At 41.0% G+C, this 109822-nt stretch overlaps 1 protein-coding gene across 4 annotated transcripts; it reads left to right on the top strand.

Moving 5' to 3' along the window:
* Window positions 1–1648: 1648 nt before the first annotated feature.
* Window positions 1649–97826, top strand: CCDC88C (coiled-coil domain containing 88C). 4 transcript variants are annotated; one of them, XM_030949264.1, is made up of 31 exons: window positions 1649–2146; window positions 2250–2350; window positions 9571–9679; window positions 39804–39873; window positions 49032–49090; window positions 50699–50782; window positions 52060–52200; window positions 52901–53085; window positions 53616–53697; window positions 54143–54301; window positions 60505–60651; window positions 63013–63157; window positions 65814–65995; window positions 69015–69152; window positions 70564–71634; window positions 73827–73954; window positions 74823–74964; window positions 75575–75763; window positions 76146–76307; window positions 77482–77759; window positions 82420–82563; window positions 83915–84101; window positions 84336–84481; window positions 85678–85767; window positions 86542–86783; window positions 90662–90844; window positions 91207–91275; window positions 92065–92133; window positions 92918–93219; window positions 94189–94404; window positions 95612–97826. In XM_030949264.1, the coding sequence occupies exons 1-31, from the start codon at window positions 2087–2089 to the stop codon at window positions 96623–96625; spliced, it is 6294 nt and encodes a 2097-aa protein (XP_030805124.1). In that variant the 5' UTR covers window positions 1649–2086; the 3' UTR covers window positions 96626–97826. The 4 variants fall into 4 exon arrangements, with proteins under 4 accessions (XP_030805124.1, XP_030805123.1, XP_030805125.1 ...); XM_030949263.1 differs by having other exon boundaries at window positions 90659–90844; XM_030949265.1 differs by lacking the exon at window positions 92065–92133 and having other exon boundaries at window positions 90659–90844.
* Window positions 97827–109822: the final 11996 nt, after the last annotated feature.

Raw genomic sequence — 109822 nt, 5'->3', positions numbered from 1 at the left:
TTCTGTGGATAGGTCTATATAGTTTTCAAATACTAAGGTGTTTTCCTTTTGATTCTATTGATTAACACATCTGTTGTAAGCACTGCAATAAATGCTTTGAAAAATTATTTAATGAAATCTTTCCACAAGACAGGAAATCAAAAGGTTTCAAGAAATGAAAGTATGGCAGTTCATGTCTCTGAAGTGTTGAGAAACTATTAACCATTCTTTTTCTCTCCGTGGCTGTTACACTCAAAAGCATACTTTTTTCTCCATCCAACTACAACAGATGGTTTGCTTGCAAAACTTCCTTCTTTTCAGGTCCCGAAATGACTGGAGTACATGACTCACATAGTAAAGGGTTAATTTAACCACTTGTGCCCTCCTGGTACATCCTCTCAAGAAACTGAAAACAAGGTGCAATTCACAGGAGCGGGAGTTATTCCTCCTTGTCTACAGGGCCGCCTAAAATGAGGATCGGCATGAAGCAGATCATTAAACCTGATCTTTAGTGGGACAAACAGGCCTCTGCAATGAACACCAGTGTCTATTATTTAGTAATCGTTTGCTTGCAAACTTCTCTGGTCCCTCAGGCACAACAACAGATGTCTCTCCCTCAGCCGATGCTGAGGACACATGTACCCAACCACTTACCAAAAATATGTATTGAAGGTAGGTGTTTAATAATAACCAGAATTTCGGATGTCTCATCTGACTGTGCAAAATCCAAAATTTATTTTGTGAGTTCAGTATGATCGAACAAGAAACAGGCAGAATGCACTAAGAAGTGGCTGATGCACAGACTGATAAATGCCAGAGACAAACCATTACATCTGTGAAAAGCAGAGCAAACAGTCAAACAGAAACCCTGACACAACCAAGCCCCACTATGTGACACCCTGCCATACACTGCTCAGCTTCATGGCTAAATTATTTCTCTTCAAGTTCTAAGCCTGCGATAAATAAAGCAGCAATCATCCAGATTACCTGGCATTGTTTGTTTTCCTAACTAAAGACGGAATAAATTCTGGCAGCCGATGGGCGCTGTGGCAGAGGGACGGACGGACGGACGGACGGACGGGGCTGTTGGCCGGGCTCCCCGGGCCCGCGGGCCCCGTCCCGGCGCGGGCGGGAGCGCCCTCACGGGCACCTGCTCCCGGTTCCTTCCGAGCGGGAGCGCAACAGGCTGTGCCGCTCGCCTTGCTCCGAGTTTCCCTCTTACTTCTTTGAGCTGCTCTAAGAGCTTTACGCGGCACGTCTGGAAGCGCCCCTGAGAAGTACTTTGTGGGGAATTTCGTGCTTTTTAAAGCGTAAACTTCGGACCCGCGCGCTCCCGCTCGGCGCTGGCGCCGTTCCCAGCGGAGGAAGGCGCGGCGCCGGGCGGCTCCCGGCAGGTACAGCCGCCCCCGGCGCGGCCCCGCGGGCGAGTTTGCCGGCGAGGCCGCGCATCACCCCGGTTACAGCGGGAATGAGGCGCAGCCGCCCCCGGGGCCGCCCCCGCCGGGCGGGCAGAGGCCGCGGCCGCTCTCGCCGCCGCGTGCGGGCGATGCCCCGACCCCACACCGCGGCCCGCCCCCACGGCCGCGCGGGGCCGCCGCCCATTGGTCGGCACTGGGCCCCTCCGCCCCTCCCATTGGCCGCGGCCGCTGCCCGTCACGCCGCCGCCACCGCCCGGGTCTAATTGCCGGGGCACGGGCGCGCCCCACCACAGGTACCGGGGCGGCCCGAGTGGAGCGGGTGCGGGGCTGCTCGGAGCTGTCCCGGTGGAGCTCCGAGCCTTTGCTCCCAGCCCTCGGGCACTCGCCGTGGCGGCTAGGCTGAGCTTCTTCCTCTCCCGGCGTGGCTTGTTCTTGCTTGGGGAACCTCTTCTGCAGCCGCGGAGCGAGCTCGGCGGGGAAGACCGGCCAGTTGCCGTCGGGAGGAGGGACCGCAGCGAGCGGCCCCGCGTGTGCCCGCGGGGCGGGGGAGCGATTAGCCGCGCATTGTTTGCCCTGTAGGCAGCGCCCGGCGGGCAGCGGGGCGGCGGGCCATGGGCTCCGCGCCTTTGTCTCCCGAGTGAGCCAGCCCCGCGCCCGCAGCCTCCCGCCGCCGCCCGAGCCCCGGCGACATGGACGTGACCGTCTCCGAGCTCTTGGAGCTCTTCCTGCAGAGCCCCTTGGTGACATGGGTGAGCAGAGCGGGGCGGCGGGGAGCGAGGGGGCAGCGCTGTCCTGCCGGGGGTGGTTGGGTCCGGCCGCCATCCCCCAACCCTGCTGTCCTTCCTCCGGCAGGTGAAAACCTTCGGGGACCTGGGGAGCGAGGACCAGGACAATCTCGGCGTCTACATGGACCTGGTGGATGGCGTGGTCCTGAACAAGATCATGTTACAGATGTGAGTGGGGTGAGGGGGCAGCGCCCTGGCCCTCCCGCGGGTGCCGGGCTCCGGCCCGGAGCTTTCCTCAGGCGCGGGGGCGGCTTGGGGCCGGAGCGCTTTTCATTGTGGCTGCTCTTTGAAATTAACAGAAAACAGTGGGAGGGGAAAAAAGCTCCGAACTAATCCAGGTCCAGTTCTTTAACTTGTTTTTCTATTTTTTTTTTGCATGGTGTCCGTGTGGTTTTCGTATTCTTTTCCTTTTTCTTTCTCCCAGTTATCTTAGTCAGTGTTACAGTGGAAGGTGTGTGGCAGTAAAAAGAAGGAAATGAAAGTACAGTATCAAATAAAGCTTGACTGGGAGGGTTTCATCTGAACTTTGTCTGCTCTTGTGTAAACCTCGATACTAAATACATAGTTTGGAAAAACCTTTTAGTGTTACCTCTTTCCGGCGGCACTGTAAGGCCATGTGTTGAAGGAACTTAGAAATTGGTTAAAAGATGGAGTGCTGAAAATACCCTAACACCGAATTGAATTGTTGTTAGGACTTGTGCTATGTTTTTAACCACATCCTTTCCTGTTGCTGATCTACTGTGCTGTGTGCAGAGCCTGACTGTTTTCTCTTTTCTCTGTATTTTATTTTAAATATTCTGAAATACATCTGAGAGAGAGTTTGTAGGGACAAGTGTCTGGCTTTCAGGGGAAGAGAGTTTGGAAGTCACTCAGTTTGGGCAGTGTGCTCTCTTCAGTGACTGAAATCAATTGACGCTCCGCCAGTGGTTTGCAGTGCTAGTCCACGCATTTAAATGAAGAATTCATGTTAGAATCCTTTACAATCTTGAGAAATAACATTGAATCTGACAATCAATGCCTCACCCACTCAGATTGTGAAATTTTGTTATCTTCTGGTACCTGGCTGCTCCACGTGAGAAGGTAATAAAATTTTCTTTTGATTTGATGTTACCGGGAGTGAAAATTGTGAACTGAAGCTTAAACAGTGAAGCTGGTGAAAATCCATAATTCAGAACAGAGCCCAGATCAGCCAGCACGCGGAGATAACAAACTAGTGGTGTAAACTAGCAGGGATAGAAACCTCTTGTAAAGAGAAGGCATAATTTCCAGAATTTTTAAAGGAATAATTACACTTTGAAAAGATTATTTTCTGCAAATTAGAGCCTCAAGTGTGAACGTTTAGGTCCAGGCTTGTAGCTTTCCAAGATGTGAGAAGTTAAATTTTGATTCCTGACTACTGTGTTTGGCACAGAGATGACCAACCTAACTATCAAAGAACAGCAGCTGAGTTGGCTGCATGTTTAACTAAACAGCACTGTTATCTAATAAGTTTATATAATTAAATGTGCAATAGTCATCTTATTTCAAAACAAGAAAAATTAACCAAGTCGTAGTTAATCATGAATTTATGAAGTGATGTGGCTTTTGAATGACTGTGGCATTGTTAGAGTTTTACTAGGTGTTGTGTGTAAACTGAAATATTTGTAATTGGCCATTGAACTATGTCTAAGGAGTTAAGAGTTGGTAAATTCTTGTTTGTTAAACTCGAGGGAGCAACTGAACAATGGTCTGGGGACAACGAGACAATTCTAAGATGTCATGGAAATAAGGAAGAGAAGCATACAGGCTGGCTGAGTGCAGTGACACTAGTTGGCATTTTGTCTGATCTCCTGTGATTGTGAGAGGTGCCCTGGCATGTTTATGAGTTTTAAGCTTCTTTCTTTGTGTGTTTCTCCAACAAACATCTCTGGCAGTGGTGTCTCAGAAAGTGAAGTGTTGGAGTCTCTTAGGCAGCTTTAGCAGTGCTTCTAATGGTGACTAAAGAGCTTGAAACCAAAAGCTTTGTACTGAGAGCCCAAGATTGTTTAATATAGGAAGGATGGCAGTTTTATTTAGGTCAGTGTATCCTGACCTAGCAAAGTGCTCAGGAAAGGTGCTGACTGACCTTTACTTTTCCTTGATTTTAACTTTTGAAATTGCAATGCAATTACTGCTTACATGTAAGTCAGGCAAGTCTTGCAAGGCATGTTTCTGCCCCACAAAGCTTTCAGAATATATATATAAAAAAAAACAAACTTAAAAATTCTTGCTCATCAGTTTTTTCAAGTCCTGGCTCTTGAAGATGGCTTTCAGTGCTTGGCTGGAGATTTCTTCCTGCTAAAAGCCTTTTAATGAGGGCCTTTGATAAATCTGGAATTGGATTTGCCATGCCACGATAGTGTTGATTGCTTGAAAGCACAGATGCAGGCATGCACACACATGTAGAGAGTAGGGGGAGGCAGGGTGAAAGAGCTGGGCTCCTCATGTGGGCAGCTGCCTCATCACTTGTGTGTTGTTTCACTTTGAATTTTTTTGTCCTGCTTGCCTGATTGTGGGAACAGAAATAACAGGGACTTGTGAGCTTGCATCTAAACACCAGGTGTGAAGCAGTGCTTTGCTGCAAGTCAAGCTGTTTCTTTCAGTGAAGATTTTGAAAGCCAGATTCTTGGGAAATTCATTACTAAAAATACAACATTTCTGCCCTGCAGCAAAGCAGATTTTAATTTAGGAGACAATAAAGACAGGTGGATCTGTGAAGAAATCCAGATACACCTGTTGAGTGGAGACTGCTGAGTGAAAGTAAGGCTTTAGCTGCTTGAGTCGTGGGGGGGCTGTAGGAGTTCAGTCAGCCCCTAATTTCTGCTGTAATACTTCAGGTTTTTCCAAAACGCTGTCTGGCAGCTTTGGGTGGAGAAGATCCCAGCCGCTTTGCGTTGCAGGGTCAACGTTTTTAGGTGCTGGGTTTGTCTCAGCAAGGCAGCTGTGTCACCAGAGAGATATGTGACAGCTATCTGCTGCTTTTCCAGCCTGCCAGGTCCCTGCTGGCTTTGTGACAGGAGGTGAAAATAGGGCTGTGCCCTAACTTCATCCTCTTCAGAAATGAACTGCCCCTGGGAATGCCAGCCCAGAATAAAATGTGGTCTGCTCAGGCTTGCCAAATGTAGCCATGGCACAAGGGCAGAGGGGGGGGAACCTGGCCTGGGCTTTGGCAGCCTGTAGTCAGTAGGACACCAGCTGTTGGGCTTGGCTGGTGATCCCTTTGCTTACTAGTGATCTCTAAAACAAGCAAGACTGTTTCTAGGAAAGCTGAGTGTTGTTTGATTCCCAGTAGGGGTACCTGGCTGTTAAATTAATAAATTTAGTAGCAAGAGTCAGACAGCAGTGTTTGGTTTCCCCAAATTGATTAGATTTTAAAACAAGATAAATGATTTTTCAAATAATTCTGTTGTAAATGAATGGTTTCCTTTGCCTGTGTCCTGCTCAAGTGTATATCCCAACCTGATTGTGCATGAAGGACAATGTTGATTTTTGCAGACTTGCAGTACTGGCTGAATGCTCTGCATACAAAAATGTTAATCTTCAAAGTGGAAATGCCATGTTTAAGCTTGTGCTGCTGATGGATTTATGTGTACCAGGTTAATGATATTCTCTGCAGACATACTTTAAAGAACTTTTTTCAGATGGCTGTGTGTCACTTCCTGGTATAGATAGAATTAGCACGTGGTGCTACTGCAATGACTGCCTTCAGTGTTAGAGTTGCAGCTGTGGCATAATATCTACAAGCATAAGCAAATATTTGCCTCACTTAACTTCCCAAATAAAACTTCCTGTAAGAAATTTCGTGGAGGTTTATGCAGGCACATAAGTGTTTTCACTTTGGCTTGTTCTAATTATTCTAATTGAAAATAGACTGCTCTCCTGTCAAAACATTTAGCAAACAGGAATGTGTGTTAGGAATACTGCTGGTAATGCTATTTGTGTTAAAATCCTGTTATAACAATGCACAATAATAGGTTTCTCCATTTCAACTGCTGTCATGGTTTGTGGTACCGTTGATCTCTTGTCTTTAATTTAGACCATGTGACAGGAACTGCCACACTGTGAGTGCCCGCTCCTCGTGGTTTGTAGCAAATGGCACAAATACCCCATGTGTTAGAGATGTGCATCTGCTTAATTAAAATTTTGGAATGCTATGTAGAGGTGCATTCTTCCTCCATTTTCTAGGCAATTTAGGAATCTGCCAGCCTTAGTAGCATCATCTCATTTGATAGAGGAAGGAGTTAGACTAGCCCCAATGTGGGGCATTTTTGGTTAGTGCCTTGCCTGCAGAGCGAAGTGCCACAGGATGCTGGGCCAGTCAGTTCCTTCTGGCATCTCATAACCCTTGGGCCTGGCTTGAGGGCTTTCCCCTTTCTCATCAAAATGGCTTGTCAGAAATTGTAAGAATTGGATTGTCATTTTGGATTTTAAAATTTAATTTTTTCTTTTATGGTTACTTTTATGACTTAAGGGACTGCATCATTGTGCACTTGTGTTGGTGGCCCCACACCTGCTGAACTTGTCACTTGATCTGTGTCTCCTGACCCTTCCTTTCCTCTCTGTTCCTAGAAGACTTGAGCATGTACAAACCAGACGACTTCTTTAAAATGTTCAGGTATTATAGTGAGGTTTGAGACTTTTTTTCTGTTTATTTGGCTTGGATGGCTTTTTACTGGTTTGTGGAGTACTTCCCTAAGTCACACCTCAGCCATGCTGTCTCAGTCTTATTTAGTTAACTTTTTTGATCTTGAGAAGTAGGTGGTTTAAAAAAAAAAAAGAAGAAATGTAGTTTTCATTATATTTGTGTGTAAGGGAAAGGCCAAACATCAAAGGACTGAAAAGGCATCTGAGGTGGTGTTCGGGGATTTTTTCAGATAAATCCAGACATGAATTTGTTTGGGTTACCTGATTAGTATTGCCAAAAAAAAACCAACCACAAAAACCAAAAAAAAACCCCTCTCTTTAATTTTCAGTGTGATCCTTAGAGTTTCTTTCTTTAAAATTCTTGATGAACAAATTTCACCATACAGGCAAGGTCTGTAATGTTCGAAGTGTAGTACCAACAGCCCTGTCTTCTTTAGGGTAGGCTTGTCTTTAAGCACAGAAAGAAGAAACGGGATCTTGCTTGTTGAGGATGCATTGTTCCATTTTCCTGTGAGGACAGTAAGCTCTGTGGCAGTTTGAAGTGTAGGCTGTGCTGGGTTTCCACATCTTTTTCAGAGGGTCCTCTCTGAAGTAAGCTGGGGTGCTTTGTGAAGCTGGTTACACAACGTGTTCGGAAAACATGTTTTTGAGCTACATTCTGTTTTCAGAAAAGCTTTTTGTGATGGAGAAGTGGCAGGAGTGCCAGAGCTGTGCTGTGCTGCAGCTTGGCTGGAGGTTAAGAGGACCCTGAGGTCAGTGGCATTAAGGGCTCTTGGAGCAATCAATTACCCTTAATGAAGATGATAGGATAAAAGCTCTGGAATTGCTCCTGAGGACCTGGTCCTGCTGCTGCTTATGTTCTTGTAACACAGTCTCCACTGTGCAAGAATGAGCCGGTCTTGTCTAGGAAGTAGTTGTTCTGTGTCTTATGTGCCTTTGAAAATGTCATCCAAGTCCTGCAGTTCCACTGCTGCAGCTGTTGAAGAAATAGCTTCTGCTTTCCTGTGGCTGGTGCCCTCTGTTTTGTGGATTTTTGACCCATTTTGTGCAGTTCTGGGAATGATTGTGGAGTAGTGATTGCTAGCCAGTCAAAGATGTCAATTCCTGGCCACAAACCTGGGAACACTGCCAGACGGTGACCAGGGGAGTGGCACTGTGCTGCCTGCATGAGCTTTCACATGAAAATGAAAACTGTAGCCTGACCCTTCTGTTTGGCCAGCTTCTCTTTACTGAATGCTTCTTCCCTTTTAGCTTCCCACTTTGTTGTCATGGCCTTGCCTAAAAAAGCTGTGTCCAGCTTCCTCTGAGGTACAGTGTCTGCTCAGAGTGTCCTGAGGGCAGGGTGCTGTCTGAGCTCAGGCCCAGGTGGCATTTATTCTTCTCCCTCAACGAGGACGCATCCTGTCAGACTGTTACCAGTATGGCTTCTGCTCCTGTATCTGAGCAGCAGTAACCTGGAATACTTACTACAGATTTTACTTTAAAAGCTTGTTGCAATTGCCTCTTTTTGTTCTTTCTTTCATAATTTATTTTAGTATAAATGTGTATACAAAGTCCTTTGCTGCTGGAAAGGCTGTGTAGTGTCTTGCTAGTTTATGCCAGTATTGGACATGTGCTTAAATGCATGTACATAAATACCATGTCAGATGTCACCTGCTGTCAAGGCAATTTTCTCCCATCTCTGGAATATCTATGTATTTTTTCATATTTATTCACATAGCACTGCTTTCACTCAAGAGGTGGTCTGGACTGGTTGTGCATTTTAAAAAAGTAAACATATTTATGTAAACTCTTTGACATACTTATGTAAACGTTGGCAGATACATTTTAAAAATAAACACTGGATCAGTTCCTCTTTTATTTCCTTGTCAACGCCTGAGTTCAATAGCTGGCCCTGGAAGAGCTGTGAATGGCTTAATTAACAGCCAGAGCAGAGCTCTGGGAGGCAGGTGTTTGGATTGCGTGGGAGTCTGCTGATAAGAGTCATTATTAGAGGACAAACACAAATCTTTGATCTGTGCTATTGGCAGATAAAGATTTTTGGATTTCTTTTTTTTCCAAAATCATAGAGTGAGTGTATGGAGATGATCAGAAGGTGTACATTTGTATGAAATAGCTTGCATCTTTTTTTGTCTTATTTTTTATTTTAGAAATAAAAGTGCTTCAGGTACAATTTTGATTTGTTTTTAAAATCAAACAAAAAACATAGCATGTATATTAGAGATCTGGCAAGATGGTATGGGGGTAATAAGTGCAGGTTTTTTTTTTCCCTTCAATTTAGGATACATCTGGTCTTTAAAGTTTTTACAGTGATCACCAATGAAGTATTAATACCCTTTTCTTGTCATAAAACTCCAAAGCCAGGGAATGCATGATAGTATTTCCTAGACTTACCTTTATTTGGATAAGGAAAGCCCCATCTTATCAGAGACTGCTTTGATCTAGCTTGCACAAACTAGATATGCTCTTTTTCAGGGAAATATGGGTAAGAAGGGAAGCTGGCCTGAAGTACTGTGTGGGTTGCAGTAGGGTACTTTGTGACACGCAGGAAATATTTCCAACTTCCACATAGGTGCAGAGATAATGAGCTTGTTCTATCATGAATTAATGCTTATATACCCTGTATAATTCAGTGTATTTAATTCATAAACTTAAATATGCTATTGAGGTGTTAAGTCTTAACACCAGTTTAATTAGTCATATTTTATTTTCTTCCTTTTTATTAGAGATCCTCGACCAACCAACCAACGTGTCAACAAGCATGTAAATAATGATACCTATCTTCGGGTTCAAAACCTGACCATCTTGATCAGAAACATTAAGACTTACTATCAGGTGAGATTTGTGCTCTGTTCATTAATCTGTGGTGACTGCTGTACTGTTGTAGCTTGTGTAGGGGCTGGGGGCTCAAAGAAGCTTGCTACAGGAAATGGAGAGGAAATTGTGTTTGTGTTACAAGTACTTTCAGCCGTGCTTTTTCTTCTGAGAATAACAATACGGTTATCTTCATCTATTCCTTAGGGCCAGAGGCTGCTTCCTTGCCTTCCTCTTTTTTTTTTTTTTTGAAGAAGTTGTTGTCCTCAAAGACTGTCAGCATTTGGAGATGTATGTACTAAAAGGGCTGTTTTGTGGTAGTGTTGTGTATGTGAAATGGTTTGCTGAAATGGAAGTAGTGTTTCTAGGTATAAGACTTTTTTAAAACAGGAAACCATTTCTTAAAGGGCTGCTAGAAAATAGAATATTGATGAAGAAATGTTTTTAACACTAGACTATAAATCTTGATAGGAAAAATAATGTCTTTGCTTAGCTTGAAGGTAGACTTCTTACACTGTACTTTGGTGTTCAAGCAGTTGTTTGTTCAGAGCTCCTCTAAGAGAGCCAAGTGCAGGAATGACTGCAGAGTCTCACACTGCACTTGCTGGGTGTCATTCTTGAGCTGTCAGTGTTCCTCTACTGTAACAGTGCTCCCCTAAAACCAGGCTGGTGACAGCTGAGCACTTTTGCAGAGTTATGGGCATGTTGGCTGCTGCTGGAGAGTCATAGCATGAACTTAGTTACTCTAAATAGAATTTGTGTATGCTCACTGTTGTGTGTATTTGGACTTCTTAGTGAGGAGGTAACTGTTCTGCTGTTTCCTTCTACTTGTCTTTTGCCAGATTTGAACGCTGTGCAGTATATAAACCAGGCTGAAATCACTTAGGATTGTTAAAATGCTCCTGTGTGTCTCAATCATACAATGAACAAGCCAGCTAAACTGTAGGAGCTGATGCCAGTGTGTTTATCCTGGACACTTCATCTTTTCTGTACATATAGAAGAGACTGTGTATTGGTTTTGTCTTCAAAATACAGAAGATATGTAGAGTAGTGCCTTTTCCTGTCATTCTCTTCCAAAGTTTGCCTACTGCTCTTCCCAGTGATTGCCGCAACTCTGCTCCTGGGCTTGCTTAGGGAAGTCTGAAAGAGAGGCACATGTGAAAAATGACAAAGTCAGATGGGCTGTGTGACTCATCTGTGCAAGTTCCAGCAGCCTGCTAGAAAAACACAGTAACTCAGGTTTGAGATGGTGTAGGGGAGGTTATAATCTATTTCTGAAGATGTCTGGTCTGTGTCTCTTGTTGAGATCCAGAGATGCTGATGCAATGTGATGTCATTCCTGAGACTTGTGATTTCTAAGGGGAAATTCCATTTGGTCATAACTAGAGGCTGAAGTTTTGGATTTAGTGGGTTGGTTTTTTGTTTTGCCTTGTTGCTGTTTGTTTCTGCAATTCAGTAAATAGTTTAACTGTATATGGAGTCTACAAGAGAGACTAGTCCTAACCTTCTTTCTCCTTGCCCCCGACAAGATTTGCTGTCTGAGAGTCTGGTCCTTCAGGTGTTGAAGCTTTCATTCATGAGATTTTTTTTTTTTTTTATCTCTCTCTCTCTTTTTTTTTTTTTTTTTTTTTTTTTTTTGGTTGTTTTTTTCTTGAAGCTGATACTCTGACCTCTTTTAAAAGTACCTGGAGCAAGATCAGAGTCAGGAAAAAAGAGAAGTGATTGTCGTGTGTTATGTTGCTTGTTGACCTAGCTGTTGAGCTAATCCAATAAAGCTAGTAACAAGTAAAATAGGTTGAGACACAGAATTTTCAATGGGAAACAGTAGCTGAGGGCTGCAGTAGCAGCTCTAACAGTGATGTTCCTATTGTAGTCCAGAAATTAAATACTGTGAATCTTGCTGCCTGAGGACTATATATACAGTATGTAAACAAAGCAGTGAGAGAGAGCTCATCAGTCTTTGTATTTGGTCCAAAAATGTAATTCCAACAAACTTTAAAATAAAATAACTTTTTTGTGGCAATAAGATTATATAAGAAACTTATTTTTCCTTGACACAATCATATCTCCAGGGCAAGTCCAAGGTCTTGATGCTAATCTGAGATTCCCTTTCATGTGGTCTGTGCAGCCTTCAGCTCTCCATCGTCTGGGGGTAGCTGAGGCCATCTATGCTGTAATTGACCTCTCTGTGAGATTGATGTGGAGTATAATGTTGCATCTGTACTCATGTCTCTGTTAGATGTTTGGAGGTTTTCTTGTTGTTTAGTATATGATTTAAGTAAGTTTTACTAGGGTTTTTTTAAACATGCAGCCACATAGGTGCTTTGGGATATTAAATATTCTTAATTATTAAATGTTATGCTACTTCTCTCCTGAGTTGTAGAGATTTTTAAAATAGGCTGATGTTATGGGCACTGTTTAATGAAGCAGTATAACTACATTAGCCTGAGTTAAAGTGGGGGTAGTGTCTTAGTGACCAAAAACATGTTTGCAGACTGTGAAGGAGAAGTTCCTGACAAACAATAGGAACACAAATTTTCTGCTTGCTCAAGAGAAACAAAAGCTTCTAAAAACATGATATTGGCCTTGACATTTTACATTCATCTTCACTTAATGGACCAAAGTCAAGTTTATGGCATAATTGCTGAATTTGGAAGACCAGATCATCTAGAATGAAGTGGCATTTTCCTCCTCATTTTTGAAGGACATTGGTAGGTATAAAAGAATACTTGCCCTTCTCTCTACTGGGCAGGAGCAACCAAGAGTGTGAGATAAGTTCATGGTACTGTAAACAGTATCTGAGGAGGGTGACATAAGTGCCTACTAAAATTAATGCTGGTATTCAGAAGGTAGTTGACATTTCAGATCATGTAATTGTCTAGACTGTCTATGTCTAATATCAGATTTCTCTGTATAGCTGTATCGCTGATCTCTTCATTAAAGCAAAATTCTCATTAATACAGATAATGCTACTTCAGAAAACAAGGACAGGTCAGTCCCAGAAGCACAGTTTCAAATATTACAGTGTTGGCACTTTCCTGATCTCATAAGATGAGTGTTTCTGCTGGAGATATGTATGAGCAAGCCAGGTTATTGGTGGAATTTGGGTTTAATTTAAGCTTTAAAGATCAGCCCCTATATGTGCTTCATCAGACACAACTTGGGAGGGGTTAGTGCAATGAAGAGGCCTTTTTCCTGTTTGAATAACCTCTTAATTTTAGAAGTTTGCTGACTGAATTTGTTCATTTGCAGTTTTCTGAAAAGGTGCCATCTTGCAGCTTTCAACTGCATGAGACTTTATTGCTGGTGGCTACTAAGAAAAAGTGTCAGGGCTCTTAAAATGGAGAACAACACTGGTTGTTGCTGGCTTTGGTGATTTTTTAAATTTATTTGTTGGCTATGTAATACATGTTATCAGTGGTATCATGCAACATCTTTGCATTTCCAACTTTCTCAACAGTTGTACCTTTGCAGGTTTTATTGACTTGAGAGGGCCCCTCTTTTGAAACAAAGCATATGACTCATTTTGCTGTGGGATTTTATGAGTGTTCAAGATAATGTCATTAATTGCATTTAATAACAGTTACACTACTGGTTCACTAGAGAAACGGCTGATCATAAAACTTCTGGAATTGGTGCCATATCTTGGAAAAGGCTGAACACAGCAGAAAGTTTGCTCATAGTGTGAAGTTTATGTGACTCTTTTTCCTCTAAATTCTAATGCTTGTCTGTCTTTAAACTGAAAGAAGATGGAAGAATGCTAGAAAATATGAAGGTTGTTAGCTTCTCCCTTTGCTGTGTTGTAGAGAATATTTAAATAGGTAGGTGCTGCTACTTGAAGATTCCATGTGAGAGCAGCACCTGATATCTGCAATGCTTGGATAATATGCTCATACCTGTAGAGTTTTGGAAGAAGCCTAAGGCAGGCTGGCAGGGGAAGCTTGAACTGGCTTTGTTGAGCTTCCTCATGTGTCAGTCTTTGGGTTTGTGTTTTTTCTAAGGAACAAAATATCACTTTGGTATCAGTAAATAAAAAAGTTTTATGAAAGGGTCTGTTTTCAAAACAGCTAGTTTCCTAACCTTCAAAAATGTCAGTAATCACTCCAACAGTATATAATGCACTCTCAAGCAAAAACTCCTTGCATTTACATGAAAAACTTGAAGCTGACAAAGAAAAGAATGTGATCATCCCTTGGCTGTGCCTGGATGGGTATTATGGTCACATCTAGAGTATGTGGATGAGAATGCTGTTGGAAGAAATGCTACAGTGTGGTCATGGCTGCATTTTTGTTGCCTCTATTCCCTGCAGTTGTGGCTGCTAAATACCTAACAGATGACCTTGTGTTTCTAAAAGGTTGGAAATATCTCTTGCTTAAGAAATAAGTTGTACTGAGGCACAATTCTGGTAAGAGTTGTGACTGTGTGGCATGTGCAACTTCAGTAAGAAACTCATAAAAACCCTTAGTGTTCTCATTAAAGCGAGGGGGATGGGTAAAGGGAAGCAGTTCACTGAATTTTTGGAGACTATAGTATCACAAATCCTACTGTCCCCACCTGAATCACTTAGCTGGGCCCAGAGATCATGGAGGGCAAGGATGCCTTGCTTCTAAGGCAAATTTCTTCAGACATGTGTCCTCCTTTTGCTTCACTGCTCTGTACTTGCGTAAAACAAGTGCAAACAGCAGAGTTTTTATCAGGTGTGTTAAAGGATGTTAGCTGTCCAGGGGTTGCTGAGGCTGTTTCTAACCTTTGGAATAGATAGGAATTTGTTTTCAGGCTGGGGCAAATGCAGTTTTTCCCTGTGGATCAGTGAAGGTCTTGCAATACCAGTAGCTTCCAGGTCAGTAAACAACTCCCACTTCTGTAGTTGAAGCACTGAGTCAGGTTTAGAGCCCTTAACTGCAAAGAGAAATTCCAACTTGGAGCTCCAGATTTGGGCACAGCTTTGGGACTGGCAACTGTACTTAAGTGTAAATATAGTTCTGGAAGTAGCAGTGTCCTCTTTTCTGAGCTGGAATCTTTCCCCACTAGGCAGGCTACTTCTAGTGGGGTAGTGATCTAGTCCTTAGCAAAGTAAACAGCAAAACGCTAGAAATGCACATAAATGCACACACCCTGAAGCCAGAAAAGTGTTTTTCTGTTCTTAGGGGAAGTTTGTACCTGCAGTGGTCTGCTGAGATGAGGTAAAACTGAATTTCTTTTTGCTAGCTTTGTCAGTTTGATGAGTTAAGCTATACTGTGCCTGAGTGACTGCTTTCCTTTGACTCCTGTTCCCTAGGGAACTGTTTTGGCTTAGGGCCAACTTTTCTTCGTCTCAAGCTTTAAATTCCAGAATTATTAACTGAGTGTCAACTTTCTCATGAACAAAGATATCCATACAAAGGTATCCAAAGCTTCAACAGAAACTTTTTAATTCAAATACTTTGCTGATGTCATGCACTCCTAAGTGCAGTTCTCTCCCTTTTCTGTACAACTGAGTGGGCTGTGTTCACGGAGTCTCCAAAATTTTCTGCCTTGGCAGTTGTGCTGTTGCACCTACCAGAGGTAGTGTGCATGTTCTTGTGGCCTGAAGTTACAGCTGCACAAAGCAACAACAGGGAGCAGCCATGAAGCCTCTGTTTTTCACCAGTCTACAACAAATAAACCAACTCCTGTGACAAAAAAAATTATTTGCAAGGTACTGTTGTAGGGATGGTCTGTGTTTCAGTGAGGCAGTGGGCCTTTCAGGACTTGAGGTTCTGCCACTGGCATAACCTGGAGTAGAACCTTATAAGCTGTGTGTTTGCTTGTGCTTCTGTTCTTCATTTGACTTCTAGTTAGTTTAAATTTGCTACAGGCACAGACTGTCTACATGTATTTATGCAGTACTTAGCTTAATGAAGCTTTCTTGGTTTTGCAGTGACAAAAATATTTTGAGTTAGGCTTTTTCTTCTGCTGGAGCATGATCATGAGACATGAAAGTTGCATATATGACTGGTACTGTCCACAGTGAATTGTGAAGACATTCACTTACTGTAGTGCTGTGTGCAGGGCAAGGGAGTGACTGACCTTGGTGCTGCCATTTGGGAAATGCTGAACCAGTGATGTTAGCCTTTTAGTTCTTCAGCTGAAAATGGGTGCCACTCTGCTGCAGTGGGACAAACACAAGAATCACAAAAATCATGATCATTTTGCATAGGTCCTGTTATCGGGTATTTCAGTGGAAAAGAGACAGACAAGTGACTCATCACTAGCAGCCGGACTGTCTGATACTTTGTTTGTGAAAATGGTCTTGATCATTTCCAGAAGAGCTAAACAAACATTTCTGCTTCAGAGCTGAAGTAAGTTTCTGCAGAGGTCAATTTTAAAAGTGTTCCCAGGCTGGTGAGAGGTACCATTCCAAGTGACTTAGTAGCATGCTGTTGGACACCTGATTGAGATTACTGGCTTTAATTCCAGGATGCATTTTGGGTAATAGATTGAGTTCTATCTGGAAGTTCAAGGGAGGACTGATTTTAGAGACCTGTTTTTTTTTCCTTGAGGCTCTATGTGCATTTTAATGCAGAATCAAACTGTGACCTCAAACAGATGGAAGAGAATGGTTTGACTTTTAAACTGCTTTTCTCCTGGAGCTAGAATAGGGGAAAGGGCAGAATAACCTGACATATGTCTGCAGTCGTGTCTTTGTTTTGCCTAATAGGCTAGAGGGGTGTGAATGTATTGTGCAGGCAAATGAAGAAACTCAGCTAAGAGAGGAGCAGTTTCCTAACATACAGTGGCAGATGGAGGAGACCTGTAAAATTTTACAGTATGGAATAGCTATTTGGTTCCCACACAGCAGCATTTACTTAACCTCTGACATGTTAATTGAGAGCAATTCTTGGGATGTCTGAACTGCAGGACGCACCCACAATGTCCTTTTTATGGCTTAAAAAGAGTTATGTGAGAGTGTGTGTGACTTTCCTTAGCCAGAGCCAAGGCCTGATGTTAATCTCCTTGACTGTTGCTGTTATACCAATGCTAAAGCCACAGAGTATTTCAGTCCTCTACCACTTATGTATTTTTGGATATTAGGTTTGAGATGTAAGTTGCTGTTCAGACAGCCATATTCACTCCTGCTGCCTCAACTTTGGGCAAGTGTTCTATTTTTGTTAGCTGAAATTTTGCTAAGGGGTGAATTAAGTTTCGTAGAGCCTACCAATTTTGGGTAAGTTAGAAAACAGCCTGTGTGCTACTTACAGCTGAAAATAGCCTTGAGGTTATTTTTTTGCTGAAATAAAAGCTAAAGATTACTTTATTGCCTCTGTTTCTGTAATGAGGTCCATGTCATTTAGTACTTTTCATTAAAAAGTCTTTAAAGAGAGAAGATAAATTCCACAAATGTATAAAGTATGATTGCCAAACAGTCCCCTAATTGCATACCAGGTCCCAAAGCAAATAACTTCTCCTTTTTAATGGCAGGTAGTAAAGGAAAGTGATTTATATTCTAATTTTATTGGCATGTTCTGCCTGTAAAAGTGTTATTTAATCCAGTGTCACTTTCATTGAGGTTATTGTCACATTCTGTATTGTGATACACAGGGTTCACAAGTCCACAGCCTTGATTTCATGCAACTCTGACTCCAGATTAAGGTTTAGTGTCCAGGCTGGTTCCAGGCAGTGATCTGTGGAGGAAGCAAAGGTGTCTCTGTGCCTGTAACTCAGCTGGCCTTGGCTTTCCACTCAACAGCATCCTAGTTCAGCTGTTGATGCAAAGCTCTGGAATGAACTTCCACCTTTCTGTACACTGCTCTTTTTAGTGGCTTATTAGACCTGTAAGCAATTCTTCCACAGCTGATTCTGATCTCACACAGTCTTTGACATGTCTTTTAAGCAATGCTTCCCTGTTCTTTTGAAGGAGTATTGGGTTTCAGAACTGTGTGGGAGATCATGGATCTAAAGCAGAGTTTTATTTACTTCTGAAAGCTTTTGTGGTTTGTGTTGTAGAGAGCTGCTTGAGTTTATGTTGACCTCCAGTATTTTGGTAAATGTAAGTGCTCCTGGGCCAAGAAATTGGTGTGAAAGTTGTGGAGACACCTATCCTGGCTAAGAATGATGGGATTTATCCTGCTGAGCAGGTTGCTGGACCAGAGAAAGTCACAGGCCTGGGGACAGGAGGGAGTTTTACTGTGCTAATTTCTTTGCTAAAGATAGCTCACAGGAAAGGGTATATTTCCTACTTGACATGGTGCATGGACTTCACACCAATGCAAGTTAAGAAAGGCACCTGCTCATGAATGCACAGAAATTGAAATGCTGTCATTTCCTCATCATGCATCTCCCATTTGCACATGTTGGTTTTTGAAAAGGATTTATAAGATGAGCAAACTCAAAGGAGCAAATAAAGCAGAAAATTAAAGTGTGTGCACATTGTATTTTGGGTAAGCAAAATGATTTTTTGAAATAGCTGTTCAGATGGGCTGTTTGAATGTAATCTGTGTGAGCTTGTGCCTCTCTGTTTTCCATTATGATTAAGAGATGGAGTTGAAGGAGAAGTTAAGTGTTTAAATTCTGCTGGGTCCTCATATGGCCAGTAAAAGTGCCTAAATAAAAATCTGCTCAGCAGACAGAAATGGCCCCTGTGGAGTTGCCACTGTCTGTTCTCTTTCATAATTAGCATTATTAAAAGTCTCTAGATGTTTATCTAATTTGTTTTTTAGACTTAAAATGACATCATTTGTGCGTGTTAGGTGATCAAAATAACAGTGATAGACATCTGCTCCTTTGGGAGCTGGTAGGAAGGAAAAGTATTGTATTTGTATCCATTTTCACAGGACAGGAAGATATTTATTTAGTTGGGTTATTCATATTTTTAAACTATAGTAGGTGATGCTCTTTCTCTAAAGAACTTGCTTTATTTACCTTACATAAACAAACTGACTTAAAATGTCTTAAGTTGTTTGCTGTATATTTAAGAAGCAAAAGAAGGATAAGTTCCCTTTGGAACCTTAGGTTCTTGGGTGTCTTGGTTTGTTGGGTTTGGTTTTTTTTGTTTTTTTTTAATGGTGCTCCTATTGTAATATATCCACTGGAACAGTATTTGCAAGGGAGTGGAACATCAAAATTCTATCTCGGTAAGACCTGTTAGGTGTGCAGTGTGTGTTGTAGGGGAGGGGAGGTTGGTGCTGAGTTTAATGCCTGATTTATTTTGGAGCAGCTGTGTTACAGTAAAGCTAAATTACTGGGGTCCCAAGGAAGGCATGAGCATTTACTGGTAGAAACTGGAATTCACCTCGAATTTCTTTTAGAATTTTTTGATACTATGGGCAGGGCTGCTAAGTCTGTTAAAATGGTCATTTGTCAAGATGAAGTTACTGAAGAAACAGCATCAGTCCCAAGTAGCAGTTACTCTAAAAGTAAAATACATGTCACTTAAAAAAAAAAAACCAACCAAGCATTAAAAAACAAATCAAAAATTATAAAGAACCCCAAGCAAAACTAACCAACCAAAAATCAACAACAACAAAAATCCATCAAAAACTGCAGTCACCAAAAACCCTCTACAGTCAAAGCTCTTCTAGTTTGACTAGTAACCTGCTTGAGTTAGTTGGAGTCTCTCAAGACTGTGTAGTTACTTCAAAGCAAAACAACAGTTCATCTACAAGGAGCTGCCCCTTTAAGGTAATAAGTGTCTTAATGCCAGTTCTTCAATGTTGATATTTAAAAAAGTGAAAGAAACCCCCAACAACCAAACCAGAAAAGCCCCACTCTGTGTGTTCTGTGTTTTCGTGGATATTCAAAAGCTGAGTGTCAGTACTGAAAGCTTTCTCTTTGTTTTCAGAGTTTGTGGCATTGCTTATCTGAACAGCATGTGGATGTATTTTTACAGTTTTACATGCAGAAGGAATGATTCTGTAGTAGAGAACCACAAAAGCTGCCATTATTAGAAGCCTTGCTTACACTTCAGTGCTCTGGCACTTAAGCTAGCTCCCAGCTTCCAGTCATGCAGAAGGAACTAAACCAGAGTGCTCTAATTCTCAAACTTGGTAGAGCTGTCTCACATTTCTTCCAGTATGCATTTCCTTTGTAGCCTGAGCCAAAATCTTGATTGGAGAGGTGATTTTCATCCCCCTTTTTTCACTTAGCCCATTCTCTTTTTATGAATTGCTAGGTCCAAATTCTGTGCAATTGAAGGATTCAGATTTCAAATCATTTGCTGTTGCTTAAAGATTTGTCTTCCCTTAGATGCAGCTGCAGTTTGGCCTTTTGTTTCCTGAAGCATTTCAATTAAATTGCAATTGTCCTTTCTTTGTATGGCAAAGGACCTGATTTTAAGTGACACTGACTTGATGGACTAGAGGTGCTGAGCATCTTGCATAGCAGGGCCTTCAAACAGTTTTGCTTTGAAAGCCTTGGATATTGTGAGACCAGAGCTGTCTGCCAGATCAGGATTTGTTTTGGTTCTTCTTGACATATTGCAGCATATTGCAGCTTTTACCAATGTCGAGGTATGTATCACACTTGATCAGCACTTAGAGGTTTTGCAGTGTTTATGGCAGCTGCTCGAGTATCCAAAGATACACTGGCTTGCTTTCCAATCTTGAGCTTAGCAGGGCACCTTATTTTGGAGGCTTTGAATGCTCTGCCAAACCTGCTGTAAGAGAGACTGAGATGGGAGAGCTGAGTTGGCATGAGAGAGTAAAAAGCAGTTGTTTTTATAACTCAGTAAATTGCTGTGCTCTTCTAGCACACAGACTTTGCAGTCAGGCTTGTATTGTCACCCGTTTGTAAAGGACAGCTCATTTAAAGCTTCTTTTCAATAGGCTTTTAAACAAGTGGAAAATATACTTGTTAGCAATAACTCTATATCTACTTAGTTATGACTCTTGAGATTGTAAAGGAATAATCTTAAATGCCAAATACATTAAAAACTTCAACAACAAAAAAAAAAACAACCCAAACCCACAAGCCACTTTGATCTTACTGATACTCATATAAGTCTGTCCCTTCAGGGTGCGTTAATCTTAATTCCCCTAAGTGTTTTGTAAGTTAAGAAAGTTAATGGTGAAGAGTGATTTATTTTTAGTTGGTTAAATGCCTCTGAATGGTGCTTAAAACACAAACAAGTTCCTGAACAGCTGCTTTTTCTGTAATAGGTAGCGTATAATTCTCAGCTCAAAACTTCAGCAGTAACTCAAGTAAAATACTTCAGTGGCTTCCACCAACTATATTTAATATGCAAAGGAGGTGAGAAGCAGATTGGCCTTCAGCACATTTGTTTTAAATAAGCTTTTCTATGTGTGATAATTTTGAATCAGCGAATCTGGGATTTTAAAGCAGCTGTCTGGCTAGTGTGCCAAAGGAGGTTACCAGGTCAGCACTAGATTTAAGTCATTATAGTTGTGGGGGTTTTCTGTTCTGTGTGTGGGGTTTTTGTTTTTGTTCTGTGTGGGGTGTTTGTCTGTTTGTTTTTAATATATAGTGTTGCAGTTTGAGTGTAACTGGTAAAAAGGTGCTGAAAGATATATCTGCATAAGCAAAGGCTGGGAAATATTCAGTTGTTGTTTTTCATCCCCAAAACAAAGCCATATCGAAAATAAAATCTCACACACACACTCCTCCCTGCCCATAAATTTATAACAAAGATTAGCTTTCTGAACTGTGGGCTTCATTGCATTTGTGTGTGTATTTTTTGGGGTAGTTGGTTTTTTTCTTAAGAAAGAGTAAATGCATGCTGCTGGTATGTGCTGTGACCTTGCAGTTGGTTCCCTGTTTATCCTCTTTGGTGCCTGTGGTGGGGAGTGTTTGGCTGCCACAGTGTCCTTTTGTTGGGATCTGTACAACCTTTGTCTTTCTTTGCTGAGATAAGGAATGGATCCTGCCCAACCTGGTACCAACAACTTGTGAAAGGGACAAGTGTACAGGTCTGAAGATACATACCTGGAACTCCTTTCTCTCCAGAAATGGAATTTTCTGGTACTGTCAAGTTAGTCTGAGGGTTACAAGGAAGTGTAGTATTTCAAACATCTGTTTGATTCCACAGCAACAAAAATAATGTATGAGTACGTAGGATGGATTTTTAAATTATTTTTATGCAGTGTAATAATTTTGTTTGCATTGTTGTCTTACTCCATGTTCAACTAGGACTAGGGTTCTGTTTTTTTTTAAAAAAACTTTCCTACTTTCTTAGCTGTCAGATGAAAGTTTAACTTGCCCCACATGAAAGATTTCAGGCCAATTGTAAGAAAAGAGGTAGTTTCACAAAATGAGGAAAAGTGGTATTAAAGTGCAGCTGTGTGACTCAGGTGAGATAATTAAGGACATGAAATAAATGAAATGGAGCAGTGGTCAGAGAAAAAGACCCCAGAATATCTGCACTCTAGATATTGATAGATTTACCTGGGAGAAGGGTCACATCTGAGATACAATGCCATTTGTTGGATTTGAACTTTGAAATCTTTGCTTTATTGCCAGGTAGATGTGCTGGTGTTGATGGTGACTTTGACTTCCTTAAAGCATGAATCTGTACAAACTGAAGGTACAGCTTCCCAGATTCTGAGCCCTTGCAGCACAAGTCTTCTGTCACATAAATGCCATGTTCGAAGGACTGGTTTTCTGTCTGTTGGGTGTGTTGTGACTGTGGTGGACAGAAAGCCTTTCCAGCTGGGCTCATGTGGGGTAGGGCCCAAGACCGCAGGCACAGGGACCATGCCTGGAAGCAGAGAGCCAGTGAGGTACAGGGAACTCTGTTTGTGTGTGTTCCCTTGGAGTGCTGACACCCACCTGCCTCTAGAAATCACAGCTTTGCCATCTTGCAATACAAAAGGAAGTTCTCACCCAACAGATTTTCCTCCCCCAAGTACAGTGGTTGAGAATTGCAGCCATGGACAGCTGCTTCAACAAGGCATCTCCTCCCCACAAACACTCATGATCCTCAGTTTATTTATCTCCGAATAATCTGTCCCTTTGGTATCTAGCTGGCTGGCATAAGGCGTGTCATTTAATTACTCCCTGTCTATGTGAAGCAGCATTCAAATGTCATGATGGAAGTGCAGTGCTTTGCTTGGTGTTCCAAGGAGTCTCCTAGAAGGATATTCTAGACTCTTTCTGCTAGTCTTAAATTAGGAAAAGGATTTAAAAATTTTTGTAAGCTGTGATGCAAATCTTAAGGCCTTAGGAAGCTGTGTGTTAATGAAAAGTTAGAATTTGGCTCTCAGTGTTAACTGAGATCAGCTCACTGCTCTTACTGGGGGGAGAGGAAGGGTTTTGCACTGTTAGTCAGTTTAAGCACTTCCAGTTTGTTTAATCATCTTTCTCTCTGTGTGATACAGGCCCTTTTGAGTTCCACATATTTGGCATACGCTGCTGATGTATCAGAGAAATTATGAATGAAGTGAACTGGATTCCTGGCACTTGGGAAACCATCAAAGTTTGTGCTTAACAGAGCAACCATACTGAGTAATGTAATACAATATTAAATACACAGGCACCTAAAATAATTTCTGTTTGCAGAGTGGGGGCAAGCCTTTTTTGTTTATTTTTAGCACAGCAAAACAACTATTAAAAGGGAAAAATAATATTTTTTTAAATTATTGTCCTTTCAAGGAACCAGCTAGAAGAGGGTAGAGTTTAACTACTACCTCTCACCTTTTTAATGACAAGTCATTAATTTTTCTTTGATATTCAGAGCAAGTCTGTTCCAGTTCCCAAAACATAGGCGGTATGCCCTTGAGCAGTAAAGCAATTAAGAATTACAAGGAATATTATGCATTGCAGATTTAAGCAACCTGCTGAAATAGTAACCTGCCATGTGCTCCTAAGTCTCTCTGTATGAATCAGGGCTTTAAGGTGGTGACTGATGCATTAGGAATATGTCATCTTTGAGCTTAACAAGACAGCTGCACTTGGGAGGAGGAACACATTTGTTTTCATGTTCAGTAACACTGACCTTCCTTCATGCAGGAAGATTCAGGCTTGAGTAACCACTTAAACTGCTGCCACAATCCTTGAGATAATGTTGCTCTTCTGGTGAGACAAAGCAGGCTGCAGATTTAGCTGCACATACTTGATTACACTGTAGGTCTAACACCACAAACTCTCATTTCCTGACTGCATTAACTGCCTGGCATTCCTTCTCAGACTTCCTCCATTGCAGAAATAGGCCATTTAAACTAGTTTTGCTTTTTTGGGTAACTGGTCTCTGCAATGATTTCTCTAGCTTTCTCTCAGTTGGGTAAGTAACCCTGGTTCTTAAGATGTTTTAATACCCCATGGTATAGCAGTACCTCCTGGTATGGAGTACTGTCTCATTTTTGGCCACTGGATTTTATGCAGACTGGTTTGGGAAGAGCTTGGAAAGGCAATAATTCACTTTGAAGAACTGCTGTGGATCTGTGTTCCATGTCTGTCTGGACTCAGGAATTCAAACACTGTCTTCTGTATTCACCACTGGACTTCTGTCTTCCTCAATTACATACATGTGAAGAGCAGGACATTTGATGAGGCAGATGCACTGGAAACACATCAAAGTTTATTAAAACATACATCAACATTTAATAAAAAAATTGCCTAGTGAAAAAAGTTAGTGTTAATTAAAGAATTTGTGAATATTAAGAGTTCAGAATTTAAAATTCTTATTGCTTGGCTGTCAAATCTCACAAAAATAAATTCTATGAAATGTCCAAAGAGTAAGAGTTATATATCTGGCTCTATATAACTGAGATATTTTTAATCCATAATGAGAAGTGGTGTGTTACAAAACAGTGGAAAGCACTTTGCATTGTGTGCATTCATAAAGAGATGCTCATTAAAAATGCACTTTTAGTCACCACCTGTTATTTGTTTAATTTGGTGCTTTACTGCAATGCTGTATTATTTTTGTCATCCTTCTTTTCTGAAGCACATTATTCATCACTTTGAACCATATGGCCAGAAATATATTCTGAACATCTGATTTCTGTACTGGCCATTCCCTAAGGAAAAACCCTCATGTCCATGTTTATGACCAACCAGCCAAGCCTTTCCTGTCATCTTTTCATGAACATTTCTTACCTTTTGCATACTAAAGATGCAATTAGGAGCCTCACAGCTGTGATACTACAAGGCAACGAGGGGGTTGCAGTTGATTAGACAGAAAAGGCCTCTTTGCTCAAATTCATAAATAAAAAACAAGTATTATGGGAAGAAGGGAGAGCTTTTTACAGATCCTGTGTCCTCCTCTTCCCTTGCTGTCTCCCCGTGGCACCAGGCACACATGGCTGGGGGGATGGGGTGTGTGCAGTGAGGTGTGCAGTGACCTGGCTGCTGCTTGCTATGGCAGCCTTTGCTCTTTCCTTGCCTGGGGTGATACCCAAGGGTCTCCCCTGAAAAAAATTCACAGAAACCTGTACAAGTTTGATTCCTCTGGATTGGTGTCATAAAAACCAATATGAAAGATGCCTGTGGAATTGTTATAATTCGTTTTCCTTGTCTACTCTAAATGTTCTGTAATGTACAAGCATAACTGGGGATAAAGAGCCCCATTAACTCTGCTGCAGCCCTGCATTTCAGCACCCTGCCTTTATTGACTGTGCATATCTCCTCTGTTTGGAGATAAGATGTTGGCATGATGCTGTCTCCCACTTATCTTTTGTGACAGCAGCGTGTCCAGTAATGCTTGCATGAGTTATGCACTCTGAACAGGGCATGTGTACAGTGTACTACAGTGAATTTTCCTTTAAATGGAGGGCAAGGGAATGAATAGATGGCATAGTGTCCTTTTCTTTCAGTCTGGTGTGAAATCTTGTATTTAACATGACTAGTGGGCAGGTTTCATTCTTATTCTTCTGTCCTGAGCACATATCAAAAACCTGCCATACAACCTGGTGTAATCAGCAGTCTGCTCACAGGAGGCCCTGAGTTTGAAACAGCAGGAGTTTCGCAGCTTGGAGCTGAATGGTGTTGGCAGAGCTGTTTGAAGAAGTTTGCTTAGTTCCTGCCTGCATTGTGCTGAGCCAATTTCAAAGGGCCTGTTCCCTCTACCTCGTGAGAATGACTTCCAGTCAAAATTCACAAGGAATCATGTATCTACTAGTCTGAAATGCAGCAAATGCCCTTTTAGTTTCAGTTGTGCCTGTTTTTGTATTTCTGCTTAGAAAGTAACATCAGTGAATACAAATTTAGTTTGGGGGGAGTTCTGGCTTTACTACGGTGTGTTAATCTTCAACTTAGCAGATCATCTGCGTATTTCCACTGTCAAAACAAACTGCTGTTTGGAGGTTCGAACTAAAATGCCTGATTTTAACACCCTATATTTACGGTGTATCTTAATGAAAATACAAACTTTGCGTTTTCTGATATTTAGAGGAGCAGTGGATTTGGGTACTGCAACCGAGGTGCCGGAGTACCTAGGCTTGTGTTAAGGTACTGTATTATTATAACTGCTGGGTTTTTTTAATTGCTTCAGCCAGGTAGTAAGCATCTATTTATCCCTTTATGATTTGTGGGAGCTGCATATTTTCTGAGCAATGTGAAGTAAGACCATTAGTTTGGATGCCCAGCTTCAAAATGCAGACCATTACTATAGGTTTGAAGAGCACAATTTGGTTTTTTGTAACATTCTGTTGGTGAGTGACTGTGCCAGTTCCCATAGGGCTCCAGTTTCTGGTGGGCCATTAATCACTGAACTAATTCATGGTGCTCTGAGACAAACAGGTTTGTCAGAGTAATTCGATGCCTCCACCGAAGTATGTTTAAACAATGATGCAGAGCCATTTTAATGAGTTTTGTGAAAAGCTGCCACTAAACCAGAGTAAGATAGTCCTTATTCCAGCATTTAACATCGTCATTCCAGAGTTTGCAGTGGAGCTCACATGGCTCCTTTTTATGTTTTATAGTGGAACTCCTTGCCAAGGTTTTGTACTTTACTGAGGTGAAGGGTGTAAACACTGTCCTTGTAGATAAAATACTGCTTGTGCTACATTTTTCTGATTGTAGTGTCCCTTAAAATTTCATTGGAAGCTCCTTCTAGGAATCAGACTTCTTCCAGACCACCAAGGAGGTTTCAGTATGCTTTGAGTGCTGCTAGGCTTAAATCTGGTACTTAGTAGATGCAACAACAATGTAAACGTTCTTATAACCCCTATCTTCTGAAATACTAATAATCTTTATTTCTACAGAGCAGTGCAGCCCAGATGTGCTGGATGGGAGGTGTTGCTGTTCTTTGCAGCCTGAGGCTTGAATTTCTCTTGCCTGGAGCAATTTTTTGGGGGGGTTACTGTCCCCTCCTCTGCTTCCAGCTCATAAGGTTGCGCTGCTGTTGTTTTGTGATCTGGTTGATAGGGAGCTCCAAGTCACTTGATACTTCATATTGGGTTTCCCTCCATTATGTTGCTTCAATAATAAACCTGAGCTCTGCTGGTGGAGGTAAGGGATATGAGCCACGTGTGAGGCAGCTTGGAAATTGTTGAGAACCATACATGCCTGCCACCTTTGTGTGCCCATCAGGGACGCTGAAAATTAAGTAGTATCATTTAAAAATTTTTGCTAGTAATAAAGAAGGGGGTTGGTAGTATGCATAGTTCTGCTTTTTCTACCTATAGCCAAGGCATATCCTTGTGTTCGGGGGCCCTTGCTGACTTTGAGTCTTTTGTGACCATTTTTTAAGGTTTTCCTCTATAAATACAAGGTCTTGAAAGTTGCTTTTTCTTTCAGCTATAAATGGGGCTTTTGTATAAACATATGATAGATTGACATCCTCTCTCAGGAAAATGCTAAACATCACAGCTTAGAAAGAAACTGTATTTTGTTGATATAAAACAGTGGTCAGAAGCCTAAAGACTGGCATAGTAGTGTTAGAAGTTATTTTATCTGAAATGTTAGTATTAACATAGTAACACAGCTTATGTCTGTTTCTCTCACAGATAGCATAAAGAAAGGATTTTCTGGGATGCAGCGGTATCCTTCACATTTTTTCTCTTATCATGGGTATTTCCAGGGTGTTGTATGCTTTGAGTGTGAGCTGTGACTACTGATCAGTAACGAAGAAGTATAAAATGTGGGGAAAAGACTTCTCTAAAACAGTGTCATTACTTAACTGAGTTTTCTGATACAGAAGCTCACCATTGCTGCTTAACTGTGGAAGCTGTCTGCTAGGTCTGTAGTGAAAGAACGCTTAAACTGAGCTCTGTGGTATGAGGCTGGTGGGGGAGCAAGAAGAGTAAAGCTCTGCTGAGTTAATTAATGTTAACAGTTATGAGTTGTCTGCAAGATTCACAATAGATTACACAGATTGTATTAAGCAGGGTTAATCAGTCCTTTCAGATACTTAAAGGAGCACTGTTAAGCGCTGGCAAGACTGTAAGTTCTTCTTGAGAGAGTTCTTCATGAGCAAGTGTGAATACATAGTCTGGATTACACCATTGATAAGTAAATTTTGCCTAGCAGCTACCACACGGGGGTATTGGCTATTTCCTGTTCTGTGTGTAGGTGGAACTGTGGCAGCTGTTGGAAGGGACTTTTTCCTTTTTTCTATTTTTGGTCATAACTCTCTGTGAAATTTCCCCTGCTGTGCAGTAAGGAGATCTTCATTATCCTGTGATACTAACTGCTCTTTGAATTGTGGACTCTGTGTGGTTTCATGGCTTTTCAGCATTAATTTTTTATGGCTTTCTCTTGCACATCTGTGAAATAGAATGTGGAAGGTGAGTGGGGTTTGTAAGTGTGTAGAGGGTGAATTCATCATAAAGAAGAATTTGATAATTGCAGATGTAAAGTCTTGATGTACCACAGCACCTTGTGCTATGATTTTCCAAATTGGTTCAAAGTGTTTGTGTGTTCATTTTTTTAAAGCAAGTGTTACAGCAACTATTTTTTGGTGTAAATTCTCAGACTTGAGGTAAGTTGGGTAACTGACCTGACCCTGAAAGACTAACGTTAAATTTTATCAAGTATACAACGGTCACAGAGTGTTTTTTCAGCCTTTTAGCAGCCTTTTGCGGTCTTTTCAGTGTTGTGTGTTTAGGAAGCCACCTTATTGCTGTGTGGTGTGGGGCAAGATTCCTGATGCTCTTGCTGTTGAGCTGTGGGGACTCCAAATGATTGAATGTGGGGGACAGTCTTGCATATAACAAATCAGATGGGGCTTCCAGAAAGGTTTTGCCTGTTACAGGTCTGAGCAGTTAGAATAATCCCGGAGTATTGGGTGGGAGAAATAGCAGAAACACATTCACACAGAATTCAGTTTACCTGTATCCAGATACATGTATGTATATCCATTTCTTGTTAGAGGACAGTATTTCTGTTACTGTGGGATGCCCAGAAGGCAGGGGCAGCGAGTGAACTGACGTGAGATGGGGATGGCACAGGATCCCCCAGTGTCCTGGGATGGATGTCCTGGAGCTGCCGCCGGTCCCCTCCTGGACCCGCTTGCTTTGGGTGGGTGCTGAGCACTCAGCATCGTGAAGCATCACCGCTGTTCGCCCTGGCCGCTCCAGACTGGCAGTTTACGAAGGGATCAGATGCCAGCGACGGGTCTCCGTGGGCTGGGGCTGAGGAGGATCTCCTCTGTCACCTCCCTGCTGGCAGCACGTTGGGTCAATCAGGGAGGCTGTGCTCGGCAGTTTGACCCGGTAATTGCCTCTGCTTTGCGCCTGACCTGCCTTGCCGAGGTGCAAATTGCTGGCAGTAAACTCTGCGGATAGATAGCCCAGTGTCAACTGCAAATAACTGCGTTTCCTCTCCGTAGGCACCCGTACCCCCCTCCGAGGGGGACGCAGTAACTTTCCAGATGGAAAGGTTGTTTGCCTTTGTAAACGAATGAACATAGAAAATCTCGAAAGGGAACGATGAGAGCCCAGAGGCTATTTTGAGGACATGGCTTCCTTTTCCTTCCCTCTCATTTTATTCACTGCTAGATCCCGTGGTCATCTTTCTTTTTCTCCTTTTTCTCTTCTATTGTAACTGCAATTCAGTGCTAATGCTAAAACTGATGATTATCACAGTAAATGCTGGGAGTGTTTTCCTTCCAAAAGGTGCTTAGGTTACCTTGAGAAAGTTACGTGAAATTTATTGCAGCTTTTCCACCTGTACAGTGCAAGAAGTGTTGACGGTCTTGAAAATTCCCTCCGTGTTCCCTGCCTGGGGCAATCTGCTAGCTGTAAGGAGAAACACCACTGTACGTTTGTGCATGGGAGACCCATCTGATCTGTCTTAAGCTTCTCCCTTTACTCAATTTAAGAAAAAAATTGAGACTGTTGCAGCAGTGGCAAAGCACCTGGTGAGGGATGTGTGGGTGTTTGTGCAACTTGTTAATATTGGGTAAATTAAATGATAGTGATAATGCAGTAATACACTGAAGTAATGGTGTGTTGGATATAAATTCTGTTTCAGAGTAGTTGGAAAGCTTTTAACATTAACCTGCAATAATACCTGTTAGAGGTTTTTTAGGAGTATTTGAGAGGGGCACGTCTGAACTGCAAGGACTCTCTCTCTGCATTCATGGTACTTAAGTTTTTAGTGCCCTTGGTAGCTGGTTGGTAATGGGAGTTTGCCTACCAGAGACCATCAGGTGGTTGTAGCAAAAACACCTAAGATAATCAAATGTTTAGCAAGTATGGACTCTTTTGGTTTTGTTTCTGCCTGCAGACCTTCCCAGTAAAAACTTCCCCAATCATCTCATTTGTCCCATAGCACCATGCTGTCGGATCAGGCGTCCTTGTAGGATAGAACAGCTTGTTCCTTGTACCCTCTCCTCTTCAGACCAGCTGAAAACTTCTCTCTTCTGTAAATCCAACATGGGTTTTTGCATTGTCACCTGCAAATGCCTCAAGAACCCCTCTTGCTCAGGCTGCATTCTCTGTTGCAGTTGGATAATAAGCTGATGGCATAGTGACTGTGTGCATGCCTCCTGAAGCATTAATTTGCAGTCCAATACTAGGTTGCATGTAAGCTGCCCAAGCACAGGTTTCAAGCTTGTGTGGAGACTCGTGGTTAAAAATCTTTAAATTAGCTTTTGGAAATTAGTTAGTTTAAATTAAACTTAATTGATTTTTTTTCCTTCATATTTATAAACATGCTTGGTGGAAAAAGTAGGACAAGTGCTGACACACCAGTTGCTCAGTTCTCTGACAGGTATTCCTCAAGCACTGTCCCAACCGTTTTCTTCACTGGAAGAAAAAAAATTGTTCTGGAAACACTGAGTTTCCTGAGTTAGAGACAAAGATTTTAATGCATTTCAAAGTGATCTTAGCAATAACCTAAATGTTTATCCCATAAAATTCGTGTTGGTCATCACTTTGTGAATCCTGTCCATGTGTTTACAGTTTCTCAGTTTCTAGGTTCATTTTCTGTGTTTCTCCAGTGCTACCCATTTGGGTCTCTGAAAATGGTGTAGCAGTGTAACGTTAATTAAATCTTGTTTGTTCAGGGAGCATTATCCTGGGAAGACCAAGCATGTTTGTGCTTGTTTCTGAGCCTTTAACTGCCTTATATTTGAGCAGCTCTGAGGATGTTTGGATGTAGTGAAGGCAAAGCATGGAGCCTTTTGCTAACGAGAAATATTTTTCTCTGTGGGCTCTGACCCCATGGCAGTCAAGATGACTGAGACATTGGGATGTTACTCAGCATTAGTAAGAGTGGCAGGGTAAAGCAGTTTGTTTTGTTTGGTGGCTGAGAGATAGATCAAAGGTTTTTCGTGAGTTCCTGCTTCAAACAGGACATAAGAGTATCAGATTGGTACCACTGAACTTTGCTGTTTGTTTTACTTCTATTACCCTTAGCTGATGAAATTTGACTCATACATTCACATTATAGTCATTTGCATCTGTTAGGCCTTCTGTTTGCTACTAAAATATTTTTCATAATACTAGAAATCATGAAATTATCCCATTTTTGTCCCCTCTCTGCTTTATTAATTTTTTCTGGTTTGACAGATTTGTTTTCGTATTTAAACTTCAGCTTTGATTTGGCTTTTCAATATTTTTACTAGAGGAACATCAAAGTTATTCCTGTTACATATGCCACTGTGCCCTCACAGGAGTAACAATTTGTTTTAGAGTTTTCCCCAAGAAAACACATTCTTTTTCAAGCAGTATTTGTACTAGTAAATTACAAAAAGTATATGTTTGTGCTACCTAGCTCCTGCTCATTATTTATCTTTGGGAAAGTAGTATTGCTATAATATGTAGCTACTATTCCCACATCTTCCTATCTTTGACTCCTTTTTTTCCTCTACTTTTGGCTGCTCCTTTTTCAGGAATTGTGATATAATTGTCAGTCTGGTGGTCGCCTGCTTCTTTAGAGTCTTAGCACATTTTCAGAGCCTGGACCCCCACTGCAGTGCTGAAGTTGCAATAGAGATCTTTAGTTCTGAACCTCTCTTAGTAAGCTTCACAACTTGCCATATACTGGCCTTGGGTTAATTAAGTTTGGTCTTCTTCATGGCATATAGCAATTGTGTTAAGAAATTCAGTGTATTTTATGTGAACTGGTATCATGTGCCCAGTTAGGTGTCCGCTGTGTATGTTTCATATAAACACATAAGCCCCCCAAGTTTTAGAAATGCTTGTAATAGGAGAAATGGCAATATGTAATATGTAAATGCTTGTAATAGGAGAAATGGCAAAAACCAGATCTTACACACAGTCTTCCTTAGAGAAGCTTTTATTGTGTTGGTATTTGTTGCTTGATAACAAGCTGTATTTTAATATAATTGTTTTCACTCCAGTGATCAAGGGCAGTGGAGCAGAGTTTGTACCTCAGAGCTCTGCATGGCTAATGTGTTTTGGTATCAGGCTTCAGTGTTAAGCTTAAATATAGTTGCTCAGTTTTAGAGTTTGATGTGAAACTTTTTGATTATCCCAATAAAATATGCCTAGTGTATGGGAAAAACTGACTTCCTTTTAAAACAAGTGAGTGTGCTTGGTGCTGAGTTTCAGGGAATTCAGTGGTGCTTTAAGTCTATTCTGATGGCCTGTGGTGGTTTTTTAACTGTTTTTTTAAGGTGAATTTGGTCCTTAGAGACCACTGTAGATTAGCTGAAAGTGTGTTCAACAGATGGGTTGCATTTTAGCTGGTTAGATTTGTAATGTCAAGTGACAAGCCTTTAACACAGAACACTGCATACTCCCTGTTACTGCATAAACCACTGCAGGGCAAATCTAAGATGAAATAAAATAGAAGTCAAGAGTAATTTGTCAGGACACTATTACAAACATGTGTAATCACTAGCACATGATTTGAAAAGAGAAGCTGAGGATAAATCAAATAGGCTGTTTATTTGCAGCGAAAGTAGGTAAATTAGTCAAAGGTGCTGCTGGCAATAAAAGCAGGAAAACACAGCACTCCACAATTGGATTTTCTACTCTCTGGGTCAAATCAATATTGCCACTAGCCACAACCATAGGGCTGTATGTTTTATTAACAGAGATGATTCAACCTGGAGTTAGTGAAACTAGGATAAAAAATCTGCTGCTATTCATTTCATTGTTCAGAAGTAAATGTACACTTTTGTATTTAGAGTGATTAAGAAATAAAATGTGTGTGACTGATGTGGGTCAGCTTCTCCATTATTTATTCCACTAAACTAGAAGTAAAACTGTGTCCTAAAACGCTTTCTGCACATATAAAGGTACCTTTATTTAAGTATACATAGATTTTTTTTTTTGGCGATGTGAACAATGTGCATTGTGAACAATTTCGTCTTAAAGCAAAATGTGTTTATCAGGACTTGTTTTGCTTCCCGTGCCCTCTGATATTTGGGAGGATGTAGCTCCCTCCAGCCTGGATAAGTTGATTTAGCCAGTTCATAAAGCAGTGAGAATGTACACGATGAATCATATTATAGCCACAGAATCTTATTTTCATTTCCTTCTTCCTTTGCTTGTTACTAGCTTACTGATACTTGGGTATATAGAACAAGTTCTTTGTTCCAGGAGTGTCTCACTGTTTGTACAGCTCCAGTGGATGAGATTTTGCTCCTGCATGAGACCTCTGCACTACTTGAATACAAATAACAAAACCTAAGCAATAGCAATGAATTGGGTGCATGGTTATGCCTGGGTCCTTCTGGGCATTTTGAGAGGTTTTATATGATAGTCAATTACATGCCATCCAAATCTCATATGTGTAATTATTAAAAATAAAATCTGTTCTTACATGGTGCACTTAACACACTGATAACAGTTTTATCATTTAGTTGGTTGTCTGCACCCTGCACAGACTGAGCTCAATTAAGACTAGGTATGATTCCTTCACATCCCCTCCCACTGAGATTCCAGTCTACAATTGTCAGAACAGATTATTTTCAGCAGATGAGGCCACAGTTATTTTAGTGGCTTTTGGGTTTCCACTTGAAGGGTCTTTAGAAATGTGCTTTGTAATTTGCTGGTTTTCAGAAGGAAAAAAATCCATTTAAAGACAGCTAATCCTCTAGTCCATCACATAATGAGTACAGTTGTTGCAGAGATGAGCAAAGGTCTTAGTCAAATTTTGTCATGTATATAATGTGTTGGCAGGGAAACAGTACTGAGTCACATACATGGTGTCATCAGGCGGGCTTGCATGGTAAGATGTACATGAAAAACATGTCAATAAACCATTTGTGTTTCGCTTCCTTGTAATTTGTGGCAACAACTTGTTTCATCATGTCTAATCTTCTGTAAGACCCTGCCATCCCGCTTACAGAATCTTGCTATGATTTCTCTGATACTATTAATAACTCCTCAGATAATTACAGCAACCCCCCCAACCCTTTGGAAGACAAATATATTTTTTGTCTAAAATACAATTTCTTTGTGGGCTGCAAAATAGCTTTTCATTATTATTTTCATACAGAACTGGAGACTTTGAAAGCAAATACTTTAAAAAGCAATACCTGTGTCACAAATTGCTGTTTAAAATGTGTTGTATTTCAAAGCTTGTTCATTAGCATGTTTGCTCTTCCTTAGAATTCTGATCCCAGAAAAATTTAGGTTTGATTGTCCCTTGGAGTGCACTTTACCTGGGAAATGCAGCTCCCAGCCTGTCTTTGTGGCAGCATCCAAAGGGCCCTTAAAATGTGTAGGGGCAATGCTGGCACCCCATCCTGCTGCTAGGAGGCATTGGGCTGGTGCAGGTGGCCCCTGACTCCTGCTGAGACCTTCTCTAAGGATTCAGTGTTTCACCAAATGTTTCCCCCTCCAAGGATGTTTGTGAGATCAGATCCATACTGAGGTTATCAGAGAAAGGTGTTGCCTGTGCTGCACAGATAGGACTCTTCTTTCCTCCTTTGTTGGCCTGAGTTGCAGATAAAATGTAAGCCAAATTCCCTGGCTAGGTACTGTTTGCTTTTGCTGGTATAAATAAAGCTGATGATGGTTTTTCCTCATGGGCATTTTAAGTAGGAAAGCACCATTTGGCTCCCAGTCAGCTGGGCAATTAGCATTTTATAGCTAAGCAATATACTTAAATGGAATTGCTTGGCTTGAGCATTGAATTACAATGACTGTTAGACTGCCTCTCTCCTTACATAATTTATTTAGTACTCCCTTCTTGTTTAGGATTCAGGCAGAGGTTAATTTAATTCTGCATGAGAAACTAGTAGTTACTCTACATTAATGCTGTGCTGTATGATAATGCAGGGAAAGGTTTTTGTGTAAAGCTTGTGTTTGCTGGATCTCTCAGCCATGAAAGTGACAATTTTACCTACTCCTTTCCTAGCAATTAATTCATTACAAGAGCTGTTGGCACGCTTAAATTGGGACTAAAAAAGTGCATCCAAGAATAATACCTTAAGACCATTTCATTCCATGCTGTTGTTGCATGTGTATTTTTAGGAAGCATATATGTATTGAAGTATAGTATGGACCAAGGAGACTTTGTTCCTACGAAATTACAAGAGGCCCACTTACCCTGTTACAGGCAAATAGAATGTTAATATGTGACCATGGAGATTGAGAGGCAGAGCTTCCGCTGCATCTCTGCTGAGGATCTGAGGCAAAGAGCAAACATCCGGCGTAGGTGATCTCGGAGGGATAAAAAAAGGATGGAGAATATGCCTCAGCACTCCAGGAATGATTAGAAACTTTCAGATGGAGGGAATGAATGTGTTTATTCATGCATTTAGTAAGCCTAAATGCTTAATTTGGTGCTTAGAATTTTATCCTTAATCTTGTATGTGTCTTGATTTTTCCTAAGGCCCTTGACTGTCTGAATCAATGTGGAGGAATTTTGGCTTTATTTTGTCTTAAGCTTCTTTTTAAAAAAGTGATTGCAAAGAGCTTGCAAATGTCAAGCAAGTTCATAGCAGGGGCTTAGACACCAGAAGGCTGCTGAGAGAATCAGAGCATTTATATTTATGCTTACCTTAGGATTTCTAGGTAACTCACTGATGTTTCTTGGTGTACCAGTCCTAGGTACTTTGAGCAAAGCTTACCTCTGGCTTGGCAGTGTTCCTCCTGTTGCTGGGGCCCCACGATTGTCCCAGCCAGCTTCAGGCTCCACATCTGTGTGAGCAAGCACAGCAGTCGAGGTCTGAACACCCAGTGTGACCTTCACTTGAAAAGCCCTCCCTGGCAATACAGGGTCATGTAACTGCTTGCTCAAAACTTTGTGGACTTTATCTACTGACTTTGGGTGCCTGGCTCAAGGAGTGTAAGACTTGGCTGCTGATCCTTATATTTTGTGATCATGGTGTTGGATGTACTACCTAGAAGAAGTCTCCATTCTTGCAACCGTTACTGCTGTCAAAAGACATTGGACAAATCTCCTCAAGCTTAAAATATCCTGATCTTTGGGTGAGGAGCATTTCAGAAACCTACAGGCACTGCACTGAGCACAGAGAAGGCTTTGTTTTGATTCCTTAGATAACCCTTCTGATACCAACATTATTTTTTCCCAAACCATAGTCTGAGGGAGGTGGTTGCTGACTTGCAGTAGCTGGCTTCTGAGTTGGTTAAGCTGTAAATCTGGCAACTCAGTTTCTAATGGTTTTAATAATCTGGGAAATTTTTACCCTGTGTTGTTGTAACCTTTACTGTTTTAACCAAGCTTTAGTTGTGCTGTAAAAATGATTAAAAGGCTTCTCACTGGAGGAATTAGACTTTTTGCTTGTACAGTTGCTCTCCAGGGTACTCTGGGTTGCTGTGGGCTATTTAAAATGTTTGAAAACCCTGCTTCCCTCTCCAGCAGCTCCTGCCTGGATGTGTTGCCTGTAGCCATGCTGGTTGCCTGAGGCAGAAGGACAAGCACACACCATCTCTGCCTCTGCTGCAGTCTTACAGCTGTGTTTGATTTCAAGCATAACATTTATATGTAATACAGTAATGTAGCTTGCTGCCCCTGTGGGGAAATGAGTCATTTTACCTACTATTTCTTCTTTTGTCCAGGTTAACCCAATGCCCAGGGTAGCTGTACCCTGGGAGATGGTTGGGTCCACGGGGCCCTTTGATTCTCAGTGCCAGTTCACAGGCTGGAAACAGCCCAGCTCCCTGCCCGAAGCCAAAGTTTGGCTTCATGGGGTCTTCAAGGAGGAATGATAAGATCTGAGGGGAGTTGAGAGGCCAGGCTGAGGCACAGCATTTTACTTGTGTAAAATGTTTTTATTATGTAATAATCTGTGTTACTGCTGCTTCAGAGAAGGAAAACAAGAAAACATTGATAAATTGTAGAAGTTGAAGAATTCCTGATTTGCTCTTAGGTGAGGAGGATGTTAGTTCTATTTCCAGATGTGGGATTTTGGGTAATCAGCCTGACACATGGTCACATTATCCCTGTCAGTCACTGAGTGTCAGCTGAGCTTCACTGACTTTCTGGGGTTTCAGTCTGGACAAAATCTGAGCTAAATTCATCAGTGTAGGAGCTTTCCCTTGACATGTTTTATCTCATGCTTGTGGTTGTATGAGTGGATGGTTCACTGGTACATTGGTTCACAGATGATAATTTGTTAAACTGAAGTAACTCTTATTTCTCTGACTTGCTTTCCTGCGCTTGAAAATGGACAGCAGTGGCACTGACCTTCCTTTATAAAGTGTTGAGCTCTGCTGATGAGCTGCACTGTAAGTCGGGTGTTACCATCACAAGCCCTAATCCGAAGGCAAAAGCTTTTAGAATAATACAGATAATTATCTGTTTAAATATTTTACTTTAAAAATAAGCGGGTCAGAGTATCACCTCTTGCAGCAACCAGAATCTTTCAATCTGAATTAACAAATCACTCTTCCAGGCTTGGGGCCATTTCAGCTTCTATTCAGTGGCTGTCAGATTCTTGCCAGAAGATACTGAGCTCAGACAATTATGAAGGAGTTCAGTCATGGTTGTGTTGGGTGGTATACTCAAATAATTTTGCAGGAGGAGCTCATGGGAATGTTAACAGCATAAAGGTTAGCAGTAATGTCTTTTGTGTCTGCCAGCTGGAAAGCTAGCTGTCTGATGCTAGCAGATTCCTTATGCATTCCTGCCTCAGTGCTGCTCCACGTGCTGGGTGACTGGAAGCAGAATTCTTTCTCCTCTTTTTTTGCCATGGAAATTGCTGGTTAAAGCTCAATACTTCAGTATATGCAAAGTCTGATTTTTTTTGTTTAAAGCCTCCGTGCCATGCTGTGTTGTCATAGCACACGTTGCAGTCCAGCCATGTGCTCTTACATCCAATAGATTTTGCACCTGTTACAGTAAACAAACTTTGTTTAATGTGTCTCAAATGCCCAAAATAGAAAATGCATTTGGCTAATGAGTCAGCGAATGTTTGGTCTGCGGTAGCCAAGCTTCACATTACATAAAGGACTATAGAATCTTTTTCTGTAACAGCTCCAGAAATCCTATTATCTGTGACACAGATATTTCCACTTTATCCAACAAGGAGTGTGTTTTGGTATGGATCAGAAGAAAAAAATGAAATGTGTTCTGTCCAAAACATTTTTTAAAAATATGCACTCTGATTGCTTATCAAAGACTGCAGGCTCTCTGAATTATTTCCTCCTTCAATCAGGCTTAATTTTCCTCCCATGGTATAACTTTAAAAGCAGAGAAATAACAATGGGTAGCTGGGAGGGGAAGTGTCCGGGTGAATGGGTGACTGTTTCAGGAAGTGTGTTACTTTGCTGCGCTGTGGTGCTTTTTCCCCTGGTCTGAATGCTTTGCAAGTATCAATGCATGTGCCCTTCCAGTGGCCTGGGGGTAGTCTGGGAAGTGGAGACAAGCCGGAAAAAGGCACCTGCCAAACATTTGGTTGAGTTGTATCTGTGAACTTTTGTTTCCTGAATCTCAGCACAGTGTTTCAGTCATACAACTGTTTTTCTCCCCGGCTTTTTATGTGAAATAAAAACCTACCTGCAAAATGTTTTATCCAGATCATCACAAGTGGGGATGCTGGAAACTGCAAGTCAAAGCTAACAACTGTACTGCTCTGCTCTTTGTTTCTGGGGCGCATGGCTGATTGTATTACTGTACAGAATCCCCTTTGCAATGTATTTATTTGAACAATTTCAAACATTTTGCCTGCCCCAGGGCTTGTAGCCTTTCTTCCCCCTTAAGCCATTCTGTGATTTCAGAGCAGCTTCGGACAGATGATCCTTCAAATGTCGAACCTGATGTACATCCCCCTTCTGCCATCTCCCCCAAAATAAAATGACCCTTAAGTATGTAATGAACATAATTTAATTCTTTTTTACTCCTGATTAAAAACAATGCAAATAAATCTAGAACTTTATATCCAGCTTCTCTGGACAGTGCCAGATGCGTGGTCAAGTGCTTTTCCCCACACCCACTTCCCCAGCCCATCCTTAAATTTTCAGACCCATGAAATAATTTGACCAATTATTTGAGTTACTCAGACTTCACAGAGTGGCTTAGGTATGTTTGAACCAGCTGCATTTATATGCCCTGAACCATGGCAGCAGCTGTATGTTGCGCATCAGATTAATACAGGTCATGCCTGGGGTAAAGGCATGAATGATTGGTGTGCCTGGCATGGTCATGCATTTATCCTGATTAGTGCCATGGGACCCTTTAAGTTCCATATTAGCCATTGTTAAAAGAGGTGATTAGTGTATGTTAGCTGTGCAACCTGATGCTATCTTCAAATAGTGATTTCTCTCTCAAGTGGGGCTTCCTTTTGTGACCTCTGACCTACCAGTATGTTAAAAGCTTTGTAACTGATGGAGCTTTGTATTCTTTGTGGTGGGATTGATTTGGATTCCTTCACACTGAAGTTTGTCTGTTGTTCTCTTTTGTTTAGGAGGTCCTTCAGCAGCTGATTGTAATGAATTTACCAAATGTTTTAATGATTGGCAAAGATCCTCTTTCTGGTGAGTAGTTCATTGGGTTCTTCATCTATCTCCTCTGTAATACTAAATAAAGTCTGTATTTTTTTATTTTCTTCAACAATTCTGTAATTATGTTCTAATTTCGGTTGGAAACACTTTAAAGAGTCCAGCCCTTAACACTAAACTATGTCCCTGAGCACCACATCTGTGTCTTTCAAATACTTCCAGCAATGGTGACTCAACCACTTCCCCAGGCATCCTGTTCCAATCCTTGACCACTGTTTCAGTTAGGAATTTTTCCTAGTATCCATAAGAGTATTCTTAAGCCTCCCCTGGTGCAACTTGAGGCCATTTCCTCTTGACCTATTGCTTGTTATATGGGAGAAGAAACCAACCCCCACCTTGCTACAACATCCTTTCAGGTAGTTGTAGAGAGCAATAAGGTCCCCCAGAGCTTCCTTTTTCTCCAGGCTAAACACCCCCAGCTCCCTCAGCCGCTCCTTGTCAGACTAATGCTCCATACCCTTCCCCAGCTCCATTGCCCTTCTCTGGACACACTTCAGCACCTCAATGTCTCTCTTGTGGTAAGGGGCCCAGAACTGAACACAGGATTTGAGGTGTGACCTCAGCAGGGCAAAGGTGGTGTACAAGTACAGGGGGACAATCCCTGCCCTGGTCCTGCTGGCCACACCATTGCTGGCACAGGCCAGGATGCCATTGGCCTTCTTGGCCACCTGGGCACAGCTGGCTCGTGTTCAGCCGCTGTCAGAGGGCACCCCCAGGTCCTTTTGCACAAGGGCCGCTTTCTAACCACTCTCCCCAGCCTGCAGCGATGCCTGGGATTGCTGTTGATCCAAGGGCAGGAGCTTTAGTGCTTGGAACCTCATGCCACTGCCCTCAACCCATCTATCCAGCCTGTCCAGATCCCTCTGCAGAGCCTTCCTACCCTCCAGCAGATCAACACTCCACCCAATTTGGTGTCATCTGCAAACTGACTGATGGTGCCCTTGATGCCCTTGTCCAGATCATTGATAAAGACATTAAACAGGGCTGGCCTCAATACTGGGCACTGGGGAACCCCACCTGTGACTGGCCACCAGCTGAATTTAAGTGTTTGGACTGAGAGTTGCTCCTAAGGGACTCTGGCAACCAGTCTCCTAAACAGGCCATAATACAAACATGATTTTTAATAAACTGTATGTATTTGTAGGCAAACTACAAGTATTTGAGCATCTCTGAATCTCACAACTTTATGTATCTAGAATGTAACACTGAGGTATTTACATACCTGTACATATAAATATACATGTGCATTTGCATGTGATGCATATGTATGTGTGATGAGTGAGTTCTTGCCAAAGCCAGAAGAGCAGCTGTTTGTTTGAAAGTTGTGTCTCTTCACCCCTTACTGCAAGTGGCCCAGGATGTAGTCTGCCATAGCACAAAGATATGCCGTCCTCCAGGTGTTCTATGTGCCTGTATAATGAGTTCAGTTCTTGCTATATACGCCCACCAGAGTCTTGCAGAATTGCCATAAGGTGTGAAGGAACTGTTGCAAATTAAATGTGAGAAGAAATATAAATGAGAATGGAGAGAAAAATACATATATGAAAAAAACAGGAAAAAGTGAGGAAGAGAATGGACAAAAAGAAAAACATTTGTCTGACCATGTTGTTTAGACAGTGATGTCTGTTGCACAAAGTATCACATCAGAAGTAAGGTGGAAGCCAGTAAGATCATGTCCACAGTCCTTTGCTTTTGGTGAGACAAAAGAAAGCATTTTAACCTGAAAATTGAGCTGACTTCTTTGAAACACATATCCAAAATGGAAAGTTTTTTTGCTGTGTTTCTTACTTTTTTTTTTCTTTTTGCATGCCCATTATATCTCTGCCTAAGCCCAGTGCTAGTGCCAAGGACATTGTATTTGTTTTTACCAAAGAAGGTAAACTGAATGAACCCTGTCAGCAGTGATGGTGAATGACATGCTAATCAGCATCTCCAGAATAAACAAATGGCAGAAACCTTGGCAGAAGATTCCATTTTGCTGCTCTTAGGAGCTGCAGAGTGCATATGTACAAAAAAGCATTTGTCATAAAAGAATATTAGCCAATGTTGAATCACTGAATCTCATAGTCTTGGCACTTCTGTGTAAAAATTGAACTGAGAGTAAGAAATCCACTTCTTCAGCAAGCAGAATAAAGTCTGCAAGTCTTAATTGGGCTGTACAGGCTACTGTTATGGGCAAAGAAGTCAAAAGACAAGAGCTGTTGTTCTTGTCAGTAATACGGGCACTGGGCTCCTTAGCATCAGGAGTCTTCTGAATAGAAGTGTCTGGGCCAGCAAGGCAGTATCTCTGCTGGCTAAATGTCAATGGGAAAAGGCTGGCTGGTTTCTTGTCACAGCCATTCCTGAGTGACAGCTGGCAGGAGACTCATAATGTGGTAAATACAGTTTTGGTTCCTGAGAAAATGCACATTTGAAAGCTGTCCTGTATTCAGCTATAATGTGCTATCGTTGGCCTTCTGGCTTTTGTCAGCACCTCAGATCGCTCTTTGAGGAAAGTACCTGTGTCTCTTGTAGGAAAGACACTTGGTCATACATGTGTTACTGTCTTCTAGATCCCTTAATTACAACCAGAAAACTTTCCTCTCTTTCTGAGATCTTTTAAAAAGTGGTGGTTTAGAGCTTTTGGGGTTTTTTTTTGGGGGCGGGGGGGGGGGTTGGGATTTTTTTTGTTTTGGTTTGTTTTTTTTTAATGTGATCTTTTAAAATGTATTTTTTCCCATTGCTGACTTATCACTGTCATTATTTGGACAGAACATGAGAAGAAAGGATAAAAAATGTAAAAATATAACTTCTGGATTGTAATGTCTAAAACTGATGGGGTATGTGTACCAAAAAACCCCAAATTTCTCATTTGGCAATATTATATAACAATTGTGGAGAACCAGTCCCAGCTTAGACACAACAGACTAGGTGGTGAGCAAAGGAAGGCTCCAGATGTATTTGCTTTAAAGAATGTACTTAAGGAGGAGAGTGTCTGAAAAGCTCATCGTAATCTTAGTGTTGGGCAGGCATTCACTGGTAAGATGTGCAGGGGAAATGGTTGGAGAAGTGGAGAACTGGAACTTCCCTCAGGAAGAAGAACCTGGCTTAAGGTTAAGTTAATGGGAAGCTCGGAAAGGGGGAACAGGAATGAGGTGGCTGAGGCAGAAGTAGTAAAGCTGATGCAAAAAGCTGAATGGAGGAATAGGCCATGATGAGCCATGTGAGTGATGGCCAGGTGATGATGTCTTTGTTACTGTCTGTGCAGAGAGGAGTCGGAGGAAGGCAGGAACACTTGGGAGGGGAAAAACAAGCAAAACAAAGATATTCTCTCTCTGTTAGTGAGGCAGTGATGAAACCCCAGTTCTGCCTTCCCCATCCTGTAGCTAAGTTATCTCACTGAAAGGTCCCTCTTGATCAGAGGAAGAAGAATCAGTCCCATGGTCACATTCCTGGAACAAATCCAGTATTGCTTTGTACTGTTTGAGCTGGGAAGGCTCTTAATGACTGTATTGTCTCCACAGGTCCAAGACCTGAGAGCCATTAGATGTGATCCACTGTGTACAGTTTCAGTGACTTATTTCTTGTAACAAGCCCATGTGATGTTTTGTTATGCACGCTTTTCAGGAATTTTACTTTTGCCTTCTAAAATACAGCCAAGAGGGTGTTACAGGCATTAAATGATAAACTGAACAGCTCTGAGGCTGTGAATGCTGTTCTTGCTATTTAGCTTCCATTTGGCACTCACCAGTTGGGACTACTGAGGGCTTCTGCAGCTCTGCTTTGAATGTGAGATTATTGGAAAAACGGAACTGCCATCACAAAAAATGCAGTAGCACTTGAGCTTTTGCATAGGAAAAGGTACGTCTGCTGGGCTTATGAGCTTTATTTACTTGCTTTCATGTCCTCTAAACAGTTCCAGGTCATGGCAAATTTGCCTACTTTATTTGTCTAAGAGCATAAAAATAGCAGAAATATTTGTTAGAAGATGAAGGCTTGACTCTGTTCTAGAATATAGGGAGCTAAGAATAAACTTAAAAGTTTAATAAAGGATTGAAAAAATTTTCCCAGGAATTTGACTTGCAGAATGATGCTGCTGGTGTCAGAGGATTTACTCTCTTCACTGCACTGTGCGGTAGACACCTACTACCAATAAATTTCCTCTTAATTTCTGTCTCCTCTCAGTTCTTTTTTTGCTGAACAGCTTTTTCAATTCATTACTGCACCACAAATCCCCCTGTGTTCAATAAGAGAATCATCAGCCTACTTATCATCTCTGACATTGCTGTAATCACTTTTTCATATTATGTCTGGTTTTAGCATGCCTTATAAACGACCACTCATTCATGTGGCCACATGGGGAATATCAGTAATGGTTGGGAACCTCCATTTAGATGCATTTTAAAATTTCTTTATTTCTAGACATTCTTAGTTTTACACAGCTAGTGAGTGTACTTGGAAACGTATGGCAGTTAATCTTTTGGAACAGTCAAAATCATGAGGGGGAGAAATTTTAGCTTGTTTAAGATCAAGGATGGAAATGAGGTTTTACTTGCCTAAAATAGGCTCATTTCTGTCCCTTCAGAGAACTTTGCTATTTATATACGCTTTTCAAATCACATGTTAAGTTTGTGAATGAGAAGGCCCCAAAGTCTCTGCTAACAAGTGCCTATAGAAATCTAGTGTAATTAAAATTGTAAAAGTCTACTCTCACTTGGGTATGTTTCATGTATGGTTTCCTTCCTCATTTTGTTTCACAGTCCTCCAGAGGCACAACGGTTCATAAAATACCAAGTTTATAACAAAACACTGCCTCAATAGTGTAAATTTAGCATTCAGACTTTTCTCACTGAGGATCTTGCTGGAGTTGGGAAAAACAGCACTTGCATGTTTCACCCTCCCCACGTTCTCTGCACACCCTCCAGCTGCCACGTGTGGCACTCCCTCTCCTGTGCTGGATGGAGAAACTGGCTGCACATGCCCAAAATTGCACTTACTCAGACCCTCTTGTTCCCATTTCCCCTGATATCTTCCCATCCCCCCTTCTCATTTTTATCATTGTTTGTGTTCTCTCTGTACCTTGATCCTCCTTTTTTTTTGTTGTTGCATCTCCTAATCCCTGTGCCCGCCTTCTCCCTGAGTGCTGCCATCTGTTTCCCAGCCTCCAGCCCCATGAGAGCAGAAGGATCTTTGGCTCTGGCACAGGGAGGCTCCTAGGCTGCACAAGTGATGTCTGGGCTTTCCCTGCCTTTATTTTCCAGGCAACCTGCTGGCCCTCTCTCATGGCTGGGAGGCAGATAGGCTTTCTGCAAATGCTCCAGGTGCCTGGCTGGCTCCCTTGCAGCACAAACATGGGGCCTGAGAGAACTGCCCTGGAATTTTAAGAAAAGGAATTAAAAAAACAAAGTTTATTTCTTAAGTAGCACTCTTCCGTTTAGGAGATAGTTTGACTCTTGTCCATTTTTCTTGTGGGTACCTCTCTGCAAGGAGCTACCCTAGACTGAAATGTTTGCGTGCTAGGTTGCAGGAGGACAGTGTCTTGGTAAGATCAGCTGATAAGCACGAGTAGACTCAGACTTTCTTCCCAGCTGTCTGGGAAGGATTTGTGGCATCCCAGCGAGCCAGCACAGGGGAGCCAGCATATTCCTGCTTATGAGGTTGCACAAGGAACTTCACCATCTTATAAATGGGCACAAATCAAACTTTTTGAAAAACATGAGCACTGTTTAGAAGGCATGATTGAATCAGGGATGAAGGTCACTTGCCTTTCTTTAGCATTCATTGCAGGACAGCAGCACTGTCTGGAATGTAGAACTTCACTCCAGCCCTCTGTAATACTCCTAGAAGTGCTTCTGACTCACTTTGTCAACCTGGGCATTGCACTGAAGTGTGGTAGCTCAGCTCTCCTGTGGGTGAGATGAAAGGGTAGAGGGGTAATTAATCCCTTCCTGGCTTGTTTTGAAGTTTAATTGAAAACTCTCTCTAAAGCACTTCAGGTTGGTAGAGAGGTTTTTCATACTCGTACCCTATTTTTGCTAAGAATCTTCTGTAAATAATGTTATTCTACAAGGCTTTAAACTGTTCTTCAAACCTAGCTTGAGAATGAGTGATCTGGGAGTGCCTTTATGTCAACAAACTGTCTCCTCCCCGTGGGAAGCAACTTCTGAATGAAAGCCCAAGGAATGGAACTTTCAATCACACATGATCTTCTGAAATACTTGTGTGGCTGGTATATCTACTGAGTGGACCTGTAAGCCTTAGAAGTGCTTCTAGTGGATAGTACAGGCTCACTTGCTTTACATGATGTAGCTTGTCTGCAAGCATAGAAAAATTTATTGAAAAGGAAAACTTGGAATAATCCTGACAGCCAAATTTTCACTGCAAGCTGCTGGGGGAGAGAGCAGACTGCCAAATGCTGTGTTTAAAGCATTAAGAAACTAGTAACTCATGATTACCTCAAGTCTTAATTTCTCCCTCTTTTCTATAAAAGAGCTTATCCAAGCTTTCCAGATTGTCCATCCCTGCCATGGATTGCCATGTCTGCCTCCACCTCACTTCCTCATGGGAGGACTGGAGTGGGGTAAGGTCTCACTCAAAGGGCTGTTTCCAGGCAAGGTCAGTCCCTGTTGGGAGACCAGGGTTGACCTTGGTAAGTTACTTTGCTGTAATAGCCAAAGGTGTTTTACCTCACAGGGTCATGTAGCAACACCAATGCCCATCTGTTGCCTCACTGAGAAAATAGCAGACCTTGGTGCAGAGAGGTAGCATGTGGTTTGAATGGCTTTAAGTAGCTCACATGTCTTTAGAATGGTGTAGGTGCTGTCACAGTTGGGAAGTTGCCCTGGTGTTTCCTAAAATGAGTGATTTCATGTCACTGAGCTCAGCCCAAGGAGAACTGGGATGCTGTGGTGCACATATTGGAATTTATGGTTGCCAGATGAAGGTGCCCAGAGCACACAAGGGTTAGGTCTTGTGTCTGGATGATCTAGAGCAAGCAGTCTGACTCCTTCAGTCTCTCTGTGGAGATGTTCTGCCTGAGTGAGTTTAGGTCAATGAGAGACATGCTCACATCACTTGGTCTCCATAACTTAATGACTTGATTTTGTGTCCCACAGGCATGCTCTGCATTTAGTACCTGGTCTGTATTGCTTCAAAACTGATGTAGAATGAAACCCAGTGCTGAAACTACTGAGAACTCAAGTTTCTTGAAAAAATACCTTCTGACCAAACTAAGAGTCTCCCAGTAGGGCCCTCAAAGGAACTGTTCATGAAGTAACAGATTTTTTTTTTTTTTTTTTTTTGCTGTTGGTGAAGGATTTGTGTCATTGTGTATGCTTAAGATTGTGTTATTGAGACTCCTACAGAACAATCAGACTTTCACAGACTGAAATGGAATTTGTAAATTAAATTGTAACTTTTCAGGAAAGAGAAAGCCTTGTGTGCTGCTGCATACAGGGAAAAGAGTAAGAATGATTGTATGTCTTTCAAAACCAGTTTTAAAATATTCTGCAGAGGAATAAGCTCGTATTTACAGGGTGAAGTGTGAGCTAGCATGTCTTAAAGATGGCTGTTCCTGTCAAAGAGAAGAATTTCTGCTTGCAAAATCTTAATGGTTACTAATGCAGGACCTGGATATTGAGAATTGTAGTGTTCATGCATACAATCTACTGATGATTTTTGTAGGGCATTCTTGAGTCATTATAAAGATGAACATACCTAAAAGTTGTTGAAAATTTTGTAGGTATGTTTAAAGATTTGTTTGGGATGTTTGTGTGCCCGGAAATCAGGAAACAAGTTACTTCCTAAGCTGCCTGCACGTGGCTGTGCTGGCTTGCAAGGTTGTGGGAATGGCAGAGCCCCTGTGGTAATTTAGGACAGTGCCTTTGTGCAGCTGTGGGGCTGTGGCAGCTTAATTGATGAGTCAGATTAACTCCCCTTCCCTGGCCTTGGGTCCTGCACATGCCTCTGACTTTCTGCCAGGGCATCCTCACAAGGGCGTGGTGTTGGTGGAGGAGCACAGTTGCACTCAGAAATTAGTATCTATTTAGTGATAGGAGCAATTGAGTACCCAATTAAATCAGGGTATAAAATGACAGCGTTAATCCCACAATTACACACTCAGGAAGAATGCAAATATGTAGGGATGAGAGGAATGTGTATGTGGCCTGTTTTGTTTCTTTGTTTCTCTTTCCTCATCTTCCCCCAGTGTGGATGAGGACAGGCTTTTCCTGCACCTAGTTCTGTAAAGATGTTTTATTTTCTCATTGAAACTCCTTGCCTTCCTTTTGCCCTCTCTGTCTTGCCCTTTGTCTAACCTTGGCATAGATAATTTCCTTCACCATCCAACGATCCACATAAATTTTGTTGAAACAAGCTGGTTCTAAGCTAAGAGGAACTTGAGGCTTTCCCTCTGCTAACAGTGGGGAATGGCAGGCAGGGCTGCTGCTCACAGCAGGATTCCCTGCAGCAGCAGCCAGGCTGTGTCTGCTCTCCCCAGGGTTCCCAGCATATGGTCAGTGTCCCTCAGCCATCCCTCATTCTCTGCCCTCCTACCACATGGGGTTTAGCTTCAAAGTGTGAACAGCCTTTGATGCACAACGGGCAGAACTTATTTGCTGCAACATCTATCTCTCAGAGAGAATTTATATGCGCAGAATGGTATTCAGCTTTGGGAAGTCTGAGTGGCAACTGTTTTACAGAAGAATTTAGGGCAAGTTCTTTGTGAGTAACCCTCCTTTGCCTCGCCCATGGTGTTTTTGTTTTATTTTAATGGAGTTTTTTGGAGGGGGGAGAGCTGTTGGTGGTTTGTTGGGTTTTTTTGCACTATTGTTAATCACAACACAAGAGACAAGCACTGATCATATGCATTGAACTATTTAAAGGATTTTTTTGTGATATATTGATCAGAAGAGCCTTAGAAAATTATAGGTGAGGATAGCACATCAAGTGAAAAATGTCTTGCTGGATTTGGGATTTTAAACTAAGCCTAAGAACTGCATTGTTACATAGAAAATATGGTAGCTTTATAACAGGCATATATATTGTTCAAGCACTTGTTCAAAGGTCTTTTTGTTGTAGGCACATATTTTGGAGAGGATCACTTGCAAGTACTTATCTGTTACACATATGTACTGATGACTCTTTTTCCTCTCCAGGTAAAAGTATGGATGAAATCAAGAAGCTGCTGTTGTTGGTTCTGGGATGTGCTGTGCAGGTGATAATTCATGGGAATTAAGATATTTTTTTTAATCTGTTTTTTTTTCCTGGAATGAGAAAAGCTACCCAAAGATCAGTGCTGTATGAACAAATCTTGAGCTCAAGACAGCTCGTGAGCTCAATTGTGAGAAACACAGTATGTGAAGGAAAGAAATGCAGGGGAGAGGAAGCACATTGTGTGATAGCAGTAGCCTCAATTTGTTGCCAGTGCTTAATCAGACACAGGATGTGTACTTTTAAACTTCCATAACACGGTGGGACAAGATAAGTTTTGAACAGTGTTCTTTGTATCAAGATTGTTGTTGGTTTATTTTCTTACTGTTTTAAAATACAAAGTGGAACAGTACATGTTAATGCCAAACAAATAGTTTGACAAGTCTGAACATTCGTTTAATGAATCATGATTTTATTTGCACAATATTTTAATTTAATGTTATGTGTCAAAAATACCAGATTAATAGATACTTGGTATATTCGTGTGGAGATCTTGATGTCACATTTGTTTAAATAAATAGAGACACAATGTCTATGGGAAACTCTGGAGAAATGCACAGCAGTTACCAAATAAAGAAATCAGTGTTCTGCCCACCAGACCTCTGAGGCAGTAAACAATGGCCTTGTTGCAGGCAGGCCTTTGCTGATAATTGACCTTGTTTGTAGGTCTGCCTTGTGGTTTTGCCCTGCCTTGGGACACTTACCCTGCTCAGCTATGTCAGCTCAATTATGTCAGGGTAAAGCTGTCAGGGTTTTGCTGCTCTGAACTATGTTAGTGTTGCATTGCAGCACAAAGAATTGTTTTGGCTGCTGAGCATCCTCAGTCCTCATTTGCTGGTCTGAGGTTCTGCCCAAGAAAGTAAATAGTTGAGTCTCAGAACCAGGCCCCAGAAGGACGCTGTAAATGAGTTTAAAAACACCCTTTAAAATACTGCTTAAGTTCTTCACAGTGCAGTGTTGTTACTAGGGGGCAATAACATTCTTAGTGCACAATCACAGATACAGAGATAGCAGATGTCTGCCTCTTCTAAAGCCTTAAGTAAAAGATTTACTAAAATCTGTTTGTCTGAAATGTCACTCATTTTTATCCAGAATGTTTCTTGTTTTTTATCTAAAGCATATGTTGATTTATTCCAACAAACAAAACTGAGTGTTGATGTAAATAGTATCTAAAGTGATGCATCTCTTTTCATTGCCAAAACCAAACAAAATGCAAACAGCAAGGCAGACAGGTTAAATGATGCAGTGTAAATGAAGGTTTACGTTTGTGCAGCTCCATTAATGAAGCTGTGATGATTTCCTCTGGCTGTTTCCCCACCTCTTGATCACATTGCATGTTGAACTTGCTTTTTAAGAGCAAAATCAGCCATTTAACTTAGCCTTGATTGTTCTGACTAAAAAGTTTAAATAATTTAATGCATAATTTGTTCATGTTCCATAGGGAGCAGTGAAGTGTTATACCTCCTAGTGTGACAAAGTGTAGATCTTGAACAGTTTTTTATTAGCAGTGTAGGTTGTTTGAGTTTGGTGGTTTTTTTAAATTTAAGTGAAAAATGAAGCAGTAAGTTGTAGGGTATGGAGCTCTGTTTCAGGGTGTGCTTTCTTTTAACAGTGTGAAAGAAAAGAAGAGTTTATTGACAGAATAAAACAACTGGATATTGAAACCCAAGCTGCCATTGTGTCACACATTCAAGAGGTAGGATTCTTAGTATTGTCTATTTTGGTGTTGTATCTCTCCATTCCTTGACTTAACAGGATTTTTTTGCTATAAAATGTTAATACTTGGAGTTTCATAATGGATACATAAACTTCACAAAAAAGAAAAAGAAATATACTGCTGCTGCACTCAAACTGTAAAATGAAAATGATTAGTTTTGGGATCATTACTTGACTCAGTGGTCTTTTAAAGAGATGCCATGCTAAATGCATTGCTTGCTACTTATAGGTTATGCAGACGGAGTTGTTGTAAGGATCCATGTGCAATAGTGACAAAATGTATGTGTGTCTTAGAAGCTCTGCACATTCCCCAAGCCCTGTGGGAGGTGATCCAGCCTGCCCAGTGATTTATTTCAGCCAGTGACCTCTGAGCTAGATGGTCTTGAAGAGCTGAAATTGGACATATGCTCTGTTTAAAAAGGTGTTTGATCCAATGACAAACATTCTTAGATTTCCAAGGCTTCAGGAGTGACTTACCAAAGAATACAGAAAGTCTCTTACTTTGGTGAGCCAAGTGGAAGTGCCCCTCACTGGCAATGTGTGCTGACTGTTCCCAGGTGTCAGTGCATGCAGGTGTAGAAAGCCTGGTACACTCAAATTTGAGGAAAAATAGGGAAAGTCTTAAGACAGGAACTTTTTTCTTAACATTTAAAAAATAGTTCATTTTTTAGGAAGGAAAAAAAATCGTGATGAGCTAAGCACATGGTTGTAACAAAAGCTGGAACAGTCATTAACTGAGCTTGAGAGACATGCCTGATGTTTCTGCTAAATGATTCAGAGTAAATCAGTTTAGGTAGGGTAACAGTTGAAAGATCCACTGTTGGCAGCAACCAGAGGTATTTCTGCAGCTGATACAGCTCCTCCCAGCTGTATCAGCTGTAAATTGCAAATTCATTGATATCAGGGATTCTTCTCAGTAATGTTCAGTGTGGAATAATTCCCTTCTGTGTGGAAATCACGTCTGGGTCAGTAAAACAACTGCACACTTCTAATATGTGAGTGCACATACTATTGATCATAATATTTATCTGATCACTTTTAAAAATCAGATATAATCATTATAAAAAATGCAAATACCAAAAATTTCTGGGTCGTGTTACAGTTAGAGTAGTTGCATTTATTATTTGCAGGCTGGATGTGGTAAAATTGATATGTTTTTAATTTATGGGTAGAAGAAATGGGGGGATGCTGCAGGTATGGTGAACAAATTTTCAACTCAACCAGTGGAAAGACATACTTTTTTGTTCCTACTCCTAGGTGACTCACAATCAGGAGAATGTCTTTGACTTGCAGTGGCTGGAGCTCCCAGATATGGCCCCAGAAGAACTAGAGTCTCTCTCCAGGAATATGGTTTTCCACCTGAGGCGGCTCATTGATGAGAGAGATGAATGCACAGAAGTATGAGGACATATCTCTCCCATATAGAGCTCATGAGAAGCTGCAGTTGTGGGCTCCATTCCTTCTCTTGTGTCTTGTTTGTGCACTAGGTTTCTGTTTCTTCTGGACCTTTCTACTACACCTCTGAAAATCTGTAGAAAGATTTTCACTTTTCCATTGATTCTTGTGTAAGCACTAAGATGTGGTGAAATGATTGTAAAGAGCAGTTGAGCAGTCTCTCCATGAAGTGGAGACCAAATGTTTCTGCATGTCTGTCCAGTCATTCAGGCAGTGCTTGTTAGTCTCTCCATTGGCATCTAGCCATTGGGCTCCATTGTCTTCTCTAGTTTTTGTGATTGATCAATTCCTTTCCCTTCAGGTCTGTGGAGAAGCCTTCTCCTCTTCTTTAGCCTTTTAATCTTCTGTCATGCTTTTGACTGCAATTGTGTTAGTTAAAAGTGTTAGTTGTTACAGGTTTTTATGAATTCTTCAAGGGAAACAGGCTACTTATTTTGAGCATTGGAAGGGGAATGTTTTAGTGATTGGAGCATAGTGGAGATTGCTTTACTCTCCTGTGTAACCTTCACTCCTGGCTGTCACTTGAATTCTGTATCATGCCAGACAAGTAATTTCCCAAATCTAAAAATTTTTAGGTATTTTTAAAACAATGTATAAATACACTATTTATCTCTTGGAACTACATACTCTTCTGTATTTCCAGGTCATTGTAGATCTCACTCAAGAAAGAGATTATCTGCAGTCTCAGCAACCACCAAGCCCTCTGAAAGTACCAAGTCCAGATTCTTCACCAAACCCTGCAAACCCTCTTTCTAATGAAGAAAAGCAGCACCTTGCAGTTGAGCTGGCAGACACAAAGGCTAAATTGAGAAGAATCCGTCAGGAGCTGTAAGTCACCATTATGTTGTGCTTCTAGAGAGATTTGCATATTAAGTCTTGTACATCCTGAAGGTGCAGGAGTCCGTTGGCTCCAATACACTGGCTTCCATAGGAGCTCTCAGAATCACACCTTTCAAATCAGAGCAGTAGGAAGCTAGTAGTGTGTTCCATCCTTTCTTCTTTCATAAGTGGCCTTTAAATGTAGAGTGAAGGCTACTTCCATTCTTCTTTTTGTGTCTCATCTCTCTCTTCCCCTCTTCAAACTACCAGCTGCTAGCTCTGCTTTTTAACTTAAAGTGGAAGCTATCTATGACAGCCTGTGCACCAGTGAGATTTGAACACAGGAACTTAGTATAAAAACAGGGTTGCAAATTCGGATCCATATGTGTATAGTATCATGAGAAAATGATGAAGCTGTCTTAACAAAGAATATGCTGGGAGATTTTTCTCTTCCTTTACAGATTCCTGGCAGTGTCTATATAATCAATATTGTTTTAGGAAAGAAAAAAAATTACTAAGATTTTTCTAATCCTTTTCAGGGAAGAGAAGTCTGAGCAGCTTGCAGATTCTAAACATGAAGTTGAGCAGCTCACCCTAGAGCTGCAAAAAATAAAGCAAGAGGTGAGATGGGTTCGTTTTATTGTGACAATTTTCCCTACTAAAAAAAAAATCCTGTTTGTGTGAGGCTAAAATTACTACTATGCCTGTTTTATAATGAGGAAATCAACTTAGTCCAGCAAGCTGTTTAAAGGTTTTCATTGTGGCATAGCAGTGCTGTGCTTCCCACTTAACTGTTGAGAGCAGTCTCATCTGTTCAGCTTGCAAATAGCCTAGTGGTGCCTGAAGCTTATGCAGCATCAGGCATCAGTAATGTCAGAGGTCCAACAGGCTGAAGATCCTCTCTGTCTTGTAAAGAATTTACTGGCTACTAGAATTCTTACTCCTTAATCAGAGGAATACTATTTGTTTATGCTTATAATCAGTAAGTAAGTACAAAAAAAATAAAGTTTCAAGTACACTCTTAAAAGTATTAAGTTATATTTTTCTCCCTGCTTATCCTTCACAGAACATGCACCTTGCCTCAGATGCTCGCTCTGCCCGAGCCTACAGGGATGAGCTGGATTCCCTGAGAGAGAGGGCAAACCGTGTGGAGAGGCTGGAGATGGAGCTGGTTCGGTGCAAAGAGAAACTTCATGATGTGGAGTTCTACAAAGCTCGCATGGAGGCAAGTGAAAATTAGGAGAAAGATTTGCTGCGTAATCCTTAATGTTTGGCTTTTGTTGTGTTACTGGTTCATGTGTCATTTGTCATTGAGCTGACTAGAGCAGAACATCAGAGGAAGTAGAAGTTTCATAACATACATTGTAGCTATTGACTGAGCATTATTAAAGCTTCTTTCAGTAGAGGAAGTACTTGATGCACACAAAATAAATGCCCATTAATTTTAAAGAACTCTCCTAGCTCAGCATTATGTGGCTAAACAGGATAGACCTTTTCTGGATGCTATTTCTGGAGTCCAGATCTTCAGTTTTGCTTTAGGTAAATTCCCTCTGTTCCAAAGTTGTTCCTCGGACAAACATTTTAAATAGCATTTCTAAGTTAGTTAAGTGAATGTCTGGGTGTTTTTCCTTAGGGTTTTGGAGCGGATGCAACTGTTAAGATTTTTAAGGATGACCTGAGATGACAAATTCTAGCAACCCCTTTTTGCAACTGTTACTTGTAGTAGAAAGGAGAAAAAATTTGGATCCTCCCTATGGGGTATGTCAATGAGAAGTGTGTGGTTTTGTTCCAGTAGTAATGTCAGTTGCTTAGTCATCTGCAGCTATTCCCATCATGGAATTATTAATTGAATTAGGTTGCAAAAGACCTTAGAGATCATCTGGCCAAACTCATTGACTCAGCATGGCTGATATTAAATTTAGGTAGGACTGCTCTTACTTTCTGTTCTTTAAGTTCTTTGAGGAATTCACACCAAAACTCCCAGTAATCCACATAAAAAACACTTCAGCCAAGGTCAAATAAATATCCAGGCTGCTGAAGCAAATGGAGGTTCAGTAATTGACAGCCTGACTATAATTAGATAAAATTCCAAGTCTGAGGTAGAAGAGTGATCTTACCAGGCCTCTGGCTGAGAGCACAGACCTTATTTTTCTGCTCTATAAACTCTACTTTGTAGGTTATTTTTTTCCCATTCTTTAACCTAAGGGGGCAGCTAGCTGCTGCTTCTGATGAATAGGTTCACTAAAATGCATGGTTATTAAATGTAGTAATAGCCTACAAAAGCCTGTCCAGCCTCTCGGTAATTCCCAGTTTGCATTAGGAAGAATGAAGCTCTGCCTCTCTGTTTTCCTCCTTCAAGCTGGCAAATCAGTCATGCTCTGCCCTGGCACACTGGCTCTCAGTGAGCCATCCTGGTGTTCCCTTCTGGCTGTGCACTGGAGGTGCTTAGCTTTGCCTGCTGCTCAAATCATTTACCTGGAGCTTGCAGAGGAGTTTGTGTCCCCTTCATTTGAGTTCAAGGGAGTAGCTTTCTTAATTGTCCCAGAGCCAGCAGTTTCCTGGACTGCTGTGTGCATGTCCTGCACTGCTAATCTTGCTTAACATAGCGTTCAGTTAAAAGACCTTCATGTTAGTTTCAAATTTCTTCTAACTCTCCTTGCTCTCTCTTCCATCCTGTCAGTTTTTGGTGGAACTGCAGAATGTCAGAGATTAGTGCTGGTTCTCGAGGGATACCTCCCTGCAATACTGTCATGGTTTAACCCCAGCCAGCAGCCAGGCCCCTTGCAGTGAGATTGGAGGGTGACTTGGAAGGGTAAATGCTGGAAAACTCATGGGTTTAGATAAAGACGGTTTAGTAGGGAAAGCAAAAAGCACACCAAGGAATTAATTCACTACTTCCCATGGGCAGGCAGGTGTTCAGCCATCTCCAGGAGAGCAGAGCCCCATCACATGTAATGGTGACTTGGAAAGTGAGTGAAACACAATCACTCCAAATGTGCTCCCTTTCCTTCCTCTTCCCGCTTTATATATATACTGAGCATGATGCCATATGGTCTGGAATATCTCTTTGGTCCGTTTGAGTCACCTGTCCTGGCTGTCTCTCCTCATAGTTTCCCATGCACCCCCAACTTCCTTGCCATCATGGCAGCACAGAAAGCAAAAAAGGCCTTTGCTCTGTGTGAGCTCTACTCAGCAATGACAGAAACATCTCTATTAACACTGTGTTCAGCCAAATGTAAAACACACCCCCAAAGTAGCCATTTGGCCTACCCCAGCCAAAACCAGCACAAATACAGTAGTGAGACCAGGAGTACTTCCCATTGATCTGGCACATGTCTAATTTGGAGCCCCAGTGCGGCCTTTAGCAAAAGTCACTTTTGTAGGAGCTGGGCTTTTCTAAGAGGCAACAGGATTGCACAGCTGTGTGCAGGGTGCTGTGCGGCGTAGAATAGACATTGAGTTTCACATTCTCACCACTCCCTCTGGCATCATTGATCAAGTTTTGAATCCAGCCATGGACTGACAGCATTGAGCAGCAGGCAAACTCCGTTGGTGTCAGGCTGGTGCATTCAGAGGATTCCACAGGGCCCTATTCTGTGTTTTTAGGTCACAGAGTAGCACAAAGACTGTGCATACTAGCCAGTATCCAGCTTTCCATGGGGTCTCAGTTTTCTGTCAAATCTGATGCAAGTCCTCTGCCCCTCTGAAAGAAGAATTAATGTCTGAGGTCAGTAGAGTCTCTGCTTAGATTTGTTCAGGGATATAACATGGTAGAGATTTTTACCTCTAGACAGTGCAGTGATTATTCATTTCATGGCATTTACTGGTTGCCAATGGCTTGCTAAGCTCTAACCCTTTAGACCTGAACAAGTCATCCAGAGCATGCAGTGAAAATGTAGGTGTGTTCAGCATCAGCTGCTTTTCTGTGGTAATGTGATACCTTAGGGCTCATAGGGTCTTGACAGGGTTGTTAATAAGCAGTGCCAGATTGGTAGGTGAGCAGAAAAAGAGGATTTTATGTTGTGCATCAATGCAGAAAGCTATTAAATGAGCCCTTAAAATCTTTTCCTTCCTGCTATTGCAGGAGGGGTGCAAGAGGTTGAAATCTCTATGCCAATGTAACACATTTAAGGCTTGTGTGTGTTCTCCTTCTCTCTGTCTTGGGAAATTGTTCAGGAGTGACATTTTAATTGAACCATCATTCAAGGAACATGAATGTCCTCTGGAGCCTTCCTGCTGGGGTTGCTTAACGAGGTCACAACTGTGAATGTGAAGGAGCAGGGTTTCCTCCATGGAGGTGCTTCTCTGCAGTGCAAAGCTCCCTTCCAGGATCACCTCCACTGAACCTTTGGTTGTTCCACAAGATGAGATTATTTTCTAAGGCCAAGCAGTACGCCTTGCCCAGTTTTTCTCCTTCTCATCATAATCAAATTTCTACGCAGGATGATGGGAAGAGTCTCTTGTCAATTTAAAAAAAAAGGCAAAAGCATATCTTGTGTGTTGTCATGTGAGTGTTCAATGTTTGATTGTCACAAGACGTTAACTGTTACGGCTCAGTAGCAACAGCTTCTGAACTGCCTGAAGGCAAGGGTTTGAATTGGGCCAGATGCCTGTGAAAATTCTTTTTTTTTCAGATTTAAACACTTGCATTGCTACTTTAGTTTCTGAAAATGTTTCCCAGTGACAACACACCCTGACTGTGCAACCACTTATCCCCAGAGTTAATTGTAACCATCTGAATGCACAGTGCACATTGTTAAAGCTATTTCAAGTTACAGTTGATAGGGCATCAAACCACAATATGCAATTCATTTTAGAAAGTGCAAAAGCTGAGTTATACCCAGTGTATTAAACAAAATCCACAGCCAAATGTTTTGTTGCAGATTTTAAAATAACTCTATAGTTTTAAAATAATGTTGGTTGTTTTTTATATTTGAATTATATATTTGGTTATTTTTATATTTGAGTTTGTTAATTTAAAAGGTTTAAAAGGAACTTTAATTCCAGTGGAAGCAGCACCACCCCATGACCACCACCTGCTGACTGTCTAACAAGTGTGATTTGTAGCCAGTTAGATTTTTAGGTCAGCTGTGTTATTCCAGCAACTTCTGGGAGATGTTAGTGCTGACATGTGTTAGTTAGGACAGCTTTTCTTCCCATGGAAAGCTCCCATGGACTAATTGTTTAAATTATATGAACTTTTCAATATTAAGGCAACCTCAGATCTGAGAGTGAGCAATGTCTACCTCATCACAGCAGGCATTTCCACCTGGTTATTAATTTAATATTTCATCAGAACTACTTTGAACTGGCATGACTGCCCATCCTGGGTGCTCAATGGAAAGTGCTTCAGTTTTCCACATAATGCAGCTCCCACTGGTTTGTGGTTTGTACCAGAGCCTGCATATGTGTATGCACTTGGCACATAGCTTGGCTCTTGATGAGACACTAAAATAACTAGTTCTTGCTTGGTAGGCAGTTTTAAGGATAGTTATGAGGTCATGTCTTTGAGGTCAGACACCACTTCAGTTCTTAGGGCTGTGGTCCAGATTGAGTGTGGTGATCTAGCAAAGTAAACTCTTGGCACATTGCTGGTTCATTACAGATATTCTGGCAGCTTCCATAACACCCAGCAGTTTTTGTGCCATGTACTTCTTCTGGTCTGTCATCTGTTCAGTGTCAGCCTTTTAAGTTTGCCTACCCTGAAGTGACCCTGTTAGATCAGACTTGGCCCAAAATGCAGGTTCTGTAACCTTAGTGTTTCAGTGTTGTTATTTTAGTTACTTGCATACTCAGACATTTTAATTGAAGATGAACCTCTTCACAAACACTGACATACTTGTCCTTTTAATGCTGCTATAGTAGGGAAATTTTTTCTCTCATGATTTGCAAGTTGGTAGCTGACCCACTGAGAGATCAAGGGCAGTATGGTACTGCATAAGGTAGACTTTCCATATTATGCCATATACAGCCAAGCTGCAACAAACAACCATGATTATGAAAGACTTTTAAATGATGGCCCTCTGTAGTACCAAAAGGCAGGCGGAGGGGAGTGGCTGTCATCAGACACTCTTAACTCATTCTTTACATCTATCTTCTTTTTTTCCTTCTTTTCTCTTTGCTTTTTAAATAAATGAGCTTATATAAGGCTTCTTAAGGCTGATTACACCCCAAAAAATGAGAAGATAGTTACTGATTAAGTTGTGAAAGTGATTTGCTCATCCCGGTGATCTTTCAGGAATCTACTTGGTTTGGATGTTTGTGGTCTGAGAGACCAGACATGAACACTGTGTCAGCAGAGACATCACATTTGAAGTCAGTTATCCAGGAATAAACTTGTCTAGCAGTTTGTCCTGTTTGCACATTTTCTGGTTTTGTATATTTCATTGGAACAGCAGAGTGGATGGGGAGACAATGATGAAGTTTCTGTAGAGAATCAATCTGCTTCTTGCCCAGTTGTAACTCATCTGGGAAAAATTCCCTACTGTATCCATTTAATCTTGAAATGCTGAGGCATTCCTGCCATAGAACATATGTCTTGGACTCAAGACTTATCTGAGGATCAACTAAAGTAAAAGCTAGCAGTGAGGTATTATAGCTTAAAATGAGACATTTTTGATTAATGTGTTTAAAACATGACCAACATTTCATGGCCAGATTTCATGCTTTGGATATTTCATGTTTCCAGAATAAGATACTTGAATGAACAGAGTTTCATTTGATTTGTCATTTGCAAGGAGCAGTTGCAGTGCAGTATAATTCACCTGTTTCTAATGCTGTGGCTACAACAAAGTTATAAATTAAACTTCTGCACAGTAAAACCAGATCCAGAAGCTCTAATGAGTAAGTGACATGGCTTGTGCAATTCATGCGCAGTTCATGTGTTTAGAGGGGAAGCAGCAGAGAGTGATAAAGTGTTAAGTATAAAACAACTTCTGCTGTTCAAGTGAATTAAAATTCTGTTCATGAGAGAAACTTTATTAAACAGACATTTGCACGTGAGTGTACTGAAACAGGAATGTGGATCCTGAATGTATTGATGGATACTTTACCCCATCCCTTGAAAGTAAATAATGTATTTTGAAGCTGGGAAAATAAGGAACTATGATGAATTGGCAAAAGAATTATAACATGGAATTGAACAGTTGCTCTTTTGTGTGCACCTCTTGATCTAGCCCCATATAAAGCAAAAGAAACTGTTAATCTTGTAAAATTCAGGAAAAAACCCAAAGAAATATTAGATTTACTTGCATAGTGACTCAAAGGCAATAAAAAATACTATCATCTCTCATTAAAATATTAAGTAAAAGTCTTTCTATGAAACAAACATGTCAGATTTACTTCTTATTTTTTGCAGTGTCACTTTATTAAAATCACTTGGTCTGTGAAAAGTCAGTAAGAAATTAATAATGTTATTTTTTTTCCTAGGAATTAAGAGAAGACAACATTGTATTAATTGAAACAAAAGCCATGCTAGAAGAACAGCTAACCATGGCAAGAGCTCGTGGTGATAAGCTGCATGAATTAGAGAAGGAAAATTTGCAGTTGAAATCCAAACTTCATGATGTAGAGCTGGTATGCAGTTTCTTTTTCATTATGCTAATTTTTTTAACTTCCATTTTTATCTTTACATTACGAAATCAAGTTACAGAAACTGGTTGAGACAGGCAAATAAATCAATAGTGCTTTTGAAGAGGTTTTTAGATTGAACTTTCTGTACATGAATTCTTGAAATAGTGTAATGTTAACAGGGTAGTTATTGCCAATGCTACATTGTCTGAGACTGAGGGTTTTTTAATGCAGAAGGTATATCACAATTTTATAATACAGTCTGCTTTCACGCTTTTTGTTAATGGAGATACTAAAATCTGTTTAAGTAGAAGTCTCTTAGACCAGGAAATTAAATCTACTCTAGTAAATAGTCTTTCTTGTTGGAAACAAAATCCTCAGCCATTGCAGAGTCTTTAAGAATCCATTACCACTGTAAAAGACACAACATTCTAGAATTTCTTTATATGTAAATCAGAGATATGTTTTATTGCTTCATAAATAAGGAAAGGTAATAAGAGAGAGACTATTGTCTACAAACAAAAAGCAATATTGGACTTCACAAACCCACTAGAAATAATAAATACTCTTTCATCTCTTGTATTTTACTTAACAGTCCTCCTCTTATCCCACCATGATTTGAATTCTTGTGGTTTATCTATAGAGGATTTTCAACAGGTTCTGTTGGAAATAAAAATGTGGAGGATGGTGTTTGGAATGACTGAATCTTGATGTACATCAGTGACAAGGGGTGTCCCTCAGGGATCCATAGTGGGACCAATGTTACTTGATATCTTTGTCATTTATAACATTGTCAAATGGGTCAGGTGTACTGTCAGTGGATTTGCAGGTGACACCAAGCAGAGTGGTGTGGTTGACACACCTGAAGGATGGGATGGCCATCCAGAGGGACCGGGACAAGCTCGAGAAGTGGGCCCATGGGAATCTCATGTGGTTGAACAAGATCTAGTTTGAGGTGCTGCACCTGGGTCAGGCAACTCCGATATCAACACGGGCTGGGGATGAACAGATCAGAGCAGCTCTGCTGGGAAGGACCTGGGGGTGCTGGTGGGTGAGAGGTTGGATGTGACCCAGCAATGGGCACTCACAGCCCAGAGAGCCAGATGTGTCCTGGGCTGCACCCAAAGCAGCGTGATCAGCAGAGTGAGGGAGGGGATTCTGCCCCTCCATTCTGCTCTGCTGAGACCCCACCTGCAGTGCTGCATCCAGCTCTAGGGTCCCAGCACAGGAAGGATGTGGACCTATTGGAACAAGTCCAGAGGAGGGTCTCCAAGGTGATCAGAGGGATGGGGCACCTGTCCTGTGAGGAAAGGCTGAGAGAATTGGGATTTTCCAACCTGGAGAAGAGGGGGCTCCAGGGCGACCTAATTGCTGCCTTGCAGTACCTGGAGGGAGCCTGGAAGAAAGATGGTGGAAGACATTTTACAAGGGCATGCGGTGATAGGACAAGAGAGTATGGCTTCAAACTAAACAAGAGTAGGTTTAGATTAGATAGTAGGAAGAAGAAATTCTTTACTGTGAGGCGTTGAGGCACTGAAAGAGGTTTCCCAGAGAAGTTGTGGGAGCCTCATCCCTAGAAGTGTTCGAGGCTAGGTTGGACAGGGCTTTGAGCAATGTGGTCTAGTGGGAAGTGTCCCTTCCCTTGGTAAGAACTGCATAATCTTTAGTGTGCCTTCCATCCCTAACCATTTTATGATTCTATGATTCAGGGTATTATAAAGATCATGTCATGCTCAGCTTCTCCAGAGTTGCTGGAGATTTTGCATGCTTTTCTGGTGACTCGATGAATTTTTGAGTTTTGGTTTCTGAAAAGCTGAGAACCACTGAGGCAGCATTTCAGTTCCCACAAAAGCAAATGGCCCAAACAGTCACAAGAAGCAACAATAGATTCATTCTCCAGGTCTGTTTTCAGGAGTTAGAATTCAAATTGTGAGGCAGGTGTTACTTGCTGATCCATATGACTGTGTCCAAGTTTGATGTGATGAGTTGAAGTCCTGCAAGGTTCTATCTGAAGAATTTCCAGTGTTTCAGAGCATGATGCTGCATGTTTTTGAAGAGCTTAGCTCTGGAGACATCTTGAATCCAGTCTGCCATACTAGTCCTGGCTTGTAGTGGCCCTGTCATCACCCAGTGAGTTCTCACTGCCATTCCCCTCTCTCCAAGTGTGTTGTGCACTGGAGCTGGTGCTAAACAGGGCTCATACAGGTAGCCCACAGCAGACATGTAATGCTGAAAATGTATTTCATTATAAAACCCCAGTGTTTAAGAAGATTCTTTTACCCTCAGCATACACTGTGCTTGCAGCAGCTCAGCCTGCAGTCTCAGAGATGAGCTGAACATGCTTTCATTCACATGTGTCTTGCACAGGACCGGGACACAGACAAGAAGAGAATTGAGGAGCTGCTGGAGGAGAACATGGTCTTGGAGATTGCACAGAAACAGAGCATGAACGAGTCTGCACACCTAGGCTGGGAACTAGAACAACTGTCTAAAAGCACTGATCTTGCAGATAGTGAGTACCACCTGGGGTAGATGTGGTGTTTGTGGTCTGTTTCAGAATAAACAGATTGGTTGAATGGGAACAGAAGTTGAATCCAAGATTGGAAAGCTTCTCTCATTCAGCCACGTGACTTTGACCTTCATTTTTTTGAACTTCTAAAATGTGTTCCTCTTCCTTTCACTCTCTTTGGAAAGCATCAAAATGTTTTCCTTTTGTTATGGTCATCACGGAGAGAATGACTTTTAAGTATTACACTTTAATAGAAATTAAAAAATAAAGCTTTGTAAATGACACAGCAGAAATGTCACATTGAATATTTCTAACTGAATGGTTGGGTGGAGTCTGTGATCTTTAGTATTCTTTAGTACGGTTAATACAGACAGTTATGTGGTCTTTAAGTCCCAGGAAGTAATGTATGCTGAAGTAATTTATTTTTACAAGATACTGAAAAATGTGTGCAGTTAAAATAACTGGCTGATTTTTTTTCTTTGAGTGGTTGATTTGATTTCCGTAGCTATCACAAACATAGCTTATTCTTTCTTCACTGGACAGGTTTTAGCATTGGTTCCTGTGTTTAACATTTCTTCTGTCTGTTACACCAGTCTAAATAACGATTCTAAGTAGAACTTGGCAAATAGAAGCTATTTCCTCTAATTCAACATGCAGCTTTGAGTATTGAATATTCACCTTATTTTGCTAAGTGTTGCATTTTTGTCTCTGTGAGCCGGGAAGAGTTGAACTTGAAGACAAAGGAATAAATTAGAGTAAGCAGATGTTAAGTTTTCAGTGAAACTGTCTAGAATAGCTTTGTTTTGTAAAACAGCTGTGTGTGTGGCTGACACCAATTCTGAGATCTTCTTGCTGTCTAGGATCTGTGTTCTCTTCACTAAGATTAATGGCTAGTTAATTGTTACTTCTAAATAATAATCTTGCAGAGCAGGTTATGTTGGCCTGAGAAATGAATGTCACTCTATTACTCCTGTGTAATCAACAATACAGCTCATTGTGTTAGTGGGGGGAAAACACAGCTCTCTCAAAACTTAAAAGTTTTGATCAAGAGTATTTCAGGAAAATGTAAAAATACCTGAATTTTATGGCCTGTTTAAAATACCAAGTTTTGTTCCCTTCTTGATTTGCTTTCACTGTTGATGTAATCGAAGGAGGAATGCTAGTTACCTCTTATTTACTAATTTCTATCAAACATAACTTTAAAAAATCACTTGAGTGATTTAGCACTGCACTGATGTGTAACATTTTAGCACTGGAGCTTCAGAAGCTCTCTGATTAACCAAAGAAAAAGAATGAGGAACTGAGAACATCCATAAATTTGTATTCAGTAGGAAAATAAAATGGTGAAGGAAGCGTTTTTTGGGTTTTTTTTAAAGTACATTTAACTTTGGACTTTTATTTAACTGAAGTGGTGTTCTGACTTTACAGTAATTCTCTGTAAGAAGTTTTATTTTAATCCATGTTGCTGTTCTGAATGCAGCTTGTTTGTACAAATAGACTCAGACTGCAAAACTCTTCTGGAAAATCTCCCATTCCTGGCTATCAGGTTGAGTCTGCAAGGGTGGCCGACAGAAGATTTTACCAGCTAGTTTGGTATTTTTTAACAAAAATAATTTTAAAAATAAGCAATGGAAAAAGTAATTTAGGTGAACTTCAGAACAGAACTCAGCTGGATTATTTAGTTAGTAAATGTTAAGTATTTGAGTCTTCACTTGACCAAAGCTTTCCAGATGATGCTCTGCAAAAGAAACAAACAGAATTTTACCAATCTCAGGAAGTTGCCAGCTTAAAGTACTCAGTGTGCTGTAGTGCTTATTTAGAAGGAGTTACTTATTTTCTTAGGTTTAAAGACAGTGTTAAAGTCAATTTCACGTGAAAAGTGGTTTTGAAGTGATGGGTAGCAATTACTTCATGTGTACAAGAAGGTTGCTCTTGTAATTATTCAAATGCTCAGCAGAGAAATTACCAGAGCAGTGAGGCTCAGGTGATGGATTTGAAGCTGAGAGGTAGTGAGACTTTTGATCTACAAGCATTGAGTAAAACAACATCTCTGTTGTAACACTTGAATAAATTTAGTTCTGAGACACTTCTCAGATCAGCATTCTGATGGGTGTCCCGTGCCTGGATATCTAGTAGTAAATTATTCTCTGTGCTTCAGCACACTCTTGACAAAGAAGCTATAAAGACAAGCACTGGAATTCTCTTTTGTAAGAATTTTTTCTATGACTGAATGTGATTGAATACCTGAGTTTTCACTAGCTCTTGGAAGTGCACCACCTTGCTGTTTTAGCAAAAACTTAGCAGGGTTTTACTTTCTGCCTCAGTTTATTTCTGTTGTGAAAAGTATGAGATGGTATCACACTGTATTTTGTTACTAACATTAGACATGCTCCCAACATGACTAAAGCAAATTTAAGATGAATTAAGAAAGTAAGCAACTTTTTAGATGGCTGGCTGTTCAGATGGTACCCTATTTATTAAAGGTATTAATGGTTATCTGTGCAAATGGGTTCTGTTTTTAACCAAGTATTTACATAGCAGTCAAGCTGAAATTGTGAGACTGACAGCAATAATCTTCATCCAAGTGGATCTTGTGCACCTCAGAAGGAGACATTGGTGAATTGATTAGTGCCACCTTCTGCTTCTCATGTTTCAACAGCCAGAAAGTCCTTTGTGTTTGAGTTGAATGAATGTGCTTCGAGTCGAATACTGAAGCTGGAGAAGGATAATCAGAGCTTGCAGAACACAATCCAAGAGCTGAGAGATGCCTCCTTGACCTCCAGAGAGAGCAGCCTAAAGTTTGTGGAACTGGAGAAGGAAAATCAGCAGCTTAGCAAAAAGGTAATTTGCTCACAGGAGCAAATGGAGCTCTTAGTTTTTTTAAATACAGTGCACAAAGGGCTGTGCAGCATTCCTGAATGATGAGAGTTTTCAGGGAGTTCACCTGTGATCCCCGTAAGACTGACCATGATTTTGGTCCTGTCTATTTAATTGCATTTTAATGCAATTAAATTCTAATAATTTTATTTAATCCCTTCTACTTCACTGCCTGCTTACGTGCATCACAGTAAGAAAAAGTGACTGTTCCTGTTAATAAAAGCTGGTTTTTAGTGCCTGTTTGCCCCTGTCAGATTGTACTGTTTATTGTGTCCCTCTCTGTTGTCTCACAGAAAGGAGGCCGTGGTCACATTGAACTATTTTTGTTTTTTGAAAGTTAAATAATTTTTACATGTAAGTCAAATAAATTACACGGATGAATTCAGATTAATATGTTCTAAATGTCTGTCCTGCTGTCCAGAGTCCTGGGCCTGCTTTTTCTTTTTCTTGTCCTCTTAGCTGTTATAACTTCTCTAGTTTCTGTCTCTCTGTAAAGACCTCAGCTCTTTCCATCTTTGTAACAAACATGTAGGTCATCACTTTGTAAATGTACTTACATGTACATGTGTTGCACTCTGTTATTAACTTTGATCACATTTAGCTCAAATGCCAGCTCGTGCTTGTCCTTGTGAAATACACTGCTCAGTTCACCTCCAGCTACCAGCCTTATTTTTGTCTGGTTACTTGATTCTTCAGTTCTGATTAATTGAGCCAAGTGCTGCTGGGGAAAAAGGATGCTTCCTACTCTGTAGTATAAAACATTTTCATGTTGGATTTTTCCACATTCCTACCATTCATAAATTATCCAGAATATAAGGCTCCTTTCTCCTTTTCCCATTACTTCTGTAACCTGTGTGTGTGAGACATTGATGCAAGGATTTCAGTTCTGTTTGGCTTGCCTGTGAGCTAGCTGAATCCCTTAAAGGACAGGGGAGAAAGCACCTGCATATGAAATACTGCTTGTGGATTCCTAGATTGTAACAAGCCCATTTCTCTGCTAGGGAGAGCAGTATCCAGCACTGGATCATTCCATCTTCTGCAGAGATTCATTTGCTAAGTTGAGATCGGTTCTGCTTTTTTTCTTTCTTTTGTGAAAAAGGAAAACTGCAAAGATTCAGTTCACTCTTTAATTTTCCTTCCACACTTCCATTTATGACCTGTTGTGTATAAGTAATTCAATCCAGCTCTAATTTACATGCCTAAAACTGGAGATTGAGGCAGAGAAAGCCCTCAGCAGATACCTGTGGTGTACTGCAATTTAAGTCACTTGAACAACTGTGATCAGCCTCTGGCTTTGCCCCAGGCCGATTCCTGTGGGTACCTCCTGTTATGGCACTGTATTGGTGCCAACAGTTGTGATTGCCTTCACTTAGAATACAGTAAGGTGTGCCAGGGGAAATAATAGGCCAAGTCGCTGATTTGTTACAAAATGTTTGCTACAGTGGGCAGGGGAGAGTGCGAGAGCTCTGGAGCAGTGTTAAAGTCAAGCACGTGTAAGTCAGAGGACAAGAGAAAGTATTTTTCTCAAATGTTCTATGTCTTTGGGGTTCTTTTGGAAACTTTCCTGAGATACCCGTAGTAAAATCCTGTCTCCCTAAAGATGTTTAACTGATCTGAGATCTCATCCACTGTCTGAGACTTTCAAAAATTGTTTGAATATGCTTGTTTATCTGCTTGTTTATCTGATCTAGTGGTTGGTGGGATCATGTAGCTGAAACAGGATTATTCTGGTAGTACCAGAGGAGATGCTATAAAGAAGTAGTTATGTACTTTTTTTTTTCTTTTTTACAAGTTTTTCAGAGGAGCTGGTAGTATCAAACCCTCCTTTCAGGCATGCTCAAGTAGTAGCAGTCCAAGTACCTGTCTGTTGTCTCTGCCTTTCTGACTTACTGAAAAGAGCTGTAAATAGTAATGTCTTACTTGCCTCCAGTTTTCTGGGAAGTGCAGATGAAGATCAGCTCTTGCTGAGCTACTGAGTTTGTTGCAGCTTTCTGTGAACAGCTCCTTTGAGAGCAATGAACCTCCCCATGGTTACATTTCTGGCTGCTGAACCCTGCTTATCTCCAATCTGGGCAGCCCCTGCTTGTTTAAACACTTCCTGTAATGAGGGGCATGTTGACATAGGCAGAGCCCAGCCTCCAGCTATTTCCCACTTGGAAGAATTAGGTTTAATACCCCTTTCGTTGACATTCTCACTGTTGGCAGAGTTGATAATACCAAAACAAAAATGAGCTGATACTTGTGCAGAGCTGTAGGTGCTCACAGTACTTTGCAAGTTTAAAAAGGAATTATTTCCTGGCTTGGGGAGTACAGTTCCCAGACCTCTTGATTCTAAGTACTGAAGAGCTACTGCTTTTCTGCTTCTCATGCATTACAAGTACAACTTTCAAAATGAATAAGTGAGAAAACTTTGTGGTAGGACTGGAGCCTTATTCACAAATCTTTCCAATGCAGTATTGTCATCTGCTGGGGAAAAGAGAATACAAGGAGTGGGAGCATGACCTTAGTCACTCCAGTGTTTTAGTGGTTTTCCTCTGTTCCAGTTTTAGGTTGTTGTTTTGGTCTTTTAGTGCTGTTGTTCGCTGAAGTGTCTTAATACCTGCCTGCATTAACTGGTGGATAAGACCATCAGTGATGGAGAGGTTAGGAGGAGGCAAGCTCCTCAGGAAGTGGAGCACCAGAAACTTAATTCCTGTTAACAGGAGCACAACAGAGCGTTCAGCAGGCAGGTGAACTAAGCATTTCTTACTGCTGTGCCTTATGTGCTCTGATCTTCAAAGGCACGAAGAAGAGTCTTAGCACTGTGAGAAAAACAAGGCAGTCCATTTCCTCCTCTGAGACTGGTAACTGCAGGAGAGAGGGATTTAATCATTTAGCCATAGTTCCCATCTCATTTCTCTCTGGTCTTCAAAATGACTTAAAGTGCAGACAGTCCTTGTGTCCAGCTGTGGTTGATGTGTTTTGGTGTGTTCTCTTCACACAGATTGAGAAGTTGCAAAATCAAATTGAAAAAGAGAAGCAAAGCAATCAAGATTTGGAAACCTTGAGTGAGGAGCTGATAAAAGATAAAGAGCAGCTACAAGTTGTCATGGAGACTCTAAAAGCCGACAAAGACAGACAGGTGTGAATTTCTCAATGTAATATAACAACATGTGCTCAGTAATTCAGTGATGCCATTTACAGCATCTGGTTCTCTCAGGGAGATAAGGCAATTTGAGAGCTGTTAAGTGCAGGTTGAACTTGTTCAAATCTAGGTTAAAATCTTCTTCAAGTCTTAAAGCCCAACGTGTTTTGCTGATTCCTGCTCTTATTACTATAAGGGGATCTTCAGGCTATTATATGAACATGCCCCCTTGAGTGAAAAAGGCCTTGAATCTTACTCAGTGGAATACCAACTGGTTTTAGGATGCGCAAATAAATCCCCATTTGGTTGCTGAAGGTGGTCTTCCATCACCAGTATGGCATGGTTGGTTTGGTTGATTGAGGTTCTTAGGCACTCAGCCTTTTTGCTTTATTTAAAAGAGATGCTGAGAAAGTACTTGTCTTCTGGATTGACATTTTAATTGCCCGTCAGCTTTTACCACTGTGCTGCAGTTCATGTGCAATGCCTGAAAACTCTCTTATTAGAGGTTTGTGCAAGTATCATCTGTACTGATTTGACAAATTAAAAAAACACAGGCACAGATCATTAGAGACTGGTCTGAATATTCTCAACATGTATTAAAATCTACTCTTAAGTTTTTGTGAGGTGAAAATGAAATAGCGAAATGTCTAATTTGTGTAGTTCTTTTCATCTTAAAGAATTTTTACCGAGACTTGTCCCTGGGAAACTGCACTTTACCAACAGAGGCTTATATTTTTGTTAGAACAAATACAGACTTTCTGTGGCAGGAATTAATAGGTGGTTTGAAGGTAGGGCAGGAAGTAAAACCAGAAATATTCCCAGTTGTTAAAAAAGAGTAGTTTGTGGTTTTTTCAAGTCTAGGCCCTTTTGATTTGTGTGGATGTTGTCTAGCATAAGAATCAAATGCAAATTGCAGTCTAAATTACAATTGCATCAGCTGAAATTTGACCAGTGGGTGAGTGTACTGTCCTTACAGGAAGTGTGTCTTTAATGACATCTGTAACTGCTCTACATTTTCAAGTATTGTGAGGTTCCTGGCACCTTACCAGAGATAATTTCAGTCTTCAGGTCCCCAAGATGAAGGTAAACCTAGATTGAAAGATACCCTCTATTAAGAATGATTTGTAACAAAGCATCTTCACCAAGGTGTTCTCTGAAGGTCCTCTGTCTGCTTTCTCCTTCTGCCCCAGCCTTCTTGGATGGTAGCAGGAATGTAGCACAGTTTTTAATTCATTCAGATCAATTTTTTTAAGAGTTTGGGTTCTTGGTTACCAAGTCAGTAATTTGCTGAGAAAATTGTCTTGGATTAAATGGATATGATTTTGTTAATGGTTATCTCTCAGCTTTAGGACTAATTTGTACCATACTTTAAAGTAGATTAATAACATTTGCACAACTGTTTATGTAGATAAAGGACCTTAAACAAGAAAATGATCACCTTAATCAAGTTGTCTTATCCCTGAGACAAAGATCACAAGTGAGCAGTGAGGCAAGAGTGAAAGATATTGAAAAAGAGAACAAAATCCTTCATGAAACTGTAACCGAGACAAGTAGCAAACTGAGCAAGCTGGAATTTGAGAAGAAACAATTGCAGAAGGATTTTGACCAGGTTAGAGAAAAAGTGGAAAGAGTGGAAGAAATGGAAAAAGAGCTCCACCGGCTGGAGAGGGAGAATGAACAGCTCACAAAAAAGGCAGCAGTGATGAAAATAGTGACAGAAAAAGTGGAAGTTCTTGAGCAAGAAAATGGTGATCTGGAAGTGGAAAATAGGAAATTAAGAAAATCCTTGGACACATTACAAAATATTTCCATCCGTCTTGGTGACCTGGAAAGGGACAACAAGCAATTGGATGAAGAAAATCTGGAACTTAGAAGAGTGGTAGAGACCATGAGATTTACTAGCACAAAAATGGCACAAATAGAAGCAGAAAATAAAGATCTGGAGAGGGAGAAAGAGGACTTAAGAAAGAATGTGGAAATGTTAAAAGCAATGAACAAGAAATCAGAGAGGCTGGAGCTAAGCTATCAGAGTATCAGTTCTGAAAACCAGAGACTTCAGCAAATTGTGGAGAACAGCAGTAAAAAGATCCAGGAATTAGAAAAAGAAATTCAAGGAATGGAGAGTGAAAATCAGGTCCTCCAGAGGAACCTTGAAGAGCTAAAGGTTTCTGCCAAACGTCTAGAGAGCTTAGAAAAGGAAAACAAAGCCCTAGAACAAGGAATGTCTCAGCTAGAAAAAGACAAAAAAATGCTAGAGAAAGAAACAAAACGGCTTTGGCAGCAAGTGGAGCTGAAAGATGCTATTTTGGATGACAGTACAGTAAAGCTAGCAGTCGCTGAGAAGGAAAACAAGACACTAGAAAAGGAAATTGCTCGATTCAGAGAGTCATCTTGTAAACTGAAAGAGTTTGAAAAGGACAATAAAGACCTTCTAAAACAAGTTACAATTGATAAGAGAACACTAGCTACACTGAGAGAGGTAAGCAAGTTAATTCTACTGGGTTCTATGCTGCTATTTTTTTTTTCAGCTCAGTGAAGTACTAAAGGGATATATCTGTCCCACAGGACATCTTCACAGCCTTAACAACAGTCACTTGAAAGTGTTGTCTTGGAAAGTGGAACATGCCAAGAACTGCACTTGGTGCAGTTGTGCAGTGTCCGCTTTGTGTCCACAATACACTCTCTAAATTACATCTTTTTTCATGCAGAATAAAATTTTACAACAGCTCTTATGTGGTGCCTGTTAACCAAAGACTTTGATACTTTCACTAACCATGACTACAAAATTGTTTGCTAACTTGAGAGCTCCAGTGGGGGAGATTGACTCTCAGGCCTAGAAATGTCTAGCACTTGCTGAGGACACATAGACATCCCTGTTCTGAAAGAGACAAAACCGTCCCAAATGATCAACCTAAACCAGCTGCACCAAGATTTTGCTTTACAGCTACCTTACAGCACCTTTCCCCAAATGCTTCCCTGCTGGATGAGAGCATGCTAAGCTGCAGTGGTCTCTCCCTGTGCCAAGCATTAGGACATTGGCAATCTGAGGATGTGTGTGCTAGAGCCTGACACTTTTATAATATTGCAGTTTGCTCTCATTGCCTGTCCTGGCTGCTGTTGTCCTGCCAGCACCAGATTTCCTGTGAAGGACTGTTTAAAGGAAAAAGGGTTGTGCTGCAGTGAAATAGATAAGTTTAGCAAGATTAATACAGTAAGCAATTGCTTACCTCAAGGTTTAGTTTTATTTCAATTTTTGAAGCATTAGTGTAATTTTGAGGAGGAGAAATAAAGTCTGTCAGAAACACTTGATGCAGTCCCAAGTTACGTTTCTATCCAACTTTCCTTAAAAATTATTAAAACAATATTTCTGAGAAGGCTCCTCTATAATCTTTCCATTCTCAGAATTTTGCAGATTTCCAGTGGTGCACACCCATACAGTAGCCCATCTTCTTTTCTTTAGTTACTTTCTGTAGATCCTGCAGAAGGAGTTCATGGATGTTGAAGGGACCTGTTTACAGATCACTGGATGGGCACTGACCGTAACCATGTTTTTTTACCTTGCCATGTGAATGAATTAATGGCTAAATTTTTGATGTCAGAGGACTATTGAATACCTACTTTGACAAAGTATTTTATAAAGTTTTATTCTTGATTCTGTTTGACATTCAGGCTATTTTTTTAATTTAAAGTTCTTCAGTAGCTTTTTTGTTCTTTCTTCATGTGTTTAAGAAAACTTTTAACAGAAACACAAGCAATGTAGATCTCTATGGTGCATTTGTAGTTCAGAAAATTTTGAATGGTAGGGATCTTCACACTTAGCTATGCACCAAAAATAATCTGTCCTTTTTAGAAATGCAGGTGGCACTATGTCTCCCCAGGCCATTTCCACACAGACCACTTTACTGGCATGACAGCAAAGCATTGTCCCAATAAAATTTCTGGTACAGCACCACCAAGTCTTCTCCTTGTATGACTTCCTTGCTGGGTTCTGCTTTAGTTTCTTCCCAAAGAAACCTAAATGAAACCAGGCTGCACCAGTAGATACCAGAATAAGTGACCAAGCTCTCATGTCCAGAGCTGTCCGGTCTCTTACTCTACAATATAGTTACACTTTTGAAATTTTGGGCAGTAATTTACCATATGTGAGAAACTCAGTGCTTTATTCACTGCTGACCCTGTTACCAAGTCCCTTGGTAATAAAATCACAGCCACAAAACCTCAGGAGGCTTCCAAACTGAAGTCCTGTTGCTCCTGTGTGTGTGTACCAGTGCTGGCAGGGCTTTTTGTCCTAGCTGAGAGGTGGAAACTCCCCCTGCTTTTGTCCCCTGCCCTGCACACATCCTTGTGTTGCTCAGAGATGGGGTGGTGTCTCTTGGCCTGCACATTCCCTCCTTCAGCAGTCAGGCACAAAGCCATGTTGGCAGAAATGGTTCAGTACAGTGAGTGAAACAAAGGCCAAAAGAAGCATTCTGCAGATTTATTTCAAGTGACCTATAAATAAAACCAATCAGTTTAATTCTGCAGTCAGCTGTCACTGATGAAGAATTTTAACTGACCTACTTGAAACTAGGATTTTATCCAATGGATTTTTCAGTACTCTTAAAAATGTATAGTGCTTGATAATTACCACCACCCTTTGCATAGCAACTAATTGTGTTAATGCTGTTTCAGGATTTGGTCCTGGAAAAGCTGAAGAGTCAAAAGTTGTCCAGTGAGCTGGACAAACTGAGCCAGGAACTGGAGAAGATGGGATTGAACAAAGAGCTGCTGCTGGAGGATGATAATGGCAATGATGACACGTAAGGAAATTAAGCTCCTCCAGTCATTCTTTTGGCTCAGCCTAACTGGAGCCCTTTGCCTTTCTTTTTGGTTCTCATCTGCCTCCTTGCCATTACCCTTAACAGTTTTGGACATAAACTACATTTTTCTGAGGCAAGCTTGGCAGCATACTGTAATTTTTGCAAAGCATTTTCTTGGGTGGAAGGAAGAAATGCCACTTTCTGTCCCCATGCTAGCGGTGTTACTACAGTTCCTCTGTACTCCCCAGCAGAGTAGCTGGGTAGCTATTTCAGTGTGTATTTCTCTTCATGTAGAACGGTGTCTATTAAACAGTCTCTGTCATTACTTCATGTAACTGATGGTCTAGATACCTGTTTATATAAACATAGATGTTACCTAAGAAATATCTGATGGCAAGGATTTCCTTTGTAAGTTCTATAGTAATGAACAGAAAATCCCAACAACCTGTTTGTATATTGGCTTCTTGATAAGACCTACTTAGAGAAACCTACTCATCTTGTAGGAATCTTTAAATTGTGGATCTTCCTCCTTGTTAAGAATCTACAAAAGAGCCATAAGAAGAGTGTAAATATGGGAAAAAGAGAGAAACTTATTTTCTTTCAAGTAATGTAACTCTTTGATATTTCTGTAGAACTATGCTGGTGTTAATCGCTATTAAAATTGATTGGATTGTCCATAAGTGAATTCCCCAGCTATATTATATCAGTAGTTGTCTGCAGCAGTAGAGGAAATAATTTTCCTGAAGAAGCAGGCAGGTATAATTTAACATGCAGTGAGACTGGGAGCAGGTGAAGGTGAAGTCTGCTGTTTAGATGGTGGCTCATATCCTAGTGGCAGACATCAGAAAGCTATTATCATATTTTTCAGAAAATACAAGCTTCTGGAAAGCAAAACTGAATCAGCACTAAAATCAACTCTAGCTGTGAAAGAGGAGAAGATTGCAATGCTGGAAGCGCAAGTGAAAGACTTTCTGAACTTGAACCAGCAGTTACAGAATGATCTAAATATGGTAAGAGCTTAAGTGAACTTAATTTTTCACATTGCAGTTCTGTACCTGCGCATGTTTGGGGATTTTTTGGTTTGAGATTTGATTTTTTTTTTTAATTGAAGAACAGCTTTGTTCTTCTTGTTGCCCCTCCCTATACACATCCTTCCTAAGAACCGTTTTTTCACTGGACTGCCTTTTTTTTGTCCCTTTCTATGTAATGACACAAAATTCATAAAAAAATTTTGGGCTAGGGGCACATCAGGAGGGGTTTTCTTGGATAACTGCTTTGTAGATCTGTTTTCCCTTTTTTTTTCATTGGCATGGTTGTGTTTTTCTGCCTTGTTTAGTGGAAACATGGGCTGAGGAAGACTGCAGTTGAAACATCTCCCCTAAGAACAGCCTGTTTGTTAGGTGACAGTGAGCTTGAGTCTAAAGGCACCTGACATGAGGGCAAGAGATGTGGATTCTTTCACCTGTCTGTGTCTCAGCTTCCCTGTCTGTGAAGTGGGGTAATGGTTGTTGAATCTCTGAAAGTCTGTACAGTGCAAGAGAGGAGTGACATTTCCCATCATTATTAATGCATTATTCCAGTTCCTTCAGTGTTAAGGGTTGTTGCTTGTTGAATGTGTAGGTGAAGAAGGACTTTGATGCACTCAAGCAGACTCAGCAGGATGGGCAGTATGCTCAGAAGTCACTGAGGAATTCAGCAGAGAAGCTCATTGCCAACCAGCAAATGAATGAGAAATTGGAAACAGGGCACCAAGAGGCCACTACAGAGCTGCTGAAACTGAAGGACAGGGCCATTGAACTGGAAAGGAATGTAAGCCTTCTGTTTCTTCTTAGCTCATAGACTTCTCTTGTGCTCTTGAGTGGGTTGGTGGAAATTGCATTTTTGAGCTTAAAGGAATCTAGTAGGTTTTCTGGAGCACCCAAGTCTACCAGATTCCTTGGATGTCTCTTAGGACTGTGTGGGACTTAAGTGCTTCATGTGTCTTGTATCCATCTTGTCCCATCTTTGCAGGGATAGATTCTGTGTGTTAACATCTGTCCTACTTTCGTTTATTGCTGCAAAGAGGTTTTTTTATGCCTTTGTTGCAGAATGATCATCACTAATTGGTTCTCATCTTTGAAAGGACTCCAGATAATCAAGGACAGCTGTTTCTTTTCTTCCTGTCATCCCTTCAATGCCATCTCTCTTTCAGAATGCAGCCCTGCATACTGAGAAGCAGCTGCTTAAGGAACAGCTAAAGCATTTGGAAACACAGAATGTCTCCTTCAACACTCAGATCCTGACACTACAGAAACAAAATGTCTTCCTTCAAGAGCATAACACTGCCCTGCAGACACAGACAGCCAAACTCCAGGTTAGAACATCCTTGTGCCTCTGTGCCAGGAGGTTGGATTTGATTACTGTAGTGTGGAGGAGATGACAATAATGAAATGTTTGTCTTGATAGGCTGATGTAATGATGGAAAGATGAAACCCAGGAGGTGGAGCTTCATTTGAGGTCTGAATTTCTCCAAGCTAGAAGGGAAATTGGGTCTGTAGCCAATGTCTGGTTGCTACCTTCAGCAAGAAGGTGGTTATTTAGAGAGAATAAATTAAAATAATTACAGCAAAATCCAGATGTGTTATTCCAGAAGCTACACTTCTGAAATAAAAAAAAGCTTTTCTTTTTTGTGTTAATGCTATGCCTGTGAAAGAGCTAAGCAGAAATGGAAAGAGGACAAAAGTCAGCTCCCCTTAGGTGTTGTAGCAATGAGCTCCAGTCACAGTTTTCAGACTTTCAGACAAAATGTCAAAGTTGCCAGTGGAAAAGATACTCTTAAAAATTACTTGATTTTAAAAAAAACTTGCTTTGAGAAGACGAGTTTCAAAGGACAACATTGGATTAACTGTATTTCTTTAGCATGACTCACTTTTCAAAGTTTTCCTCTTGCACGTTCAGAGATGGAGAGATGGGGGTTTTTTGTTCTTATTGTTTCCCATCTGTAATTGACTTATATTATTAGCAAGTTTCCCATTTGTAACTGACTTATATAAAATCAGTGCACCATCTCTCTACTGAAACCAGACTTGTTAGGAGTACTGCTCACATACACAGTGTTAGGAGTATTGTCCACATACACAGCGATGCAGTTAATGTTTCTGAGTTTGGGGGAACTTGAGTTTTATTACTTGAACACAAATACAGGGTAACTTTTGACTCTGAGCATGATTGTCAGAAATGCAGTTGAATTGTGAGTATTCCAGATCATCTTGGTCTTTGGGTTCAAGAGCTTCTGGAAGAACAGTGTATTTTCAGTTTAGAGGTGATTGTGATAATTTTCATACTGCTGACAGCATAGCTTTATGTGGTGCATACTGCCAGCAGTACTCCCAAAATGATGCCAAATTGTACATAGATGTCTTAAGTCAACAAGGCAGTGTAGGCATTTTTGACTAACTCTATATGGATGTAAGCTGCTACGAAATGTTTGTTGCATGTACCAGTAGATGTGAATAAGTAACATTTACTTTTTACTTGCAAAACTTCAGGTAGAGAATTCAACTCTCAGCTCCCAGAGTGCTTCACTGACGGCCCAGAATGCTTTACTGCAAAATCAGCAGACAGCCAAGGAGAACGAGAATGAAAATCTGCTGAAACAGAAGGAGCAGCTGAAAGCTGAGTATGAGTCGTTGCTTCAGGACCATGAACACCTTACTTCACTGCATGAACGGCAGTCTGCAGAGTATGAAAGGCTGATAAATCAGCACAGCTGCCTGAAAACATTACACAAAACCCTGGATCTGGAGCACAAAGGTCTGCGTGAGAGGTACGCTCACTCCTCAGGGGTATAGTGAGGTGAAAATGTGCCTGTTACAATTTAACCTTAAATGTTGTCTCCGATTACAAACAGAAATTACAAAGTTGTTGCCCTGAAAAAGTGCCTAGTCATTCCTATTGTCATTGGGATATTAGATGAAAATATTTGCAAAGCTCTAGATTTTAGATCTCTAAAGGTGGCAGAACAGAGGTGACTCTGGTGATATTCAGCAAACACAGACTTGGATCTCAGATGCTTTGTCAGACGTAACTTAAATGTTTCTGCTACATTTAAGGATTTGTGGTATAACGTCATACAGCCTTAAAAACATTCTCCAGTTCTACTGTGTGGAGTCTCTGTCCAAACCATAAAGTCTGCAGGTCACCCAAATGTGAGTAGTGGGTATCTTGAGAAATTTCAGTCATTGAACCTTTTGACATCCATGTCATGTTAAAGGAGGCTCTCTGAAGGAAGCTATATTGACCAAACTATGAGATAATGATGTATTAATAATTTTCTTGTAGTTCTCATAATCTAAAGTTTTTGCTTCAAGCCCTTCAGTTGAATTAGAAAATCAGTAAACTGTTAATTCTTTAGTCTCTAGTCACTGTCATTTTCTGACAATTGTGCATGAATTGAACAATACACATAATATATTGCTACAAAAATGTTGCTCTGCCTACTTCTCAAATGTCTCTTATATTTTTCAGTGATCTTCCTCAAGACACTTTTATTTAGGTTTAATTTCTGTGCAAGATCATGAGTTGGGTTCAGAGCAGCTTAGTGGTGATCAGTCCTTGATGGTGGATTGCAAACTGGTGCTAAACTTTTCTTCCTGAAAGACCAAGGAGCTGGCAAATACTATGTGTGGTAGATTTTTATAAAGTGCAGAAGTAAACTATTGTGATTAAAATATCCACTAGGGCTGTGTGGCAGGACAGCTGCTCAGCTGTCAACTAAATGAGCTGTAAGTGATTACATAGACACTGTTCCTGCTTACCAAGTCTTTCTCAGACTGATTAATGGCTCTCATTGATTCAGGCTTTGCTTGAGATTACTACACTGCAGTGTGTTAAGGCAATTTGCTGTATTCTTTCTTTGCTTGATGAGTACCAAACACTAAGCAGCTCTAGCCTAAGGAAAAAGTGTTTTTCAAAGAATAGGCTATCTGTAGAGGGTCACCACTGTAATCATTAACAGTTTGGACCCTTCTGAGGTGTGACTCCCAGTGAGAGGTGTTGCAGGGGAACAGATGGTGGCCTTCTCTATATTCAAAACAAGTTGAGTTTTGGCAGTACTAAGTGTGCAGTATCCTCCTCAGCAGATCAGTCTTAAAAGATACTTATCAAGGTGATTTGTCCAAGGACTTCATTTGGCTGTCAGGAAAAAAGCCACAAGCTACTTTTTTAATGCATGTTTTGTTCTCCCTCCATCATGTGCTGCTGAGGGAGCAGAAGGGAGAAAGAGTAGCATAAGAAAAGTTTTCTTACACCTCTTCTTTTTAACTAAGGTCTGTGACTGCTAAGACGGAATATTTCACTTTCATGTTCAGCTAGAATGCACCACCTGCTAAGTTTTCCTCAGAACAGCTCAGTGCAACCAAATTTTCTTGTGTGGTGTTTAGGAGATGGGTTTTGCATGTCACAACTCCAAGGTGATTGGTTTTCCTCAGCTGGTGACAGCACTGTAATCAGAGTTCTGTTGCTTAGGGCAGGATTACACGTCCACACAAACCTATGACTTCAGCTTGTCTAGGAAGATCCACAGCAACTTCAGTTAGCTTGTGCACATCCAACAACATGTACAGCTAAGGTCCCAAAGGTTTGTGTAGTTCACTCTGCTGCATTCCAACCACAGAATATTTTCTGCACCTGAGCAAACTTCATTAAACCGCTTTTGGTTCTGTCTGCACATATTAACACTGCAGTGGGGATTTAATAATGGGTTGTTTGTAACTGCAGTGAAATGGCCTGTCATAGCCCAGCAAACCACAGATGTGTGGGTTTGGCTCAGCAAGGAGAGGAGAGTTAGTATGTTAGGGTCATTTACCATTAATAGCAGTTTTTTGACTTTGAGGTGTGTGTCTGACGGTCTCAGTGAACACAGAAAGGCTGGCTTCTGCATTTTTGAAACTGCTTTACATATTGCATGTTACTAAGGGAAGGGAATAATTTTGTAGCTACAGATGATTAACAGATCTCTGAGCATTTCTTTGTGGCTTAGTCTGGAGAAGTCTAATCCTGCAGATACACTGGGGAAAGAATCCCTGCATTGTAGGGTTACATATTGCAGGAAGTTGTATTATTATTATTACCAGTGCTGCCTGGTAGTTATTTTTCTGAGTTCCTTTTGTCACACCTTTTATCATAGCTGAGCATTTTCAAAATTGTCTCAGTCACAAATATCTACCCATAGTATTTCTTCTCAAAAAGCAGCAGAAAGAATAAAAGCCAAAAGGAGTAAAGAGGACTACATTTCCTCAGTCCGAGGAATGGATTGTGTCAGAGCCAAAATGAATTCTATATTCATGTATAAGAAAATCTTTTTGAAACTCTTCTGTCTAAGAGCCCGATGCTTTAAAAAGTGAAATGAACATGAGTTTCGAATAGTCTACAGGAAGGGTAACCTGGTCCCTGGTGGTCGAGCTTGTCAGATTGCACAGATTGTGCTCAAATTGTAGACTCCAGGCTGAATCTCTACTACAAGAAGATTTTGCCTGGGGATTTCAGTTGGGCTCCGGACACAAACAATCATTTCCATTTTTGCAGACAGTCTCTCTCCTCTTCCTTACCTTTCACCTAACAACTAGGGGAGCAGCTGACTCCGGCTCAATGTGGCAGCCTGTGGTGCTGGGCCTGGCTGGTAATGCTGGACCAGTATTCTGCTTCTCTTTAAAACATAGAGGGCTTGGATAAAAATGAACAGAGTAGCCCTATCATACGGAGACAGCAAAAGAATTTACAGTGCAATTTCTGCAGAGACAGCCATGGTAATCTCTGCCAAAGGACTGACTGAAGTTTGTGTTCTCAGACTCTGCATCAGCACAGTTTGTCTAAAATGCTTCTTGGAGCTGGATGTGAAACCTTCCTCTGCTTTCAGGTTCTTCCATTTGTTGTATGGACATTGAATTTGAAATGTCCCAGAGCTGAATGGAGTGAGAAAACAAATAAATAAGGTTAATTAAACTCTACTGCTGTTACTGGGAATGAGTAGCATAAAGCAGCTTTTGTCTGGGAGACAGGTACTTTCCTGTGTGGCCCTTCAATGGACTGGAATTTGGGACAGGCTGTAATTTGACCCTGGGATGAATGGAATGGTAGGCTGAAAGAAAAACAAGTTGGCAGGAGTCAGTGTGTTTGGTGCTGTCTGCTGGTTTTGGTTTTGTTTTGAAGTTTTCATGACTGCAGAGTAACTGTGCTCTGCATTCATCTCTGCTGGCATAAGAGTCACAGAAAGATGCTTGTTCTCTTTAGCTTTTTAAGCAACGCTGCATCTTCCACTTTGATTCTCTTTTAAAAGTGCTTGAAAGAGTATTTCTCCATTTTTGACACAGATGTACGTGATAGTTTGGGGCAATACCCTTTTATTGCAGTGACCAAAATTGTGCTGATGACTTTTGACACTGACTGCACCAATGGCCCCAGTGGCCTCTGCTGGTGTGCGTGGGGACATATTCTGACAGAAGCCACCAGAAGAAAGATCTGGGAACAGCTTGCTGCCTCGTGAAATGATGTCAGTCCACCTCTTTCTTCTAAGGGTTTTCTGGATGCAGGTGGTGTAGCATCTTAGGGAGGCTGAGCCTGCCTAATCCATGCCCGTGCCAAATATCAGGGAAGTTGTTCCACACCTCGGTTACTTCAGCATTCCAGAGATCAAAATTAAAGAGAGGGCTGATGCCATCAGCTCTCTCTCTCTCTCCCCATCTCCCTGCCCTGAATGGTTTATGCACAAGTTATATAAACCAAATAATAGTGCAAGCCTAGATGTGAACACTGGTTTTGCTCTTGGTTTTTTTCACTAATGAGCAAATAGAGCAACTCAAGGAGATGAGTCAGCCTCTGCTTAAAGGTGTTTTGCTGTCAACTCACTGATACCTCATCATCTGTCTGGAATATGCAGGAGATTAGTAGATGTGCAGGATGCTATTACCTATGCATATAACCTAATAAGGATTAGGTGGCTCCCTAACAAACTCTTGCTCATTGCACTGCTTTCCTGTTGCTTTTTGGGAGCTACTTTCTAGTCAGGTTTTTGACTCTTGCCACTGTCAGTTATTTGTGACTGGGTGACTGGGATTCCAGTTTAGTGATGTAGTTTCCACCCATTTTGCAGAATCTAATGCTTTTACTAAATGACCAGAATCTGAAATTGAAGTAAGATTCCGGCAGTTGCGTTCCTGTTTCCTTAAAAAATGCTTTTCTTTTTCTTTTTTTTTTTCTCAAGACTTCTCTGCTGACTTGTATACTAAGTTGAATTTTCATGCATAATGTTGAATTCTTCAGCTTTGGTAGAACTTATGTGGTAGAACCACATAAATGGGGATGAAATAAATAAAGCCAGAAAACAAGATGCTTTCTAATCATTGTGGTATTACCTATTAAAAATATTAACCCAGAGGAAGAAAAATGTTTAAATGAAAACTGAGTGTATGCTGTTCTTCCTTTTGCAGATACAACAGTTTAACGAAACACAAAGCAGAATTGGAAGAGTTGGAATTAGTTTTAAAAAATGAGAGAGAGGTTTTGCAACAAGAGAGAAGATCAAATGCAATAACCACTGGGGAAAATCAGAAGCTGAGAGAGGAACTGGATAGGTATGGTTCCTTTGCTAAATTTTTTACATATATCAATTAAAAGTCAATTATGCAAAACACGGATGTGTTGCTTTAGCTCTGAAATACCTTCATATAACGTGTCTGTTCTTCTTTTCTCTATTTTGGTATTGTTAATTTGGTAATTTTTACTTGTTAAAGATTGTCAGCTTCATGAATACTGTCAACTGATACTGTTATTTGGTGCTTCAGACCTGGGACCTTTGCTCATACAAAATAAGCTTCCACATGTGGTTGGTTCAGTTCAAAAGCATTTTCTGCAATAAATTGTTTCCAAGCATTTGCCTTTGGGCAGAACTACAAATGCCCAAGCCCCCAAATTATACTGTCTTTTTTCCCCTTGAGGAGCACTGGTTTGTGGTCTTTGCACAATATGATTTTAGCTCTAGGAGTTACCATTGTTTATTTTCTGCTGCCCAGAGAAAATTGACATTCCTGTTATTAAAAGCAGTCTTAGGGACTCTCGATCAGGGGGTAGCTGTTAACTTAGGACAGAGCCCCTTTTGAGAGCCACACCCAAGGTTCTCCCTGTAGCCCTGTTCATACTACAAAGTGTTCTGAGAATCTCTGTGGTGCAAATGAGCGGCCAAGAGCACATCAAGTTAAAGCAATGTCAGGTTGAATCATATTTAAAAATTACATTTTAAATTAAGCTACAATTGTACAAGTGTACTTTAGAACAGTATAGAGCTCTTGAGAGGTTTTCTCAAGTTTGCTGCTCCTAATTAATTTTCTTGGGGACAAAGATGTTGCATAGTGTTGATTGCAGGGCTGGCAGAGAACCAGGCTTATCTGTCAGCAGATACAGAACTTAATCTGTTCATTTAGTTATTTATTGTTGTGCCTTCCTGATTTGTAGACATTTTTAGATTTACCTAAAAGTGTAAAAGAATGCCACAGTATCTTCTTACAACACCACAGTGTTTCACACTTCAGGACACTTAAATGCTCATATTTCATGCATCAGGATAAAAAAATAACATGTGAGTTTTCTTTATTTGTGCCAAATAGAGCTGCCTTTGTATCCCAATGCTCTTAAATACATTGTGCCTCAGAAATTTGTGGTGTGTTTCTTCCATATTGAAGAAGTAGCAGTTTTATTTTTCATGTATTTTCCTTTCAGTTATTTTGTAAATTTGATATTTTTTTTTTGGTAATGTTACCACTACTTCTTAAAATTTTATGAAATGCTTAGAATAAAAATGTCCTTAGGAGTTACTCTTTGGAACTATGTTTGATTTAGTGAGCGCTGCAAACTGATAGTGTGGTCTTTGAATGTGAGGTCATTTCTGTGAAGTGTCCTTCATAAGCCTGCTGTCTTCTTGGTGTTTAGGGTGAATTTCTTGCACAACCAACTAAAGGCAGAGTATGAAGGGCTCCATTCACACACTAAAGAGCTGAAAACTTCCTTGAACAACTCTCAGCTGGAGTTGAATCGTTGGCAAGCTCGCTATGATGAGCTGAAAGAACAGCACCAGTCCATGGATATCTCTCTGACCAAGCTGGATAACCACTGTGAGGTGAGTGGCTGTGAATACCCAGCTACCGCTGCTGTTGGGCTAGAGAGCTGCCATACGTGCTATGAAGCTTTGGGCATGCTGTATATAGAAGGTTAAACTATGTAACAACACTCCCATATAGTTTGAAGTGTGTAGGTTTTTATCTTGGGTTACCATGCTATTGTGTTATCTTGATTATGGTGCACTTCAGGGAAGCCAGATGGAGAGGAAAGATTAATTTGTCCTGTTTCATAGCTCCTGTCCCGTCTAAAGGGAAATCTGGAAGAAGAAAACCATCATCTCCTGAGCCAGATTCAGATGCTGAGCCAGCAGAATCAGATGTTACTGGAGCAGAACATGGAGAGCAAGGAGCAGTATCATGAAGAACAGAAACAGTACATGTAAGAAAAAAGAGATTTGAATTGTGAAACCTTAAGTAATCTAGACAAATATAGAATACAAATGATCTATCAGGACTAGAAGAGCAGGCAGTGGAATGATGGGTCTTCTTGACATCTGTTGGAAAAGGGGACGTTTGTTAGCAGATAAGTGTAATAGGAGAAAGCAGAAAATGTTTCCACATCGCCTTACTGCAAAGGGTTGTTCACAAAACACCTGGGCAAACACAGCTCTTTTCAAATTATTCAGATGAACCTATGTGGAAAATACAGTTAGAAAAGATGGAATGCTAAACCCAGTGGTACTTCTCAAAGAAGAGGAGGTTGGAGGAAAGAGTTTTAAGGTTCTGGAAAACAGCCAAGTTGCAACAAAAATACAGTCTTATGGCAGTTATTTTGTATTTAGGTTCCTGAAGAATAGCAAATATTCATACTCCTCTTGCTTTTTTCATTTGCATTTCAAGAAATACCTGCTTTGATGTTGTTTTTAAGGATACAGACATCAACATACATTGCTGTGTCCTTCATGCCCAGGTTGACACGTTGACGTTAGATATCCTGTTAAAGATACTGTGTGTTTACAAAGAATCCTGCTTTTGCTGTAGTGAATTTCTCTTATAAGTATGAAAGAAGGAAGAAAAATGTTCTTAATCCCAAGAATTTTAGTTTAAGCACATCCGGATGATGTGGGAGTTACTGAGTTGAGTTTTATAGCAGTACTGGTTTATATGGTTGAAGTGTTAGAAATTGTTTGCTGAAATAGGTTGAATGCAGTTCAGATGTTCTCTGAACTGTTCATCCTGGTGTCTGACTGTTCTATGATGGAGGTACATTTGCCTTACTGATTGAATGAAAATAAGATTTGCCAACTTCCCTGTGTAGGTTAACAAAATAATCAATAAAAACCACAATTAGTCGTAACACCCACCAAACAAAATCTGCCTGAGATATTAGTTAGTAATCTTGCACCACCATCTACTGTTGTTCTTTCACCTTTCATGCTTTATTGCAGAAAAATCACCCATCAGCATGGTTGGTAGGCTTTTGCATTGCCCTCTGCAAACAAGCTGTGAATCCTGAAGGTTCAGGATAGGAAGATATTTCAGTCTCTTTCTTCTCTTGGTGGCTTTTGGTCTTCAGTTTTTTGATTATGCTTAATTTCATACAGATGACTCAGAATATGCTTTCCCCCCTCACAGTGATAAATTGAATGCCTTAAGAAGACATAAGGAAAAACTTGAAGAGAAGATAATGGACCAGTACAAGTTCTATGATCCTGCTCCAAAAAAGTAAGTTCCACATGGATTCAGTTTTGCTGTACAGATCAGTGAGGGCAAGAAAAGGCTTTCCATAACTGACAATAACAGAAACTTCATCTGAAGTAAGGGTGGTGTCATCTCCACTTGTCTCTTCCCTCTCACTCTCCAAGATATTCCTGAAGCAGCAGGTTGTGCTAATGTAGAGTACAGGGCCTCATGTGGGGCCCTCTGTATTAACACTAGAATCTGAAACTCCCAAAATAATTGGGAAAGAACCACTTTACTCCCACAATGGTGACTAAGCAGCGCTAGGAGCTTTCAGAGCTGCTCTTTCAAAGCAAGGGATAACCAGTCTGTTGGAGAGAAGGACTTAAAAATTATACTAAAAACAACAAAAAAGAGCCAAATTAATTCCACTATACATAGTTCTGAGTGATAACCTTAGCAAAGAGGCTTCAAAGCAGCTTTCATTTTTCCTCCTCAGTCTGTTCCTGTAGTGGAGTTTGTCACACTGTAAAAATGTCTTATGTGGCCCATATGTGTAGTTTAGATTTCTAGCAGAGGGAACAGTTGTCTTTCTCACATTTCTCATGCTGAAGAAATATTTCTGTAAAAGTAATTTTGACTTCAGTAGGGAAATGGATCTCAAGTGCTGTGAGATTCATGGTGTACTTTTTGAACCAATTCATGACTATAAACAAAAAATGTAGGATGGCTTGATGGCTTTAGCACAGCTGTAAACTTCTTTGGGGAATATTTCTTGTAGCATTTTCTGAATTCCATTCACAAAACCTGCTTTATCAGGAAAAACCCCTGGATTGGAGCCAGAGCCTTAGTCAAATTTATCAAGCCAAAGAAGGAGACCCCAAGGGAGCGGTTGAAACCAGCAGCAGAAAGCTCCACTTGGCATTCTGAATCTCCAGAGATGGTAAACTCTCCATCTGCGTCCCAAAAATGGAAACATCAACATGAGGGTCAGGATAATACCTCTCAAGGGTCAAACCCTGTGGAAGAGAGAGACAGCCCTGGGTGTTCTTCAAACAAAGGTAAGGAATGCCCAGCCTAAATTGATGAGCTGAAATTTTTTAAAAGAATATTTAATATATAGTGTATGTTAATGCCCAATCACATTATATTTTATGTCCTTTTTTGTTTGTTTTAGGGTTTTCTTTTCGTTGGTTGGTTTTGGGTTTGTTTGTTCGTTTGTTTTTTTGGTACAATAGAAGTTTTAGTATGCATAAAACCCTAAGCTAGAAATTTGACTAAACTCAGGAAGATAATAGGTTTGTTTTTGTTTTAGTTTGCTTTCTTTCTTTTATCTTCTACTTCTCCATTCAGCCTCTGTTTGCCCAGATGTATTGCATAATACATTGTTACTGAATAAGTTGGTTCTAATACTTCATTTACTGGGGTTTACAGCAAAGCATTTAAAGCTGGATTATGGAATAGTGTGTGGTTCAGGCTCTTTGAGGGGTATGAGCTGGCTGACAGCCACTGCCAGCAGGTGGTGCACGTGCAGAACAAATAACCCATTTATTGTAAATAACCAATTCATCTTAATGTGGTGATTTTGGAGACAATACCATGTTTTGATTTAGAATTAAACGAGGAATTTTTCATGTAAAATGATGAAATTATTTTTTTAACACTAAGGAATATGAAAGGAAGATGGAATGATTTTCTGTTAAGTTAGTTTATACAGTAAATCAGATGTTCCTAATTATGGGAAATTGAAAAGAAAGTTTCTCAAAATAAATACTCTTCATCCTTATTAAAGGTAATATATATGTCCCAAGCTCTGTTTATTCCATTGAGATAATTTCTGTCAGCTTCTATACATAGATTGTTATACTCAGGAATACTTTCCAAGAAGCAATTTTGAAATTCATATTTGAATAATAATTCCTGTCTTCCAACTGTGGGGGTTGGGAAACAGAAGGGGAGTAGCTGAGAAAAGAACTCTTATTATAAACTACTGCAAGTACCTGTCTGTCCAAAGGTTTTGTTTTGATTGGGTAAAACTTTTTTGCTATTCTAATTCTTTGTGGTCACTTACTCACTTAAAGTAAAAAGAGGTGTTTTATGGAATAAGATCATCCATATGATTCCAGGTGTTTAACATGCATCCTAAGTTCAGCATGCGAAGTTGGGCTTGAGTTGCCCCAGAACAAGGCCTTTATGGAGTGCCAGAGACAACAGAAGGTCTCTGGAGCTTCATTAATTTTTTTGTTATGTGAAACACACTTAAGTGGAGATAAGGCTCACCAGTACTAAAGCCTAGGAGACATCTAGGAAATTTGAGTGTAAAAACAGTTTGAATGATCTAACAGTAATTTCTCAGTGGACTTGCTCAAATATTGCGTGTATGTGTTAATGTATGCCTTAATCTGAGTCAGATTAGATATGTTTAGCTATGCATTCATCAGTCCTCCATTATAGGTGTTGGTCATTGTTTTAGCCTTTTCTGTTTTTACTGGTTGTGTAGTCTTTAATCTGTGTTAAGTCATTTTAAGTTTTATTTATAAGACTTTTTTTTTTACTTTTTTTTTTTCTTCTTCTTTTTGGGATACCTGGGTGATAACAATTTAGCTGCACAGCGCAAAAAGATTGCCTTTTTGAGAAGCAAAAGCAAGGATAAAGAAAAGTCTCCTAAGTCTCCATCGAATCATCAGTCTTTCCCTAATCGGCTCCGGTTCTGGTCTTCTTCCGACATCCCATCCTCTCCTAATGAAATTCTTTCTTTCCCGGAACTGGGAGTTTTCTAACACCTTCTCTGTAACATTTATTTTCATTTATTTCTGACAAATATTAAAAAAAAAAAATTTAAAAAAATCCCACATGCCATAAAAGAACACGCACATTGATAGAGACACTCAGCATGTCTATACAATACTCTAAATACAAGCAAAGATTAGTGAACATGGACTTAATTTTTCCTGTAGAAGATGAATCACTATTGCACACTGTGGATCATTTCTTCAATGCAGCACACTTTAGGGGACCTCATGGCATACAGTTTGCGTATGTATATTGGCTGTGGTGCATGTTGTCAGTAAGTGAAGTTGCTATTTGCTTCAGTATTTTCTTGCAGTCATGTACTTGCATTGTGTCCAGTTAAAGTCTTGAACTGATTTGCTGTTGCTATGCTTTCTACAGTGTGGTAGTCCTACTAAAATAAAAATACAGTCTCAAGCTCCAGAGATTTTTTCCAATAGTCTGTGCTACTAAATTATTTCAAAAAGGAAGGTTTTATAACACCTTTTTCTGCTTTTCGGTAGTCTAGCTTTGAATGGAAGCTACTGGAAAAATTACTCTCAGCCAAGTGTCTTGATGCTCACGTTCAGACCTGATATTTAGCAAGGTTTTGTACTTCTAATTAAGAAAATTCATCTTGAATTGAGCTGACGTTTCAATTTCTTCTACTTCAGTTTCAACAGTTTTTTTTGGAAGAAGAATGTAGATTTGTTCTCTGAAGGCTGGGAATAACCTTCATTAATCCATTGCCCAGAATTCTTGTTGCCTAATACTCATGACCTGGTGGCTTCTGAAATGAATGTGCAGGTGCAGTCCCCACCTGTTAGAGAATTGGATGCAGCACGGGCAGTACGCTGCGGGGGGCTCAGCGGAGAGGCCAGAAGATCTTGTTTCCCTTCTCACTCTGAGAACTGTCCCCAGTGGCACAATCAGGGACTCTGGCAGAGCAGCCTGGTTTTTGTTGTCCATCTGGGGATTTGTGGAGAGTGTTAGTCTCCAGGGCAATTAATATTTTTGGCATCCGTGGAAGGTGTTAAGTGTATCTACAGAGTCAACTAGAAGTACAGATTCGTGTGTGAATCTTTAGCCAGTAATTGCCCCTGCAGGCATGGCATATGTTTAAATTCTGAGAGCAAGTGCTGGCAGAGTCTGTGGAGCCCATGCAGACCTAGGGAGAAAATAATGTTCCTGAATGAAGTCAGCTTCCAGGGGCCACCTAAGATGACAGCACATTTCTCTAATACAACTTCACAGCTGGTCTGTTCTCTGAACTGTCTGTCCATTGTCTCTGCAACTCGTTTATTTCGACTGCTGCACTCTGCTGCATTTTCAGCATTTAGTTTCTGTTGCTTAATATCAAGTATTCCATAGAAATATATAAAATCTAGAATCTTGGATCTCATTAGGAGTGTTTTCTGCAGTAAATTGTTTAAATTTTGTTCTATGTGTGCCTTGAAGCATTACATTGACATTACAAGAAATTAATTAACCTGCTTTATCAGTAGAATATTATTTTTCAGATTCGTAATCTAAATAATATTCTAGCAGACAGTGTCAGTTATTCTCCTGCTAAGATTCCGGGAGCTCCACTTAAAAATCATTGCACCAGGACATTGTAAGAGCAGAGTTTCAGCCTTGTAAAGACTGAGCTCTTATCCACAGCAAAGATATAAACCCAAAAGCAGTTAGCTTAGTGCACGGATCATGATAGATAATTTTCAAATCAGCATTATTTTTCTTTGAGTAAGAGCATGACTACTGTCACTCTTTCCCTATTCTGTTTTATTATTGAAGTAAGTTCTTACAAAATGCACCTACGAGGAATAATGTTGTGGGAATTTCACACCTCACTTATCTTTTCTGGATTCATGTCTTTGCTCCTTTTCTTCCTCCTTTCACAGTAATTGTTGCATGTATAATATCAACCCTCCCACTGGCACTAAGCAGCCCTTGTCACTCCCACACTTTACAGAGAGCACACATGATTGACAAGCTGGTGGCAGAAATTTCCTATCCACTATTGCACTGTTTATGGAAAAGCTTGCCAAATTAGCGCCTCTGTTGTGCAGTTTCTTTGTGCCTGTTTGTCATGTTTGTATGGGCAGATAAATACAAATCCCCTAATGCTATTTTTCATTGAGTCTTATTCATTTACTTTTCTCCCCAGCAGTACTAATGGACCTAAAGCAAAAAAGGAATTCCCATCACGGAGGCAGCAATGATAATGCTGAAATCTCAGCAGACTCTGCAACAAAAGGCAGCTGTGTGGAAATGGGTCCCAGGACTTACTCAACCTCAGCCATTCACGTGCACACTTCCACCCCCATCTCCCGGCTCCAGAGCAGGCCAAAAGGTGTGTGTGCATTTGGTACAGCAGCTGGTAGTGCCAGGCAGGCTGCTTCACAGTTCCTGCAAGGCTACTAGTGGCATTCAGGTATGGGAGCAGAGCACTGATATTTTCACTTCTGCTTTATCTGCTGAATGGTTTAATTGATGAGGTGTGGGGTTTACTCACTCTTGTAGTGTCATCAGCTTGGCAGAGCGTATTTGAGAGTCAGTTCTTCAGTGGTTCCCTGCCCAGTGCTTAGAAGATGGGCCTATAAAACCTTCTTGATCACCTCAGTCTTGTACACAGCTAGCATGTGTTGGAGACAGACTTAAAGGATTAACGTTTCTGTGTTCAATTGGCCTTTTAAGTTTTATGTTCTTTTCCAGGCTATAATTCAGAAGATGACCTGTGTGAGCAGTCCCCAGAGGTGGAGTTTGCAAGCACCAGACGGCACGGTAAGCTTGTAGCATGTGTGAGTGCTCTAAACATCTGCATTAAGACTTGTTTCATTGCATCCACATGAGCTGTCCTGCAGTGGTGTAGTTGCATTTATATTACAGAAGGAGGTGTAGTAATTCAGCACCATTTTGGGAATGGGATTCTAACTGCTTCTGGTTTTCTGTTGAAGCTTTTAATGGATATTTTGCCAAAATTAATTTTCAAAACAATGCTGGCATTGAGGCAAGTTGCCTTCTACCACCAACAGACCTTTTAATGCCTGTCCTACAGGTTAGTTGTTGATTTTTCTGGAGAATGTTTAATTCCTTCCTTAAGGGAATGAATCAGCAGTAAGAGAAATTTGGTGTGGGCCTTGTGGATGCACAGTGGGAATGCTGTTGAAGCAGCAGCCCTGCCTGCTTAGAGACTGTGGAAAACTGAATTTGCGGAAAACTGAATTTGCAAGCTGGCCACCAGCTCCTTCCAAAGAAAACTGAAAAAGAGGCAGCAACTTATTGTTGAACTTTTTCAGTATTTGCATTACTTTATAGTTACTGTAAAAACCCAGAATGTGCTTCTTTGTGCAAAAAATGAGATAAACAAGATGGATCCTAAACAACTTGAAAAATGAAGATGTTTTCTACTCTGTCCAGATTTTGGCATCCTGTGTTTATTATGTTGTTAATGTTTTCAAAGTGACTTAGTTGCACAGGTCCTATTTTCAGAAGGGAGACTGTAGCCAAGTCTTTTAGAGAATCAGAGGAACTTAAGATCTGTTTGTTCAATGCTTGATTTGTGTTTTTCAGTGTCCAGGCCAAACAGTTTAGAGAGCAGTAGGAACGCTTCCAGCAGTAGTTCACCTCTCAATTTGAAAGGTAAAGCTTTTACAGCTGAGTTGTGACAAACAGGAAGTGAAATTCCATGAAACTGTGTGTAAAATGCCATTTTCCTTTCAATTAATTTTGAAGACTTGTTTTGAAATGGTAATGATTATGCAATCTGGACATGGCTGTCTTGGGAATCAAAACTGCTGGCAAGAAGTGCTTTTCTAAGATTGATTCTGGCAAGGGGTGGCTTTTAAGGCAGACAGTCGAGTTTTGCTTCAGTCTGACTGGCATCGTATTGTGGGAAATATCAGGCCACTCTTAGACTCTCTACAACAAGAGATCTCTGTGGTTCTTACTCTGCACACAGCTTCTGTATGGAATCAGTGTGCTCTGGAGATTTGCTTTTGCAGATTGTACATCCTTGAAGGATGCCAAGAGACCTGATACTGTGGAAAAATCTGCTTTCTGCTTTTCCACTGTCAGGTTCTAACTCTCAGATCACACAGCCAAGACTGAGAGATGGTTCAATGACACACAGGTTGTAAAGAGGCATCCCAACATTATCTTACTAATATAAGGCTTATTAGCCCCCAGTGCTATTTTTATTCTTTGGTGAAGTAATTGTGCTTGTCTAAGGTGCTGTAAGATATTTAGTAGTCCTGATTTTTCAAACCTCTGATTGCTTTGAGCTCTGTAGGAGAAAAAATGAAGGTAAAAAATGCTACCCAGTCTGTGTGGAAACAACCCTGGATGATAAGTTCCCACCTGAGTGTGAAATCTACTGAAATTATATCAGAGCAGTGTCATTAATGGTATTTATGCTTCTCCTCAGGTTCCTTAGACCATATCCATGGTAGAACTGAGAGCCTCAGCAGTGAAGATATGGTGCCAAGCAGAGAGGCACCAGTCTTGCTCCGAGATACGTATTCCCTTCACTCTGCTGCAGCTTTCTTAAGCCCTGGCAGCAGGCATGAGTCCTCCTCCCACAGGAATGGTTTGATGTCCTGTGATATACCTCAGAGGAGCAATCCATCCCAGTCTCACACAGGCAGGCAGCGATCTGCCTCACCTGGCAGTGAGATGGTAACGTTGGAAGAGTTCTTGGAAGAGAGCAACAGGCTGTCTCTACCAAGTGTAAGTAAATAGAGCTAGGTAGCTCATTTCAGATGTCAAAAAACTGTTCAAAGCTGATTTAGGAGGAGGAGAGCATAGGGAAACAGAGAGAGAGACAAGATGATCCTTGTTCATATACACAAGTACTATCAAATCTTGCAAAACAAATGAGACAGTTTCAATAACTAAGGTAAAATTAGCTTTCATATAGCACTCTGCTAATTTATTTTTGTTTATCAGCTATGGCAAGTCAGATAATTCGCTGCAAGTACTGTGTATTGGACTGCTGGGGCTTTTTGCTAGCAAATAATTGTGGTCAAGGTTTCATATCATCAGTTCTCAGCTCCAGGTATCTTTATTTATAAACTGGTAAGTTTTCTATGTAATTTTCAGCTGCTAAATCTATAATTAGGAATGAAGCCTAGAATAATTTTCAGTTAAAGTGCAAAATAAGCAGTTGTTAAAACTATCTCATAATCTGAAAATATCAGGGTGTTTGAGAAAGGCTCTTGAAGAAGGAAGTTTTTGATACTTTCACCATGTTTGTGTGTTGACTGACACTGCCCTGTTGGTTCAATGACTGCAAGAATACATCACTCCTTGAAGTGCTTTTTTCAAGAACTAAATGTTTGTTTTCAAGATGCCATTTGTCTTTCACTGCTCAGACATGCTGTACAATAGCGAGGCAGTGCACTATTGAACAGATTAGTGTCTTAAAAACAGTTAATTAATAGTGTAAGTGAGCAGAAATTTCTGTTTTATGAATGCCTTGGTAAAAGTATTGAAATCAGCAGAGCTGTGCCATTTTGTGGTATCAGTAAATTCTGGTCCTTGAATTTTCACAGTAATGTTGAAATATACCTCCTACTCCCTCATTACCCTAAGTACAATTCTTAGCTTTTAGAGATGTTTAAAATTATTACTTTTGTGTGTCTGTAACTACCTGACCATGTCCATTTTCATTCTTTCTGTCATCCTGTTCCTTTTCAGCATCGGCGCAGTTTAAATGAGAGTGAAATGATTTCATTACACCAATTTCTGTTAGAAGCTGATGCACTGTATCCCTCTTGCTACTCCCTATGTCCTTCCATTCATCAGGAACATTCGCAGTCTCTCGAATCGGTCCTCAGTGTTTCATATCCCAGCAGCATGAGGCACAGAACAGGCAGGGGAAATAGGAGATCTGCTTCATTCTATATCCCCAGGGTATCCATTGTTCTTATTATGAAGGCAACAGCTCCTGACTTAACACAGCTTTTGCTAGCATATTAATACCTATAGAAGCATACTGTAACTCCTAGTTGTTACATTAAAGGCTGCCAGATCACTTGCATTAATTGCTCATGAAGTATTTGCAGCGTTTGTTCGTACACATGCGTGTTTTTGGAGGACTCGTCATTCTGTAATGCTAATGTCTGTAACAGCTGTTTAAATAAAGTTAAAAATAACCTTAACACTTTAACACTTAGTTGAGCTTAGAAATTTTCACACTGCACTATTGCCATTATGGTGTTTGCTTATGGAAAATAAGTTTTTTTGACTGGAAGAAATATTTGGAACACTAGTGAAATAAGTGTATTAAGCTTTAAACATGCTCCCTAGAGAAGAGTAAAGAAGTAAATTTCATGAGCTTGTTTATCATTGTTGTTTGTAATGACAGCATGGTCCTTAACTGTTCTGAGCATGTCTTTTACTAATAGTACAATGGCAGCTGATCAAACATTGCCATTTTTTGATTGCATGGACCCCATGAAATACTCACTGTATATTTTCTTTTACTGCCAGGTTAATTGTCCGACTTGAAATTTGTAAGTTCATTGTAGGCAAACAATTTTTGTCATGATTTTTGTACATTTCATTGTATTGTACATGCAGCTCTTAACATACATAGTATATTGAATGGGAGAGGGGAAGGGAATCAATGAAGAAGGAATGAAATTTTTTTGTAATGCTAGCACATATCCCTGAGGTATTGACTTCTGTTACATTCCTGAAGTTACGGTAGGGAGTTATCCAGATGAACTGTATTCTGGAATATGACAGATATAATTGATACCTGCTGACACCAATGTCTGATGTCATCAATATGATATTGATGTTAAAGTGACAGTGGCTGATGTGAAAGGAAGCAAAAGAGCTGCTGTCCAGGTTGCAATCAAAATTATTTTAAAATTATGATAATTAACCTGGCAAGCAAGGTTGTCACAATCTAATTATAATAAGCACATTATTCCTTGAGTTGGATTTATGCCCAATTTAAACAGTCATCTCTTCTGTTTCCACTTTGTGAAATCTGTTATTGTGTTTGATTTAAATTAAGTGGGAAGGAAGATTTTTTGAATACAAAGTTCTGCATGATTCTTTAAACAAAATGTGTTGTCTTTAATGTGACATACATATTTTCTCACACCAGGACACCTCCACAAACAGAGATGACTTGCTCGGTGATTATTTTAGGAAAGCAAATGAACCTTCAGCTACTGGAAACTTGCTGGTTCAGCCATCCAGAAAGGAGGCTGCTAAGATGCCCACTAGTCTTGTTGCTCCAACTGTGAAGATGGCTGTGGCTGGTGAAGAAGGAAGAACGGCTAGGCCTGACAATTACATGAAGCCAAACCTCAGACAAGTTGAACCTGATGCTCTGGCAAACCCCCAAGGGTCCCTTAAGCTTTCTCACCCGGCACAGCAGCAGTGTGCCAGCGGGGCACGGCAGATGGCACAGCCTCAGCATCCTGGAACCGTGGGCAGGAGGAGCACGTCACTGAACAGGGCATTCAGCTTGGCCTCTGCAGACCTCCTCAGGGCTGCTGGCCCAGAGGCCTACAGGCAGGAGAGCCCTCAGAAGTCAGGAGCAGAGCTGCATGGGGGCAAGGACACTGTCTGCCAGAGCACCAGGGCTTCTGTGCCAACGAGCTCCCAGGCACCCTTAAGGGAGAGGCCGCAGTCCGCAAAGGTGGCAGGTTCCGTGCAAGCTGTTGATTCCCGCTGTCGGCAGCTTGAAGGGAGGCGCCTTTCCCTGCTCCCACCAAAAGATGAGAGGCCACTCTCCTTCCATCGGTTCTCTGCCTCACCCATTGCATCCAGCAGCAGTCTGAATGTCCAGCAGCAAGAGCGTGTGAACGCTGGGCAACACTACTCCTCTGCATCCCATACTCCCTCCAAAGTCAAACCCAAGTCAGCACCTCGTACTGAGGAGGTGGCCACAGTGGCCCCTGCCAGAGCTGTTTGCAGCACCACTGAGGCAAATACTTCCCCAGGACAAGGCCAGGGTGATGCCCTACTTACTAAGTGCCAGGGTAAGCTGTTGGAAAGCAGCTCTGGGGCTGTAGAGGAGCCTGTGAGAGGAAACAGCTCCAACAGCACTCCTGGGTCTCCTGACCCCCAGGGGGATCAGCAGACGGTTTGGTATGAGTATGGCTGTGTGTAAGCCCCAGTGTAGCTGTAACATGTGTGTTTGGTATGGCTGATGTCCAGATACCATTTATCTAGACACTGTCAGGTCTTAAAAGGCAGCACCTGTAGCTGCTCTGAGTATTCTCTGGGTACTGTTTCCTAGTTGGACAAAGTGGGATAAAGAGAATCGAGGAGCAAAACCGCAGTCCTTCTGACACTGTTGTGCCTAAAGCAAAGTGGAAGCCTGACCTAATCTCACAGCAAACTTGGCGCCTGATTCTCACGGGTTCTGAGCATTCCCCAGTCCAGCAGAAGCTTAGCAGGGTCCCCTGTCATTGCTGCACTGTGCACCCTTTCTGCATGCATTAAAGAAAAGTTTCACAGGTCCTGTGTGTGCTAAACTCAGCCCCACCATTGGTAAATAACCATACTGAAAAGGTCATGTGAAAGCCAGACTTCTCCCCCAAAGACAGAAGCTACTTAAGTAGCGTAGATGAAGAGCAAAAGTGTGTGGCTTTAGCCATGGATCTGGTAAAATCTGTTTTTCTAGCCACAGACACATCTTGTAGAAGGTATTGTATAGACTTCAAGGGTCATATCTCAACCTTTCCCACTCAGGCTATGTAAACACAGAAGCCAGCAGAATTACCCCACTGCCTTCATTATAGCTGCAGCTCAGTGGATCCTTGAATCTGCAGTGGTGCTGCCCTTTGAAACTTGTTTTATCTTTTATACAAACACTGGAACTAATGCAGCCTTTCAGGGGAGGTGCCATTTCAATTGCAAAGGTGGCATCTCATGTACAAAAGTGTCTTGTAAGTATGTATATAAGAAGCTCAAGTACTGTATAAGAATGCTGTGTAAATTGTATTATTACATTCTTTTGTGCATGACAGCCCACATCCTGTGTGGGCTTTTGTCTCCTAGAAATCCTTGTTTGTCTCCAAGAACTTTTCTCAGTATAGAAAGCAAAATAATTTTGTACACATGTGAAAGAAATACACTTTAAAAAATCTATTTATGTGCAAAGAAGTTCTTTGTATGTTTCTGTCCAGAGTGTCATCAGCTGCTTATGTATATATGATCAAATGTGTATCTTTAATTCCATGTTTGTAAAGCTGTTCTTCTTGCAATAGACTAAATCCTTAAAAAATACTTCTTTTGCTGGTTCTGATTTAATTTAGTAAAAGATAAAGCCGATTCATTTGATGTTTTTGTTATCTAATATGTAGCAATCCCATTCTGAAAACTACAGAATTGTTTATAATAAAGACTAAAATAAAACAGATTGATGTTCTATGTTTTGTCCTTGGAAAAATAAAAACCCCCAAAAATGTGATTGACTGTGCTGGAGATCTGTCTGCAACAGCTCTTCACAAGCCTTAGTATTGATTTTCATGTCTTATGTGGTGAAGTTGTATTTGTTTTTATAACATAGAAGGTGTATCAGAAGTCTTTTTGTTTGATTGTAACCTTCTTACTGAAGACTACAGGAGGGTTGCACATGCAAAAATAAGTGACTTACAATTCACAATATAATTGGACTGTTTGATTTTTATGCTTCTCTGACCACTTCAGACAAGGGCAAACATGCTGTCAATTTTGACCAAGCTTGCATTTTATATAGTCTGTTTTGTACTTAAACTCTCAGGATGCCTTATGAAAGTGAGAAATTATTCACCTTTCAACATGGAGTGAATGGCAAAAAACCCTTTCTGCCTTCTCTACTATTTTAATTGCAAACTATAGTTTTGCAACTAATTTAAAATTAATGTGTGCTATATGGCAATTTTAAAACATAGTGAACGTTCTTAGTAAACTTAAATTCTTCTTCTATAAGTTTTGTCTCAAAATGGATTCTTGGCCAGACCACTGAAGGTTTGAGACTGGTGTTTCTCCCTTGTTTCAGCTCCCTTTTGGAGGACACCTGCAGGCTGGGCTGCTGAGGAAGTGATCTGTGACTTGTTAGTTACTGTAGATCTGGTTTTGCTATAAATACCTGCCCAGTGGCACACCTTAGTTGACAGTTCCTGAGTTATTTACAATTACTTCTCAGTTCTACTGAGCTTGAATTAAAAAGAACACATTTGCAGTACCATTCAGATGTGAGATAATTCCAAATACAGAGGTTTTCCCATGGAACAGCTGTTGAAGCACACAGTGCTGTGTGTGGCCCTCGGGCCTCTCTGGGGATGTTAAGGTTGGTTTTGGTAGCGGTGCCTGCCCTGCCGTGGCAAGTGCGGTGACTTTGCCATTTGCTCGGTTCATCGATGCTCAGCTGCTCCCGGGCCCGCCCTCAGCCCCGGGCTGCTTTGCTTCGGCCTCCTCAGGCGCCCAGAGTGGCATAAAACGCGCTTTGGTGCCTGAGGGGGAGAAAGCGATTGTGTTCAGAGGGACACAGATCGGCAAATCCTCCGGAGTTGTGCAGGTGGAGGTGCCTTGAGGCACCAGCTTGCGTGAGGAGGCGGAACTGGGGGGAGAGGTGTTCCGCGAGGGTAAAGGATGGCGCGGAGCTGCCCGACCCTCGCTCGATGCCGCCCAAGAAGTGCAGATGAAACCGCAGCAGTTTCAATCTGCAGCTGGTGCGGCCGGGCCCGGCCCCGGGAGGGGCACAGCGAGACGGCTGAGGCGGCCACAGCTGCCGCCGCCGCCTCTTGGACACCGGGGAAAGGATCTCCAGGCGCCACAGGCCTCGGCACGCTGGCTTTGCTGATATTTCCTGACAGGAGGGAAGGGTGTGCTCTCCGAACGTTGCTAATTGTGTGCTAAGTGCTGCTGGAGTGGTTCTGGATTCAACGCTTCGAGCCGTTCAGTGGCTCGCTAATTCTCGAGATGGAGTTTTTATCAAAGGAGGGGTTTTGAGGGGGAACCATCCCGAGGAGGGAGCTGAGCAGGCAGCAGTTTCCCAAGGAAGCCGAAGGGCTGCGACTGTGGCAGCCCCCGCTCCCTGCAGTGGGCCCAGACTCTGAAGTCAGTGAAGGTGTTTGACTCAAGGAAATAAATGATGGTGTGTGTTTGAAGTGAAATAAGTGGCTGCTGTGGGAATAGATGCCGGGGCTGCGTGCTCTGCAGTGACAGAATATCCTTTGCCAGAAATCTGAGGTCATTTACAATGGTAGTGCGTCACGAAACCTTTTCCCCGTTAGATATTCTTCCACTGTTTTCAGACTTGGGACTGATTGTGAAGTGAGCAGACCTTTTCTGATTTCAGTTAATTGAGTTCAGAAGTTAGAACCACCAGAAGAAGAATTTGAAAAAATAGTATTTACTTTTTTCTTTCTGTAAGGAGGGAAGTTCTAAGTGTTAAGGATATTGTAAAAGTAACTATTGCTTAGCTTAGGAAAAGCGTGCATCAGCATGTGGCTGGAAATTATTTCTGATTGCCCAGACATTTGGGGTCTGTCCATACTAGCTCAGCTACAGGTAAATGACTTTTAAGACAGACCATGGAAGACATTTACACATAAATTGTTAGTTCATGTGAAAGGATTACAGCCTGGATATTAAATTGATGTCCAAAGAACAACACAATTTCATTTCTTTTTCTGGTTGAATATGAACCACCTGTCCAGAGAGTATTTGATTATGGTTTTGCATTTTTGGATGAAGGGGGAAGTGGAGTGTGGAATCAGTTGTAGATTTCACGAAAAAAAATTGTCCTAAAATTTGCTTCCTTGCCCATCATGATCATGGAATATCAGATCCCAACAGCCCTGGAAATGTTCAAGACAAGGTGGAAAATTTGTGGATATTTTTACAAATCACCAGTACCAGGCAGAATTAACCTGATGTAACAGTGCAGAGTGAGATAATTCAGTTACTGGAAATAAGAAATGAAGTAATTGTTTTGAAGAGCTGCTAGACTGGAGAGTTAGGCTGGGCTGTGAAGGTTTTTCTTGAAGGTTGGTGCTAGAGGCTGCCATATGAACTAGGAGAAAATGGCATCAGGTGGAAAAGGGTGAAAAAATTATTTAATAGAGTACTGACAGGAGTTTAAAGTTACTGGGAGAAGCTATAGCAAGTCTTGCAAAACTAAATGGTGTTTTTCCAGTTACAATGAATTTTTCAAAAGTATGAAGAGAACAGTAGAAAATAAAGGGCTGCTGTTCAATAACTTCTCAAAGTGGAAAGCCCTTAAAAGGCTAACCTGTGTCCTAAAGACAGAAATGTGAGATGGGGAAGTGTGGCAGAAAGCTGAGGTTCAGATTTGAAGGATTGTGAAGAATCCCATTAAAGAGACCATGGATGAGTACGGGGCCCCAGTGGAAGAGTACTTGTGCTTCTCAGCTGAAATATGGAAAAGACACTTTATTTATTGACTCTTGTAGGGGGTTAGGGTGTCATGGTAGGGAAGCAAAACTGGTTTTCTCCTGGGAAAAGGACGATGAAAATGTGCCTATTCCATAGAAACTAGGAATGTAAAACATGTCCAAAACATAACACAGAATGCCATGGAAACTGTCAGCTCATCATTCCCAGATGTTCTAATCAGTTCTTGTTAAAATACTTGAACATTTTTATCCAAAGATTATCATAACTGAGGATTATGTGGCTCTGATGGTAAGACCATGCCAAAGTGTGTGATGTGTGTGTTGCATACCAGAATGAAAAAGAGCAGCAGATCTGAGCATTGACACCAGCCTGTGAAAAGCTGGATTGCATGAGGGAAACCAAAAGCAGCCCAGCTCCCTCTGCAGTGAGTGACACCCTATGGTTGATCTGAAACTCCGCTAAAGGACAGAGTGCTTAGGAAAGGGAAAATGAAGCTGTTGGTGAGAATCATTGCACCAGGCTCTAATAAAATGAAATAGATTAATAGAATATCATAGTGTTACAATGATTTTGATTTATCGTATAAGAGGGTTCATGGGAGAGCTTAACAGCCTCTGCTTTAAGAAAACATCATCAGATAAAAGTACAAAATCCTTCCTCTTCCTCTCCAACATCATGTGTCAGCTGCCTTTGGATTCCACACTTGGAGCAGAAAGCACCCTCTCCAAGTAAAAAACCCTGGAATTTACAAGTCAAAGATCACCTCACTTTTTGCAGTTGTTGAGTGGTCTGGAAGTGCAAGATGCACTAATGGCAAGAAAAGCATCATTTTTGTTTGGGAACACACTGCTAAGGAAGAGCATGAGAGTCTGAGAAGGATATTCCAGATGGAGAAGCACAACTTGCCAGTGGACTGCTGAGGCATCTCTAGAGACTTGCATTGGAGGGAAGAGGGAGTTTTCTGCAAGAAGTGGAAAAGTGTGTCTGAAGAACTGAGGTGAGTGTTTCACAGTGATTGTTTTACTGTGATTTTTTTACCATTTGGCAGGGTATTTTGAAGGTTGTGTGATTTGGAAGCCAATATTCCCTTACCTCTAACCAAAATTATCCCATTCTTGTTAAACCCATGAAACATTTCTTCCTTGCACCTTTGCAAGACAATTTTTTTCTCTAGTTATGCAAAACTTGGACTTGCATTTGTGTGCATTGTGAGCCCACAAAATACCTAATCCACAGATAAGTGTGTTTTAGAGCTGCTGGGGATGTTCAGCTGCAGTATCTCAGCCTTCTACAGGATGAAAAACTCCCAATCACTTTGAGTGCCCCTGTAGGACTCTTATGGCTATTTATAGTGAAAGTAGAAGAAATCATACAAATCAGGGAGATTTATGTGAAGGAAAATCTTGGGACCTTTTTTACACCTGCAATCCTCTGACCAAGGACTGCTTGCTCATTGGAGCGTAAAAGCCTGTCAAGAGTTCAAGGAGCATCTGGATGATGCTCTTAGTCATGTGACTGAGTGTTAGATAATCCTGCAAGGAGCAGGGAATTGGACTCAGTTCCTTATGAGTCTCTTCCAATCCAGTAAATTCTGTGATTCTCTGACAAGGCAGGTGAAGAAAACAGGCACAAACCTGTATGGGATAGACCTTGTATCAGTTTAGTTGCGATTTAACTAAAATTAAGCTGAACTTGATAACCTTCAATTATCTCAGTCTCTTGAGCTTGCTCACAGCATTTTTGGTCCTTCAGTAAATGATGTAAAGGTAGAATGTTTAGGAAGCTGTATTAACAACATTGTGTAAGCAGGACTGTGAAGTTTATGTACTCTGTTTCCATCATGCCTCCCAGCTTTCTGAGACAGTTGTTCCTTCTCCATGCAGAGTAGCTTTAGATCAGCTAGAGCACAAAAGGTTTAAAGCAGCATCCAGTGAGGGGACCATTGTGTGCACTCCAGAACACAGCTTTGGTACCTTCACTGGCAGGAGGATCCCTTTGCTATTGCTATTTTGTCTTGTGTTTCCACACAGTGACATCTTGCTCCTGGATAGCTGAGGCTTAAAGGAGGTGGGGTTATGTATGCTTGATGGGGGACAGTATATTTTTAGTGTTTTGGTGTGCTCTTAAAAATACTTCTTCCAACAACAACCACATGGTATATTGGTAGAAAATTCTTTGCATGAAGTGTTTGAAGGAGCCTTCTTGTCCTATAGCTCAGATTGTGCAACCAGCTACAGTCTGGCCAAGCCTATTTCACTTCCAGCAAATTTCCTTCCTTTGTGACTTCTCCTTGCCAGCACTAGACATCTTTCTGTTCTTCACCCCAGAGTATTATCTTTATTCTCTGTGGGAACTAGCTAACGCTTAAAACCACTCATAGAATGATGCATTTAAGAAGATCTATGCACTTTTGCATATTGAGGCAATATTGTTTCTATTCAGTCTTCAGTATTTTTAACAGTACAAGTTTCCACATCATTTTCATTGTTTTAGAATTTCCTTCCTTGCTTATTTTGGCTTCTTTAATTGAAAAAAGCTTGGAATTCCTGAAGCCCAGATCTATTACCTACATTTAGGTCCCGTGAACACAGATCCTTTTCCTTGTTTATTTAACCAGCCATATCAATGGTAACAGAGTCCCATTTGGCAGATCCTGAATTCCCACCCTGCCCTATATGAACACGTGCTTGTTCTCTCCTTATGTAATCAGGCATATCAATGAAAACAGATACCAACAATACTTTATTGTATCAAATTTCATCCACATGAATTTTTATAAGTAAAATCAGAAGAAATGTTCCCGTCACATGTTAAACTCTCAGGTTATATCTGTTTCTCGGGGTTTATCTGGAAAAGGACAATATGGTTAGAAGGGAATCTAAAAGTGAATGTGAGAAGGAAAGCAAAAAGTGAACTCAGTGACCCCTGTCTATTGTTTTAGCATGATGTCTGTAGCAGTGTTTTATGGCAAACATCATTAGCTGAGGAACTATGAACATTCATACTTTGATAGAAGACTGGGGACTATTTTGTCCTTGAAGTATTGGTTGAAGGGTATTTAGGCCTCATCTTCCTCACTGCATTGGGGCACTGGAGTATGGACTACCTTATGACTACAGTCCTTCTCAAGCTAAAATTCCCACATCCATGTTAATAGGGGGAAGAGAGACAGCCCAGGAGATCAAGTCCTCATGGCCATCCCTCTTGGTGAGCTCCACTTACCTGTGACCAGCCTTCTTTTCCATAGTTGAATGGAAGTTCATGCATACATTTATAGTGTACCAACACATCCAAAATCATCCATGGGTAATTGTAACCAAAGCCTGTGTCTCTAGGGGCACCATAACTGGGGAAGAATTAACTCAGTCTGTTCTATAGATAACAAGGGCAGAGGTCTTTTAGCCTGGATTCTGGAGTAGCTGTAATGCCTACCAATAATTTCACTGCCCTTGATGCCGAGATTTTGAAAAAAACTTTTTTATTCATTCTGATAGTCTTGGCATAGAAATTTCTACATTCTCCACTTCCTTTGTGTCTGTGTCTGCACTGTTGAGTGTTGTCAGCAGAAGCAGGCAGAGCTCCTTGATAGCTGTGTGGTGCTTCTGCCACCTCACTCTTCACTCCTCTGTAATAGTGAGACCTTTCTGCCTTTACAGGCAAAGAGAAGAACTGGGTGTTTGCAACTGGACCGCAGAGCACTCTAGGACAGGCCAGCTGATCCTCTACAGGTCCTTAATCCTCTGCAGATGATGACTGGTAATCCACATGCAGCCACCATACTTGGTATTGGTTGCCAAGTTCAGCCCTATGAAGCCCATTTCTAGTGTGCAAAATGAACTCTCTATGTTGGATATTTGCAGTCTAGGTGCAAAAGATTGTTAAATTGCATTTTCGGTGTCAATGAAACATGTAGAGAGGCATATGTTACCTGGCAAAAAACCCCCATCCATGTGGGGATGGCTTGCTGTCCCTATCTAGCTTATTGAGTCCTTGCTGCCCTCCCAGGTTCCTGCCTCTACTGAGGTGGGCAAAGGTAGGACATTTTGAGTGCTTTGAATTTAAATTTTGAAGGGGCTTGGAAAACACGGGCATAGCAAGGACAGAGAGAATTTCCTGCTGGTCACATGTTCCTGTGAACAACCTGTTGCCCTTCTAACTTGTGGGTTAAAAATAACACATGGTGCAGTGCAGGTGGGAACAGGAGCAGAAGCAAAGGAAAATAGGAGAAGAACAGCTGGATAAAGCACGATGCCTGGCTGCAGTGAAACCTCTGAAACAAGTGAAGCATTCTGCTGCACAGCCACCCCACCAGGCAGTGTAAAAGCTGGCCCAGCAGTGATTCTAGGGTGGCACCAGGAAGAGCATTAGCAAGTTCTTGTTACTCAGCTGTAGAAAATGGGAATGTCTCTGTGGCTTGTCACTGTAAAAGAGAGAAGTTACTTGTTTTCCTCTTTTCCTCACTAAAATGGGTGCTTGAAAGGATTTAAATAAAATTTCATCAGAAAGTTGACCCTCATAGGCAAGGCATAGATCAGGTACTTGGAATCAATGCTGACACTGTCAGAAAGGGCCTCTGCTGGAATGTGCTTAAGGAGAGATGCTGATGACTGGAAATGAGACCAGTGTGGGCAGAGGTCTGGAAAACATGATCTACAAAAAACACTGGAAACGGTTTTGGGTTGCTTAATCTGCTAAAATCTAAGAGGGACAGCATGATTAATCCTCAGATATTTGAATGATCGATAATGAGAAAGGTAGCAATAGTCTGTTTTTCATGTACATTCATAGAAGAGTAATAAAAGGATAAATTCATTGGAAACATATAAGGTAAAGATTTTTATATTAGTGCAAGCTTCTTAAGAGCAGCCCTAGCCATGGAATGGAGACATTGCAAGAGGTAAGGAAGAATCTTCCTTAATGGCAATTTAAGAGAATCTGAAGCTCTAGAGGAGCTAGTCTAGCTTTCCTCAGTGGGTAAGCAAATGGTCTAGATTACCTCCTTCCTGCTGCATTTCCATGACATTTATACCAGTTTAGCTCCATTCTTTTTGAATCTTGCTGCTTCTGGTTTTGAAACACACAAGCCAGGAGCAATTCAATCCAACAGTGTTACTTAATCGTCACACATTAAAATGATTTGACCAAAGTGAGCGAAAAGCTGGAATTGCTACTTGCAGCGAGTAATAGCTGTTTGTCAGCTTTAATAACTACTGTATAATTCATGGACATAAAAGGCTACAAAAAATGTTATTTCTTTTCATTTTGAGAGTTTTAAATATTGCCGACAGGCTGTGGCTGTGTGTGATGGAAGTGGCAACACATGGCTCTGCCTCCTTGGAAGTGATGAGGGCAGACAGCCCAAGCCCCTAATTCCCATTATTTTAGTCACCTGCTTTACAGCATCTGGATCCTAAGTCAAGCAAAATAGAATGACTGGATGAAAAAGAAACAAACCCAGGATTTTTCTGGAGTTTATTTTCTTCTGTCATTTTCTGAGAGAGAGGTTTGTGGAAGTCATTGTTTCTGCTCCACTTGCAAGGTGTAATTTACCAGCTGCATGGGTCTGGTGCTGCCTTTTAGCCTGCTCTGATAGATCTGTAATTTGTCTGATGAGCAAGGTCCAGGCAGTGCTTCTGGATATTCTGTCCATCTGTATCCAGCATTGGTGTAACACATCTTTGAGCAGGTACACACATCAGCATGACAAGACAACTGCAGCCAAGGTGGGAACCAGGAAAGAGATACTGCCTCAATGTTACCTCTGCCAGTATCTCTGCTTTCCCTGGCACCCAAAGGGTAATCACTGTCTCAGGGCTTCTTCCTTACCTGCAGCCTGGACCCTGCAAAAAGTGGAATTTTTCCCTGCAGCCACCAGTGAGAACTGGGTACCACACGATCTCTGCCCTAGACAGTCTCTCAGAGAAGGCAAGCAGCCCAGTATAATGCCCTGTTGCTTTTTACTGAAGAACAGTGCACATACTTCTAAGGAAGTTACTGTATTCCATTTTCTTAAGAACCTCTTTTACAAATTCTTCAATAAAAGTGTTGCAGTATCCAAGGGCACATAATTTTGGATTAAGAGGTATTGAAACAAATGGTTTATTTCACTTCCTGAAAGGTCCCAGTCTGGGTGATTTTCTTAATAAATGTTATATATGTATTTAAAAATAAATAATAAAGATTAAATGAGTACAAAATAAAAAAAATTAAGCCACAAACAACAGCAACAAAAAGTAATCAGAAGAGGGAGTATTCCCAGTAGGCCTAATAAATTTGACACCAACCATTCATATTTCTTAATATTGCAGAGGGCGTTCAGCCCCTGGCTGTGCCTTGCCTGTTCAGCCAGGTGTGCTGCCTGACCTCTGACATCCTCCAAGCAGCATGATGAGCCTGCAAAGGACAGTTCTCTGCTTCCTGCAGCCTTTCATGACCATATCCAAGAACTTCCTATTTTCTTTTGCTGCTTCCCTCCTCAGAAACTCAGAGATGTTTCTTAACCCTGCAGGTAATTTTAGATCTCTGATCTGTCAGAGGCCCTGGCAGAGGAAGGGCTCTGCTGTTTGGTAGCCTGTTGTACCTGAAGAGCCCTTTACCTGTGTTTGGAATGAGGAGTTATTTTTGATACTGTTTCTGATGTTAGCCATGGGTACTCCTGGAGTATTTCCAAGTTTTCTAAATGTTCTTTTTGTCTCCTCCCTGTTTTGGTTAATTTTTTCTAATTTTTTTCTGTGCTTATGTCACTCTGCTTTCCACCAGGTTGGACATGGACAACACGTCTTGGAGTTGCCTGTACAAGATTCTGTTTCCAGACTCTGTGTCTGACTGTCCTCAGAGCACTGTTGCCCATTGCAGTGAGCAGAAGGGAGCTCTGGCTGGGTGCTGCTCTGACCATGCAGTGCCACTGGTGTCCCTACAGCTGCATGGCAGAGCCCTGCATCAGGTGAGTTACACACCAATTTAGAGCCTGAGCTTGTAACAGCTTTCGTTTCCAGCTTCAATAGTGTAACTTGTATTTATCCGTGTTTTTAAAAGTATGTTTCAGTTTGAGTGAGACAATTTAAACATATCCCACAGTGCAGCTTTCCCTGCTGTGGGAGTAGGGGTGTGAGTTAGCAGGAGGTCAGCTTTTTCATCTGCTACACCCTTCCTGGATGACCTTGGGCAAGCCCTTCAGTCTGTTTGAGCCTCTGCAGTCTGTCTGGCTGTGTAGACAAGAGAGGAAGGCGCTGCCCCCCCTCAGAGCCCTTGCTCTTTCACAGTGAGAGGAGATACTTCCTTGTGCAGTGATCACCTTCTGCTGTGTTTGAATGTAATGGACTGATTTCCTCGAGCTCTAGAAACAAGTTCCTCTAAATGATACTAATAACAACACTAACACTCTGTATACTTTTCAATAGCCTGCATGAGGCAACATCTGGGTGTGTTTAGATAAACTGGAAGCAGCTGGATTTGGCCTCTGCACCAGCAGCTGCTGTGATCACAGTGCAGCTCTCTGCTGGCCATTGTGTGCCGGTGGGGATGGCTGGGAGCACCACTCGTACTTTGCAGTCTCTGTATGCAGTGCCTGCTTTTGGCACTCTCCTCTCTGTCTCTTATGAATGAGTGGGTGAGGGAGGAGAGGGCTGGGCTGGGCTGGGCTGACTCCTTCTCAGATGAACCATAAAGAGCACGGGAGCTGAAACACAATCTCCTCCTCCTTTCCTGCACTGTTTCACGGACAGGCTTGCTCACAGCTGGGTGGAGGACAAGCTTCACCAGCAGCCTGAGCAGGAGTGAGGAGAAGGGAAGTTTTGTGCTTTTCACATTGCAGGCAAAACCTCTTTGCATAAACTCTGCTAACAGGTGAGTTTCATTTTTATCTATTCATTCTTGAAAGCAAATTAATTTTCCATCACTGAGCAGGTCTCAGCCCTGGAGAGGTGGTGAGAGTTTTCTAGCTGAGTTGTTAAAACAAAGCAACGAGGTGCTCCAAGGACTCAATCAAAGCAATGTGTCCAAAAAAATTCACAACTTCAAAATTATTTTCCTTGGCAAAGTTCCTACTAACAAGAACTTTGAATAAAAAAATTTTCTTGAGTTCCAGTTAGGCACAAGGAGAGTTGAATGTTCAAGTTTTATTGGTGAAAGGAAATTGTTAAGATAAACTGAGAAACTGTTTGTAGCAAGTAATCAGAGAAGTAGCCTGTAGACAAGTTCCTGGAGTAATTTTCAGAGCACTTACTAGTACTGTGTAAGTTGAATAGATACAAGATATTTTGAAGGACTCGTAAGTGACTTTATTTCCCCTGAGAACACAAGCCAAAAGTTACACCTAACATGAAACTGCTGAACCACATACCTTGATGTGTGGGTGCTCTGTGTACACCTATATAGTTTTGTCTTTGTAACCCAAATGTATGTCATTACTATATTTTCCAAACACCAAACCACTTTTCTCCCTGCTGTTCAGAATCTGGCTTGGAAAACTTGAAATGTGAGGGCTTGTTTAGAGAAGTGAAATCCATCAGGTGAGAAATTATTCTTTTTTTTCAATAGGATAAAAAACTTTTGTTCATGACTGTAGCTTGTCCTTGTTATATGAACGTTTTTCCTATTCTTGTCAGTCTTTGTAAAGAAACAAGAAAAGCAATTCACTGGATGATGCTCTCTTCTTTTGTGTGTTGCATGGGGGGAAAGCTGAGAAATAGAGTTTAGAAAATATAACAGCTTGTCCTGTTGGGTTCAAAACACATACAGATATTAATAAAAATATAAGGGAACTTAACCGTAAAGTAAGTCAAAATGGCTACACATTGGCTCACAAGATGTGACAGTGTCACTGTGAGCGTTATGGGACTTTCTGAGCAGACTGTTAGTCAGTACCCACTGTGACTTTTTCCACATTAGCACCCTGCATTCACACTGGTCCCAGAAGAGCAGTGTCTAACCACTTCTTTCAAGTTTTCTTTATTTGACA

The sequence above is a fragment of the Camarhynchus parvulus genome, chromosome 5 (assembly GCF_901933205.1).
Source record: "Camarhynchus parvulus chromosome 5, STF_HiC, whole genome shotgun sequence".
Taxonomy (NCBI): domain Eukaryota; kingdom Metazoa; phylum Chordata; class Aves; order Passeriformes; family Thraupidae; genus Camarhynchus; species Camarhynchus parvulus.
This window is presented reverse-complemented; position numbering and strand designations above follow the sequence as displayed.

What these genes read in the sequence shown, in the direction of transcription:
- CCDC88C (XM_030949263.1), top strand. Translation starts at nt 2,087, where the DNA reads ATGGACGTGACCGTCTCCGAGCTCTTGGAGCTCTTCCTGCAGAGCCCC. An exon ending in AGCTGGATAACCACTGTGAG is followed by an intron (nt 84,102 to 84,335) that starts GTGAGTGGCTGT and finishes CCTGTTTCATAG; the next exon opens with CTCCTGTCCCGTCTAAAGGG. An exon ending in TGCAAGCACCAGACGGCACG is followed by an intron (nt 91,276 to 92,064) that starts GTAAGCTTGTAG and finishes TGTGTTTTTCAG; the next exon opens with TGTCCAGGCCAAACAGTTTA.